Source organism: Gadus morhua, chromosome 3 (genome assembly GCF_902167405.1).
Source record: "Gadus morhua chromosome 3, gadMor3.0, whole genome shotgun sequence".
Classification (NCBI taxonomy): Eukaryota; Metazoa; Chordata; class Actinopteri; order Gadiformes; family Gadidae; genus Gadus; species Gadus morhua.
This window is the reverse complement of record NC_044050.1, coordinates 4254-148432: the sequence shown is the minus strand read 5'-3', so window position 1 is coordinate 148432 and position 144179 is coordinate 4254. Positions and strand designations below refer to the sequence as shown.

At 44.2% G+C, this 144179-nt stretch overlaps 1 protein-coding gene and 1 long non-coding RNA gene across 7 annotated transcripts; one reads left to right on the top strand and one right to left on the bottom strand.

Annotated features, from left to right (window-relative positions):
• Positions 1-63254: 63254 nt before the first annotated feature.
• Positions 63255-125432, bottom strand: LOC115540227 (centrosomal protein of 95 kDa). Of its 6 annotated transcripts, none has more exons than XM_030351340.1 (21): positions 125177-125432; positions 83903-84031; positions 83553-83660; positions 82334-82444; positions 82088-82205; positions 77667-77752; positions 77378-77544; positions 76902-76965; positions 75632-75699; positions 75282-75406; positions 73083-73281; positions 72898-73006; positions 72640-72827; positions 72331-72411; positions 71899-72052; positions 71565-71773; positions 70766-70840; positions 70190-70342; positions 64506-64652; positions 64164-64235; positions 63255-63806 (listed from the first exon to the last, which is right to left on the bottom strand). In XM_030351340.1, exons 1-21 carry the CDS (start codon positions 125199-125201, stop codon positions 63633-63635), a joined length of 2562 nt encoding a protein of 853 aa, XP_030207200.1. In that variant the 5' UTR covers positions 125202-125432; the 3' UTR covers positions 63255-63632. The 6 variants fall into 6 exon arrangements, 5 of the variants coding, with proteins under 5 accessions (XP_030207200.1, XP_030207202.1, XP_030207201.1 ...); XM_030351342.1 differs by having other exon boundaries at positions 71601-71773; XM_030351341.1 differs by having other exon boundaries at positions 72925-73006.
• Positions 116205-117835, top strand: LOC115540228 (uncharacterized). Its single transcript, XR_003976142.1, has 3 exons — positions 116205-116314; positions 116459-116515; positions 117764-117835. It is a non-coding gene; the product is annotated as an uncharacterized LOC115540228 (long non-coding RNA).
• Positions 125433-144179: the final 18747 nt, after the last annotated feature.

Below are 144179 nucleotides of genomic sequence, written 5' to 3'. Positions count from 1 at the left end.
CACTAAACCGAAAAACGTACATGCGTTAGTGGGCTTCTATACCACAAAGGTAAAAAAAAAAATTAAATTAAATGCAACATGCCCTGTTCCAAGACCACCTCTGCTGCCAGAGCTGACATATCTGACGCCTGTTCCTCCTCCACCTTACATCCCACCCGGCACTTCCTATGATTGTTGCAGCTTGTGACTTCATGATCAAGTAAGCCAGTGCCCACAGCGACTCTGCCAAGTAATCGTGACTGTGCCTGCCTTAGGTCGTCCCGGGTGTCAAGGTGGGATCTTACCCGTCGTTGGCTAACCAGCCTTCCATACTGGCTCGCTGCAGGATGCCATCCCTGGGATACAATCAATCCCCACCTATATGGTGGTATAGATCGCAAAGTGGAGGGATGGAGACAGAGTCTTCAGCCCCATCTGCCCTATGCAGCCAAGCGTGTGCGTATTGGATACACCTCAGGGAAACTATAAAACAAAAGGTAATTTATCAGAGTTAAAATTATTGAAGTGTTGCAGCAGCAGTAGTGGCATTTGAAAGGTAAACCAACTACTTCCGAATCCAAATTGACAACATAGCATGTAGGATCCCTTCCCAGCAGATGTAGCGCTAATCCCCGTCATCCTTGACCAAAGAGATTTACCCTATATTTTAATTGGTGTAATCCTATTGTACAGTTTATCAAGATTACGTTTTTACTTTATGTATATATTTTTTAATTATTATCCTCATCTTTATCATATCCATATTTATCCAATCATTCGTTCCTGTGTGAAAATAATAATAATCACTTAGTTAATAGCAACACCTTCTTTAGTCCAATTGCATTAGATTATCATTACTGTTGTCCTAGGAAGACAAAAAACAAAATAAAAACTAAACTTAAAGAAAAACAAATTAGCCATAATGTGAATATCCACTGCGTGTCTCCTTGTGACTCTCTCCCTCCTTCAGGAGAACACGCTCTCTCTCCCTCCTCAGTACGGGGTGCTGTTTGGTGCAAGACAACAGATAAGGGTGGAATGTGGCTTCTCTCTCTCTCTGCGTGTCTCCCTCCCACGTTGGGTGTGGCCATAACGCCTTGAAAGCGAGCGTGCTCCGGGGGCTGGGTGTGGGAGAAACCAGTGGTAGTTCCTTTTCTCGGCCAGCAGAGGGGTTGTTCAGGTGAAACCTATGGACAGAGACTACAAAGAACTTCAAACATGGCAGACGGGGAACTACAAATTTATCAAAGCCTGAAAACTCAACAGAGCTCTACCTGTATTCCTTGGATATGTGGTATTTTATGGCGTATGGCCACCACACGCTTTCAGTTGAACACACTCTCTATTTCCTTTCTCTGTACTGTGTGTTAGTGTGTCTCTCTGTACTGCCTTAATGGTGTAGGTCGACAAATGGGGGTGAAATGTGTTCTCTCTCTTATTCTTCCTCACTCCCCTTAGGGTCAAGCAGCACCTAGGATTGTTAAAAGATAAGCCTGGAATGCAACATCCTGAACTCCCCATCATGGAATAAGGCCTAATAACTATCTCTCACACACAAAAAGATCCTTCTGTCCCTTCATTCACAAATAACTTTTCACTTTATTATAAATAACTTAATACTGCTCCCCCTTTCCAAATTTCTATATACACAAAACTACGAAGCTGACCACCGAAATTGGTACAGGCCTCATCAGGCCGAACCAAAACACCCTCACAGGTTCTAACTTCCATACAATTCTAGGGAGGGGAACTGCAACATGAGGTGGAGAAGAGGACTTCAAATATGGTGGACGGGGACCACAAATGGGAGGACTACACATATGGGAAAGGGGATTACACTCTGGGCCTGAAAACCATACAGAGTCCCTTCTCGTGGTCCTGAAACAACCGTTCATTGTTAGAAAAACACGCACTCTATCGCTACCTCCAACTGACTCGATCGTCCTCCGACTTTAGCTCTCCTTGCTATCTCTCCTTGCTATCTCTCTCGCTCCCTCTCACACAAACGCACATTGACATGTACATGCTGTCACGCACATTCACACTGACGTACACACACAGAATCGCTCACAGCCTTTCTCTCTCTCTTTCTGACACACATGCACAGGGAGTCTGGACAGAGATATATGCCCAGCCGCTCACACCTTACTAGTGAGGGGCAACAGGTGTCTACTATACCCTCTTTAACACGCCGGTGGGGATACTAAACCCTCTTCAAAACGCCGGTGGGGATACTAAACCCTCTTTAACACGCCGGTGGGGATACTAAACCCTCTTCAAAACGCCGGTGGGGATACTAAACCCTCTTTAACACGCCGGTGGGGATCACAACTCTCTTAAAACGCCGGTGGGGATACTAAACCCTCTTTAACACGCCGGTGGGGATACTAAACCCTCTTCAAAACGCCGGTGGGGATACTAAACCCTCTTTAAAAACGCCGGTGGGGATCACAACTCTCTTAAAACGCCGGTGGGGATGCTAAACCCTCTTTAACACGCCGGTGGGGATACTAAACCCTCTTCAAAACGCCGGTGGGGATACTAAACCCTCTTTAACATGCCGGTGGGGATCACAACTCTCTTAAAACGCCGGTGGGGATACTAAACCCTCTTTAACACGCCGGTGGGGATACTAAACCCTCTTCAAAACGCCGGTGAGGATACTAAACCCTCTTTAACACGCCGGTGGGGATCACAACTCTCTTAAAACGCCGGTGGGGATACTAAACCCTCTTTAACACACCGGTGGGGATACTATACCCTCTTCAAAACGCCGGTGGGGATACTAAACCCTCTTTAACACGCCGGTGGGGATCACAACTCTATTAAATCGCAAGAGTATTTATTACACATCCATTACTTGGCCATCGGTAGTCTTGTATCACTATGCCCGATTCTTATAGGCCCTATGGTCTCGTGGGTATTCCTTCACCATGCAACGAGCCGATATTCGATGTGTCACGCGTTCAGGGTCAATCGGGTTTATGGGGAAATGCTGGGATACAGTCCTATTCGTCCCCACGAGATATCCCGTAGCGAACCGCTCTCACAGTCTCACCTCCTAATGTGGTTCCTATATAACTATGCAGAGTTTGGATTTTATCAACAGGTTCTGCCTACCTTTTGTTGGGCCCGAGGTGAGACTGCAGGAATCGGTCCGGTGCTCCGGGGTCCCGAGGTCGTGCCGCTCTCCGTCTCTCGTTTCCCAGTTGCGGTTCAATTTCAGAAAAAATATCACGTCGGGGTCACCAAATTGAGGGGAAAAACGGTCTGTCTAGTTACTGGACCAGATAAAAGGAGACGGAGAGGTAATAAAGTCTGTCGGCACGAGGACCTTGGATTTATTAAGTAAAGTGGCAACGGTTATACAGAGTCATAAAGCGTGAGAAATCGAATATGTCTAAGTCCCTAATCAGCGCTGATGGTTCGTCCAGAGCTTCGCCTCCGTGGAAGGTCTGCTTCAGAAGAAGGTGAAGAGTCTCTGTGTGATACAGTCTTATGCTGTATCCTCCTCTTGATGAGGTGTGTGCGTTTGAGATGTGTGTGGTTCTGTGTGTTTTTGCTTGACCTTGGCTCCCAGGCCCTAGTATATGCCTGTGTATCTTATTGTGTTCTTCCTAACGGGGGAGAGCTTTACAGTGTCGCCTGTGTGATAAATTAATGTGGCTCTCCCGTTCTTGAGGATGACTGGTGCATTGTCTGAGTGTCTACCATTTGCCTGCTTGGGAAATGGGGCCTTGGCTCTGGCCTTGACCTGACTATATTATCATGTTTGTGTTATGTGTTAAAAGTTGACTATATTGTAATGTGACTGCCATGTGATGTGCTCATCAGGCTAGGGTAGGAGTTAGCTATATTTGTAATGTACATGTGATGTACTCAGCAGGTTATTTTTCCCAACATCTCAGAGGAAGGCAGGAGAGGGAACGCCTGGGCTCATGCTGAGTTGGGGGAGGAGGGTGTGGTGATCTGGGGCTGGTGAATGGGGGTACGGGGGATGGTAACAGGATATGTATAAATATATATGTATATATATATATATTGTGGTAACCCGCTTCTCAATGTCTCGGGGTTCAAGGTACGTATCACACTACGAGGTCAGGGTTAAGCCGAACTCTGCATTTATTACAATGATCTCTTACACAGGGACAACACGCACTATACATAGGGTCTCCGTGAGCCTCTAATAGGATTTGGTCTCGAGTGCTTCCCTCGTGCCCCTCGCTCCTGTTCTTCCCTGTCGTCAGCTCTCGTGCTCCTTTTAAGATGGCCTCCTGGCCTTCTCCTCCCTCCGGCCAGGTGTCCCCTATCTCGCTGATTGGGGGGTGTTACGTGTGTGTTCTTCCTCTGCTGTTTTGTGTGCTGCTCCAGGTACCACCCTCCCCATCAGACTGATCAGACACACCTGCAGCCCCTCAGCAATCACGTGGATTGCTATAAAGCTGCAGGGATGAAAGCAGACGTGGCCAGTGGGCCAGATAGGCGAACAGAGTGTGGTCGCTGTCGGTCGCGAGTCGGAGCTACGTGGGCTCTTCGTCGTGGCATTGCTCCCTCAGTGGAGGGATGGTGTTGTTGGTTGCTCCCTCAGTGGAGGGATAGTTTTATTGGTTCTTTTCTGTGTTAACGTAAGACTCATTTATGCAATAAATGGTATATTGGTCGAAACCCTGCTACACTCTTCTGTTCTTTAAACGCCCGGTATTATATTCATTGTTGCTCCCCCCCTTCCCCCTGGACACCAACGGGGTGGGTCGTAACAATTGGGGGCTCATTCGGGATAGTTTAAAGAAATTAGTAGAGATGTTTGTAGTTGTTTTGACTAGTTGGTTTTCAAAGTGAAAAGTCACTTCCGGTGGTTCACGGTGGGTATTGGTGTCCGGGTGTGCACACTCCCGCCTTCACAGGTTACTAACAACTCCCTCAGTTAGACAGGAGTGTCCAGCTGCGTCGCACAGCGGCTCCTCCTTCGGACACTTGTTTTTTGTTTTTCCTTTATTATTTTCGGAGTAAATCCTGGGCGGGGATAGAGTTCCCCGACGGAGGTAGGCGTTTCAGGACTCCGGTCGCTGAAGTTTTGCCTTTCAAGTCGCCTCGAGCCCGGCAAGCTCCAGAAGATAGACAGGTTAGTTCTCGTTAGGTAGGGTCTGGGGGATGTTTGTTTATTGTAAGGTTGGGTTTTGTTTGTGTGCGCGGCATCCGGCGTTAATAGTTATTACGTCTGCCCCGGAGTGTGTTGGTGACACGCTAAATTGTTGGTAGCTTAGCCTAGCGGCTAAGCGCTATTGTCGGCGTGATGGTTGGTGTGGCAGCGTTTAGTGTGGACGAGTTTGTGGAGGAGCCTGCGCTGTGTAAGCTAGACAACGGTAGAAAGGCTGACTTATTTGCGATTGCCGACCACTACGGTATTCCAGTTTCGGTCTCTCTACTGAAGGAGCTGAAAGCTGCCGTGGTGGAGGGGTTAGTGGAAAGGGGTGTGTGTAGTTTACCAGCGCCCGTGGCCGTGGCCATGGCTGTGTCCGCGAGGGAGGTCCACTCCGAGTTTCAGGGAGGAGAAGCGATTGAGCCACGAGCCATCTTTATCGTGACCCCAGGTGCAAAACGTGGTGACATGGACGAGAAGCAGTTTACGTTGCCGCGTTTTGACCCATTGTCTGTCGAAACAACTCCTAGCTCCAGAATGGACCCCCGGGTAAAGCTGTGTGTGGCTCGTCTCCAGCTGGAGAAGGAGGAACGGGAGCGTGAATTTCAGCTCCGGAGGGAGCTGGAGTTGAAACGGTTGGAGGCAGAGACCGCTGTCAGGATGCGCGAGCTGGAACTACGGTCTAGCTCAGTTTCGTCTGGGGCACGGTCGTCTGTTTCTTCCGGTACTTTTGATGTGGGTGGGAACATTTCTTTGCTTCCCGTCTTTCGAGAGTCGGAAGTTGAGAGCTATTTTGGTGCGTTTGAGCGCATTGCCGCTGCTCTGCACTGGCCGAAGGATGTGTGGGCAACACTGCTACAATGTAGGCTAACAGGTAGGACTCAGGAGGCTTGCGTTTCTTTTTCTGTGGAGGACGGTCTCTCTTACGAGAAGGTAAAGAGCGCGATATTGCGGGTATATGAGCTGGTGCCTGAGGCGTATAGACAGCGTTTTCGTGGCCTTAGGAAAACGGCAGGCCAGACATACGCTGACTTGGCCAGGGAGAAGGGGATACTGTTTGACCGGTGGTGTTCCGCTTGTGAGGCGGATGACTTTGTTTCGATGCGTGAGCTGATGTTATTGGAGGAATTTAAAAACTGTGTGCCAGAGAGGATCGTTGTATACCTAAATGAGCAGAAAGTATCTACTCTACGGCAAACGGCTATCCTTGCTGATGAATTCGCTCTCATCCACAAAAGCGCAACTCCTAGGTGAGTGGAGGACTCCCTCACCGTGAGACTGCTCTTAGGTCTATTGACACGCGTGTTCCATGTGCTGGTACATCTTTCTCTAGCCCTAAGACAGATAGAAAATGTTTTTTCTGTGAGAAGACTGGCCATTTAGTTGCCGACTGCAATGCGTGGAATCGTAGGCAGCAGACGGCATTAAACAGTGCCCAATTGTTCACCACCCCCCAGTCAAGCAGGACCTGATGAGTGTTTCAGACCTTTCATTTTCCCTGCATTTGTCTCACTCACGGGTGAAGCGGATGATCAGCGTCCCGTCACAGTGTTGCGAGACACCGGTGGCTACCAGTCATTCATCCTTTCCGCCGTGCTGCCCTTAAGCGCAGAGTCGGCCTGTGACTCAAGCACAATCGTAAGAGGTATTGGGATGGGTTTTGTACCGGCACCTCTTCACCGCATTCACGTCCAGTCGGACCTTAAAACTGGTTTCTTCCCGGTAGCTCGTTCCCCATCGATGGTGTTGACTTTATCATGGGGAACAACATAGCAGGGGGTAAAGTATATCCATCACCCGAGTTTGTCGACATCCCTATTGCGGAATCTAAACGTGATCATCTGGTACAGTGTCACCCCGATCTGTTCTCAGTTAGCGTGTTAACTAGGGCTCAAGCCAGGAAACAAACTCAGGACGTGGATCTGTCTGACTCTGTTTTTGCTTCGGCCTTATCTGAGGACAGTTTTCCGCCTGCGGGGGAAACGGAAAGTGGTACTGCAAACCTAGGAAAGTATGGAGGTGGGGCAGGCCCCGTTGCTGATCATGTGCTTCCCCTGACACGTGAAGCCCTCATCAGCTCCCAATCAGGTGACCCATCCCTAAGGAAGTGCTTTGCGGCTGTGGAGGTTGTCAGTAAGCGTACTGAGAGGCAGTCGTTTTCCGTAGATAACGGGGTGTTGATGCGGAGGTGGATTTCGCCACTAGGTAAAACCGATTCAGTTGGTAGAGGGGAACCAGTGTGTCAGGTAGTGGTTCCTGTTGCATACCGGTGGCATGTACTAGAGGTAGCTCATGAACATCCCTGGGCTGGTCACCTTGGTGTCACTAAGACCTACGATCGTATCCTAAAACATTTCTTCTGGCCAGGAATGAAGACAGAAGTGGTGCGCTTCTGCAAAACATGTAGTACCTGCCAGGTGGTTGGGAAGCCAAATCAGGTTGTTCCGCCAGCCCTTTTGCACCCTATTCCTGCTGTTGGTGAACCTTTTGAACGTGTGTTGGTCGATTGTGTTGGCCTATTGCCGAGGACAAAGTCTGGTCACCAGTTTTTGTTAACAGTAATGTGCGTTGCCACCCGTTTCCCTGAGGCCATCCCAGTGCGAAAGATCACTGCACCTGCCATCACGGCGGCATTGATCAAGTTCTTTACCACGTTTGGGTTACCGAAAGTTGTGCAGACTGATCAAGGAACTAATTTCATGTCGCGGTCCTTTAGGCAAACATTGCAGTCTCTAGGCATCACTCATTCAGCCTCTAGTGCGTATCATCCACAGTTGCAGGGGGCGCTTGAGCGTTGGCATCAGACTCTTACGTCTGTGCTGCGCAAGTACTGTCATGATACAGGGAGGGCCTGGGATGAGGGTGTCCGGTTTGCACTGTTCGCCATACCTGGGGTCAAACAGGAGTCCCTGGGGTTCAGCCCGGCTGAACTTGTGTTCGGGCATGATGTGCGGGGCCCACTGAAGGTATTAAAGGAACAGTTCTTGTGTAACTTTTCTCAGCAGACTACTGTTCAAGATCTTGTGTCACGGTGTAGGGAGCGTTTACGTCATGCTTCTGCGCTGGCTAAAGTGGCACTCTCCTCCTCTCAGGAGAGTATGAAGGAGCGGTTTGACCGGAAGGCGGTTGAGCGTGAGTTTGAACCGGGTGAGAGAGTTTTGGTGCTGTTACCGACGCCGGGCTCTGCTCTTACTGCCCGTTTTTCAGGCCCGTATGTCATAAAGAGCAAAGTGTCTGACACAAACTGCGTCATCCACACACCTGAGCGCAGGCGTAAGGTGCGATTGTGCCACATTAACATGCTCAAATCCTATCATTCCAGAGAAGCTGTCCGGGGGGAGCAGGAAAAAACTCCGGAGACTACTGCCCCCGGCGAGACATCTACTTCCCTGGTTTGTGTGGAATCCTGGTCTGACGATGGTTTGGCGGTACTGGGCAGTGATCAGCAGACTGGTAGGCTGTCTAACACAGGGTTCTTGTCTGAAATAGACACCCATCTGAACCATCTTCCTGTAGATCAGCGACAGGAGATAGTTTCTTTGTTGCGCTCCCATCTGTCCCTGTTTGGTGACGTACCATCTAGCACCAACGTATTAAAACATGACATCGATGTGGGTACTGCATCTCCCATTAAACAGCATGCATACCGTTGTCCACTAGCCAAAAGGGAGCTGATGAAAAAGGAGGCTGATTATCTGTTGGAAAATGGTTTAGCTGTACCTAGCTGTAGTCCTTGGAGTTCCCCTTGCTTGCTGGCTCCTAAATCTGATGGCACCTCACGGTTTTGTACCGACTATCGTAAGGTTAATGCAGTTACGGTGTCAGACTAATTTCCTTTGCCTCGCATGGAGGACTGTATCGATAGTATTGGGCCGGCCACATTTATTACAAAGCTCGATCTGCTGAAAGGGTACTGGCAGGTTCCATTAACACCCAGAGCCTCTGAGATCTCAGCATTTGTTACCCCAGACCATTTCCTGCAGTATACCGTTATGCCATTTGGGGTGAGGAATGCACCTGCCACATTTCAGCGGCTGATGAACCTGGTGCTAGGGAATGTCAGGAACTGTAGTGTTTACCTTGATGATGTTGTCGTGTACTCAATCGATTGGGCCAGTCATGCTGCTAGCTTGACGGCAGTGTTTGAGCGGCTTGTGGAAGCATCCTTGACCCTTAACCTAGCCAAATGCGAGTTTGGTAAAGCCGTGGTTCCATACTTGGGGAAGCAGGTCGGCCACGGGCAGGTCCGCCCCGTAGACCCTAAAATCTCGGCCGTGCTGTCCTATCCGGTCCCTACGTCAAGGCGTGAACTAAGACGGTTTTTGGGTATGGCTGGTTATTACCGGTGTTTTTGCAAAAACTTCTCGGTGGTAGTTAATCCTCTAACCAGCCTGTGTAGCACTAGGATTCCTTTTGTATGGAGTACCGAGTGTCAATATGCCTTTGAGGCAGCCAAGTCCCTTCTCTGCAGTGCGCCTGTGCTGGCGGCCCCTAATTTCTTCCGTCCCTTTCAGCTGGAGGTTGATGCGAGTGCTTCAGGAGCTGGTGCTGTGCTAATACAGGGTGGGGAGGGTGACGTGTGTCATCCAGTGTGCTACTTCTCGGTCAAGTTCAAACATCATCAGCTAAACTACTCCATGATTGAAAAGGAGACCCTGGCTATGCTGCTCGCGCAGACCATAATCCTCTTGTCTTCCTGACGCAGATGTACAACCACAACCAGCGACTGATGCATTGGGCTCTATTGGCGCAAGGTTACAACCTTGAGATTAGGCACAAGAAGGGGACCGACAATGTGGTGGCTGATGCCCTGTCCCGTGGGTAAGGAAGAAGAAAAACGTTAAAAGGGAGGAGATAATTCTGGTGGTCCTGATTCTGTGTAGTGTGCTTTAGCGGGGATCGTGCTTAATGTAGCAAACTTGGTTTGCACTTATGGGAGGGGGTGTTACGTGTGTGTGTTTTTCCTCTGCTGTTTTGTGTGCTGCTCCAGGTACCACCCTCCCCATCGGACTGATCAGACACACCTGCAGCCCCTTAGCAATCACGTGGATTTCTATAAAGCTGCAGGGATGAAAGCAGACGTGGTAACGTAAGACTCATTTATGCAATAAATGGTATATTGGTCGAAACCCTGCTACACTCTTCTGTTCTTTAAACGCCCGGTATTATATTCATTGTTGCTCCCCCACTTCCCCCTGGACACCAACGGGGTGGGTCGTAACAGGGGGAGAGAAGTGATGCTCTCCGTCGCCGGTTAGTGGGTGGCGGCGGTATACGCCGTCCATGACTATACCTCGGACCCACCCGGGCCGAGGTTTGAGGAGTGTGATGCCACACTCCTTCACCGCTTGCTTAGGCCTCTGGTAGATGGGGAACCCGCCCAGGCAGGTATCCCGTCGGGATAGAGCGTTGACGTTGGCATGCTCCCTGCCCGGTCGGTTGTCCACCTTAAAGTGAAAGTCCTGGAGGGCCAGGAACCATCGCGTCACCTGGGCGTTGGTGTCTTTGGCGCCGGCCATCCACTTCAGGGGGGCGTGGTCGATGACCAGGGTAAACTCCCTGCCTAAGAGATAATACCTTAGTTTGTCAAGGGTCATGGGCTGCGAACCTTTTATGTAGACCCACGCTGGGCCACACCTGGCCATGCGGTCCCTCACCTGTTCCACATGGTCAAGGGTGGTGCGGATGGGGGATGGCTGGCTCTCCCATGCCTCCTTGGCTAGGTCCAGGATGCCGCGGGGCCTTCGTCCGTACAACAGCTCGAACGGTGAAAACCTGTGGAAGCCTGAGGCACTTCCTGTACGGCAAACAGGATATGAGGCAATAGCTGGTCCCCATTTTTACCGTCAGTGTCCATGGTCTTTTTAAGCATTTGGGAGGGATTGTCCGAAATTTCATCGACTACGGGACCCGGCTCCAATGAGGTTGTCATCGACTATGGGACCCGGCTCCTATTAGGTTGTTGAACGGGTGGGGGAGGTAAATTACCGGGTTAGACAACCAGGGAGGCCTACCCAATTGTACCACATTAACATTTTGAAGCAGTGGAGAGGGGGACCCTGGGTTAACCCCCTAACCCTGCTCCCCTGGCGCTGGCGGCCCGACGCGAGATCCCAGAGGTTCCAGTGGGGGAGGACCTCAGCCCGGCCAAGAAACAAGATTTCGACGAGATTGTCATGCAGCACCAGGACGTATTTTCCGAGATACCACGATCGCAAACTACCGTCTGCGGACTACCGTCCAGCCCGGTAGTCCTCGTTCCGAAGCCAGATGGAACCAATCGGTTCGGCAATGACTTCAGGAGGTTGAACGAGGCTTCCGAGTTTGATGCCTACCCCATCTCTCTTTCGTGTATCGTCTTCATATGTCCAACTTCGTGTCGTGTAGCCACTCCCTCGTCTCAGGTCCCACTTGGAAGAGGCCCTCCTCTGAGGGTGGTCTATGCCGGGGACAGGTGGTGATGATGTGGTCGGCAGTCTGCTCAGGCTCCCCGCACTCACACGCTGCACTGTCTGTTAGGCCCCACTTCTTCATGGACGCTTTGAAGCAGCCAACCCCTGTGCGAAGGCGGTTCAGGAGGGTCCATTGCCGGCGAGGTAGATCTTCTCCCTCAGCGCCACCTCCAGGATCCTGGATGTAATGGTGTAGGCGTGTCTGTCCTGCTGACTCCCACTCCTGCTTCCATGCCGCTGCCAGCCAGGCTTTGGTTGTCAAATCCTCCGGGATGGAAATAAGCATCTCTTGTGCGGCCTGATTGTATGGGTGGCGGGACTTGAGTCTGCTTGGAGGTGTTGCCATGGTGGTGGTTTCATGGAGGAGGTGCCAGCTGTGTTCCTGGGCTTTCCTTGCCAGGGCGAGGGTAGCGGCCTCTCGCCGTAGGCCGGCTGGCGCTATTCCTGCTAGGACTGGCAGGTAGAACACGGGGGTGGGTTTCAGGCAGCCACTACGAGGGCTTGTGTGGAGATACGTAGAACCTTGGCCGAGGCCCCCCAGGTTGTACCAGCTAGGCGCCGGATGAGTGAGACCCTTGCTGTTACTTTAGCCCTCACTTCATCCAAATGCTGTTTGTAGGACAGTGTCCTGTCCAAGCGTACGCCCAGGTACTTTGGGGCCTGCTGGAACTCCAGGGGTTTGTTGTCCACTGAGATCTCCAGCTCCCTTCTTGCTTCCCTGTTGCAGAGGTGGAATGCTGCTGATACAGTCTTTCCCTTACTGAGCTGCAGTCGCCAGCTTCGAAGTCTGGCAGCCAGGACGTCCATGTCCTGATTGAGACCCTCTTCAACCGCCTTCCATGTGGGCCGGTGTAGCATGATGGCTAGATCATCCGCGTATCCATACCTTCTAGATGTCGTCACCGGTAGGTCAAAGATGTAGATGTTGAAGAGCATCGGTGAGAGGACAGACCCTTGTGGGACCCCGTTTCTCAGCCTCCTGAGCCTGCTACGCTGGCCGTCACTGGTCTGGAGAATGAAGCTGCGGTTTGACAGCATCTCCATGATGAAGTTGACCATATGACGGTCCGGGATTGTTCTCAGCAGCTTCAGGTGGAGTCCGGGGTGCCAGACGGTGTCGTAAGCAGCAGTCAGGTCCAGTAGTACCACCCCAGCTTTGGTTTTGGCCTGGAAGCTGTCCTCGAGATCTTGTGTGAGAAGGGTTACCTGGTCCACTGTAGACCTGCCCCGGCGGAAGCCAGCCTGTTCCCTCGGTAGCTGTGAGTCAACTACTGGCTCAATTCGGCTGTGTATCATCCTCTCCAGGATTTTAAAAGGGACGCACAGCAACGAGATTGGTCTGTAGGACTTGGGGTCATCCGCAGGTTTGTTGGGTTTCAAGAGGGCTATGACAGCGGCCCGTCGCCATGCCCTTGGGAGCTTGGACCTCCGGAGGCACGCAGAGAAGAAAGCACACAGCCAGGCGGATGTTATTTCGCTCTGGTGGATCACAAACTCTGGGTGGATGTTGTCGGAGCCTGGTGCCTTGCCTTGTTTGAGTTTGGCCATAGCGTCCTTGAGCTCAGCTGGTGTGAAATCTCCTGACAGGTTGGCATTGACACTGGCCGCCCTAGAGAGACTGGATACCTCGTGGGATGTTGAGCGGGCAAACTCTTTGTCTGCGTCTGGGAAGCCGCCATTTTTCAGGAGTTGGGCTGCGATGGCGTTTGCTGTCACAGGGCACTTGGGAGGCGGTGTACTTCTTCCTGAGAGCTGGTTTATGGTCTGCCACGCTATACGGCTGGAGTGGGTAAAGTCAATCGACTCGACGACCTCTGGCCATCTAGCCCTGCGAGTGGCGTCCAGCTTCTCAAGCAGTGCCGTTGCTGTCGCATCCACTTCAGCTCTTGAGCTAGCCTGCTGGTGGGCTCGCAGGAGGTGGTTGCACTCCTCGTTCCAACCCGGGATGTAGTTTGCATTGTAGCCTCGTGGTATGGTTTTCTTCGCTGCCCCTGTCAGCACTTCACAGTAGGCTGCATATGCAGCATCCACATTAGGAGTGTCTGGGTCCGGGAGGGTGACAGATCTTCTCTCTGTGTCAACAGAAAAAGCATGCCAGTTGGCCTTCCGGAAATTCCATCTTTTGACAGGCTTCCCTGCGACCGGCTGCACCAGTGATGGTATTCTGATGACAGACGGTCGGTGATGTGATCGGGGGAACCTGTCAATGACCCTTCTCTCTGGCATCGGGTCCTTACTGTGGAACACAGCAAAGGCGAGGTCTGGGTTGGTGAAGGTGTTCCATCTGGAGGAGTAGAAGCTTGGTGGCTCTTTGGGGTCAAACAGGAGATGGGCGTTGGCATTGGAGGCCCACTCGCTCAGCGTCTCCCCATCCGGTGTTGTGTGGGAGTATCCCCAGTCGGTGTGCTGGCAGTTGAAATCCCCGGCGTAGATGGCGGGTGCCGGGGTAATTGGGAGGGCCGATGTGGACAGTACAGATGGTGGGGGCTTGTACACGTTCACAACCGTTGTTGTCTGTATCCTCGTGGACATCCACTCGAGACTAGCGCCTGGAGGGGATTGGCCTGTGGCTGTCCAGCTGAGGTCAGACCTGACAAAGGTGGCCATCCCGTGCTGCCTGCTGAAGATGGAGCCGGCGAGGTGGAACCCGGGCAACCTGAGAAAGTCTGCTTTTCCACAGTGCGTCTCCTGAAGGAGGACGGCCGCGACTTCATGGGAGTCGGCGAGGTGGCGTATGATGTCCAGTTTGGCGGTGGTGAGGCCCTCGACATTTAGCTGGAGCACTGCCAGGCCCTGGCGCTCGATGGTCGGGATGGCTGCCCGCCCTGACGTGAGCTTGCGTCCCCCCGGCCTCTTGCGCCCTGATCTGACAGCGTGACGATTGGGTGGCGACATTAGTTTCATGAGCTGGTCTTGCACCATATCTCATTACTTGCAGGGGAGGCCGCGTGGAGGCTGTCGTCTTCTCCCCATGCCCCGGGTGGACGAGCTGATTGAACGCCTTGGACCAGCCCGATACCTTGAATCGTTCCACCAGGCCATCTGTCTGTGGGTGGTAGACTGAGGTCCGCAGATGCTTCCCCTACAGGAGTCTAAGTAGTTCCTTCATTACTCTAGACATGAAGCATGAGCCCTGATCCGTCAAAACCTCTTTAGCTATCCCCACCCGGCTAAAAAGTAACATTAGCTCCCGGGCAACCGCCTTAGCGGTGGCTGCGCGAAGTGGTAGAGCCTCGGGGTACCGAGGTGGCGTAGTCCACCAGTACTAGGATGTCCCCGGCTGGTCTTGGGTAGGGGCCCCACAATGTCCAGAGCTATCCTGTCAAATGGGGTTTCTATGATTGGCATGGGGATAAGGGGGTTCCTGACTGAGGTTCTAGGCGCTACACTCGGGACACCCCTGACAATGACGCTCGACATCCCTCTTTACCCCCGGCCAATAAAACCTAGCAAGGACCCGTTCCCGGGTCTTGTCCATGCCCAGATGGGCTCCCAGGAGGTGGGTGTGGGCCATAAAGAGCACCTTGCTAAAGTAAGCTCTTGGAACTACTAATTGTTCCCTTACTCCCTCCTCTTCTTCCAGTACCCTGTATAACAGCCCCCCCTTAGTGCTGAAGTGTGGGTGCGGCAGGTGACTCACCGAGTTCCGGGTCTGTCCGTCGTGGGCCAAAACGTGGCTCCAGGCATGTTTTAGGGCCTCGTCTTGGAGCTGGGCGCTGGCGAACTGGCCTGGTCGGGCCGAGCCCCCCCCTCCCCCTGGTAAGAAGTCCGAGAACTCGGTGAGGGGGGAACTCTCAGGCTCCTCCGGTGGGTCATGTTGCTCGGACGCCATTAGGGTGTTCGGGGTGTCGGGGTGGGGTCCCGGCGACCCGTTCCCCTCGGACCCCTGGTCCTCTGCCATCGAATCCCCGGGGGACGTCGGGATCCGTGTGGCCCCATAGGCCTGCCGAGCTCCCCTCCCCGCCCGACGGGGAGGCTCTCTCCTGCCCCGGGATTCTCGTGCCGGGTCCCATAGTCGAGGAAATTTCGGACAATCCCTCCCGATCAGGAGCGGCACCGGGAGGTATGGTACAATCCCCGCCCGAGCCGTGAACACCCCATGTGGTGTCCGGACGACCACGTGGCAGGTCTCGTAGGTCCGGGTGTCCCCGTGCACGCAGGCCACCTCCATGGGTCCCCTTCCCCTTCTCCCGCCAAATCGGGGCGGAGGTGGGTGACCACGCTGCCGGTATCCAGTAGGGCCTGCGTGTCCCGATTCATGACCCGCGCTGGTATGGTAGGGCTCCCGGACGTCCCCTGCGCCCAACAGGTCGCCAGCATGCAGGGCCGGCCCGTCCCCTCGTCCGTGTAGGCCGACGGCATTGATACGTCCCGGTCTCTAGGGCAGTAGCGGGCTATGTGGCCGGGCTGGCCGCACCGCCTCCCCTCGCGACTCTCCTGGGTCACGATCGGTGGGTCGGCTGAAGTTGCTGGGGCCTCGGTCGTGGGTCCCCGTCGGTCTCGACGGGTCGTGGGGTAATCCCGGTACTGGCGCTCAGTTGCTGGGCCACCTGCCAGTTCTCCAACTGCCTTACCAGGTCATCCACCATATCGGGATGGTGGTGGGCCAGTACCCTCCGGGCGTCCGGCGGGAGCTGTCGGATGGTATTGTCTATGAGGACCCTGTCTATAGGGCTGGGTCCCTCTCCGATCGCTAGCCACCTCTTCACCAAACTACCATGTTGTGCGATCTGCGTCCGTACCGCACCCCGGACGTCGAACAAGGTACGTATGGTGGTTTGAGGAGTGGGATGCCACAATATATATATACATAAACATACATATTTATACATAGGCCTATATATTTATTCATTTTGGTGCTTCAAGGAGGTTTGGTGGTCATATATAATAAATAAATAAATATAGATAAATATATATATATACCTATTTACATACATACATAGTTACATATATATTTATTTATTATATACGGAGACAACCAGACCTCCTCAAAGCAACGAAAGTGGTCCATTAAATTCAAGAAGGGCCGGCGAGAATAGGGATATACATAGTGCCATACCGTCAATATGAATTTCATCAGAATTTCCGAGAGGATGGTCAATGGTCAGATACAGATCTCGTTAATATCGATGTAACAATAAAGGATGTAATGATAACGCCAAGAAATTAAAGGCTAGGCCTATATGGTTATAATAATCTACATATAATTATTTTATAAAGCGTATAACAAGACAACGAGACGATCTAGTTATGGGCCAGCAGAGGCTGCATTTTTACCGAATTCGGCCTATAACCTTATACATATAATAGTCTAACTCTATACGTCAAATGTATGATATGCTGTAGGCAGGGGCGGCCTTCCCTACAGGCGGGTTAGGCGGCCGCCTAGAGTGCCATCTAGAGGGGGAGCGCAAAATAATGCGCCCGAAAAAAAAACAAAACAAACAAAACACAATTATATATATTATTATTTTTTTTCCCTCCTGGCGCATATTTTTGCGCCCCTTCTATATCTCCAACCAATATTTTGACATTAAAAAAAATAAATCTAACATTAGGGTAAAATGAGCCAAAAATCGAAAACGGAAGGGGAACCTACCTCCTTGGTTTCGTCAGAACATGCTAGTTCTATAAGGCGTGAAGTTGGTGGTCAGATTCAGTACAATGATGTTATTGATGACTTTGCAGCGAGGAAGGCCAGAAGGACTGCACTGTAACCTTTGAAGTGTGGAGTAAAATGTATATAGTTCTTTAGACAACGTTCATTTGCACTTTTTCTATTTGTCAATTTATTTGTTTATTTTTAATATTCTGATTATTTAACACTCTTAGATTTACATATATTATTGTATTGTTTGTTGTTGTTGTTATTATTATTATTATTGTTTGTTAACTAAGTTGTTCATTTGTTTTGTGTGCACTTTGCACTTTTGTTCTTGCAATAAATAAAGGTGCAGTACTTTACTGTAGAACTGTTAAGAAAAGGGTCAATGATTTTCTGTTTCAAAAAAAAAAAAATCTGTTTCCGTTTGGTGAATTTCGTTTTATTCCATTTCGGCTAATTTTGTTCATGTAGATTGATGGCTTAAAATAAGTGAATAATATGTGCCACAAGTGACTAACCTTCTAAGATTGTTGTTTGCCAGCCATCAGCAGGCGATTGGGAAGATGACATGCAGGTATGTGCAGTGTTGTACAGTCTGCAACTGTCAATGCCTGGTAAGTGTGAGAGCGCCGAAATTGCTTAGATGCCATGCCGAGAGCGGTATTGCAGACATATAGAGATGTAGAACATTATAGCTCGCAACATATTGAGAGCTGTGAACTTAGTTCAAACTTTTGAATAATGAACTATGAACTGAACTCGTTCATTTTAAAATGTGTGAACTATGAACTGAACTAGTCAAGTGAACTTTCCCAAAACGGGGCATGTGTCCGTAAACCGTCTCACAGGGGGGCGTGGTCGGAGCGTAGTTCAGCAGGGCACAGGCTTGCCATTTCCTCCGTGGATTTTATACTTGAATTAATGTTTGTTCATCGTTGCGATCGTTGTTGTGTTTATGTGAAAGAAATGCAGTTACAGGGCAAAACAGTTTTTCAAGGTTGCAATTCAGTTTTCGTGGGGAATTAACAAACTATTTTATTTTTATTTATTTATTTATTTTTTGCGGAGGGGGGGGGGAGCGCCAGGAGTGAAGCTCGCCTAGAGCCCCAAATGTGCTGGGGCCGCCCCTGGCTGTAGGCCGACGTATAGGCTAGTCTTTTATATTAAAAATCTTTAAATATTGTCATACCTGAACCACATTCCCCATAGAAAAAGTACACTGTGTTACTTGGTGTTACAACCCTCTTCGTTGATTGGATTGGTGTAAGTGGATTTTCAATGGTCAGATACAGATGTTATAACGATAATTAGTCAGCTGCAAATATGACTTGACCTCAAAAAATTTCGAACAAAAGGTTTCTCAGTGGTTTATAGTATCAGATGTACTTAAAAACATACTAAAAGTTTACCAAAGTTTGACCCCAAGAACGGCCCCATTTTCAAAATGGCCGCCGTCAGGTCCTTTAAAATGACCATTACTCCTTTGTTAACCTCCTAGACCAGGAATACTGGTGCCTGATACATGTTTTGGCCATTTAATATTCTAATTAGCATATTTGCATGATAGATGAGTGAAAACAAGTACAGTTATATATTAAAGTAATTGGTTACAAGCATATATATGCGAAAAATAAGTCAAATTCCACTTAAGTAATTGCATATTTCTCTTTTTTCATATTGTTGGTTGTGGTGGTTTCTGTGGTACATAACCATTTTTTTTATTCCAATAAACACTAAACTAATAAGAACTGTGTGGTACTGTAAAATTAGTCAAAACAGGGCTGCCACGTGAAGGCTCAGTATCGCTAACCCCTTTTCATTTTGTGTGTTTTATTTTTTTATATATTTTTTTTACCTTTTTTATAATGCATTTTTTTTTGTCTTTTGTTTTTTATATATTTTTTAAATACTTTTCTTATTTATACACCTTACAGTGTGACCTTAATTCACCATTAGTCGTCACACTCTTCCTCCCATTGAGGTTGATTATAGTGATTCTCACAATTCCGAATTTGACATGGTCCACAAGCAGGCATGCATGGTAGTCCATATGCCCTGCAACTGCACCGTTGTGTTTTGCAGGCAGTTGTGCAATTACAGTGTATCATCTGAAGGAGGCTTTCTGGGGCAGCAGTCTTACTAGTCATAACTGGCAGGAATCGGTTGTCCACCAGTTTCCATCCCCAATCCACTGGGTTCAGGTCACCTTCCTTTCCAATCCACACCATGATCTGGAAGTAAACCCTTTGGCAGTGGTATTTGGTTGCGGACTCAGTTGGAGGCAGACGTTCTGGGCCAACAAATGATTTGGCAGTGGCGATTTTCTTGCTAAAAAGATTGTAACGCAAAGAGGCAAGTGAATCGCTACTCTTTCCGCCAAACAACACTGCCATTGCCTTGGTCCCATGGTCCTCTATGACATTCCTTGCTTGATGTTTGAGCAGAAACACATTTGCACAGGACTGGATGGTTGACTCGCCATTCACGAGTTTCTGGAATGCTGTCTGTTTGCCAACACTAAACATGCGTGAAGTTGTATCACATCCTGTGAAGGCGTGAACAAACAGCAACTGGGTACACAAGTCACTATCCAGGACTTGTTTCATCTCACTGATGTTGTACACCTTATTAGCTTTGGACTTGTCTGAACGAAAATAGAGGCCTCTATTTTTCGTCCCGGCATAGAAGAGGAGAAGAATTAGTAAATCTGTATCCTCCCCTATCAAGTTTGTGGGCTGATGTTCTGAGGCCTTGACTGCAGCTTTGACAATGTCCACGTCTGCGTCACCTGGAGCATTGATAACAGAGCAGCCCTTCTTCTCCAGCTCCTCGGTCATAAGATGGATAAGTCCTTGTTTGTTGCAAGATCTGGAAAGGAAATCATCCTTTCTTCCCACAAACTCAGTCTCTGCATTGAAGTTAACAATGGGGTTTAGTGTTTTCACCACGTCTCTGATGCGTATTGTCTTTGATGGATGGACCTTCTCTATAACCATCAAAAACAACTGTTGCTTTACCGTAAAGGCGTATGGTAAAGTCTGCATATGACTGTGCAATGGCACCGTAACTGTCCCCCTTTTTCCATGCCAAGCGGTGAACCAGGGAACCACCATCAAGGACATAATGCTCAGTTGCTGGGATGGAATCCAGGACCGTTTTGTTTGATTTCTTGCTTGAGAACTCAATGATAGCCTGCGCTAGTTGGGGCTTGTTGGCTTTACGGAAGATTTCCCTGCCTTCAAACAGGGCTGCAGGAAATGAGAAGAGCTCATAGCTCATTACATCTTCCAGTGAAAACTGCCCAGTTTTCGACATGATCAGGAACCGTTGGAACAGCAAAGCAGGATCAATGGTTCGGTCTTGGGCAACTTTGACACTGGAGTCATCTGCAAGGGTTTTTGCCCGGTCTTTCCGTTTGAAGGATATTCCAAAAACAGGTTTTCCAATCATCTTTTCAATGATCTCATTGCCAACAGTCTCCAACTCATGCACATTCACCTCCTCTTTGGCAACAACACCAGTTACTATGTTTCTCAGGGATGGGTCTGGAGAGAATGGTGTGCAAGAGCTAAGCTTTTCCTTGATCTTTTCTAGATCAGAATGATCTCTTTTTATCCTTGCTTCAGAGGATTCTCGGTGCTGCTCGCTGGTCGTGTATGTGAGGTCATTAAATTCCTGCATGGCATGGTTGTATTCCGATGTGATGGGTGTAGACATGGTCCACAATGCTCGCATTTCGTCAGTCATTCCACTTCCATGGGTCAAGCCTCCACTGCTTTTCAAGGATCTCATCAGTGTCTGCTCGATGACAAGGTCAGAGCTAAGGCCTGCCCAGAACTGGTTGCTGCGGCGGATCACATGGAAACCCCTGGAAAACTTGTCAAGTACATCAGGGTGTCTGGTGTCGAGTTGGCACATTTCTTGGAGGTAGAAATATGCTGATTTCAGGTAGTTGTAGTGCCCAGCGGCGGCAAATATTGGCAGACAGTCCAACATTGTGCGCAAGTGCATCTTCCAAGATCCTGTACGATCTGCTTTAATCAGAGCTCGGGCTGTCTGCAGCATCTTCTGATAGTTCACCCACAGCCGGCTGGTTTTTGACCTTGTGCTAAGGTCTGACCTCTTCGTGTCCACCTTTTCCTTGATTTTGTTCAGCATATCTGATGCTGCAGCACTCTCCAAAGTTGTTTCTTTCGCTACCATGGATGAATACATCTCTTCAGCTTGGTTCACCAAGGACTCAAACTGTGAGTCATCCTCCTGCAGCTCTGACACAACCATGTGATTGAGACATCTGTCCACCAGCAAATGTCCACGAAAAGCTCTTTGCACTGACTTTCCAGTCATCATGTGCTGGACGGCATTTGATCCATAGACAACTTCCATAATATTCCTGAGTCCTGTTCCTTCCATCAGTGTGCCTATTGCACCAAGTAGGTTCATAAAAGTATGAAAACCTCCAAGCATTAAGACTATGCTTTTCAGGGGACTACTCTGTGGTGCATCCATGATGATCTCTGCTGCTTTCCAGTACAATGGCTGATCAAACGTAATAATGGTTGGAGCTTTGTGTTTGATAGCCAGGTCACAAACAAAATCCAAGGTGGACAAAATACACGTTTTTTCTGCAGAGTACAGGTCAATCATTGGCAGGAACACAACTGAGGATTGGCCTGGATGTTCTAGTCCTTGATGAATGATATGCATCATTCCCTGCTACCCAGGGGTTTCTTGTTTGAAGTTCAGTGAGAGCTCCCACAGGACATCAACTGTTCTGTCACAGTTGATCAGTGTTGGGAGGTTGTTGAACGCGATGGTTTGGCGCACATGTTTCGCAAAGCGATATTCGATGATTGGGATTTTACTTTGCCCTGCAAAATCTATGTTGGTAATGTGTCTCCTTGGAATGATATGGTCCTTTTTTCACCCTGGAGTGATTGCTGCTATGATTCCCATTCCGTGGAAGGTCCCCTTACCATCAATAGCAAGGATGTTGTGGTCAACATTGTCACCAGCAAAAAGAAGTGTCATGTCCAACACATCTATGTCATCCGCTAACATATCTGGGGCAACTGAATCTGCTGCATTCTTTTCAAAAGGCAAAACTTCGTTGTATGATGAAGCAAATCCCATTCCATGAAGGGTATCAACCAGGAATTGTGATCGATACATATGATGTGCCTGCACTGCAAGGCCAAGTTGTAATGGAGCTACCACAGCACGTGGTCGTGCTGCCTGGACAATTGCTTGTCCTATTCCTGCAATCTTTCGGCTTGTCTCCTCTCCCACAAAAAAGACCATTCAAAAGTGTACGGAGAGTCTCAGGAACAAACGAAAGGGCAGAGTCAAGCTCAAGTGACTTTGGGCTCGGATAGTGATGCGTAATGGACTGAACATTGGACTTGATATCACTTTTGATCAATCGTGCAGCTGTTTGAATGATTTCTTGTTTCTGGGATTCCTCATCCTTTACTTGGTTGCTGAAATAAGATCGTAGTATTTGTGATGTCTTCTCTCTCATTGTCACAATGTCATGCAGGCCGCTCCCTCCAGTGAAATGTACATTGTCCTGGTACTGTTCTCTCAATTTTCTCTTGAGGTATTGATTTCCATATGGTTCAGAATCTGGGTTTGTCAAGGATTCCTTCATTATGTCTCGAAGATGTGTAATTGCCAACTGTTCCTCATCATTACTCTCAAGGTAAGAGCAAACTTTCATGAATGCCTGCTCCATATCTTCATTTATGGGCCGGCCAGACTTTCTGCACTTTGCCTCTGGGTCTTTATGGAACTGTATCGGTATGTTATATCCGTTACGGAAACTACTACTGCATAAGTGGTGGTAAACACAGTCTGCAGCATGTAGATCACGGCCATAATACTCAATCCTGCCTTTCACCGTGAAAGCCCATTGATCTGCACGATTGTCACAACACTCAAGAATCGACTCTGCGAGCGTATCAGTCTTTACACTACTTGTGTCTTTACTTCCATGTGTTATTGTAGTCCCACAGAAAAGACAATCGGTTTGGCTGTTGAAAGGACCAGTTGCTACTCTGGAACTTCTTTTTGGTGGCTCAGCCTTAATCTCCTGTTGGATTTTAATGTCTTTCTTATTTATGTACTTTTGTCAACATTTTGAGTGTACTTTTTCACCAGCGGAAATGTGTACATTGTCGCCTCTTTGTACACTTGCATTGTTGATCCCATCAGCTCCCTTCTGGAGAACCTCAACCACATCAGAGCCATCGCTTAAGTTTTTACTGCAAATCGGGCAAGTTTCTTGATTTATGTGACTCATGGTCAAAATTGCATTTGGAGTGTACTCTTTGAAACTAATTCAACAATGCCATCTTCTCTTAACACACTGGCCCTTTTCATGTGTTGGAAATCTTTCCAATGTTCTTTTGACACGCCCATAAAATGACACTAAGCATTTGTCTGAGAATAAGACATGTGTGCTGTAATACAGTATAATTAGTATTTTGTTATTTTATTGCCTGTTTTTTTCTGAATGCTTGTTTGATGGACTGAGTGTTTTTTACATTGAATGTCAAGTCTGTGTTTTAGCAAAGAAAGGTAAATGTCTAAAAATACGTACTGAGTAGGAGTTACATGACATAGGCTAAATCGTTTACACCTCTGGTTCACCCCAAACAAACATGTTTTCCAAGACTGGGCCTGTCCCAAGGAGAAATAGTATTACCTTGTGACCTAAACAGCATGCACATTTAAACATTAACAATCGTGAAAGCAAGGACATATAGAAGACGGCTAGCCAATTGCTATTAAATCCGGTTAGCATCATTAGCATTGGTTAAAAACTCTTCCATTCAAGTTGACTGATCACCTCAATACCAATGCTTTCCAAGAAAGAAAAACTATTACCATGAAACTTAAACAGCATGCACATTTAAACATTCACAATCGTGAAAGCAAGGACATAGCTATTGAAGACGGCTAGCTAAATTGCTATTAAATCCGGTTAGCATCATTAGCATTTGTTTAAAACTCTTGCGTTCAAGTTGACTGATCATCTCAATATCAATGTTTTCCCAGACTTGGAAAAGTCTTGCACATGCCCCCCCCCCCAAAAAAAAACAAACCATTAAGGTAGGCCTATGTATCGAACTGTGGGTCAAACATTGTGATACAAACCAAATTGTGAGATTGGTGTACCGTTACAGCCCTAGTAATCTCATAAAATCATGTTAATCATAGGTATATAATTATGCCAGGGTAATTTAAACAAGTCCAATGAATTCCTAGACCCAAAAAACATGGGATTAGACACCAAGATTACTTTGCTAGGTAAAAAAATGAAGCAGTTAGGATATTTCAAGGACTTCCTGCCCATCTTGGACGCCATCTTGAAATTTACAACTTTCTAGTGGTCAAACTTTGGTAAACTTTTAGTATGTTACTAAGGACACCTAATACTACAAGAAATAGCTGAGAAACCTTTTGTTAGAATTTTTTTGAGGTTAGGTGGTGTTTTTTTTTCATATATGCAGCCGCCTAAATAGCTACATGGTCTACTACTAATTCATTCAATATTAAACCAATGCATTTCAATTGGGAGAATATTTTTGACTTCAGAAGGGGAGGCGGCCTGTGCAGGATTTGTCAAAACAACAAGGAAGGGTTGCCATCGACCGCCCCCTTCCACCCCCCCCCTCCCTTTTCCCACAGTTATCGTATGCATCCATGTGCACTTCTTTACAACCTATGGCCATTATTTCATTTTCTGTAACATCCACGCATATATCCTGCATTTAATACATGTTCATGATATTTTCAGAATATTCTGAACAAAGCTCCGAACACATTGATTCTAGATTCCTGTGATTGGAGCGGGATGCTTTGATGAGGAACATTAATGTACACAATGTATGCACCGTTCACTTTGCAAACGACTTCACGAGTGCAAACATCTCTGCTCCAAACCATGTTAACGACGTTAAGGGCGGCAACTGAGTTGCCGTCTGTTACGTGTGTGGTTGTTTCCTGTGTTGTTTTCTCTGTCCGCCTCACAGAAGCGGATGAAGCGTCACTTTGATGAGAAGGCTGTCCCACGTTCACTGCAGACGGGTGACCAGGTTCTAGTTCTGCTTCCCATTCCCGGATCCTCCCTCTCTGCCCGTTTCTCCGGTCCTTATTGTGTGGGACGGAAGTTGAGTGACACAGATTATGTTATACAGACCCCAGATCGGAGGCGCAAGACAAGAGTTTGCCATGTTAACATGCTTAAGTTGTATCATGCAAAAGTTACTCCTCATGAGGACTCCGTAGAAGGGTCTACGGGTCCCACAGTCAAGTCTGCCGTTCCAGCTGTATTGGTTCCAGGCTCCTACCAGGTTCCTGAGGGTGACGAGGATGGATTGGAGTTGCGGAGTGCTCCTCAACAGACCCCTCGGTTGTTGAACTCTCGGATGCTGTCATCTCTTGACTCGCATCTGGCCTATCTGGATGAGGAACGTAGGGCTGACATGGTAGTCCTAATACGTGGGTTCCCTTGTCTGTTCGGTGATGTTCCTTCCCTGACCAACGTTTTGAAGCATGATATAGATGTGGGAGGTGCAGCACCTATCAAGCAGCATCCATACCGCGTTAACGCTACGAAAAGGTTGATCATGTCGCAGGAGGTGTCTTATTTAGTAGAGAATAGTCTGGCGTCTTCGAGCTCTAGTCCTTGGAGTTCACCATGCCTCTTGGTACCCAAGCCTGATGGCACGTTCCGTTTCTGTACGGATTATAGGAAGGTGAACGCAGTCACGGTTCCTGACTCGTACCCGTTGCCGCGTATTGATGATTGTGTGGACTTCATTGGGTCTGCCCGGTATGTGACAAAGCTGGATCTGTTAAAGGGATATTGGCAAGTCCCACTTACTGCTCGTGCTTCGGAGATCTCCGCATTTGTCACTCCAGACAAGTTTCAGCAGTACTCAGTGATGGCGTTTGGGATGCGGAATGCACCCGCCACTTTCCAGCGCTTAGTGAATATTGTTTTAGCTGACGTCCCACACTGTGCTGCTTACCTCGATGATGTGGTTGTGTATTCGTCTGATTGGGCTGCTCATGTAGATACCTTGACAACAGTGTTCCAGCGTTTGGCGAGGGCTTCCTTGACGCTGAATTTGGCAAAATGTGAGTTTGGTAGGGCTACCGTTACTTACCTTGGTAAACAGGTTGGGGGTGGTGAGGTGCGCCCCGTGGAGGCTAAGGTGACTGCTATCACTGCCTTCCCAGTGCCAACCACCCGGCGTGAGCTGCGCCGCTTCTTGGGTATGGCTGGGTATTATCGTGGGTTCTGTAGGAATTTTTCCTCTGTTGTCGCCCCTCTGACTAGTCTGCTGAGCCCCTTGGTCCCGTTTGCGTGGTCTCCAGATTGCCAACACGCTTTTGTTTCTGTTAAGACTCTGCTATGTAGTACCCCTGTTCTGGTGGCTCCTGACTTTGAGAAGCCATTCAAGATGGAGGTAGACGCATGCAATGTAGGTGCCGGTGCCGTTCTTATCCAGGAGGATTCCAACGGGCTGGACCATCCGGTCTGCTACTTCTCACGGAAGTTCAATGAGTGCCAGACACGGTACTCTACTATTGAGCAGGAAGCTCTGGCTTTGCTGATGGCACTCCAGTTTTTTTGAAGTTTATTTGGGATCGAGTTCTAGGCCAATTGTGGTCTACACGGATCACAATCCGCTGGTTTTTCTCCACCGGATGTATAATCAGAACCAGCGCCTCATGCGGTGGGCGCTGATTGTGCAGGGGTACAACCTGGTGATTCGTCACAAGAAGGGCTCCGAGAATATGTGTGCGGATGCCCTTTCTCGTGTGTGATGTTTGCTCTTATGGGTGGGGGTGTTACGTGTGTGGTTGTTTTCCTGTGTCTCCCCTCTCATTCTCTGTAGGTCTCACACCATTGGCTGTTCCTCCACCATCGTCCAACCCCCTGTCCAATCTGGGAGCTGTCTGTTGGCCAATCAGTGTCGTCAGGCCTTGATAACTTGCACCTGTTTGTCTCCATTGAAAAAGGCCATTGTCTGCCTGTGTGTGGGCTGTGTGGGGCTGTTGCCTTTTGTTTGTGAGATGCCATAGGGGTTTAGGTGAATAGGTAAGACACCCTTGGGTTTACACTGCCATCACGTAGACCATACTCTGTTATCACATCAGGTTAGGAGCGGGGCCACCCTCTGTATGTATTAGCTAGGTTGTATGTGTGCACTAGTTAGTTGTCACTTTATCTTGTTTTCTTTGATTTGGCTCCGCTTATAGTTCCCTATTCCCCTTGGCGGATCGCTAGCTAAATAAAACACACTTACGTATCCAGTTTGCTGCTGTGCCCTGTTTTGTTGTTCTCCGAGTCAGCCTAACAGTAACATGTGTTATGGTTCCCCTACTCCCCCCCTAGACGTAGCAAGCTAACATCCTGGAGCCGTAACACCGTCAATGTGTTGTTTTTGTCGTAAACAAGGGTCCGCTGGCTAGGAAATAGAAGGACACCTTGGGGAATATCTTTCCATTTCACGCAGTTTAGACTAGTACATTTAAATTGCATAAAATAAGTTATTTTTGCATTGAACTTGACTGGTTTTTTTTAATCGCTGTCTGGTGTCTAGTTACGTCACTCTAAGAGATGCGCATGGGCAGATTTTTTAGTGACACAGCCTAGGCCTATAACTTATTAGTGAAACCAATACACCAAGCTCATTGATTTAACGAGGCAGGGTTATTTGAAACAATTAATTAAGTTATTTGTGAGAGCTCGATCCTGAATGTGCTTCCTATTTATGTCTAGTATACCCCTACTGTCCACAAAACCCCCCCCCCTCCTCCCCATATGGATATGGAGAATTGTTGCCACGTCCCAATGGTGGTGGAGTCATATACTGTATATGAAAGAGGGCATTCAAATATACTACAATGATCAATTAGGAGGCCAAAGCCCTAAAGGAAGTGATGCAATAGGTGACTGAGGCGAGGACATTAACAAGTAAGCTATAGACCTGGAATCTCATTAGAGGGTCTCAAAGAACACACACGATTATCAAATGGGGGCTCCAGCTCTACACGAAAGGCTCACACAGCATCATCAAATGCTCCATTGAAACGCATTGGCAACAAGCAGTTGCTAGAAATTAATCGAAATTAGTTGACACGAGATAGAATCGTGTCCATTAGACCTTCAACCAGGGTGTATCTTGGGATTACTCTGGGAAAATTGTGGGTCTCTGGAAAAAAGCCAGCCCTCGGGGTCAGAGAGGGCCAAGTTTCGTTGTGGGGGTCCCAGTTACGCCCTAGAATAAGGTAGTCAAGTTTCAGGGCGGTAGGACCTTCCTATCTCAAAAACTGTTTTTGAGCTACATTCTGATCCACTAGGTCTTGCAGGCAACACTTCTGAGAGTCTTTGTCCAAAAAACATTCAATTTTGGATAACTTTTTTTCTCTAAAGCCCAGTTCAGACCAAAGATTCGCCTTGCAACAACTTGCAACTCGCAACTCCTTGCGACGAGACGGGCTGCAACATTCTAAAACTGGGCAGTTCAGACTGGCTGCAATGCGCTGCAACGGGCGGTGACGGTAGGTGGTTTCCCTAGCAACTGTGAACGCTCTGGCACAGCTGAGAGCCGCAACAGCATCAGCAAATTTGCGTAGGTTAGATTTGAGATTAGTTAGGTTTGCGATTAGTTTTATTTTTATTTTGCTTGAGAGTAGGCTAAAGTGACTGTTTTTTGTCATTCTCCACTACATCTGCATTGGAGTAAATAGCTGGAGCTCACAGTTAGTTTAGATGACCCGTTGTTGGATACATTGCATTTTCCGTTAGTTGAATTTCAGTTTGATCTGTCTTTGTTTACCATCGGCTCAACTACTACTTGGAGATGGATAACTTAATTATAAACAGGCCTAATTATGTTAGTGAGAGTGAAATGGTGGCAGTTTTAAAATAATAAAAAATAATAAGGTCGGATTCCAGTCCGTTGTACCGTAGACCCACAGAGAAATTCTCCGCCGTAGTAGAAAAATCATAAATTCTTCCCGAAAACAAGAAAGGCAGCCAGATGAACTTGTGACCCTACTATCCATGTAGAGTTAAGACCATGAATTGGTCGCGTTTCCAAAAATAAGACGCTTTTACATCCGGTTAAAGTGGTCAATGTGACTTGCGTCACATTGATTTCCGAAGTCGCTGCTTTGCTTACAGAGACGATCCAGTAAAAGGGGACAACACCACATCAGGCGACCGAAATGATAGAATGTGCGCAACACAGTTTTTTGGGCTATTTTCAAGCAGTGGAGGGAAACACAACATTAGGTTTTGAATAACTGGATGTAAAGACGTCTTATTTTTTGGAAACGCAACCAATTTATGGTCTTAACTCTACATGGATAGTAGGGTCACAAGTTGATCTGGCTGCCTTTCGTGTTTTCAGGAAGAATTTATGATTTTGGCAGAGAATTTCTCTGTGAGTCTACGGATTCAACGGAACGAAATCCGACCTTATTATTATTTTGCCTCACAATGGTATGAGTTCGATTCTCGCAATGTATCATATTTTAAGCATTCGTTTTTCATTTATTTCGGCTTGAAACGGTGCTACGTGACAAGTTTCTTCCAATTACACTCCAAATACGAATGAGATGGGAATGTTTTGACATTTTATTAAAAAACAAATCAAAGAGGCATTCGCAAGGACAGCTACGTGTCTGGTCCCGATTTCCAACAGCTGGCGTAGCCACGACAACAAGTGACGCATTCGGCTGATGGTCACGAGTTGAACTGAAACACTGGATACACCAAATGCCACCGCAATGTTGCAACATGCTTTCTTCTTGCTGTCCCTGTTGCTATACCCCTTACTGCCAACGTCGTAAAGGACAGGTTGCTCCTCCAGCAAGCGAATTAAATTCTCCTCCCTCTCCTCGGACCAGAAGTCTGCCATCTTCATATATTTGTATGCTGGAGTGGACAGTACGGTACCGGGATTGAGTAAGGCTGTGACGTACAAGTTGTTCTGTGCTGTGATGGGCTAAAGAGAAATAGCTAAATCGCTGCGTTCTAAAACTGGACCTTGCGATTTGAAATCACGGATTTGTTGTTCTCGGGACCCCGGGAAATGTGCGTATCAGGGATGGAAATTAACACCCGCCACACGCCATTTGCAGGTGGATTTGTATGGTGCCGGGTGAATTGTGTCACTTCACCCGCCACTTTGTCGGGTAATACTTTCCAGTCAGGTCCGATCAAATTTTCATATTTAATACATTTGTCATACGGCGCTGCACAGTTCCACAACCATTACTGTCAACATCCGGCCCCCTTCTTCTTCTACACCTCTTTTGCTGAACTGCGACTGTAAACATCCGGGATAATATACCGGTAACAGGGCTCTCAAGTCTCACGTATTCGGCGTGAGACACACGCAATTCAGAAGAAGACGATGGGTGTGTCGCATAGACGTCGTCATCGTCTTGCCGTCCCTGCCCGTTCTGTGATTGGTTCCCCATCTCAGGCAAAAATCGGATCCATGGAATCCAGGCTGCCTCGCAGCGCGAAATAAAATCGTGCGCAAGGCAGCATGGCTATAGCCAGGCTATTTCGGAGACAGGACACGTTCAGAATTTCATTCATAAATTAACAGACGTGACTGTGGCGTGAATTGTCTGGCTGGCTGAAATTTGAGAGCGGTTCTGGAAGTGTCCATGGTAAGATTTGTGTAACCAACGAGAAACAGGTATGATCAGTTAAAGGCCCACTATGCAACTTCTTTAGCCCAAATTACATTATTTATGCTGGTTGAGAGTTATTCTGATGGTTCTGCAACCATTTCTGGGTCGTTTGGTGGGTGTGTCATTGCCCCATGTCACCTCTCCAAGGAAAAAGCGCATATGCAACTTGCTCTGTTCGGACCGACACAATCCGGATGTGACGCAGCGGAAGTATCCAATCGCGCCTCGAAAATGAGGATTGTAGTTTCGAAAATGCTTTACGGCACAGACACACACCCAAACATGGCACCGGCTAGATATAAACAGCCAGTTGCGAGGCAATTGTTGCATTCATCATGGATCAATCGACTGATAAGGGACCCAAGAGGCGACTGTCGGTGGAACAAAAGAAGAATGGACCAAAAAAGAAATCAGACACGAGTGAAAGGGGAGCTTGATTTACCTTAATATAACAGGCTAAGAGTCATTGCGATGGTTCTATTATACTTTTTTCTTCGATTGTTGGTTGTTTCGACTCCCCCTTGCGCATCTTGGCGGAGAAAAGGAATATGTTTCTGCCGGCGACCCGCCGCCCACTCTCGCGGGAGTCTCGGATCTTGCGAAATAACGAATTGCTTTACGGCACAAACCCCCAAACACGGAACCGGCTCGATATAAACACAAGTAACTAAGGGATTGTTACATTCATCATAGATCAGCCGACTAAAAAGAGACAGAGAAACCCAATGTCGGAGGAACAGAAGAAGAGAAAAGGGAGACTGACCGACAGATAGGGCCAGACACGAGTAAACGTTGGGCAAGCTTTTCAGGAATAGCGTGAACTGAAAGAAAAAGAAGACTGCAAATCAGACGTCGACTTGGCCGTGTTGCTTTTGAAATTGAAAGTACCCTTGGGTGAACTTTGTCTTCGTGGTATTCTTGATATTGATAGTCTCTGTACAAATGTGTTTGCTCAACCATTTTGTTGGGAGCCCTGTAAAAATTGTTTTCTCGACCGTTATGTTGTGAGCCCTGTATGTTTCTAGCTTGCTTGGTTGCAACCATATAAACACCTTTGTTTCCATGGGTGTTTTGCTGTTCATCTGTCTCGTCTCGCAGATACAGACTGAATCCCCGAATCCAGGTTCTTGTTTATTTAGATTATTATGTTGGCCAACACTCTTACACTGATTGTTCTGTTCAACCTAAGATAAAACAATTATAATCTAGGATATAAATTCTCCCCGTCAACTATAAAAAAGGATGGATATATGTTTATTGCAATACAAATACACCATTTTAAAAATGTATAACCTTGCCTACACTTTATGAACATCTACTTCGGACATGGCTCCACGCATTCGCCGGCTTCTTTAAAAAACAAATGCACATGGCTCGCGTAGAAGTGCATGGGGAAGGGTCGTCAACGAGTTGTTACGACAGTGTTGTAAAATATCTACTACGAAGCTTTAGGGGGCGCTGTGTAGAGAAATGTGCGTGCCAAAACCAAGAAAACAGCGAAGAAATGCCCGAAGTTGCAAGTGTATGGAAATAAATCTGTGCCATCGGATTTTGAAAATAAAAAGCCATTGAATTCTAAGCACTGAATATTTATGCATTGAAATAACGTATCGGGATTTGAATTTCAAAGTAATCATCAGTTGAATTTTTTAACATTGAATATTTGATTTTGAATTTTTAACATTGAAAAATAAAGCTAAATACGAGTTCAATTCAAATCCAGATACCTTATTTCAATGCATAAATATTCAGTGCTTAGATTTCAATGGCTTTTTATTTTCAAAATCCGATGGCACAGATTTACTTCCATAGAAGTGACTCAAACATTTTGTGGTTGAGAGGGCGTATCGGTTTCCACCATAGGTTTCTACAGGACAAAATCTGTGTGGGGGTGGGGGAATCTAGAGCGGTTCTCCACATGAAGAAATGTTCAGTTTCTATTGTCATACCAAATGGATATGTTCAACAAAAGAACAAGGAATTGAAAGCTACTTACAATAGGCCTAGGCTACATTAATTAATTTCCCCTGATGGCAGCAATGTTCCACTTTCAGCTGGAATTCACCGGTACATCAAAACCACGTGTCTTCTTTAGATTTCAGTTCCCTTTATTTATTCACACAGTTCAGCAGCGGCATTCATTCAGAATCAGAGCCCTAATTAAAGCTGCATTTAGGGCGACTATCACTACCCAGCCGAAAAATAGATGCGCTATAAATGGTTTTGTATATAGCAGTCAGGAACATTGGCATAGTTGTGGAAGTGCTGGTGTTGGAAAAAAAAGTTGACGGGAATTAAAATGCTGCACATCGACTGTACAAATGTAGATTATTCATCACAAAAATTTGAATTAAGAAATCGATTAGGCTAATAAAGTCTGAATTGTGAGATAAAATTAAGCATTCTGATAATGAAGTCAGAATACTTGGATAAAATCAGAATTCTGATAATTAATTCCAGCATTAAAGGTTCATTTAAGAAGGTTCTCACCAGTCATTTGTCGCTCTTTACGAAGTAGTTCACTAGTCGTAGCACGCAATAATTTGGAATTCTGTCTGAATTCTGAGAATTTCGTCAGCATTCAGATTTCTCAGAATTCTCTGACACTGCAAATTAAAGCGCTACTACTAGCGAACTACTTTCAGCGTGACTGGAGAGAACTTCCTTAAATTAACCTTTAATGCTAGATTTGCATGAACGCTATTGTGTGAATTAGTTTGGTTCTCATGGAAGCCGGAAGTGGGAGATTACTGGGGCTTGCCCCATGAATTCAACCCGTGCACACTTTCACACGCCACACTTCGTATTTCTCACGCAGAGAAATTACCAGGATGGCGCCCACCAATTTGGGCCGCTATTTACAGTAACAGTGTTACAGGTAGGAATCAAATGTGTTTCCCGTACGTAGGGTAGCCCTAACCAGACGTCCTCTTTTGCCCGGACATGCCCTCTTTTTGAGACACTTTTAAAAAATGTTTTGCGGAATTTCAAAATTGTCCGGGATTATATTAAAGCCTCATACATGTACACATTGAATTTGCATTGTGCTTCTCTGGGTCGTTCACAAACTAGCTAGGCTACGCCCTCCCCTACTCAGTTCTGTTCAATTGGTGGAAGTGAGTAGGGGGAGTGGTTAAGTAGAACCTTCAGATTGGACGGTTTGACTTACTCAGTTACCGTCGTGATTTGTATTTATTTTTTTACCATTATTGTTTTATATGGACAAACATTAACAAATTTCTCCTACAGGGGATTGATAAAGTTCTATCTAGACTATTGAACAGAAGGAAACACTTGGTCATACTTTACACACTTTACCACAGCATTGGCCTACTGAATGCCACCGATATATTTTCAGCATTGGACTGAATGCCACATAAATATATAATTATGTTTTTGCACATTTGCAACGTTTAAAAGTTCAGGGTATAAAGTTCAAGTATATGCCTCTACTTGTATTGCTTAAGCCAATAGCCTTCTGAGGCAGTGTTTTTTCTGAAAATTAGTGTTAAGGGCCAATAATGCTTACTATCATACGTTAGTTACCATGTCAGTGGACACATTTGTATGAAGTCACATGTAAATATAAAAAAACAAGTTGACTTATGATGGTGTAGCCATGCATGTTGTTTTATTGTTAATTTCAATTTGTTTTTTATTGAAAATACTTTGTATAGATGATTTATCCCCAAACTTGTCATCTTAACACCTTTGAAATAAACTTAAAATGGCAGATACCTATGTATTGTTTATCATATGCGGTAAGAGTGTAACGTTTTCAACTCAGTTCCTTGGTAGAACCTACTTACAGTAAAAATCTTTTTTGATGGAAAAGATCTGTATCTTATCTATTGTTACTATTATATTGTTTATATTGTTTATATTGTGCCTTAATGTGTGTAGATATACAGCTGGCCTGTGGACGAGATTTTGAAGTCTTGGGTAAAAGGTCAAAAGGAGCCGGCACCACGCCCCTTATGAGATGATAAAAGTTAGAGTGAATTTCTCTCATAACTTTTTGTCATTATTAAAGAGAGGCCTGATTCTCAGATATGAATATTGGATGGCTAGGTCTGTAAATCTTGAAAGCGAGCCGCTGGGTGAGGTGCAACGAGATGAAGCACTTGCTGAGTAATTTCTTGTAGGGCTGGAATCCCTAAGTTGATGATCGTATGCGTCCTTTGAGACCCCCGTTGATATAAAACAGACCCCAGGTCTATAGCTTACTTGTTACTGTCCTAAACTCAGAATTACCTAATGCATCACTTCCTTTAGGGCTTCGGCCTCCTAATTGATCATTGTAATATATTTGAATACCCTCTTTCATAGATATGACACCACCACCACTGGGGCATGGCAACAATTCTCCATAACTACATGGGTAGGGGAGGGGGAGTGCTTGTGGACAGTAAGGGTAATAAATTATTTTATGTTACTCCACTTTGTCAATCAGTCTCTCGTTGTCCATGTTGCCGAACCTCTGAGACCCTTTGATTGATTGACTGCTGACCTGGTGCCACCGGTCATGACGTTATGTTGATGTGAACTTCTGATATGCTACATGAGCTGAGTATTGTGTTTTATTTTGAAAATTGACCGGATGCTCGGTGGATATGGTTTCATTGATTAGAGTGGCAGCGATCAGCAGCGGTGACCGCGGCGCAGCCGTTCCACTGCGCTTACGTCCCCGGTTAGCATGTAATTCACAACTCTATTGTCCACTCGAGGCCCGAAAATAAACAGCGACATAACGACAGCGACGATTATGGCACATTGCCGCATCGATGCTGAATGGTGCATGCCCCGCATTGCGATGCATCGCTGAATCGATTATTGTTGACACCCCTAGACGTAGCTAGCCACCAGAGAGTGATTAAAAAAATGAGTCGAGTTGATTTCAAAAGTAACTTATTAATTAGAAGTCTAGACTGTGGAAAATTGAAAGATATGGGGGGGGGGTCGATGGCCACCACCATAACAACCATGACAGTCACGTGACTTGGACGCAGGCCCATTGAAAAGAATAGGCCAAAAAAACATAGGCATGTCACATGTTTAGAGCCGTTATTGAAATGTGTTTTCCGCTGTGGGCAGTTTCAGTTTTTGAGGGGCTCTGCTCAAAAATCTGATAAATCGGATTGTTGTTTTGACGAATCCTGCGCAGCCCGCCACCCCTTCTGAAGTTGAAAATAATCTCCAGATTGAAGTACATTGGTTTAATATTGAATAAATTAAATATTAAAATATATATTATCTGTAAATAAATATACAATTATTTAGTTATAATATTATAAGTAGACCATGTAGCTATTATTGTTATAACAAGATCTGTATCTGACCATTGACAATCCACTTCCACCAATCCAATCAACGAAGAGGGTTGTAACACCAAGTAACTCGGTCATAGGCGTCGATTACGCCGGGAACGCGTCCCCACCAGATTACGTCAAGAATCATTTTGTACCCACCACTTTAAATGAAATTTTTAATTATTATCGATTATTACACAGGTCTTCTAAATGCCGTGGAACGCTCCGTTGACTTGCATGGGCTCTTCACAACTTCCGGCGGTGAATGCTAGATATAAATTGACCGCTGTCAGGGAAAACAAAGGACTTTTTGCCTATAATGAGGTCTTTGGTATCACTCCTCAAGTAGTCCCGGTAACTTTTAAACCCCAGCGTCTTCTGTTGCAAAGCGATGTCACGACTTTGGCGGACTATTTCTCTGCTGATCAACACTACGAATGCTGGTAACAAATAAATTGTAACAAGCCACACCATGTGAAGTCATTTTTTTGTTTTGGCACGTAGCCGTGTAATAAGCGGGATAATGTATAGAACGTCGCCGGTCGAAATGAAGCCCCTTCAGTGGGAAGCAATACCCCTTGCTGCGCGTCGGTGTCCTGTTCGCCCTGTCGGGGCTTATTTTCTCGATAATGACCGGCATTCTATACATTATCCCTTACTTATTACACGGCTCTTCTCAATGCTGTAGACTACATTCGTATTCGGTTGCTAAGCGACGTCAACGACTTTGGCAAATTATTTCTCTGCTGCTCAACGCTACAAATGATAACAAATACATTGGAAAAAGACTTGGATTTGTATCTGTGTCTGGTGGTAGGGATAAAGTGCCAGTAACAATTCTACGAGATACAGGAGCAAAGGACTCGTTCATATTATCTTCTGTTGTGAAGTTTTCTCAGGACACTGACACAGGTGACTGTCTGCTAGTGCAGGGAATGGGCTTAGAAACTCTCAGTGTTCCTTTGCACAAAGTTACTTTGGCTTGTGGCTTTGTGACTGGTGATGTCCACCTCGGGGTTCATCCTGCTTTGCCACTCAGTGGAGTCCATGTTGTTCTTGGTAATGATTTAGCTGGCAATCATGGCTGGGTTGATGGTGCCCCACCTGATACATATACTCCGTTGATGAATAACCCAGCTGATTGTAAGATTGAATTCCCTGAGGTATTTACCACTTGTGCTGTGACACGGGCAATGGCAGCAAAAGATTCGGAACCTCAAGATTTTGCTATTGACCATGAAGAATTGGACTGTGGGAGGGATTTGCATGTACCTGATTCTCTGTCTATCTCCCAGCAGGAACTTATCACTGAACAACAGGCGGATGCTTCGTTGAGTGAACTGTTTGATCAGGTGCGGCCTAGCGTTGAAGCTCGGAGTGCAGCTAGTTGGTACTTTCTGCAGAATGAGGTATTGGTCCGTAAGTGGGTCCCACAGGGCATGGATGGTGTTGGTGATCCAGTTTACCAAGAAGTAACACCAACTAAGTATCGAAATAAAGTGATGCAGTGTTCTCATGACCAGACTGGGCATCTGGGAGTTAAGAAAACGTACTGTCACATTCTGCGGTATTTCTTTTGGCCTCGTCTTAAGCGTGATGTGGCAGGGTATATCAAGAGCTGTCATACTTGTCAACTTACAGGTAAACCAAATCAGACAATTAAGCCTGCCCCACTCTCTCCAATCCCTGCAGTGGATAACCCATTTGAACACATAATAATTGACTGTGTTGGACCTTTGCCGAAGTCAAAATTAGGTTCAGAGTATTTGTTAACTGTCATGTGTCAGGTTACACGCTATCCTGCCGCCTATCCGTTGCGTACAATTACAGCCAAATCTGTAGTTAAGGCTTTAACTCAGTTCATCACAATATTCGGCATACCAAAGATTATTCAGAGCGATCAAGGGTCAAATTTTTCTTCAAATTTGTTTTCCCAAGTTCTAAAGCAACTTAACATCAAACATAGTCAAGCATTTGCATATCATGCACAAAGCCAAGGAGCCTTAGAACGCTTTCATCAAACTCTGAAGTCTTTATTGCGAGCTTATTGTGCAGAGATGCAGAGGGACTGGGAGGAAGGTCTGCCATGGTTGCTTTTAGCAGCAAGGGAGGTGTGTCAGAGAAAGTACTGATTCAGTCCAAACCGATTTGGTCTTTGGTCACCGAGTACGTGGTCCTTTGGCAGTTGCTTCGAGATGAGTGGTACACAGAGGAACCTCCGTCCAATTTGAGAGAGTATGTAAACGGGTTCAGAATGCCGGCTTTACATGGCTGCCAATTGGCAAAACGGAACTTGGAAAAAAACACAGGGAAAAATGAAGCGTTTGTATGATCGATGTTCTAAGAGACGACAGTTTAGTAAGGGTGACCAAGTTGGCTTTGCTACCAATTGTGGGGTCACCATTTCAAGCTAAATTTAAGGGTCCATATACTATAGAACGTCAACTCAGTAAACTAAACTACTTAATATCCACTCCAGATCGCAGGAAAATAACCAACTTTGCCACATAAATCTGCTGAAACCATATTATGGTCGTGAATGTCACCCAGAATGAATCTGAGGGTTCACACACTCCATCTGAAGTGAGCCCAGTGTTGTCTGCTGGTACAGTGATGCAATCAGGTTTTGGTTGGGGAGAGGAGGTGGCAGTGCCAGATGATTCTGCACTGCATGGTCGTCTGAAGAACTCTGAATGTCTAAAGAATATGGATGGCTGGTTGTCTCATTTGTCTGTTGAGAAGCGAACTGAGTTAGCTGTACTGATTGCAAGCTATCCAGGGTTATTTGGAGACACGCCGTCTAGGACAAATCTGATGGAGCACGATATTGACGTTGGCGACGCTAAGCCCATCCGGCAGAGATTTTACAGAGTCTCTGAAGAGAAGAGGAAAATATTGGACCGTGAAGTAAACTACATGTTGGACAATCAAATTGCAGTAACCCTCCTCTTCCAGTTGGGCATCTCCATGCGTGTTAGTTGAGAAATCCGATAAAATCACCTCGAGTGTTGCACCGATTTTCGTAGAGTTGAAGTACAGTGACCAAGTCTGATTCCTTCCACTGCCTCGGATGGAGGATTGTATTGACCAGGTTTGGTGCAGCAAAGTTTGTAGCAAATTTGATTTGTTAAAGGGTACTGGCAGGTTCCATTAACTCCAAGAGCTCGGGAAATATCTGCCTTTAAAACACCGTCCGGCCTGTTCTCGTATACTGTTATGGGTTTTTGTTTGCGCAACCAGACACAGCTACATTTCAACGGTTAATGAATATGGTTGTTAACAGACTTGAAGGTTGTGCGGTATATTTGGACGATGTCGTGATTTACAGTAACACCTGGGAGGATCATCTAAGTCGCATCCGGGCTTTGTTTGAACGATTTGCAAATGCGAATTTGACAGTAAACTTGGCTAAATGTGAGTTTGCAAAAGCTACGGTGACATATCTTGGCAAAGTAGTGGGCCAAGGTCATGTGCGTCCAGTTCATGCAAAGGTGACTGCTGTTGAGGGGTTCCCTGTTCCCACTACGAAAAAAGAATTAATGAGGTTCCTAGGATTGGTTGGCTATTACCGCTGTTTTTGCTGTAATTTCTCGACAGTGGTGGCCTCTCTGACCGACTTGTTGAAGATCAAGTCTAAATACATCTGGTCCACCTCATGTCAGAAAGCCTTCACTGTTGTTAAAACCCTGTTATGCTCTGCGCCAGTCCTCCTAGCTCCCAGACTGGATCAGCCATTTACACTACATGTTGATGCCAGCCATGTTGGAGCAGGTGCGGTACTCCTCCAGGCTGATGGAAAAGGTATCGAACATCCCGTTAGCTTCTATTCCAAGAAGTTCAACTCTTACCAACTGAACTACTCAGTTATCGAAAAAGAAACATTGGCATTAGTTCTGGCTCTGCAACATTTCAATACCTTGATTCTGGAATGCCAATTGTTGTATTTACTGACCATAACCCTCTCACCTTCTTGAATTCTTTGCAGAACCCTAATCAGAGGCTTATGCGATGGGCTCTGTTTTTGCAGCCGTACAACCTAGACATCCGTCATATTAAGAGCACCCACAACGTCATGGCGGATGCTTTGTCCCGTGCGCCTTTGTAACTCAAAGTGAAATTGAAAGTGTGTATCCTGTTGCAGTGTACAGGAGTTTATGCCCTTTATGAATGTACGGGGTAGAACTCCTGTCTTATGGGGGGAAGTGTGACGGTCACAGGGTTGCCTTGTCTGGTGGTTGTGCTGCTGCTGGTGTGTTTTGTGCTGGTTGGTGGATTGTCACCTAACGAGATGCAGCTCCCCTGAGCAGGCTGGGCTCAGGAGCCTATAAAGCAGCCCTGATCAAGTGACTCCTCTCTCTTCCTGGCCTGCAGCCCGATCCTTAGTTTCTGTTATGTTTGTTTGTTCATGGTATTCTTTAATAAATTCATTAAGTTCATACAAGACCATGTGTGGCCTCCCCTTCAATGGTACAACCGTTGAGCCAGGTTGTAACATATGGGTTGTAACATATCCAGTTATTTTTTCGATTTGGCAAGTAGCCATTACTAATAATACCAATGCTCTGGCTGGGATGATGAGGCATCAGACAATCAAGTCATTTTAGCCTGAATACATAGGCACCAGAGGTTGCTAGTACCATGGACAGTATCAGAACGATAACCTGTTTAACTAAATGGATGTGGTAGGCTACACCACGGGATGCATCTGCAGAGCTTAGCTGCGTTTACGTGGCACATCTGATCCGCATGGATTTCTATGCAGGAATAGATTTGTTCCTAAAAATGTAATCCGAATGTACTTTATACATGGCAGTAAACAAAAGTGTCCGTTATGTCTCTCGCATACCTACACACATCTCTGGACCGCCGGCGATATAATGGACGTGTTTATCACAATTTGCCATTGTGAATTTGATTTTAATGAAAGCACAGCAGGTGAGAGCTTTTCTCTGCCTGCTCCTTCAATTAAGAAAGAGGACGCACAGCTACGTAAATTTCTCATCCGATCTTATATTTACCCCCCCACCTCCGCCGCAAACAAGAGGAATTTGAATGCGATGTCCGCAGCCAAGACTGGTGGGAGAGAGTGTTCTCTAAGTTAAGAAGTATTTTAACGTTCAGCCTGCAAAGGTACTAGTAGTAGCCTACTCATTTACAGTTATCTCGGACGCTGCGCGGACACTACCATACGCGAGCAGTCAATAATAAACACCCATGTCCGTCGCTTAGCGACCGGACACGCTTACCGGACTACTTTTACGGAATGATAACAAAGTCGTGAATCAGGCAATAAATCCACTTTCCTTGACAGCGGTCAAGTTCGGTGTGCTTAAAAGTAGAGACGGAGCTCAGTGGACCAATTGCGAACTACTGCAGCTACTCTAAATTAAACCCCAATCTATTCGGAATGAGTGTACACATGTCGATTTAAAACGGACTGCACCACCTCTTCTATTCGGCATAGAATTCTATGCCGAACAGATATTGTATTCCGAATGAGGCGTACATATGATCATTTTCTATTGTGTCAGATGTGTCCATGTAAACGTGGCTACTGCCCACATAAATAAAGGTAAGACGCGATATTTATTGCTTAAGATTTGCTGGTGCTGTGGCGAGGTCTTTCGTGTTTTTTGCACTCAATTGGTCGGCTGCTTTAACGTGCAATTGATAGTCGGTGTAGTCAGTCTCTTGTTGACACAAAGTGACTTTTGGTCATTCTTAGCTTTGCTTGAATTCTGGAATAATTCATGAGAGTTCATGAGTTTTGGTCAGAATGCTGATGTAGGCTAGTTTTGATGGAATGCGTGTTGTGAATTGAGAACAGCAGCTCCTGATGTGATACAGCGTTCAGCTGTGCAACAAAATATATATTTTTTCAATCTTGACGACTTTTGTAGTGCTGTGTGTAGCCACGCCTTTGGCCTTCTGAACTTAAACACGCCGATAAATTCCTTTCCTAGCTCCTCTTGTTTATGTTGTTAGCTAGCCATAGTAGGTCATATGTCCTATGCTTTTTGAAAACGTTTTCTTCATAAAACGTGCCAGACAGATTTTGTATACATTTTATTCCTTAGTAATTAGCATGGTAGATCTTACGTGGTTATGCCGTCTTTCAGAACCTTTCATTACCGGCACTAAAGAGAGAAAAAATAGTGCATCCTCATTGTACCCAGCACTTCTAAAAATGCACTTCCGAATGCGTCTCTGTCCCCAGCACATTTCAAACCAAACTGACGCCGATGAACACGGTGTGCTTTTTCTATGGGGAATGTGGTTCAGGTATGACAATATTTAAATATTTATAATATAAAAAACTAGCCTATACGTAGGCCTACAGCATATCATACATTTGACATAGAGAGTTAGACCATTATATGTATAAGGTTATAGGCCGAATTCGGTTAAAATGCAGCCTCTGCTGGCCCACAACTAGATAGTCTCGTTGTCTGTTATACATACACTTTATAAGTTAATTGTATTTAAATTATTATAACCATGTAGGCCTAGCCTTTATTTTCTTGGCGTTATCATTACATCCTTTCTCGTTACATTGATATGAATTATTGTATAACGAGATCTGTATCTGACCATTGACCATCCACAACGGAAATTCTATGAATGAAATTCATATTGAAGGTATGGCACTATATCCCTATTCTCACCGGCCCTTCTTGAAATTTAATAGACCACTTTCATTGCTTCGAGGAGGTCTGGTGGTCTCCGTATATAGTAAATAAATATATATAAATATGTATGTAAATAGGTATATACATACCCTTATTATTTTTTTTAATTTATTATATACGGAGACCACCAAGACCCACTCGAAGCAACAAAATAAATAAATATATAGACCTATGTATGTGTATATATATAAATACACAAACATATTTATAGATGTTTATTTATTTCGTCATATATAGAGGTTTATTATTTATTTATTATATACGGAGACCACCAGACCTCATTGAGCAACGAAAATGGTCTAATAAAATTCAAGATGGGTGCATGGGCGAGATCAGGGGATATAGTGCCATACCGTCAATATGAATTTCATTCATATATATATATAGGCTATGGTCATTTTACGGATCCCTGTGAGACCAGGTTGACTCGGTCATTGAGACGGTGATCTGTGTGTGTGAGCCACGGAATATGAGTGTCATTAACTTGCATTGGAGCAAATTCCGTTGGCATATCACGGAAAATGTAAGTGATTCCGTGAGGCCACCACGGATTTTGAGTTAAGCGCCCGTGGTCGACTTGTTCATTGAAACGGGGATCTGTGTGTGTGCCACGGAATATGAGTGTCATCAACTTGCATTGGAGCAAAATCCGTAAATTGGCGTGTTTCCTTGAGGATTCCACGGATTTTGAGTTAAGCTTCCGTGATCATTTCACGGATTCCTTTGAGACCAGTTGCTTCGCAGTCATGGACCTATTAGTTTCCCAGTATGCCTTGCGAAACCCAGTATACCTTTCGAGACACTTTGTGATTGGTCGATGAAACACTACCAGGACGGAAACTTCCAAAGCCTGCAGCTGGACCCTTCTCCAAGGTTTGTTACCGCTGATCTACATTGTGAAGCCCTGTAGTTTTAACACCACCCTCCTGTCCCTCTAGATCAGGGGTCCCCAACCATTTCAGCATCAAGGACCGGTGTGATTCCTCCGAAAAGTTTCACGGACCAGGGGGGGGGGGGGGGGGGGGGGGGGGGGTGGGTATATGTTGCGCAGAGGTTGCCAAAAATGCAAACATGTATATATGCAATCTAACAAACCTGCATATAGACTTATGGCATGAAAAAGAGTGACAGTATTGCGAAGTGAATAAAAAATAAAAAAATTAAAAAATTAAAAAAATTAAAATAAATAAATAATCTTCTCTGCGGACCGGTACCAAATGACCCACGGACCGTACCGTCCGCGGACCGGGGGGTTGGGGGACCGCTGCTCTAGATGATGAAGCCCTTTATTTTAGCACCACCCTCCTGTACTGTAGTTTTGGGTTCTGCTCTGAGGAATATTTCAAAGACAAATCAGTTCATGTTAATTAAATTCGTTCTCTAATGGTGCAGATGACATGAATTTCCTGCAAAGATCTGTCCTCTGCAGTGTTTCTGTTCATTGTAGAGCTCTGCAGTGTTACTGCGGTGAAATACTCCAAATACTGCAGAGCTCTGCATTGTTTCTGAGGGTCAGGTGACCGTGGACGGCCAGTCACGAGACATGTGAGGATCACGTGCACCGCTGACGCCAGTCACAAGACATGATTGTGGGTCATATGACTGCAGGTGCGGCTGGACTTAGACTCTTCACCATCCATCAGATCGACGCGAATGCCAACAACTTACCTAAAGCCACACCTGGTCAGCACACACCACACACTCACTCACACACACAACAAACTCACTCACAACGAACAAACTCGCACACATTCACCAGTCACACTCGACACAAACAATCACAAACACACATACACAATGAGTCCAGGCTGCTTCCTGGATTTATGTTGCTTCTTCTCTCTGATTCAGTTTCAACCGGATCGACATCCCTCCATATGAGAGCTATGAGAAGCTGATGATATCTGCTGATGGCCATCGAGGAGACCTGTGGCTTCGCTGTAGAGTGACTCTCTCTCTCGGTCTCTCACTTCTGTCTCTCTCCCTATCTGTCTCTCTCTTCTCTCTGTGTTAAAGAGTTGAAGGTGTGAGCCCCTGCTCTGGATGTCTTTCTCTCTGTCCCACTGTGTGTGTTGTGTGTGTGTGTGTGTGTGTGTGTGTGTGTGTGTGTGGTGTGTGTGTGTGTGTGTGTGTGTGTGTGTGTGACCCAGGCGCTGAGGAAGTTGACATCACTCTATCCTCATTGTTGAGGAGCAGGCTGGAGGAACACAAGGAAGTGGAGATGTTATGCAGCATCTAGTGAAACTGTCCCCCCCCCCCCCCCCCCCCCCACACAACACACACACAGAGAAGGACTTGTCCTCAAGCTGTCTGCTAGCCATTGCCCTGAATAGCCAATTGTCCGACCTCAGCACACCCACCAGAGCCAATCAGGAGATTGGATCAAATCTTTACTCACAGGTCCGTCAAGCTCTGATAACTGTCCCATTACCCTCGATGCTGAGCTGGCCCGTAAACGTGATGATCAAAGGCTTTTGGTCATGTGATGGTGTTTGTGAAGGCATAAATGCATGGTCCACCATCGCCGTGTTTCAGTCATCCACGCTCACCCACAGTATGAAAGCCATCAGCTGCTGTCTCTGGGGCGTCCTGCTCCCTCTGTCCCCCTGTGTCTACCTCCGTCTCCCTCTGTGTCTCTTTCTCCCCTCCCTCACCACCGTTTGTTTTGATTTGGTTTATTCCACCTGCATCAGTTTGTTGTGTTTGTTTGTAGATCTCTGAAGAACACAACACACACAACGCTGGTGTCATGACCTCGTTTTTCTTATGCCTCACAGACAGCAGATGACTGTCGCTCTTCAGTTAACCTTAAGGGACTCAAAGATACGGAGGAAGATGGTCAAGGCCCCAAGACATTTAGTTTGAAATGCTCCCCTGTCTGGGGGACCAGTCTCTCCTGGGGTCCTGGGCTCTGGAGGACAGGTTCTCTCCTTGGGTTCTGGGCCTTGGAGGGACGTTCTCTCCGGGGGACCTGGGCTCTGGAGGGTCGGTCACACCTTGGGTCCCGGGCTCTGGAGGGCCGGTCTCTCTAGGGTCATAGGCTCTGGGGGGCCGGTCTCTCCTGAGGTCCTGGGCTTTCACTTACAGCGCTTTCAGATACAGTATTTCTCAGAATCAGCTTGAGCTGTAATTCATTGTCTGGGGTCGGAGTTTTATTCTATCAAAGCCATCTTGTAACCCCTGAGCCGGAGAACTGGTACTGAACCATGGCAGTTGATGTGCTGCTTGACTTCCTTTGTCATGCTGTGAATTTTTCAAGTTAAAGAGAGCTGGTGTGAAGACCCGGGAAGCCCTCGTCCTTGTCTGCAGACTGCATGCTGGATGACGGGTCTAGGGCCCTAGACGAGTCTTATTTATTTCTGCCTGCCGGCCCCCTTCACAAAGACGGCCTTGGTGTCCACGAACTCTACTCCTGTTGTCCAGCCATATGTTCCCAGTACTTTATTGTTTTTTCTTTACTGCATTTAACCTCTGTCATGGCCCTCTGGATCCTCTATAGACGGCTTGTGGTGTACAGTTCTATACAAATTATTTGATTCAACCCTCACTCAGACACTCAGTTAAAATGCATTATTCATATTTTGCCTTGGTACATGTTATGCATACCAACCTGGGCTCCAAGGCGTACTCAGAACATCTTAACCACAATTATAGTGAGTGGACTTACCGGTCATATCTACGCACACCAAGACCATGATATGCACACAAATGTCATATTTGAAATCTGTCTAATGGGCACGGACACACACAGAAACACACTGGTCTGCCTGTGTTGGTTTTCTTCTCTGTTTGAAACAGGTATCCAGTTTTCAACGAATTGCTACAAAACAAAAACTCTACCTTGATTGTTGACCTGTGCTTCAATAAGCGCTCCACAAAACCCATTCAAGTTTCATCAAGATGTTGAGTTGCTTATAGCATCTTGTTTCATTTGAGGTGTTGGTTTGGTTTCTGTTTCTCTCTTCACTTGTAACGTACACGCCGCTGTGACTGTAAATTACTTCCTTTTTTTTCAACAATATTTTTTTGTATTTATTGTTAGTGTGGTTCGCTCTCCAGCTCAAGCAGCTCTGTGAGTTTGTAACTGACACCTGTATATATCTATTCAACTTCTTGTACTCTTACAGAAAGCTGAGCAATAAAAACAACTCTGTTTGGAAACTCGCGGCATCTCTCCTTAAACCTTGCTCCGAGGCCAGCTGCTGTCTCTGAGCCTGTTTCACCCAGAACACAGCCTGCACCTGGTGGTGTTTTCACACCACAACACCACCCGGCACCAGGTGGTGTTTTCACCCCACAACACCAGGTGGTGTCACTCGACACCAGCTGATGTTTTCACCCCACAACACCACCCGGCAACAGGGTGGTGTACTCACCCAACAACACCAGGTGATGTTTTCACCCAACAATACCACCCCAGGCGTTTTCACCCCATAACATGAGTGTTGTTTTCACCCCATTTCCATTTAGGGCATTAAGCAGACGCTTTTAACCAAAGTGACTTACAATAAGTACACTTATCATAAGAAATTGAAACAATTTCACTGTCGGTACAATAAGGATGTTCATAGAACCTCGTGCAAAGCACCAACAATCACTAGGTTAACCCAAAGATAATTAGGATAAGATGCTACATAACTAAATACCACAGGGAGGAAATCTGGGATCCAACACAATAAGTGTGTACATTACGTGCAAGGGACGTGTGTACATTACGTGCAAAGGACGTGCAACATACAAGTAGGAGGGGAGGAACGGGGTGGCTATGCACTGCAGAGTCTAGGTGAATTTTTTACGGAAGCTGGTGAGGGAATCTGCGGTCCAACACTGCGGTGACAAAAGCGAAGAGTTGTGACTTTGATGATCGGCTTTTACTTGCTCTTAGCGGTGGCGGTACCAGACGTCCAGCTGAAGTAGTTGAGCGGAGCGCTTGAGCTTGGGTGTGTGATTTGACCAACACTTTGAGGTAGGCAGGGGCAGTTCCATTGGCAGCCTTGTCTCTACAACAGAGACAACGCAGCGATATCAACATGAGTAGTTCTAACTGGAGAGATGGGGAAATCCGCGAGCTGCTGACCATTATGGGAGAGAAGGGGATGAAGTTGCGCTTGATGAAGACCGGGAAAGAGAAAGTACCAGAGAAACTTTCTTACAAGACTTTCGTCTGGATAAAAAGCTGGTTAGCAAAATAAAGAATATGTTGTCGTTTTTGCACTTGTAAATAGTTAAGGCGTTTGTAGCCCACACTCAGATCTCCTCCTTCTTGCATGCAAGTGTCTTCAATCATGCAAATATAAAAACATTCGGAGCATGCAAAATTGTTCTAAAGAGGGCTACTCTCTGTGCGTAGCCCCGACTTCTCCAGTAAACCATGAAAGCGTGACGAAGGGGGATTTTACCCCCTCGGTTTTACACAGGCAAGACAGTGAAAGTGTAGGGCATGCCAATGCCCGACCATACCGGCTTGGCAGAGGTGGTCGGACACAGGGAGCGGGATAACGGAGAGCTCATTCTAAGTTCCTATACTCACCAGCAGCAGATAAATCTAACAGCTTCTAAAGACAAATGTAGATATAACCAATTTATCTCTCTTAACTACCTGCGTCCACAAATATATGCAGCCTTAGGTCTGACCAAATTGTGACGTATGGAAATGACAAAACTTGCGCAAGCCACTACTTACTAATGGTGTTTTTGCCAGAGATGGTATCTAGCTAGGAGAAGTAGCCACTGACCCCAGAACAACTGCTACGTGAGTTGTTGTCTATATCGAAAGACCAAAATACACAGGGCTTTCGGACACACTTGAAGAGATCGAAAATACTTAAAGATATTAACCAGTGAATGTCCGAGGTAAGTGCCACACTGTAGGCTCAAGGTCAGGCCATTGCAGAGCGGAGAAGCGCATTTTGGACTTGGAAGAGAGTGGCGCACTGGCGCCGTCACTAAACGGCTCTGACTCCTTCTAAAAGAGCAACGCAGGCTTAGGGAAAAGGTGACTGGTCTGGAAAGCAGATCAAGAGGGAACAACATTCGGATATATGGGGTACCCGAGGACCGTCTCTGCGATTAAGTATGTGGAAAACCTGCTGACGACGGAGCTCCCATTACCCGAAGGTATGCTGCTGCAAATTCAACGCACTCACACAGGCTCTGGCACGGAAGCCAGGACCCGATGCTACTCCAAGGTCCATTGTTATAAACTATCTACAGTTCGATGTCAAATAAAACGTCCTAAAGTTAGCTTGGAAGAGGAAAATTTGGTCAAGAACAAGCAAATCTTCTTTGACTACGGCTACGCCTTTGAGGTGATGGAGAAGCGGCAAGCCTATGTAGGGATTTAAAAAGCACTAAAAGAAAAGGGCATCCGATTCCAAACTCCCTTCACAAGGATTCGAATCCTTGTGAGGAACAAGGAACAAGATTGTCCCAATCCAAAAAAAACTAATAAAATCAACTCAATGATATCGGAAATAGGATTGATTAATGGCTGGAGAGACCTAAACCCAACAATCAGAAACTATACATTATTTTCATCCCCTTATTCAACATATTCAAGAACTTACTATTTCCTACTATTTATTATCATTTCTGATCACTGCCTATTGTACCTGTCACTTAAGATGACATCTAGAAGGAAGGTTACATATTGGAGATTTAATTCTAGTTTATTAAATAAACAAAAGATTGAACGATTTGTCAGATATAAAGGATTATCTAGAGCAGGGATGCCAGGGTGAAATTGGTCATGGGGCCAGATTTCTTTCAAGAGAGACCTCAGGGTGCCGGATTACACTTTCGGACTGAAAAGGCCTGAAAAAGCCGAACACTGCCTCAACACATGGATAGGTAGGCTATTTTAAATTATGCTTGAAGGCCTAGACATCAAAAATAAATTGCATTGGCCCCAAAATAGCCTCACAATGAGACCTACAATTACATAGCCTAAAGCAGGAGACAGCTCCCCTCTAAGAACTTAACATTTTTCTATCCATGCAAGTAGCCTACATTTATAAATGAGAAATGCAACAAAATAGACTAGGTGCCTACAAAACACATTTCCTATAAATAACAAGTGTAAACTGTTAATTACTTTTATTTATTTATTGAAGGCTTGCACAAGTGAACTAGGCGATCGCCTAGGGCGGCAAATGCGTTGGGGGCGGCAAAAGTGTTGGGGGCGCCCCCTGGTGGCCGCCTTAATTGATGAATACATTTTAATGAAACAAGCGTGTTTTCTAAACACGTTTCGAAATGGAATGGAGAATGGGGGATGAACAGTTATTGAATCGTAACAGACCAGCAGCAGTAACAGACCAACTGACGGATTCCAAAAAAAGAAATTTGATTAAAATTAAATAAATACATTTATACAACGGGGGACCTAAATCCAGCGATCTGATTGGTTCCCAACTGTTGTATAATGAGCGTATACATAACTGCTATGACGCCCGATCATTTTGTGAAAGTTTGCATATCACTCCGCGCCTGGAAGTAGAAACAGTTACAAAGTAAAACATATGTTGGATCATGGAGACCGTGTAAATGTTGTTACTCCGGGAGTGAGCAAGGCGATGGAGAGACTAACGAAAGCTTAGGCACACGGCGAGTGAACTGCTCCATAGGATAAATTGCCGGCGAACCGCTCTATCGGAGCCTTCTCTCGGAGGGACGCTAAAGTGTGTTGCATAGCGACCGTCGATGCATAGCGGCAGCCAGGAGGGACTACTTTTTTTGTATTCTTTAATAAAACGGCTATTTTGACTTTCTTGGTTTATTTTTAAATGTAGTGTGTCTATGACTTTCGTTTCAGCATAATAGTAACCGTTGTATAAAAGCAATAGATCACTTCAGTCAGTGGCATGTGCTCATTATACCTCTGTGAAGGGGGTCGCCGGCCCTCCGCTGCGCGTCGGGGCCGGACAACACCCCTTAACAGTGGTATAATGAGCACATACCACAGCCTGGCGTGATCTATTGCTTAAATATTCTCCCCTTATCACCCGCGGGCCGGATGTGACATACAGTCGGACCATGTCCAGCCCACGGGCCGTAACCCTGGCATCCCTGATCTAGAGTGTAATGATAATGGAGAGGTGTCTCCTCCTGTCCTTTGGGATGCCTAAGCAGTAATGAGAGGGAAGGTTATTGCAGTAACAACCTATCTTAAGAAGCAAAGAGAAGAAAAACTCAATAACCTTCAGGCTGAACTGAAAAACTTAAAGAACAGAACATAAGAATTCAATAAATCCTCTGATTAAAGAGGAAATATCAATGAAAGAAACCAGATTGATGAAATATATACACAAGAAATACAAAACAAAAGTACTATGAAGGTGGCAGTAAAATATACAAATATATTGGCTTGCAAATTACGGGAAAACAACAGGCAGACAACACTATATTTAAAATAGAGGACCCTAGAAAAATGTTTATCCACCACCGCAGAAAGGAAATTCACAAGTGTGTTAAGGACTATTATGAAAATTGATATTCACAACCCCAAGTCAGCAATGATCAGGTAATGGAGAGACTTCTCAAATCACTAAATTGACAAACTATTACAGGGGATCAAAATATATCACTAATCTCACAGATAACCTCACTCACCACTGGTGGTGGCCTGCCGGCGCTGATGTCAGTGCTTAAAGAATATGGGTCATACTCAGGCTATAAACTAAATGAACAAAAAACTTGTATCATTAATATTCATTACAACAGTATCAGTATCTTCGCTCCAGTTATCAAATGGGTTGGGATAAGAGATCCATAAAATAACTAGGAATCTTATTACCTAAAGACCTATCCAAATTTGAAGAAATTAAATATGGCCCTCCTAAAAAAGAAATTACAGCAGACATTAACAGGTGGAGTACTTTCTCGAGTGGGATAAAATTATCTCTAGATTTATTTGGGTTGGGAAAAAACCACGGGTAAGATGCAAAACCCTTACAATTATCGAAGGAGAGAGGTTGATTGGCCCTTCCCTGGTCTGATAGATTATTCAGTCCTTCCAGAAAAATGCAGGCGTTTTTTTGTGATTGTTGTGCGGGCCAAAAAAACGGGGGAACTTACAAAAATTGCGGGAACTTGGGAAAGTGCAGGAACTTGCAAAAAAATGCAGCTTGTCGATCACTGTCCCGCCGTGTAATTATGTCACTTCATGACATTCCCATGGGGGAAATGGCTGCTCTTGTGTGAAGTAAACGCAACATTTTTCAACTTTCTGCTAAAATGTATGTGACTTTTTGCAACGAAAAATGCGGGGATTATGAAATTCATAATCCCTGCATTTTCGTTGCAGGGAAAATCGTTTTGCGCAGAAATCTGCAATTTATGCGGTGAAAGTGCGGCATATTTTAAAAAAAACGGCCCCTCGCATGAATATGCAGACTTTGGTTGATTATGCGTTGAGTTATGCGATCACGTTTCTGGAGGGACTGATTATTATAGAGCAGCTCAAATTCGCCCACTTGTTATTGATCGAGATAGAAAAAGATAGAGAGCTCGATGGGAAAGGGACTACCAGTTAACTCATTAGTTGGGGATCCATCTTTCAAGATCCCGATAACAGAACTAGCTTAAGATATGGAATGAAAATAATCAAAAGATACCATATAAAAGGCAGGGTCGGAAATTTTTAAATGGTTCGCCTACGATCAGGCGCTTTTTTTTTTGTCATTTATTTTTTATTGGTTTGTAGTGTCAAACATTTCCACATCATTCATCATATATTCTGTATGCTTCCCCATTATGACATGAATAGTACAAATTTTTCAAAGAGTACACACATACCAACACAATACAGTAAAAAATTTAATTAAAGTAGAAAGAAACAGTAAAACAGTTAGGAGTAGTCTGTTTGTTTGTAAAATAACTTTACAAAGTGAATCCACGTTTAAAGTATGAGGTTCTTTGATTGACCAATTGCTGTCATCTCTTCCATTATGTAAATGTCCATTCTGATGTCCATCCATCTATTTAGAGTTGGATGGACATCCATCTATCCATCTATCAAGCCTTTTAAGCTGCCACCAACAGAATGTTCAAAAAACATTTGTCCTTTTCATCCAGGTCATAGGTCAATTCCCAGTACAGTCTTAATTTCTAAAGGCAGAACATCTTTGAAAATGTCTTGAAGGGCATTGTGTATCCCCTTCCAGTAGGCTTTGATAACAGGGCAGTCCCAAAAAAAACGTGGAAGTGGGTTGTATTCTGGTTAACACATTTCCCTCCAACATATAGGGGGTATTCCAGTATCTAATCAAGTTCTTCCAGTTATATCCCCTCCATTTCTGTGAAACTGGTACATTTCCAATGAACCTCCACATTATCGTCCATTCCTCTTCAGTTACAGGTAGCGCTCTTTGAGTGATCAAAACTAAGCATTGTTCCTCCTTTCATTACCTGACATAAAGCTGTTAATCCCTTAAGTGTACAGTCCGTAAATCTACTGTCCAGTTGGTTATGAATCAAGTCTGAGTCATATGCAAACCATTTAAGAAACACAATATCGCCTTCTAATTTATATTCTTTTATGATAGTTTTCCACATTTCACCCATGGATTCTCAATACTGTTGATGTATTTTGTAAATTATTGTCTACTATAACTGCCTGTATGGGGGTGGAACACATTTTCTCTTCAATAGATTTCCATTGAGCATTATATTTCGGGTTGCACCAATATACAATGGTTCTTATCTGTTGTTGCCAGGAAAGTCTCTGAGAGAGGGTAGACCCCATCCCCCTTTTTCTTTTGTCAACTGTAAGAGTTTTGAGGTGGACCCTTGGTCTTTTGCTTTGCCATATATATCTTGACAGCATTTTTTTCCCATTCATTGAATTAGTTTTGATTGATCAATTGGTAGGGTCTGAAAAAGGTACAATAATCGAGGTAATATGCTCATTTCTTAACCTTGTATCCCGACAATTTACCATACTGGTGGTGGTGAGTGAGGTCCCCCCCTTCAATGTAAGCGTCTTTGAGTGTCTAGGAAAAAGCCGCTATACATAAATTCAATGCATTATTATTATTATATTGTTCTCAAATGATTCCATCAATTTAGGTAAAGTTTCGGCTGCCCCAAAAAAACACAAAAATTCATCCGCATAACAGGCAAAATTTTTATTCTTTCTCTTTATAGAAATTTTCCCGTATATCTTTGTTTTGTCTAATATTTTGAGCCAAATGGTTCTAAAATATAGCACGAAAAAGTAAGGGTGACATGCACAGCCCTGTCTGTGCCTCTTTCTAGGGTAAAACTATTAGTTAAATATCGTTGACTTTAATTCTGGCCGTAGGATTGTTGGACAGTGCCTGTATAGTTTTTATAATTGTAATCATGAGGCCGAACCCCTAACACTCTAAAGAAAAACCAATTAAACTGAAATCAAAAATGCTTTTGATTCAGTTAACACTTATCCTATTGTTGCCGTCAGTCTTATTTTTTGTATATATAATCTATGATATGTGATGTCTTTCTTATATTGTCTTGCGTTTGGTGTTGCTGTATAAAACCTGTTTGGTCATTATGTATTAATGTGGGTAGGAACTCTTCTAATCGTCTAGCCATAATCAAGGTAAATATTCTGTTATCCACGTTAAGAACAGATATTGGTTGATATGAACCACAATCCATCTCATCCTTGCCTTCTTTTGGTATAGCCGATATATCGCCTCCTTCAAGCTGGGTGGCGTTTGCGCCTTTTTTAAAGCCCAGTTCAGTGTTGGAAGTGTAATAGCTGTTAATTCTTCTTTAAATTCCTTATACCACTCGGCTGTATATCCGTCTGATCCTGGCGATTTATTTGATTTAGGTCTACTTATCGTATTTTGTGTTATATCAGCAGTCATTATTTCATTTTGTTCTTCATTTAATGTGGGCCAATTTGGGCTATATTCCCTCCTGGGACATTAGAGTATTAGGTTTTGTAAAACACCTCGAAAGCTTTCTGAATTTCACTTAATTTATTTTGTATTACTTTTGTTCTCGGATTTTTAATTCTATGAATTGAATTTTCTGCAATTTTTTTTCTGCAATTGTTCCAGCCAATATCTTCATAGATTTAGAACCCACTTTCATACTAGCTGTTTTCAAGAACATTCGATTTTTATCAAATGCTTGTTTAGCTAAATCATTGATTTCTTTCCTAATTCTTTTTATATCCTCCATATCTTTTGCTTCAGAATGTAATTTGTTTATTTTCTAGTTCCTTTAATTTTGTTTTGCAATTCTTCATTATTTTTACTCCTCATTTTTTTCTTGTATGATGAAAAAGCTAAAATGATCCCTCTTTATACAGCCTTTAAAGGCATCCCATAGAATGGGAGGTGTGAACTCATCATTGTCATTTGATTCTAAATAGAGGCTTATTCTCTCGCAATGTGTTCCTTAAATTTAGAATCACTGAGCAGACTTGAATTAAATGTCCATGTGGGTATTCTTTTGATTGCAGGTTTAAGTTACCATATAAGTAGATAGGTGCATGGTCACTTAGATCTATCGTCCAAATTCCACAGTCATTCAATACGTCCTTATCTTTTCCAAATGTTATAAAATAATCTATTTTTCAATACGAGGAGTGTACACCACAGAGTAGCGTGTACACTCCTGTTGGTTTCTCCATATGTCGATTAGACCCAACCCCTCCAAAAATGTATCTACTTTTCTATGTAGGGACTTTTTTCCATGGTTTTTTTACTTGAGCTATCCTACCCGGGTTGTAGGTGTACGTTTAAATTTCCCCCGCAAGACCAGAAGTCCTACGGTTTCTGATGCCATAATATTAGTGACATCACTTTCCAGGGGGCGCATATATATTTATTAAAGTTATTGGCCGACCATCTATATTCTCTTACTAAAATAAATCTACCCTCTTTATCTCCCATTTCAAATACCTTTTCAAAATTCAGCCTGTTAGAAATAAGGATAGCAACTTCTCTTCTATGCCCTGATTTATATGACGAGAAAAAACAAATTGGTGAAGCCCATTCTCTTGCGTTTTCCATGTTCATTATCGCTTATATGAGTTTCCTGAAGGCATACTATGTGGGCCTGTTCTTTCTTCATTGTATATAAAATGTGATCACGCTTAATTGGATTCAAAAGCCCATTAATATTATGAGATGAATTTCACTTTGCAACTAGACAGACAAACTAGACAAATATACATATTTATCCGTCTATGTAATATTAATATCCACAAAACAAAACTTAGCAGATCTACTCCCTGAACAACCAGAACATAGAACACATAAAAACAAGTATGGTACCAGGTTGGGGTCTCTTGTAAGTGACCCTGAGCTAAGCTGAAAACAAAGCCTAGCTGTGGAAGGAACCTCTTCTATCTGTAGGCTGAGGGCCCCCATTGCAGCATCTGTCCATTTAGCCAAAAAGAAAAAGTATCTGTCTCACTCCTTGTATATATTCTCATTCAAATAGGGATGGATGAAGAAAAAAAAAAAAAAAAAGGGAAAGTCACATCTTGATCCCTGCATTTTTTATAAATTGAACCTGGCACTGTTTAACTCAAGAGATTGTTTCAACTCACCACCTTACTCATAACTTGTAGCTCTTTCCTGTGGGGGACGAGCCTTGTCTCTTGAAGGAACGCAGGTTTCTCCCTGATGTCCCGCCCCACTCCTCTCCCGTCCCCCTCTGCCTCACTCCCAGGTGGAAAAATGCTCCCAGCGGAGAGGGGACAGCTGTACAGCCAGGCTCTCCCTAGGTGTGATGGGCGGTGACGGGCAGTCCTGTCTTACATATCCTTGGTTGCCTCCATCACTGTCCGGTATAGCCTCGTCTCTTCTTCGTAGAACTCGTAATTTAGCTTGGAACGGGTCTGGAAGCGGATGTTGCTCTGCTTTAACACGCGCTATGCCTCTGAGAAATCTTTACGCTTTTGTAGAATAGCTGGGGAGTAATCTTGATCAAAATAAATCGGTCTCCTGTTCAAAAACACCTTATTTTTCCCCCAATGCCTTGCGCAAACTTCCTATTTGGTTGTGTAGCGGAGAAACCTGATTATTATTGACAGCGGCTGGTCCTGTCTCGGGGCGAGCGCCCGGTGCGCTCTTTCAATGCCAAGATCCGTGGTGGGGGGGGACCTCCAAAGTTTCCCGTAGTAACTTCTGCCCGAACTCCACCATAGAAGGCCCCTCTGCTCCCTTGGGAACATTATATATCCTTAGATTTTCCCGTCGGGATCTTCCCTTTTGGTCAAGCAGTTTATTCTCCTGCTGACTCATCACCTTTATCATCTTGCTTAGCCCCTTTTCAACATTTTTGAACACGGTCCTCCACATTTTCAATTCGCATCTCTGCCTCCAAGCTTAGCAATGACATTGGTGAGCTCAGCTTTGATATCGTTTAGCTGTTGTTCGTGTCTTTACGAAAGTCCCGTGTCTCCTCTAAGACCTTTGCTAAACTAGCCACGTGTGGCTCGGCGTGTGTGTGTGGGAGAGCTGTTCGGGGTTTCTCCTTCGAAAATTAACGTTTTTGTCGGGGAGAAGTTCGTTTAGGCTGCCATTCGGTGTGGTGACGTCACCGGAACCCTACGATCAGGCTTTTAAGCCCTGTAAACATGACTCAAGGTTAGAAACTGGAATTTAAGTGGCCTTATGGCATATTGCACACTTTTAGACCAAGGTCCAGTCTTGAGCTTACAGTATGGAAGCATATATGTAGCAAAATTCAAATGGCAGTGCAATATGCAATTCAATAAGTCTTTACATTATGCAATTGACCACTCATTATGCAATTGAATAATGTAATTTGTAAAAAACGTTATTCAAAGTGTATTTTAACATGCAATTTGACAATGAAATGCTCAATAAAAACCTGCAAAAGTTATAACAATAAGAATAGAATGACACATTTTTTGAGTTCCTTTATTCAAATTGAAAAGCAATAGCGTCCCCGTGATTGCAATGCACTTCGCCACGCTCTGTGTGTTGCGAAATTCACATTAGATTTCAATCTGCAAAACGCTGTGCAAAAAGATTTTGAAAAACGTTTTGCAAAAGATTTTGCAAAACAAACAGATTATTCAAATTTTCAGGAGGGAATGTAAGGATGGCCCCTATGAAAAAGTGATCTTGAAATTTTATTTTGCTCGAGATCTGAAAAAATTACATAATTTGCATATTAAAACAAGGTGGCTGGATCACATGCTGGAGGTCCAGTGGACACGCATTGGCCAATCTCTTCCACATTTTCGGAATTGTCCATCTTTGTCTCCATTTTGGAGAAGTGTCCAGGGCGTATTGGAGACAGTCTTTAAGAGGGAAATCAATTTAAATTTCAAAATAATGTATTTGGGAGATATGGAAGAGCTTTGTCTAGCAAAGTGTGATAAATACCTACTGAGGGTTTTGTTGGTGGCATGCAAAAAGACTAACCAGGAAATGGCTTAAGAAAGACACACCAACCATTAAAGAGTGGATTGACTTGGTCTATACTATATTTACAATGGAAAGGATCACATTTAAATTGAGAACTTAAGTATCAAATATTTGAGGAAAATTGGTCAAAATGGCTTTCTTACGTGTCAACTTTACGGTCTAACTTTATACAGCACAATGAGTCCCTCAGTTCAATTAGGGCTGCACAATATATCACATTTTTAGCGCGATGATGATATTGGCGTCCCACGATGACACGTAGTGTTCTCGCGATATTTTCGCGATAGTTTTTTGAAATGATGCATCCGCCAAAAAATGAAAACCAAAAAAGAAACGAGCCCCGCCCATGCAGTATACGCTCTACCTCTGCAACCAAGCGCTCCCTGTACACCTGTCTGCGACTGCATGAGTCCATCCTGCACACAGCGGCGCAAAGCCTGGAAAAGGGGGGGGGGGGGGGGGGGGGGGCGTGGCCTGGCGGCAATTTGCCGCTGAGCACAGTGTGTGGCTCCTACCACTAGGGGGTGGTAGAAATTCGAAAGATAATTTTTTCAATGAATAATCGTGGTAAATAATCGTGATATCAATATTGATCAAAATAATCGTGATAATCATTTTGGCAATAATCGTGCAGCCCTAAGTTCAATATAATTTTTCTGTCAGAGAGCAGGGTTGTTTTATTGTTACATGCAAGATACAAATCTGTGGATGATATGTATGGTTTAGGTGAAACCACTGGTGGTCCGTGAGCGACCCCTAGTGGTTTTTTTTTTTTCATTTAATTTCAGTGTTTTAATTTCAGTGTTTTTCAAACTGTCTGTGACGTATATGTATTTTTTTGTGGTATTGTCTGACTTGAGTAGTGCAGTGGACAGGTTTGCGTCACCGCAACCGGTTTACGTCAAATGAAAACTGACCCTGCTGCTGTAACTGTGGGAATGTGACTTTGCATCCAGTGCAAAGCCTGGATGTATGGTGCGAACAAGTTACAAATGGATCAGTGGATTAGGACCGGGTCATGTAAAAGAAAAGCAGATGAAAGTTATGACTCGACAGGAAAAGTTGTTGAGTCCCAGGATATTGGACGAACGCCCGCAACGTCGTCAAAGCAGATCCCGCCGCCAGGTCGTCATGAACGTGAAAAATTCACCGCTAAAGGTGAAACTGAGGTACCACAGCGACTACATCGGTTGTTTTTTTTTGGACCGGCGACGAGGAGGATCCTAAATCCACCGGCATAAATGAGATACATTTATGCTGGTGAAGTGCATGATGACTTTCTCTTCTGCCGACCCACACCGCAGGTGAAGCAGTTTCTCACTCACTCAGTGATTTTATTATAACGAATAATCTGGACTGTGTGATGTGCTATGAAACGTTAGCTTACGAGGGAATGAAACCTGCAAAGTTGAAGCGACACATGGAAACTAAACACAAGGAGTACATGGGGAAACCTACTGGATTTTTTGAACGGAAACGCGACGAACTCACGCAGCATATGATGAAAGAGGCTGCACAGGAGAAAATGCTAAGGCTACTTAGCTCCTCCCATGAACCACAGGTAGATAAAAATAAACACCAAGGGCCATGTTGTTGATCTGTGAAAGAGTCTGCTTCATACAAGGTGTTGAAGCTCTTGATCGCTAAAGCTGGAAAACCTCATTCAATAGGTGAAAATTGAGTTAAACCAGCTGCAAAGGTGATGACTAACATGTTGTTTGGGGGAAATGCCAGCGACGAAATTAACAGGATTCCTCTTTCAAATGACGCCGTCCAGCGGCGCATCAAATCTATGGCTGAAAGCGTGGAAGATCAGCTGGAGACACGGTGGTGCCAAAGCCAGTTCTTCAAACTACAGCTGGATGAATCCACCGACATTGGGAACGAGGTAAATCTGCTGTGTTTTGTGAGATACATTTATGCCGGTGAAGTGCATGATGACTTTCTCTTCTGCCGTTCCCTGCCGACCCAAACCACAGGTGAAGCAGTTTTTCACTCACTCAATGATTTCATTATGACAAATAATCTGGACTGGTCAAGATGTGTCGGCATTTGCACCGACGGTGCAACTGCAATGACAGGTAAGCGTTAAGGACTTGTGGCGCACGTTCGCGCAGTTGCGCCGTCTGCAGCAGCAACACACTGTTGCATCCACAGAGAACAACTGGCTGTGAAAAAATTGCCACAGTGCCTAAAATCAGTACTGGACGAATCGGTCAGAATAGTATCCAAGATCAAAGGTAAAGCACTGAACACACGTCTTTTTAAAGCTCTGTATGAAATGGGGAGCGAACACACAAAACTCCTGTTCCACACTGAAGTTCGCTGGCTGTCGCGTGGCAAAGTTCTCACCCGTCTATTTGAACTGCGAGACGAGGTAATGTTATTAATGCACCACAGCGATGAACTGTATTACAGAATGCATGATTTCCAGTGGCTCGCAAAGTTGGCATACTTGGCTGATGTTTTCAGCGCTCTCAATACTTAGAATGTGGCGCTGCAAGGGAAGACCGTCACCATCTTCAATGTCCAAGACAAAATTAAAGCCACACGCATGAAAATGGAATTATGGCATGGCCGTCTCGATCGCGGAGAATTCAACAGTTTTCCCACACTTGCTGATTTTCTCCTCAATGCTGGAGAGGACATGGATAGGAGCACAGTTGCATCCTTCAAGCAACATCTGCAAGACCTCCACTCGCAGCTGGGATCATATTTCCCAGACACAAGCTTTGAGTTTATCAGAAATCCATTTGGGGACAAAACGCCCATTGAGCAAGTCAGTTCCAAACTTTCACAAAAAGAGGTTGATAGCCTTGTGGACATTGCATCAGATGGGACACTGAAAACAACTTTCAGGGAGAAAGGATTGACCGACATTTGGCTCCACATCCAGCCTGAGCACCCTGAGCTGGCTGACTCCACTCTGAAATTGTTGATTCCGTTTCCAACCACCTACAACTGTGAAGTTGGATTTTCTGTTTGTCTGAAAACAAAGCAGCGCAACCAATTAATGTGGATTATGATATGAGACTGAAACTGTCCAGTTTGGAGCCAGACATTAAACTTTCTCGGCCATTTTTTCTCATGGCCGAGAAAAAAAAACCATTCTTCTCATTAAGTAAGATATTGCTTCCTTGAGGGATGGGTTAAATACAAAGAATGTCACTGTACAAGCTGTGTGACAAAAATAAAGTACCTGTATCGGTAAAGTACCTGTACCTGTAATGGTAAAACTGTCATTTTATGTTGTAATTTGTGAACTGAAGTTGGCATATTGTTTTGGGGCTATTTTGAGTTAGGTGGTCCTAGAGGTTTTTTTTTATGGGTTAAGTGGTCCTTGGTCTGAAAAGTTTGAGAAACACTGGTTTAGGTAAATAGTATACATCAATAAGCATGTACAAGAGTGGCCTAATACTTCTATATGTGTAAAAATTTACTTTCTGGCTTGAGCTTTGGAATAGAATTGGATCCTCTACCTAATGTTTATTTTGTAATTATATTTTGGTTTTGCTGTCCTGCGGACATATGTTCCACCTTTGTTTATGTTCTCTAAAAGAAAACTCAATAAAAAGCAAACAAAAAAAAAGTGTTTTGTTTTTCAAGCTGGTTTGCTAAAGAGGCTAATGTACTAACAATAACAATGAGTAGGCAATGACCTAAAGACAAATGTGAATGTACACCAGCCTTACGAGTTGTACATGTGACGTCATTCCCGTTCATCTTTGTGATTGTGTCATGTCATTATTATCGTTAGCTAGATTAGCCTCTTTAGAAAACCAGCTTGAAAACAAAGAACACAACTTTACATTGTATTGCACGCACTGCAAGACCGTGCAATGCATAAATTGGTGACCGTAATAAAGTTGCAATGTAACAATCGACATTAAACTGACCAACGTAATACAAATACAAAGAAAATAAATCTATTTTCTAAGGGTTAGGGTTTTCTGTCCTGAGAGATAAGTACGGCTAATCAAGTCTAAGTCTGGACCCCGCCCACTTTTGCCGTTGGAACCGCACCCGCCGGTGGAAACGCACCATTAGAAGGCCACTAGTGAAACCTTTCCAGCAAGTGGTGCGGTGCTGTACGGTTAGGTGCGATTAGGTATGATTAGGTGCGGTACGGTTCGCGTTTCCACCGCCAAAATTGGCCGGGGTCGGTACTTGCGATGATTAGCTGTACCTATCGCTCAATGCTCCTCCGTTGGGGTACCAAGTGGTCTGAAAGGGTGCCAACAAGAAGGAGATACACACGCCGTTCGTTGATTGGTCGACAGAATACTCACTTCCGTGCGACAGGCGGATAATAACAAAAAAACATATTACCCGCAAGGTATTTCAGGACTACGGCGAAAGCTTCGTTAAATGAAGAAAATGTCGCGCAAAAATTCGCTGTCTTTCTTGGACGTCCTCCATGGTTGCTCTTTGTTTAATGTGTTGTTTAATTTGTTTAATGATGCGCTTACGTAGCTGCCGCGGCAATCACCATCCGGCTTAAACCTGCCCTACCCTAAGGGTACTGTCAGCAGTGGAAATGTGAGCTGTAACTTACCACATCTAACCGCATCGCTCGGTGGAAACGTGCCATATCTCGACCCAGCCATTAGGGGAAGAGCCCAGCTGATAATCAGTTCTAGGACTCATTCTGTCAGGCTTCCTTTCCGAGGCTCAGGACACTTTGCTCCTCCCATGAACCACGGGTAGATAAATTAAAACACCAATGACCATGTTGTTGATCTGTGAAAGAGTCGGTGGTCAAGGTGTTATACCTTCTCTGCTTTACCCTAGTTCCTGTGCCCTGGTACATGAGCTTCATTCGTGTTATGAGGGACATCTGTGTTCCCATGGCAACGCCATAAACCACAAATCACAAAGGGTGCTAAAGATGTTGACAGATAAAATCAACCTCTTTCTAAAAGGAATACTGGAGACAGAGAATCCACACTTAAAATCAGAATATTATTTATGTGTTGATCACAGACATTTTCTAGAAATAACGTTAGGATTATAGAATTGGTCCCTCATCCACCGAAAGTTACAAGGGGATGTCAGCGGCCTCCGGGGGTCAGAGAAACCAGGGAGTCAAAGAAAAGACCGCTGTCACACATCAATCACCTCACAGGTGATTGATGTGTGACAGTGAACAGTAACTCACAGTGAGTCGATAACATTTCTAGAGTGGTATTCATTATTACTTGTCCTCTACTTCCTGTTAGAAGCAGAGGTGAAAAAGGTTCTCTAAAAATGTCTCGGCAACAAAACAGTCGAACCAGTAAAAAGTTTTGAAAGATAGATATTGAGTGTGTGGCCGTCCAAGTTCCTATCACAGGCCGCTACGCTCGTACTGGAAAGAGGCTGTCTGAACCCGCCTCCTCAGCCTCTGGACCTCCAGGTCCTGGAAGAAGTGGTCCTGGTCGTTGTGGACGATGACGCTCTGCAGCTCCCCCACCTCCCACTCCATTCGGGAGCGCAGCTTTCTCTTCATCTTCATCAAGGCCTGGAAACATTAGCTTCAACATTAGCTACTGGCTCCACCCTTAGAGGGCCACTGGCTCCACGCTAAGGGGGGACCCTTAGAGGGCCACTAGCTCAACCCTTAGAGGGCCACTAGCTCAAGCCTGAGAGGAACCCTTAGAGGGGCCACCGGCTCCACCCTGAGAGGAACCCTTAGAGGGGCCACTGGCTCCACCCTGAGAGGAACCCTTAGAGGGGACACTGGCTCCACCCTGAGAGGAACCCTTAGAGGGGACACTGGCTCCACCCTGAGAGAAACCCTTAGAGGGGCCACTGGCTCCACACTGAGAGGAAAACTAAGAGGGCCACTAGCTCAACCCTTCGAGCGCCATTCGCTTACCTTCTCCTGGGCTTTCTTGCAAACTTGGATCTCCTGCCTCTCTTCGGAAAGCGTCTCAGCCAGCAAAGAAAACTGAAAAAGAGCCGGGAGGCCAACCTTTAATACCTGAACTGCTTGATACCCTTTGAAAAACAATATATTGCTACAGAACTGATGCGATGCTTAACCCATTATATCCAATATAAATGTAGCTATGATATAACCAGTTCTTTGGATAAAAACAAAACTGGGAAAGGGAGGAACCAAACAGAAGGTGGCCCAGATAATAGACAGGTTCAGAGTCCCCTTATTGGTGCCTGGGTAAGGACAAGGCAGCACTGTGTGACAGTGAGGGGGGCGTACCTGGTCTCTGTAGTAGTTCTCCATGGAGGAGATGTGTTCCAGGTGGCGTCTGCTCTGCTCCAGTCTGTGTTCTCTGGCGTAGGATCTCTCCTCCTTCAAACTGGCCTTTTGTAACGCAAGCCCCTCTGAGAAAACCTCCCGCAGCATCTACACACACACACACACACACACACACACACACACACACACACACACACACACACACACACACACACACACACACACACACACACACACACACACACACACACACACACACACACACACACACACCTTACTTTGACCATGGGATGTCACTCTTCTTTCAGACTTGCAATCATTTTATTGACATGGGCAGTTGTGCATTGAACAATTTTATTATTATTATGTGAATGCTGGATGCAGCGCTCGCCTAATGTTCTTCATAAGTTTTATTCTTTCCTTCTTTATTATTCTCTACAATCTTTAGAAATTCAACTTCCTCAATTTTTGACCTAGATATTTTAATATCTTCAGAATAACTTGGAATCACGCGCTTCTTTTCAATTGTTTATATTTTATACTTTAAGACATTCTACTTTTTTTTTAACATGAGTCAATGGGAGGTCCTCTGGTAATTCAGCTATTTAAGACGTAACTAAATACATTTTCAGCCATTTATCTTCGTTCAAACTATTTGACAAATCTACACACTTGTATCGTCAAGAATATCTAAACGGAATTTCGATATCATTTAAACTTTCTTCAGAATCACAGTTTTAGTGCCAAACCGGCATATTCTACAGTTGGTCCCATAGAAGCCGTCTGCCCATTCTGACACTTAAATGACTTAAGAAATCGTAACTTGCTCAAATTTCAACTGTTTACCATCATTCAAACCATTAAACAAATCGACACACTTCAATCTTCAATCATATCCAAACGGAATTTCAGTTTTGGCCAAGTCCACACGAAGCCGATTTCATGGCGAAACCGCAAAGGTCTTGTATGGTTCGGCCTTCCGTCCACACGAAGCCGGTGAATCCGCTGACCGAAACCGTAAACTTCTGAAACCACCCTCGGAGGTGGTTTCAAATCTACCCGGTTTCGTTTTGGATTCGTGTGGACGCCTGAAACCTACTGAAACCGTAAACCATGACGTCATCGCCCCACCCCTCGACCCTCTAGCCAATGACTGTTAAGCCCGCGGAGTCTCAGAACTCACAACAACAAAGATTTCTGTAGCAGCAGCGCCCCTTATGGGCCTGGAATGTGTACTACAGCGTTTCTACAGATCTACCCGGTTTCGCTTGACTCCGTCTTTACGGAGATACTCTGAAACCGGATAGATCGAAACCGTAACGGTTTCGCCTGTTTCGGCTTCATGTGGACGGGGCCTTAGTTTCATACCGGCCTCGTTTTCAGTTGGTCTCATTGATTTACGTTGTCGCTGGAGCGTGAGGATGTTCTATGTCGTACAGGCTTCGCCTTTTAAGGCTATCGCTATGGGGTTATCCCTAGGCGTGAGCCGTAGCACTGAAAAATTTGTAATCCCCGCCCACCAACAGCGTGGGCCTTAATTACGTCCGCGTGCGGCGTGCCTCAACGACGTCCGCATTTCGCAGATATAGTCGGGCGCCGGCAGACGTTCTACTCCCATTTTCTTCAGGACGATCCTGTAGCATACTGAAGTAAATAAATAGATATTATGGACTTAACAGCGAACGGCATCTGCAAGACATGTAACGCGGGTTACATCTTTCCGTATGGCGGCCATGAGGTGTGCGAGGGCTGCCTTGGGCATGAACATGCCGTCTTGGCGCTCTCGCCGCCCTGCCTGTGTCGGCATTATGCTGCGCTGCCCAGACAGCGCAGAGCCGACACTGCCACCGCCATTGCTGAACGGGCTGAAGCCTTTACTGTCCCGCTCGACGATGCCCTCTCTCTCCTTGTGAGCTCGGAGTCAGACGACTCCGACCGCGACGAGGAGGGGGCGTCTCCCCCGGCTTCCCCTCTCCGAACGGAGAGGCCCGGGGCAGCAGCATTGCCCGTCTCTGCCGCCACCTCACTTCCAGTGGTTGGAGCTTTGGTGGCAGAGCTACCGGGCATTATCGCCAGGGCAGCCGCAAACCTTGGCCTTGCGGTGCCCATGCCTCAGGGCCCCCAATGCCCGGACCAGCTCCGTGGCATCTTGGGGCTCGAGGCCGCGACACGCCCCGCCCGTCTCGACCCGATCTGGCCGATGTTTCCCTGTACTTCAGCGGGGCTGCGGCGGAGCCCAAGAGGCTCGGTGCCCCGGTGAAAACATTTATCCAGGTCACGAAGACGGAGGGTGTGACAGACCGGGGTTACAGGGCGGGTACCGCCGCTGGATCCCGCTCTGTGTGCTGTCTTTGGAGTGAAGCCGGGGCACAGCGACCGCTACCCCCACTCCCAAAGACCAGCTGACGGCCAAGCTTACAGACAGAGCGCATCGGTGTATGATGCAGCAAGAGGCTGTTATGAATAACATCGCCCTGCTGGCGCATAAAATCTCCACCATGGCGGTTGACCCTCATCGTCTGGCCGAACAGGCAGTCGACGCGTTGAAAACCGCCAGTGTCATCCTCTGCCTCTGCTCCACTGGCGCGGTGGCAGCGGTCCGGACGGCGGCATGGCAGCACTTCATACAGAGGAACCTGTGGCTGCAGCAGACCCCGGGCATCCCTGAGCCGATGAGGCGGCAGTTACTGGAGTGCCCCATCAGCCGCTCTCTGATGGGGCACCTCCCAGAGTCCAAAAACTTGTACCCACTTATTCACTGGAGTCTGCTGCATCTTTTGGCATAGGCCACGCCCATTTGCGTCCATAATTTTCGAGCGCCATTTACACCAGAGATGTTGCACATACGTCCCCGATGCGTCTACGAATGTGTCTAATTATGTTCATGACATCTATGATAATGTGGCCAGGCTGAAGTCGGAAACTGCGGGTGGGTCTTTGGGAGGATGGCTAAGTGGGTTGGGTGGGTCCATGTTTTCTCAGAGAAGTCCAAATCGCACAGCCGTTTGTCCTTCCCGTTATTATGCTCTATGTGGTCGTCGAGTTAGCTCTCTGTGTGTTTCACCGAATGACCGCCCCCCGACTGACCCCCCCGGGGACTGCCCCGATCTTGTTGCCCCCCCCTTAGGGTGGCTGTGCTAGAGAGCCCACCCCTTCGTAAGGTCTGGTGCCCCAAACTTCGCAACGTTTCTAAGGCGAGGCCTTCCTCTGGGGCCTTTAATTTTGTTTAGAGAAACGGAACCACTTTTCTGCTGGGAACAGTGAAAGCTATTAAAAAAGGGTGGAGCTTCACTGCCACGCAGAGGGAGGTGTCTGGACAGTTGACTTTCTTCCTCATCCTCATCCTCATCGTCATCCGCTTATCCGGGGTCGGGTCGCGGGGGGAGCAGCTCAAGCAGGGTGCCCCAGACTTCCCTTTCCCGGGCCACATTGACCAGCTCTGACGGGGGGATCCCGAGGCGTTCCCAGGCCAGTGTTGAGATATAATCTCTCCACCTAGTCCTGGGTCTTCCCCGAGGTCTCCTCCCCACTGGACGTGCCTGAAACACCTCCCAAGGAAGGCGCCCAGTGGGCATCCTTACCAGATGCCCGAACCACCTCAGCTGACTCCTTTTTAAGTAAAGGAGCAGCGGCTCTAATCCGAGTTCCTCACGGATGGCTGAGCTTCTCACCCTATCCCTAAGGGAGACGCCAGCCACCCTTCTGAGAAAACTCATCTCGGCCGCTTGTACCCGCGATCTCGTCCTTTCGGTCATCACCCAGCCCTCATGACCATAGGTGAGGATAGGAACGAAGATCAGTTGACTTTCTTGATTCTTTAAATTTTCTATCTGTTTTAGTTTAATCATGAGTAACCTAATGAGTTTGTTATTTTCTTTATTATAGTAGCCTACAACCGATTTACTTGTGTATGATTTGAATTTACTTGTCTATTGCCTTTTATGCTTTCTTTTATTGATTTAGTTAATTGTTAATGGTTTACCAGTAGATACACTGTATTCTCATTTTAAGGGTGATCTTTAAACTGCGTTTAATATGATCAAGAGGGAGGAATGTAGAATGTTGGTGTATTTTAGTGTCTCTCTGTTCACATTTCTAGTCTAGGAACAGGCCAGTGCCTCTCACACTGATACAAGGTGTTATTTCCAACATCTGCCATTTGTTATGTCTCAACAAGGATGAACCGACCTGGTCCTCTGGGACATAGCCAGGGCCATATACCTTATCAAGGCTGAGAGTGCTTCTGTTTACGTGTTATTCATGTTTCTCTTATTGTATAATACTCGCCCCAACCCTTTGGTTCGGAGAGAAGAGGGTTCGACAGCCAAGGAACACGTCTCAAAACTGCTCCTCAACCGCGTCCACTATAGATTATTCAACCTAAGTCTGTATCTCGCTGTATTAAATCCTGGAATAAACCATCTATTCAACCCTCTGATCCAACCTGTCAAGTTGCTTTGATTTCGACTTCGAGAATTACTACTACGACGGAAAATACACAACGCAGAGTCTATACGAACAGTTTAGAAATAAGCTGAAATCTAACAGAGCCGTACATGAAAGAAGATTCAAAGTGACATCCACTTTGAATCTGGAGGCCACCTGTTCTTGCTGGGAACAAGGGGACCTCTTAAACACCTGCTGGGAACAGGGGAGCTTTAGCCAACCTGCTGGGAACAGGGGACCTCTAAGGGTGCACTCACACTAGGCTATCTGGCCGTGACACATAACCGTGTGTGTCATCCGGCCGTGACACATAACCGTGCTCATCTGGCCCCATTGTTCTCTGGCCTGCATTCACACTAGGCCAGCTGGCCGTGGCCGTTGGCCGTCGCAACTGTGGCCTGGCCACGGTAGGCTCTTGTACATACGTCATCACGTTGTAACACGTCATCACCAAGCGTCCGCTGCATGGACCATAATATAGTCTGCCGCCAGTCAGAGTTTTAACAACAATGGACAACAACACGGAGAACACAGTTCGCACTTTGTTGAGTCTGTTGCTTATTTCCTCGTCGCCTTTATTATGACCATGGTCGTCGCATGGACTATACATCATCCAGCTCAGGTTGCGTAGCCGTGCGTGTGCGCATGTCGGCTCATTAGCATCTGTACCGTGGGTACCAAGTTGGCCTGGCCAGACCGGCCACACTCACACTGGCAGATTTGAGCACGGCTAGGTGTGAAAACGGCCACGGCAACGGCCAGATGGCCTAGTGTGAGTGCACCCTAAAACACCTGGTGAGTACAGGGGAACTTTAGCCAAACTGCTGGGAACAAGGGACCTCTAAAACATTGGAGCTTTAGACCACCTGCCGGGAACATGGGAGCTTTAGAACACCTGCTGGGAACATGGGAGCTCTAGACCACCTGCTGGGAACATGGGACCTCTAGACCACCTGCTGTGAACAGGGGGTCCTTTAGACCACCTGCTGGGAACAGGGAACTGGGAACTTTGACCTCTCGACCACAGGTGACCTCTAGACCACCTGATGGGAACAAGGGGACCTTTAGACCACCTGCTGGGAACAGCGGATCTTTAGACGACCTGCTTGGAACAAGGGGACCTCAAGATCACCTGCTGGGAACAAGGGGACCTCTAGACCACCTGCTGGGAACAAGGGGACCTTTAGACCTCAGGGGACCTCTATGGGCACCTGCTGGAAAAAGGGCCTTCAGCTCACCTTCTCCTCCTTGGAGCGTGCGCGGGTCAGATGTGCGCGGAGCTGCACGTGGAAGCTGCTGTGGTAATTCCTGGCGCGGGCCACCTGCTGCCTCTGCTCCCTGAGCCGGTTCTGGGCGGCCTTCTGCTGCTGGATCCTCTCCTTGAAGTCCCGCTGGAGGGCAAACACTTTACATCACACAACTGATGACCCCTTGAACTGGATTAGATACTAAATATAAGCAATAACCTGCCAAATCAAACCAGTTAAAGCATTCAACTTGTGTCCAATTTGTCTGTATTGTAAATCAACAAATTATATCTTTCACTATAACCTGAGTTCCATTCTGATTAATTGATTTGACCAAAAATATTTTGTTATTTTCAGCCCAGGGTTGCTGTGTTTGTGGCAAGAAAGTATCGCTGTGTTCAAGAAGCATCAACGCTTTTACTGAATGTTACGTTCAGCAGGGCACCAGGGCTGTGGTAGGGCTCAGGACCCGGCAGGGATCAGGACTTCTACTTCCAACACCTGCTATTGCCGCCACTGGTGCACGCAGATAGTGCATGTGTGCGTGAGTGAGTGAGTGCGCCTCACCAGTCTCTTGTTGTGCTCTCTCTCTTTGCGGATGATCTCCACCAGGAGGTCCCGTCTGCGCTTGGCCTCCTCCACCTGCAGACTCAACAGTTAGTGACATTGAACATGAACTGGTCTTTGAAACATCGCACCAGGGTTACAATTTGAGCTTTATGGGGCTCTCTAAAAACCACGTTAGGGGCAGAGATAATAGACGTCTGTGATCAAATATAAGTTTAAAACGCCAACCGCTATCGAGAGGAGGGATCAATATTTATATAATATATAAAATCGACCATTCAGCCCAAGGATGTATAATGATTTTATTGACGTGAAAAAAAAAAGAATCTGTTAATCGATTTCAATGCCTCTGCGTTCATAGCCTCTATGGTCTAGCCTGACCAACAGATCTAAGTTCAGGACACCCCAACAGTCAAGTGTTGGTATCCCCTCATGGCCCCCCTAGCTTAAAGGTCCCCCTAGCTTCACGGCCCCCCTAGCTTTACGGTTCAGGGTCAGTGAGGAGGTAGTCTCGCCAAGCCAGACCAAACTACAACAAGTAGAATGTTCTGGAACCGCGCTATTTAGAGCCGTCTATCCGGGGGGAAACTGGGCTGGCCTGTTTTTATTTCTTTAAACCAATCACAATCGTCTAGGGCGGGGCTAACCCTCGGAAGCAGCAGCGGTGTCCATGAGGGGGGAGCACAATACGGGAAAGCCAGCAACAGGAAGGGGAGGAGTAGCGGTGGAATCCGACGCTGGCGCTATAGACGCTGTCCATTTCCGCTCAGCCGACTATTGAGGAGGTGAATGAGCTCACTGGCCAGCAGCACTGGAGGTGGTGGTGGGGTCCCACCTGGCTGCCCTGTTTGCGTGACTGGCTGTGGGCGATGCGGGCAGGCAGGTGGTGGAGCTGCTCTACCTGGCCCATCTGCTGCTCCCACATGCGAGCCAAACCGTGAGGAGAGTGCTGGAGGAGAGGGAGTTCTTTCAGGAGCACACGGAGCAGGTCGTTCTGCTTCACCTTCACTGGAAGGGGAGAGTGAAAGACAGACAGAGAGGAAGACAGACACAGACAGACCGACAAACAGACAATATATTGAGGTTGAATCCTGTTCCCAGGTCCAGGAATAACCAAGACGACCTGCTCTTACTTTGGGGGGCTCTCCTGGGATGGTCCTGCTGCTGCCGGGCGGCGCCAGGTCTGGAGGGGAGGGGGCGCAGCTGGGCCTCCCTCTTACATTGTCCTGGAGATGAGCACGCTCTCTGTGGGAGGTCCCTTAAAATGGCCTCCCTGTACGCCCGCTCCTACAACCACACAACAATTGGTTAAGTGGCGAGAGATTATGATTTTAGTTTATTTTTAATGCCTGACATATCAAGGTCAATTCCTGTGACGGTGACCAGTATATTGTGCTAGAGTGTCTTCACACCCCCTCTGTTGAAAGGACAGAACTGTAGAAGCCCAATGCTAAACCACTCAGAAGAAGAGATCACACATAGAGGTTGGAATATCGGATCACAACATTAGCAGAATGAAATCCTCAGTAGTGAGGGGGGTCTCCTGCACCGGGGGGGCAACTTACGGCCTCCTGAGCACGGAACCGCTCCTGGGCCAGCCTTTCTTCCTCTCTGGCCTCACAGCGCCTCAGCTGCTCCTCATAGACCTACACACACACACACACACACACACACACACACACACACACACACACACACACACACACACACACACACACACACACACACACACACACACACACACACACACACACACACACACACACACACACCTCTGTGACCATGGGGTCAACCCCTCCTGGTGTGAGGATGGGTTGTGTTGGTTCATCTTGGGGTCTGCTGCCAACAGGGACCCCTGAGGATGATGAGGGTACCTGAGAGGCTCCTCTTCCTCCCTCCCGGCCCGGGATCCTCCTGGAGGGAGGGGCAGACTTCAGGTTGGTCTGCAGCCGTCGCCCAGGTCCCCTGGCTCCCCTGGTGGGGCCCTCCGGCCGCGGCGGTGCCTGGGTAGGGGGCGGGGAGCGGGGGGGAAGGGCTTGTGTGGCCTGAGGGCAGGGCGTTACTGGAATACAACAACAAGTTGTGGTTAGCGAGAGTTTTAGTCTTAATGGAGAGCGACTCCCTTAACGTACCTTGTGTGTGTGTTTGCGCGGACACACCGGTTTGTCTGCAGCCCCCTTGGTGATGCTTTCCCTCTTCAGTCATTAAGTCTCCGCTCTCCCCCAGCACACGCTGCAGCATCTGCAGGATCCAATTCTCGTTTACTCAGACTGTGACCCACACCCACACCCACACCCACCCACACACCCAAACCCACCTGGTCAAGGTCCTGAAGGCGTCTGGAAAGTTTTTCCGACATACAGTGGAGCTCCTTCTCCGCTGCCTTATTCTTCCTCCTGTGTGTCGACAGCTCGTCGTTGTCGTTGTCCTCCTCCAGAAACACGGGGCTGCTCAGACACGAGACCAGATTGACTGGAGACGTTGACCTCCTTAAGCCGTGTTCCTCATACAGCCATCTGACCATAAGGACTCAGAGCCAGAGATGGAAGAGAGGCGGAAAGGTGGGGTTGATCCACATAATCCTAATTGCCATCCTGTTTCCATTTGCTGTTGTTTTGAAAGTGAGTAAACACCTTTACCCGATCTACTTCGGACCGAAATCGGTACATGAACGGACAAGCGAAATCGGATATGAACACCTAGATAACTCGATCATAGTCCGGTTTCTACCTGCATTTAAACCCGTGTCGGATATCGCGTTCCGCACATGCTCGAGATCTTGCGGCCGGGGGACGTGAGCCAGAAGTAGAAGGAGACGGTAGTCGTGTTGTTGTCGCCATAGACATATAAACAATTCTTATTTCTTCATAAATATGTTTATTGAATGTTTTTTATTTAATTTAATGTTTATGGTTGTCACCGTCGGACAACGAAAAACTGAGCTTTATTTAAAATGGCGACGCAAAATGGCGACGAAGATGGAGGAAGCCGTTGTCATGCCATTACGGCCTAAAAAGTGAAAACCCATATCATCGTCAACATGCATTCAGTACACACTACGCTTTGATTTCACCCAAGGCTGAATTAAAAATACATGTTTTCCTAAACGTTGGTCATCAACGAGGTTGTAAAGTAGTAACTTCGGGCACATCTCTCAAAATATAAGTTTTTTTCTTCTGACGTGTACACAACCTTTATTCATTCATTGCGCCACGACCGAACTGACGGGGATATTCTCTGATATTATGAATCTTTAAGACTGCGTCGGGTTGTCCGATGCTCTGGTACTTCCACAACAATGCCTCGTAGTGGGGGTTATCTCGGCCATGGTGGAGAAGGAATTGGGGCAAAGGAATTTTGGCTTTGACTCTGAAGTCAAGATTGAAACGCTACATGGAGGAGAAAGGGATTGTTGCCGTATGCGGGACAGCTGTCAGTTCACTTCCGGTCCTTGTAATTTCTCTGACGCTCCATTGTTCCGACCTTTTGGGTTCATGCGGACTCCTCCGGCTGGACTCCTCCCGCTGCTCCGCCGCAGTAGGAGTCCACAAACGACCGAGAGGAAGGAACAATGTAGCGTCGGAGAATTGACATGGACCTGAAGTGAACAGACAGCCGTCTACTGAAAACATCTTTCTCGAATGCTGCCCGTGTTTTTTGTTGCTGGGACGTAGAGGTCAACCGTAAGTGGCTCTATAACCACTTGTTGAAAGAGCTACAGCGCCACCTAGGGTAGCGGATTCAGCCATGCTCCGGCCATTATCCGATCTCTTAAAGGCCATGTACGTACGGATAATTGACAAGGTCCGTTTGAGTATCAAAATCGGTATCAGGCTTGATCCGATCTAGCTGTCCTATGTCAACGCACGGACTGTAATGGACAGCTGGCAGAGAGCCAACACAGACCCACAGACACCAGACACCCCCCACACACTGGGGGTCACTTCGGCTCCATGTCATTTCTCTCACACAGCTCCTTAAAGGGTAATTCCGGTGTAAAATGGATTTGGGATATGTTTTGTATGACAACGAGTTGAAACGTTTGTTTTGGAGCACAAAAAACGCATTGAGATGCTTTCTTCAGTTGGCTGTTTTTAGCCGATTCTATCAAAACGCTATAAACTTGGAACAATGGGGGCAGTGGTTATGGTAAAAACTAAATCGCTATGTTAAACCACTCAAAAGGCTAAAAGTATCCCGACACTTCTTTGGTCGTATAAAAAGGGTCTTGGCATATAAAACAAGGCATTGAGAACTTGTGTCGGGCTACTTCTAGCCTTTTAAGTGGTTTAAAATAGTGATTTCGTTTTTACCATAACCACTGCCCCCTTCGTTCCAAGTTTATAGCGTTTTGATAGAATCAGCTAAAAAGAGCCAACTGAAGAAAGCGTCTATATGCGGTTGTTGTGCTCCAAAATGAACGTTTGAACTTGTTATCATACAAAACATATCCCAAATCCATTTTACACCGGAATTACCCTTTAAGCCCGCTCCAACGCCCTAACGTTGTTCTTACCCTGCTGCCATCCTCCCGGGTCCCAGGGATGAGCTCCTACCCTCCCCTGCCTCCTCCTCTGAGTCCAGGTGGCTGTTGGCTGGGGGGTCTATCTCCTTTGGCAGGGGGAGGAAGACGACATCCGGCTGTGGGAAGAGAGTGTTTAAAAGATAGGAGGGAGAGTGAGTCCTGTTTGAAATGGTTCAAATGATAGAAGGGGGAGATAGTCTTGTTTAAAGGATAGCAGGGAGAGAGTCCTATTTTAAGGATAAGGGGGGGGGGGTGGGGAAGAGAGTCCTGTTTAAAGAATAGGGAGAGAGTCTGAATGTTTTGCCAGTACACTGATGATGAAGATTGATTTGGTCTCATACCTCTTGTATTTCCAACTGCTTCACCTGGCTGATCTGGTGATGACTGTTCTCGGACATTGCACTCAGAGCTTAAAGGGAAGCATGGTTCTTAATAAAGATTCCCAACCCAGACATAGGGTCGACCCCCAATCATCACATAAACATCTAAACCAGGGATGGGCAACTTTCATGATAAAGGAGGGCCACATTTTTCATCATAACCATCGGAGGGCCACATGACTGCACACTTCAACTAAACATGAGCTGAGAGAAGCTACACAAATTTGAATTTGGTAGATATGATTTCCTGTATTCTGGTGCATTTTGGGGATAGCCACTACCTAAAAAATCATCCAGAATCATAACCTATGTACGGTATGTTAATTGAACCAACATACATTCATTTCATGTTTTCCATGCTCAAACAGCCACATGAATGGTCAGTATTTTTATCAGTGCAAAGGGCTCACATACATCATCATTCAATGAAGTCAAAAAACTGAAAAACAGTGGCCCAACATTAAGTGCAACAACTCAATGAACTCAAACCCAACAAGCAGTTGTAGTAGTTGTAGTGGCGACTTAAGTGGATATCTTTAATGACTGATATTGCTTCTAAGCAAACTAGACACATGGGTTTGCCTTCGAATTCTATGAATTCTTCTCATCTTTCTTGACCGAGTTTTCTGTAACTCGATCAATTATTATTAATATATATATATATATTATTTATTTATTTATTTATGAGGATGCGGGCCGAGTGAGGATGCGGGCCGCACTGAGTGAGAATGCGGGCCGCATGCGGCCCGCGGGCCGCCAGTTGCCCATCCCTGATCTAAACCATTGGTTCTCAAAGTGCGGCCCGCAGAAACATTCCTGGCAGCCCGCAATGACGTACAGATGCAAGTTAAAAAAATAAATAAAAAAGATTTTTATTTTTTTATTATTATATCAATATTAATTCAAACAAAAATAAATAAATATAAAGTGAAGAGTCGACTCTCTCTAGCTTTCAATTAAATCCTGTTACATTGGTTAGTTTTAATCCGACTAAATTACTTTGAAAAGATGAACCTCAGTTTCGTGATTTAAACCTCACTTGACCTCCCTACCAAAGGTCCACAGTGCACTGTTTCTTTTCACCACTGGGATGCTGACGGCGTTTCCCGCCTATTTTTTATTTCTTTTGCGGCCCTCAGTCAAATTTTGGGTTCCTAAATTGGCCCTCAGCTGTCGAAACTTTGAGAACCCCTGATCTAAACCAATTTAAACATTGAGAGGAAGAACTCACCAGGAGAGGAGACTTGGGAAGATGATGGACGCCCGTTGGTTACTACGACTGCTTCAGAAGCTGGCTGACCATTTAGAGAGGAAGAGAATTTTAAATGAGGCATAGAACACATCTCCTCCTGCACCAGACATACTAGAACACATCCATTCAGTAGCCCGATCTTAGACCTGCAAATACCCAGTTTTTCGATATTGGAAAAAACAATTGAGTTATTAAAGGGGTTATGAATAAAATAGTTGATTCAATTCAAAAAACGAAAAAGAAAAGCCTCTCCTCTTTTTTGTTAATCTCTTATACTTGCATAACATGCATATATTTTCTATTAACGTTCTCCCTAAAGTAACTCTGGACATCAGCCTGACTCTTTAGACTGGCCCAGCGTGCTGTTAGCATGGCCAGTTTTCTCCTACCTTTGAATATCAGCCTCTTTAGACGGGCCCAGTGTGCTTTGAGCATGGCCGCCAGTGTTCTCCTACCTCTGGAGGGTCAGAGCCTGCTTGGTGCTCCTGGACCAGCTGGCTGCTGGACTCCTCTGCTGGGGGGGGCCAGGCCGCAGGAGACGTGTGGTGGAGGGGCGTGGTGGTGGCCTGGTAGGGAGGCCGTATGGGGAGGGCCGAGGGGAGGGGCTCCAGGGGGGGCGGAGCTATGGCAAAGCAGAAGAGAAACGGTCAAACAGAAACGATCAACATAAATGAATACAATTGTGATGCGTTGAGGTATGAAGTATCTGAATACTCAATTAAGGAATACAAAAATGTCTGTTACCATCTGGTTTGGCCGTGAAGGTGCATACAGAGTGTCCCAGCTTTATTGGCTCAATGATGGATCCTGTCTCTTCTGCCGTCCAGCAGCTGAATGAATCAATGAATGTTTTTACCCTTCATCTCCTACACTGAATAACTGTGATAGAACGCTGCATGCATGTTTGGGGAAACAATTGTGTTGCATAAAAAATAAGACAAAGTTAAGAAAAACCCACCACTAGGTCTTCTGTTCTGTTCAACACACACACACTTATGCTTTTTAAAGATATTGTTGTGTTTTACAGAAGTTTCCTCCCTCATATATTCCTATTTTGGTTTCAATAACTTAGTTATTCTCAGTTATAATAGTTATTCTCTCAGTGTTTCCCCGATATGCACCTAGCAGCGGCGGTACGCCGCTGCTAGGTGCATGTATCCAGGTCAATTCACACACATGTGAGTAAAGCATATAAACGGAGAGGAGAGAAGAGCTCCTTCTTAATAAAAAACAAATTTATTTTATTTTGCGCTACGGCGATTAATATCCAGGTCAATTCCCTCACCTGTGAGTAAAGCATATTAACGGTGAGGAACTTCAGTAAAGTTGGAAATAAATTGATAGATTCAGAGTTTGCGATTCAATAGATCAGTGAAGCATTGTTGCGACACAATTGAGTGTAGTAACCTAGAGAACCAGCTACAACATTGTTTTCATCCAAACGAGCCGTCTTTAGCGAACAGTGAATTGCATTGGCTTCTATGAGCCGTCGGCTTTCAGCCGTGAGCTTAGGGACCGTCTGCAAAGTGCAAAACTGAAAACGACCACAATTGTAAAATGTCAATAGCATCGCCATTATTGACTCTAGAGCAGCGGTCCCCAACCACCGGGCCGTGGACCGGTACCGGGCCGTGGGACATTCCTAACCGGGCCGTAGGTTAGTAGGCTACGACATGAATAGAAAAAAAAAAAATATATATATCTATATATTATTTTTTTTTAATTCAAGTAAACTCAATTTACTTCGCAATACTGTCACTCTTTTACATGCCATAAGTATATATGCAGTTGTTAGATTGCATATAACATGTTAGCATTTTTGGCAAGGTCTTAACTTCTTTTTCTAAGGCATAACTGTGTCTGTCCATTCCTCAACACGTATTGGCTTCAGCGGCTGCGCACGCAGCCTAAGCTCACTTCACTAGTTCAGTTCAACAGTAGTGTCACACTATGAGCACAGCTCAACCTGACACTCCAGGGGAGAATGACGACTGTCTTTAAACTGGCAGATAAAGTTGCTGCATCTAAAGCCAAGCTTGATTTGTGGGGACGACGAGTGGACAGGGGAGTATTCGATATGTTCCAAACATTAGTGGGGATTTTGGGAGAGACTGAGGCAGGGCCCATTCTCTCGCAGCTGGTGCGCGATCACCTTGTTGCGCTTTCAAATGAAATCGAAAGTTACTTCCCATCCTCCAAAGATCCACGCGAACAAATGAGTGGATCCGCAACCCATTTGTCAATGTCCCGAATCACTTATCAGTGCAGGAGGAAGATCAAATGATCGAAATAGCTAATGATGTTGGTGGTCTTAAAAGTGTGTTTGAGCAAACCTCTTTGGCGGGTTTTTGGATCAAAACCAAAGCAGAGTATCCCGAGATATCCGTAAAAGCGCTGAAAACGTTGCTTCCATTTCCCACCACGTACCTATGCGAGGCCGGGTTTTCGGCAATGACTGCAACTAAAACAAAATTGCGCAATCGATTGGACATTTCAAACATGCTATGGGGGTGTCACTGTCTTCAATCACCCCCAGATGGAACCTTCTTGTTGCAGGGAAACAAGCACAGGGCTCCCACTGATTAAAATTAATTGTAGCCTATTCTGTGGCCTCACAAACGCGTGTTAAGTTCCCTTTTGTGTTGTGCATGTTTACACTTGATAGATGTTACTTCAAGTTTAGTTCAATATATTTATGTTCATAGTTTTTCACTTGTTCAAGTTCACATTCTTTTTTAAGAGTTTGTTACGTTCACTGTTCATAAATAACTGGTACTAGTTATTTTAAATGAATGCATGCACAACACTATATGAAAATATCAACAAATTGGCAACCTCTGGCGGGCCTGCCCCGCCAGTCCGTGAAATTTTTTGGAGAATTAAACCGGTCCTTGGTGCTGAAAAAGTTGGGGACCCCTGCTCTAGAGCCCCAAAACTTGTTCCATAGAGGTATGGCCACTTTATGCCCCGTTTACACCATCCCGCTAATGGCCGCTAATGGCCGATGGACCACCGATGTGGAAGTCGGGGTGATTCGGGTGACATCGGGCTAAAAATGTATGATCGGGTCAATTTATCGGGGTAGCATTTACACATACCCGATGTTATAACGATAACATAACGATGTATGCCAGGGAAGACACCCGAAGTGCGTTTGGCGTCATTTGACGTCATTTCGAATGACGCCAAACACGTCAAATGACGCGTTTGGCGTCATTTCGGGAGAAGGCAAAGGGGAGACTGGTTTAGACTGATATTTATTTATATATTTATTTATATTACAATAGCGATTTTATAATAATAGAACGCCGGTTCTAAATGGGCGAAGTACCCTGTAATTATAAAAGTAGGACATCCATCCATCACCCCCTATTTATACACAAGTGGCAGATTGAGGGTCTTCCTTAACACAATCTGATCACTCACAATCGTTATTTGTCTAGGGTTCTCGAGGGTCTTTCGTGTGTTGAGGTTGCCGATATAAAGACGATAAAACACGATAAAGCGCGGAAGATTAACGAATATAGCCGATGTGCCCAGGAAAATCCCCGAACGATTTGCGATGTCTTACGTTATACTCCCGTTCTATTCCCGATTATAGCCGATTAGCCCATAGCAACACCTGGTAACCGATTCTACCCCGATTGACCCAAAATTAACAAACATGTTCGTTCTTTGCCGATGTTGCCCGTTGTTGCCCGATCATTGAGCATTTCTTCCCGTTTCTTCCCGTTGTCTAACGATGTTCCCGGGAAGAGTAACGGTGTTTCCCGATGCAACCACGCTATTTGCCGATGTAATAACGATAGCTGCTGATTTAGCCATCGGGCACCATCGGGGCCCACTATCGGGTAGGTGTAAACAGGGCATTATGGTCCTACTACAACCTTTAGTTTTTAAAAATATATCTCTTCTTATTTTTGCGGATTTTTTTTTTTAGCTACATTTTCAATAGCGTCGCCATTATTGACTCTAGAGCTCCAAAACGTTTTCTATATAGGCATGGGCTCTTTATCGTCTTAATGCAACCTTTAGTTTTGAAAAATATATCTACTTATTTCTAAGGAATTTCTTTTTAGCAAAAATGTCAATATACAATATACTCTAGTGCCCTAAAACTTGTTCAATAGAGGCATGGCCTCTTTTTGGTCCTACTACAACCTTTGTGATGTGGAGAGGGGAGGGAGTGGGAAGATGCATTGGTCGGAGGCACAGACCTTTTCGATTGTTGTAGTATTTGTGTTATGTGATTTTACTGTATAGGTTGTTGATATAATATATTTTCTGTTAAATAAAAGTAAATAATTGTTTCAAATTATAAATAAATATAGAAAGATTATACCTGTAATATGTTCAATCTCTCTAAACTTCCCCTGCTCCTTACTGTACACAAATGTACTGTACACCTTCTGGTGCCGGCAGACATATAGAAACCTCCCGGCAGGGTGCGCTTTGCGAGAACCAAAATAAATTTGCGAGCGGAAAAAAAAACTCCATCCTAGGGGAAACACTGTCCCTACTTCCATCTCTCAAGATATTCTGTTAAGGAACAGAGACGTCAATACATTAACAATAAGCTCCTTCTTACATTAAATGATTGTTCATTGAGATTTTTTTCCTACGTAAATAAATTAATTACAGATCACAGAGGTGAGTGGGACTCGAAACATGCAAAGTGATTTCTGTTTTGCGAAAAAAGCATCATCACTTTCACTTTTCTTTTTTACATTGTCATTGTCCCTATGGTCACTGCATTCGCTCCTCATTTTACACTTACGGTGACGCCATCATAAATTAATCCTCATCATAATGGATATCTTGCTGAAGGGATGAAGCCACATCCTCACTGGCCTACAAGGCATTAGAATTTAATCCATCCGTCTTTTTCACCCACGTGATTATGGTTGGAAAATGCTGAATATTTGAATCGCAGCTAATACAACAATTTCGGTTTTTACTACTTTTTCGCATTCTTTATTCGGCACGTGTCTGTACAATTTACTTTACTCATTACAAGGTTTAGGGTTGAAGAAGCAAAACCCCTAGAACAAATAGAATCCTCCCTGTCAGGCTCTTTCCCTGAGCAATGCACCGATGTAAACCTGAGGGTGGTCTCACTATTTGTGAATAAACTAATGACGGGACAAGCAAGAAGGAACCCTTACCACTCACTGGACGACAGGGATGTCCTCTCCAACATGTCAGCTACCACCTGCTCAGTGCTTCTTAGTCCGTCCCTGCCCACAGCCGGCAAGAAGACCTCTGTTAGGCCCTCATTAAGCCCTGATCAGGAGACAAGCCAAGGTGGGACTGTTAATGCACACAGAACTGGCTGGTGCCACTGAGAAGCTCCTAGCTATGGTTCACTGACAAGAGGCAGAAGAACGCATCAGGTCAAGACCTTTCCCTACCTCCATTGTGTAGCTCTTCACTGATCTCTTCATTGAGATATTCCAGCAGGCCATCAAAGATTTCCAACAGGTTCTTGATGGACTCCTTGTCCCCTCTGACAAGGTTTTCCCCTGAAGCATTCACATGTAAATAAAATCCTATTAACAATAACAATGACTCCCTTCTTTGAACCATTTAGTGTAAAAGGCTTTCTGATAGCCAACATAGAAGCAGGTCAATAAAAGGCTCAATCAATTTGATTTGTAAAGAAATACAATTTGTCAAAGTGTGTTGTATAATTAAACCAAAATACGCGAGTCTTGATGCAGATTTTATTACCCCAACACTAATAATAGATCATATCAATAGTGGTGGTAAAACAGCAGCCATATGATAGATGTGTTTTGCATATTAATTTCCCCTGTCTTGATTGTTCTTCTGCTGCAAGTTCATCCTAAACCAGTCGACTGTTGTTCTCTACTAAAGACATTTTACTTTAACATGAAACATACATACAATATGGTCCTGCCATTGATCACAATGTTGTACCATGATTTATTAATTTGTGAGGCCTGTATTGTGAAACATAGTGCATTGCATAACTTTATTGCTGGTTCACATCCTTGCAAGACATTAAATCCAAGGACTGCAACTTGGAGGTCTAACGTTGGAGTTCTAGTGTTCACTAGTATGGAACCCTACAGTTAAGGTCCAACGTTGGAGTTCTAGGCCCCGTCCACACGAAGCCGAAAAAGGCGAAACCGTAGCGGATTCGCCGGCTTCATGTGGACGGAAGGCCGAACCGTACAAGACCTTTGCGGTTTCGCCATGAAATCGGCTTTGTGTGGACGGGGCCCTAGTGTTCACTAGTATGGAACCCTACAGGGACAGAGAGGGCACTGACAAGGAGAAATAATACAAACCATAACAGGGTCACATTCTTCTTAAATCAGAGGCATTTCTGTTGTTTACAGATCACAGACCAGTATTCAATCATGTTCACATCCTCTCTTATATACCCGGTGCCCTCTTTCTCAGCTTTAAACTGTGGAACATTGTTAACCTCTGATGTTTAACCTGTGACGGACTTGGGCACGATACAGATGGCCTAGTGTTAGTGCGCCCTGAGAGGCTGATCTGAAGCCAGTGAGGTGATCACAGACTGAACATTGTCTACCTGTGATGTGCGAGAGGCTGATGTAAAGCCCATGAGTCGATCATGCACTGAACAATGTTTACCTGTGATGTGTGAGAGGCTGATCTGTAGGTAGTCCAGAGCCAGCGAGTCGATCACAGACTGAACATTGTGGATGTCATCCTCTGGAGTTTTTGGGTCAGCAATAACGCCTTAACAAAAATGCATACACATATTACAAGTTGTCATCTGAAACCACTTTTGCACCATGGATAAAGCACACAGATTACAGGGATGTAAACAGGCAGGATGACTGGTCTTTGGTCACATTGTTCATTCAGTACGTTCATAACATGCAAGACATCGACAACATGTGCATCTTTTCTTTCTAAGATGTGCTTCTTCCGGTGGATATGTTGAGGCTCTTATAAGAGGTGAAACAACTTAAACCTACCTGGAACTTTCACCCCCAAGATGTTCTCATAGAAGGCAAGGAATACATTGCCAACACAGTCTGCTAACTTTGTCAGCCTGAAGTTTACACCACACTTCCTGAGCAGATCGTTGGCCACATCTACCCAATCTAAAAAAGAAAGAGACGTGCATCTTGTCCTTATCCAGTTGATCTCAAATATGCCATAGATGTTTACTATATTTAATGTGCAATAGTATTTGGTACACAAAGATGGAAGATGGAAAAGGGCTGCTGAATCAGAGGGGGGGGACGGGACATTTATTTGAATATTTAAGATATTATTTATAACATTGAGCATTAGCGTGTAAAATAGATATTGCCGTCCAACTTCAAAGTTGTGTCTGCCCGCCCCTCCTCCCAAGACTCGAAAGCCCTTGCGGGTTGGCAGGTTCGTTTTTTCGTTTTGTCAAAAAAAACGAAAATCAAAATTTCAGTTTGTTTGTTTGTTTTTTGGTTCTTACTTAACCTGTTAAGTGCTAGGCCTATTTCACAGGCCTCCTGCCCGAAATGACATGCCCATAATGAATAGAGTATGCCTCCACAACTACAAGGGCTATATGAATAAAGTTGGTTTCAAAAAGAAGGTAACACCTGTGAGGTGGCTGCAGAAGTGTCAGAATCAATATAGATGTTACTGTGTCAGAGTAAATTCAGCTAAAACATAGTAAGAAATGTCAATTTTCGCCCAGAGAAAACACATTATTTAGTGAATACCACCTTGAAACTATGGGATAGTAGCCCAGAACCTTTAGGGAAACATATAACAACATCTGATGAGTACCCTGTTACAGGATAAATGCTAATAAAGTGAATAAAGTGATTTTAGAGAGGTTTTAGTACAGGTAGGTTCAGACGGACTAAATGGTGCCATTTGGGCACTTTTGGGCACCATCAGTGCCATTTGACCTTTCTAAGGTACCAGACTGTAAAACAAATTTTATTTCACTGACATATCACTATAGGTATTCATTCCATCCAAGTTCAACAATTTTGACTTGTTTTGAAATTTCACCCAGACCTCTATACATTTTCCCAGTCAAAGAAAACCATACAATCGAAATTAAGTTTGACTCCAACTGGAGCAGATATATTTGAGAACAACATATAATAAAAATGAGGAAAAGCATGGCTGAGGAAGGGGAGCAGAAGCGCGTCTAGTGGATTTTGCTTTCTTTGGCTCAGAGGTGGGGGTAGTTGTTGATGGCCGTGGGGGAGGGGGGGCTGACGCTGGAGCAGGAGCAGTCGATGAAGGTGGCTCATAATCAGCATCATCATCACTGTGGAAGCCAAGAAGAAGAAAGAAAATAATGTAACTTCAAACAGACAAGTAACAATATGTTGGGGTAAACAAGACCTGTACTGGGGAAGTCAACCAACAATCCAGTTTGCACCAGTTTGAGTGTGTGCATTTACTAAATTCATTGCAGGATAATAAATCAAATCCAAGTTTATTTATCACTTGGACAGCAATGCTTGGTTTGCCAGGTCCTCTCAACAATGCAAAAAGGAATAAAGAGAAGAAAGGATAGAGATAGTATCAAATAAACTATGTACAAATATTGATAATGATAATGCAAATAATATCATAAATATAAGGCAAAGAGTACCCGTTTTGTTACGAGTAGAAGTTCAATGTTACAGGTAAAATATACATGCATTTCCTATGCGTTTCTGTTCAGGATGAGTTCCCTTTAAGACGCACGGTTCCAATCGGCCAATCACGTGACTCCAGGAAGTAAACTCGCAGTTTACTAGCTGGTTCAGTGTTCCGTTCAAATCTCTAAAATTCAGAATAATTTAATCACATCTGCCAAATCTTGTGCTTTACATAGCATCGTTGGTATGTATTTTGATTTAATTTTAAGGTACTAATCACTATTTTGACAAGTTTGTATAGTTTTCATTGCAAGACAGTTCAAATGTGCTACGGCTATACGAATACCATGTTAGTTCACACGTGGGTCATTTGACGACGTTCATAGTGTTCAAATGACCATACAGAATGTTTTTCTAGTAAATATTCTTGTTCATTAGTTTGAGATGAGATTTCTGATTTCTCTGCCTTTTTATTTGTGTGTTGCAGTTTCACCTTTTCCCATGTGCGTCCATTAAACCTGTGTACCTGAAGTGAGAAATACGTCTGCAGAGTCTTGGTGTTTAGGGAAAGAGTCTAGCTGGCCGTCAGGGTATTAGCAGACATACCGAGGACGTCACAGTACCGGTAGTGAGTGTTTGGAATGAGTAGAGTGAGTAGGGTGATCGATAGATAGATAATATCTAATAAGGTAGATAGATCGTCAATTTGACACCAAATCAATAAGTAATCGATAAAAGAGATTACATACCTTTCCGGTGATGGAATTCGATATTCTGAATCACTGTTGTCCGTGTCCAGTTCTGGCAGCAAGTCACTGTCGTCAGACGACGACGACTCGAGAGGGACTACAGAAGCCCCACTGTCGCTAGTAATGATAGCGAATGCCTCCGTAAAAGTATAGATCTTTCTCCAGCCTGCCATTATTTATTTTAAAATAATAACAAATAGAAGAAAAAGGCAAGAAAATACAAAATAACTAGCTAACTAGAAATGTAAACGTTGTTATAAGCGTGTAGTAGGAGCGTATGTCTCTATCTAGCCGGAGTGTCTGAAGAGTGTTCAGAAAGTTCTCGGCGCTTCTGGCGCGAATTATGCTGTCCTTCCAGTCAAACCCGGGAAGATATCTTGGGTATCCATTGGTCAATTTGGATGATTGACCCCTCTATTGAACCGTTAGAGCCAATAGAGTTGAGGGACAGTCAAATCGAGGGACCCAAATCCATGTAAAAAAACACAATTCGCCAATCAAAAGTATCACATTGTATAACGTTTTTTATTTGTTTATTTATTTTGCTCCTAGTTCAGTGAGTTTTCGTCATAGAATGATGACAGAGATCATTGGAATCTGTGAAGCATCAGCTTTCATATGACATGTAGTTTGTGTGGGTGGCATGAAGTATCGAAATCGGCGGCGGCCAGTATGAGAGCATGCACGCTTTCCGTGTTTTGCTATGGGCTCATATAGTTGCTTGGTGTTAGAATTGTGTTTTGTTTAGGTAAAAATGGTTATCATGGGCTTTTAGCCGAGCTTCTTCCCGTTACGTGGGTATGCACCATGGACATGTTGGAGCATGGTGGTGCTGTTTACAGCACACGTTGGAGCAGCTGCCCCCGCCCCCGGGGGCGCTCGGGTTTAAGAGGTTAAAGGGGACCTATTATGCTTTTTCGACTTTTATGACCTATAAACGTTGTTATAATAATTGATAGTCATGTTTAACCATACTAAAGTGTCAAATAATGACGCACATGCATTTCGACGTATTCCCTGCTGACAGTCTGGGGTGGCTGTGCAGAGCGTGTGGTAGAAATTAGTGAGTATATTCTATGGTAAACCATGATTATTAATAGGTTTAATATTTTTAATGGTGGAAACCACAAGATGCCTGCAGAGTCTGGGTTCAGAGCAGATGGTAGGAGCACAGGAATGTCCTGAGAACTGCGGGGTCAAGTCATGTTGACCTCAGCCTTTCAGCCTTGGGTCATCTTGGCTAACGAGGTAAATCCATGCAGACCACAGAACTGGGCAGTTGATAACATGCTGGGACGAAGATTGACGGGCGGAAACCCCGTTGTGACTCCATTGTAAACAAAGAAATTCTTGTATGTATGCATTAGGGCTGTAACGATACACAAACTCACGATTCGGTTTGTATCACGATTTTTGACCCACGGTTCGATACATCCCACGATTTTTTGAAATTTAAAAAGCATTTTATTTAAACAACACTTATATACCAATTAACTTAATGTAACATTTAATAACAAATAATTTGGAACACTGAACAGATTTGAACAGAAAGAATACTATTAAAGTATAGCTAAATGAATAAAGAAATAACGTGTGGGAGGAGGCTTTTTTCAACTGTTTGGTTGGTTTAGTCAAATATCCTTATTAGCACTACTTATTAGGCTATGTAGCTTAAATAATGACATAATCAGGCCGTATAGAATGCAACATGTTTAATAGCCTAACTTTCAATAGATGGAGAAAAACCTGAAGGTCATGAACGTCGCAATAACGAGGCGTTACGAGTAGCATGTGTGTGCGCCAGAATGGCAATGTGCGTATGCGTGTGTGAGTGACGTCAGCGAGTGAGTGGACGAGCGAGGAGAGCGAGCGGTAGCGCGTGTGTCTAGTGAAGAAACGAACGAGTCCGGTAGAATAAAGTACCCATCCTGTCAATTATCGGTGGCCGCTTCATTCCGACCTATAAGCAGACAAACTGCCAGTCAAATCACACAAAACACTAGAGACAGGATCACACAGGCCCCCTCTGGATAAATGTCGTTCATATCGCATATGAGTACTTCGACGGCTGTGGAGAAATGCGATCCTCCGTAGCCACGGAGGATTGCAGTCTCATACTTACGGCATCGATAGGAGGGGGCGCTGTCAGCAGACTATTATCTAGGCAAATTATTAGCAAATTTCAATCGGACAATTTGACCGCAGAGTTAGAAAGGGCGTATCGCGCTTCTGCCTTCTCACACCGCGAGACAGGATCGTGGCTTTGAGTATCGCGATTTTCGGTTTGATACGCGTATCGTTACAGCCCTAGTATGCATGTATAAGAGAGAGGCAGCAGCCAAGGTTCGGGCAGTGACTCTGCAGACCCACTCAGGCGGTTGTCGTTCTTGTTTTTCTTCACGATAAAGTCTTTTTCAATTCTTGCTCCGGACCCCTCGATTTCTTTTACTCTCTCTCTTAAATTAGTCTAAGTGTTTTAAATCTCGATTAATCTCCGACATAATTTGGCGTCACGACCAGGAGGAAATAGGGACTCTCCAGCTGCCGGGCCAGAGGACGGGACTCGAACGGATCATACGACCAGAGCTCAAGGGTAAGTTGTCTTGCCATATATAGGATAGAGTCGTTTGATCTGTTCTTGCCCCGTCTGAAACGCTCAGCAGCAGGTAAAGTGTCTCTTTGATCAAACGAAGTAAAATTATAGATAAATGAGCGAGTGAGAGATACGAGGGCTCCGCGGGAGAGATTGACGTGCGCGCGCACATATGCCATAACGCGTTCTGTGGTTCTAAATGACCAAGACGCTTTGTGGCTCCCTATGTTGACACGAGTTATTGTTATTGGTGTTTTGGTGTTTTGTTTAAATAGGCCTTCTGTAAAGTCCTGTGGCTGTCTTCTGAAGGAAGGAAGGACAGTGCAGGTTTTTGTTTAAATAGGCCTTCTGTAAAGTCCTGTGGCTGTCTTCTGAAGGAAGGAAGGACAGTGCAGTGTTTTGTTTAAATAGGCCTTCTGTAAAGTCCTGTGGCTGTCTTCTGTAAGAAGGAAGGACAGTGTAGGTCCGCAGGTCGGTTGAAGTAGGCCTACCTGTTGGATGACTGAGAGTATCCCAGAAAGCTGGGTTGGAATTCATTGCCGTCGATGAATTCATTTTTATTTTCGAAAAGTTTCCTTGAAGTACCGACTAGTGAATTGTCTCTTGGTTTGGGCCAATCGAACAGTTTTCTGATCTCGGATCGATTGAGTTTCTTTTATTTTGGGCCAATTGAACAGTCTTCTGATCTTGGATCGATTTAGTGAACTCTCTCTCTTTATTTTGGGCCGATTGAACAGTTTCCTGATCTTGGATCAACTGAGTGAATTTTCTCTTATTTTGGGCCGATTGAACAGCTTTCTGATCTCGGATCGATTGAGTGAATTTTAATTCTGATGTTGGCATTATGAGAGAAAAGGGTTTTTATTTTAAGTTCAGGTTGAGTAGCTCAGATTTGGAGTACTCGACTGTTCATGTTTTAATCAAAAGGCCAGTTTCTACGCTCGGTCAACCTTGTATTTGTAATTGATTACAAACAATTCTGACATTTTTCAATATAATATAAAAATTGTATGAATCGGTTTATTGTCTGTATTTAAGTCGTGTTAGGATTAAGTTACCTCGGAGGTTTTTACGACCCGGTTCATTTTTTTGTTGTTGATTCTCTCATAAATAAATTAGGCGGACAGAGAATAGTTAATTTGTTTAAAGTAGTTGATAATCATAAATAAATTAGACGGATAGAGAATAGTTAATTTTTTGAAGTACTGAATAAATGTGTAACCGCGCTGACTCTAACTGCACGTGCACGAGCAAACACACAGGGGACGAGCAGGAGCCTGCAGGCCAGTGTTGGGGCCACATTCCAATCTTCGGGAGGGAGACGAGCGCTTGGGAGGAGTTCACATCTGTAGCTTAGAGATAATAAAGTATTTAAACTAACTAGTAGAATAAACTCAAATAAATTGTATTAATAAATAGTGTATTTCAGAAAAAATAAATAAAGTAATAAAGTTATAATTAAAAATGGCACCAACAGCGGTAGAAGTTTTGAGTAGGGACAATCCACTCCTCAGAAATGAGATCAAACGAATTTCTGAGAAGTGGGAGAAGCGGACAGTTAAATCAGGCACAATATGGCCCGCGGGAGGGACTTTTGATCAGACAATGTGTAGGGACATGGAGGTAGTAATAAGGAACTACAAACCTAACAGAAGTGGTAAAAAGCCCTTGGAGAAGAGAGACAGGGAAAAGTTAGTGCTAGCTTTGTTCGAAGAGGAGGGAGAGAGGTGGCGCGCATTACAACGAGTGGCCAGAAGAATAATCACAAAGAAAGAAGAGGCTCAACCCTTGCCTCTGAAGCTTGAGCCACCGCCGTACAAACCAAATAAGATGTATCCACTGTTAACTGGCAACGTAGAAATTAAAGGGGAAGTCACACTAGATGAAGGAGATAATAAGTGTAACACACAGGGGAATAGGGGCGCACCCATACACATGGACTGTTATGAGGGGATTAGGAAAGCAAGAGAAGAGTGTAGCAATGCTGACACTAGTTATAGTAAGAGTGAGGATGAGGACGAAGATGAGACAAGTGGTGATGAGCACAGTAATAAAGATGTGAAAGATGGTAATGAGCGAATTTGCGAAGGGCCTTCTCCTAGAAAGAAAAGGAGAGGAAAAAACACAAAGACGAGGACGAAGTCTCAGAAAAGGCAAACAAAAAAGAGTACTAAACTCAAGGGGGAGGGGTATAGTGAGAGCCCAGCGAGAGGAGCCTGGCTGCAGTATATCAGTACTAAGCCCCACACCACTCGAGTTAAATGAGAAACTAAGGAAATCGCAAAGGGGAAAAAAGGCACCCGACACCCTCCCCGGGAACTATCCTATTCTAGTCAAAGGACAACATGTCCACTATCAACCGTGGGGTTCACAGGACTTGGAGGGAGTTATTTCTAAACTCCCTAACATTCATAACGGGCGGCTAAATGGATTCGAACATTTGAGGAACTCACAGTGGGAAACCTAATGGCAGTGGGGGACCTGAAAGCTCTGTTGGCAAGAGTATTGGGGTTATCTAAAATGGAGTCTGTACTGAGGAATGGAGGGTTGGATATAATGGACGGAATCCATGATGGGACTACACTTAATTACTACAGAGTGGCGATGTGGAACACACTCAGAAGGGAGTTCCCGACCCATATCGATCATAAAAACATGAGAGGCCTCCCCATCAATGACACAGAGAATCCTGCATCCTACCTCCAGGCCCAAGTGGACAGATGGCGCTTGGAGACTAATGAGGATCCTGAGATCCATCCTGTGTTTTCGGTCATGTTAAGAAACTCTGTGATAGAGATTCTACCTAGCCCAATCAAAGTTAAGCTGGATGATGTGGTTGGACTGGTTACAAATAAATCTCAGAGACTTTTGGGATCATGTGGTTCATGCAGTGGACAAATATCGGCAGAATGAACACAAAATACAGGAACAAAGCAAAGAGGTGCAAAGGAAGCTATCTCAGCTTCAGTTGGAAGAACTCACAAGAAGAGAGAAAGAGAAGAAGAAACAGGCAGTTGTTTCAGAACCTGTTGATACAATATTGCCAGCCGTCCAGCAGGGCGCACCACAAACCCAACCTCCTCAACAGGCATTCTTCCCCCCAGTACAACAGCCTCAGAGCCAATGGTCACCCACTCCACCTGCCATAAATATACACACACATAACAATGGGAACCCAATGGGTGGGAACAAGCAGAATCACAACAAGGGGCCCCAGGGACAGTATAAGAATAATCAGCAACAGGGGTCCCAAGGGCAGTATAAAAATAATCAACAGCAAGGATTCCATGGACAACGCAGAGGTCCTTTAATATGTTATGGGTGCAACCAGGAAGGACATATGAAGAGAAATTGTTTGACTAACCCTCTTCCATCCCAGCAAGGACAGGGTAACGGTTATCAGGGGAGGCAAGATCAAGGGAACTACAACCAGGGACAGCAGGGTCCCTTTATGGGACAGGGATACTAGGGGTGCCCAGAGAATCCACAGGGGGAGGGTCAGCTTGTAGCAATCACAAAACAAGCTGATGAGGAACCAATACTGTAGGTTCTGATAAATGATAGAGGCATGCCAATGATGGCTGACACTGGAGCCACTTAAACTTGCGTAGGTTCAAAATATGCCTCTCACCTCCCCCTGACCGGAAAATTCACCGAAACTTTAGGATTCTCGGAACGCACGCAGTTAATACCTATGACAGCTCCAAGTCATAGGTATAGCTCCATTCTTATTTTAAGTTGTATATGTGAGTGAGTGAGTGAGTGAGTGAGTGAGTGAGTGAGTGAGTGAGTGAGTGAGTGAGTGAGTGAGAAAGAGATACATTGAGTTGAGTTAGAGCGGTCAGATGAAGTGATTTGTGAAGAGTGAGACAGAGAAGAGGAAGAGTGTGTAGATTGGCAACGAGAAGTGGCGATGAGATTGGAGAAGGCTTTCCGGTTAGAATTTTCTTTGGGAGAATGATATCTTTCGATGGTCTTTTAAGATTAATAATCTAGTTTTGGAGTGTGTCCAAAAACGATTAAACCAGAAAGGAAAGGAAAGGATTACTGAAAGTGAAAAGGGTTATGGAGATTTGTGAAAGCAAAGGAAGTAGGTAAAGAGAGGTAAAGAAAGTTAGAGAGAAGGAACGTAAGTAAGGAAAACCCGCAGGTGGGAGGTGGACAGAGAGACAACAGAGAGAAAGAGACTGAATTTGCATTGTACTGAATAGATTATTTGTGCGTTTGGATGTACTCTGTAATTGGTTCCTGAATGTAACCCTTGTCCACTGTTTTAGAAAAAACGTAGAACCACCACTGGGATTGGTGATTCTGTGGTTCTTGGAGACTCTCCAACGCGTCGGAACACCATATGGTATATATCATTACATCTTGGTACACAGAGCACTGGTGAGACAACGGGTTGGATCAGAGGGAGAAGGTGTTTGGAGAAGGGAGAGGAATGTAAAGAAAGCAAAAAGGGCGGATGAGGACCGAGCCAGAGGTAATAAATCAGCGGAGAGGAGGCTGGGGGTCGGTTTAGCTCAGGAAGTAGAGGGTGTCTTGTAACCGAATGGTTGCTGGTTCGATCCCCATCTCCTCCTAGCTGAGTGTTGATGTGTCCTTGAGCAAGTTAAATGGTGATTCCAGGATTTAGGGATAATTATCTAGACTCCAAAACATGCGCAATTAGCGTTAAAAAATTGTCTGCACACCACACTCCACAGGAGTCAATGGGTTCAATGGCGCCAGGGTAAAGTGACTCATCAAAGGAGGAGCAGACCCAACCCATGGACTCTGCGTGGATAGGTGGATGTTATTTTGGTGCTTGGGCCTGACGAGGTCTAGGTGCCAAGATAACAACACAAATAAAATATTTCCTTCGAGATTATGATAAGTAATAGACAATTTATTAAAAGTGATCTTATAATTTAGAAAAAACAATCGGCAATACTTAAAAATTAGACCAAATAAGTATGATAAAACGTTATCCAAATTTCTAATTTAGGTTATCCACAATGACAAATGTAATTTAAAATAAATAAGTAAAATAAAATAAGAAAGGGTGTGTGTGAACCTGTTCTCGTGTGTGTGTCAGGGCTGCCGAGGTAGGGGAGAATCCTCTCCTACTCTGAGTGATAGAGTACACAAGGGGATACCCAAGCACACTTCAGATAAAACAATATGGTTAATTACTAAATAGAAACAATGTATCAATTCAGTGTTGAATAAACTAGTTAAGATCAACATAGAGGATTTGGGTTTGGTATAGTAGTGAATCAAAATATGGAAAACACTTAAATGCAAGCAATAGGTAGAATAAAAGGTTTAATTAGGTCGTCCAATTTAAATAGATAGTGAAGGGCAATCGGGTAGGATTATGAAAAGAATTGTGATTTTGAGTAACGGTTAAGACAAAAGTGAGTCGCCCAATATTGAAAATGCAAGTTTTAATATTGTGATTTTTGTTTTCTTTCACATCTCCCTAGTTAAGGACAATAGGTGGATTGACGCTACATCTGCTGGGAAGGAGTCATACATGCTATGTTGTCAAATTGGATTCGGAAGTAGTGGGTTTACCTTCAAATGCCACTAATACTGCTGCAACACTTTAATAATTTTAACTCTGATAAATTATCTTTTGTTTTATAGTCGCCCTGATGTGTTTTCATTACGCACACATATGGCTGCATAAGGCAGATGCGGCTGAAGACTCTGTCTCCATCCCTCCACTTTGCGATCTATACCACCACATAGGTGGGGATTGATCGTATCCCAGGTACGGCATCCTGCAGTAAGCCAGTATGGAAGGCTGGTTAACCAACGACGGGTAAGATCCCACCTTGAAGCCCGGGACAACCTAAATCAGGCACCGTCACGATTACTTGGCAGAGTCACTGTGAGCACTGGCTCACTTGAACATGTAGTGACGAACTGCAAGGGAAAGCCGGCTGATGAAAGGTGGAGGGGGAACAACTGGAGCCAGATATGTCAGCTCTGGCAGCAGAGGTCGTCTTGAAACGGGGCATGTCGCGTTTTATTTCATTTTATTTTACCTTTGTGGTATAGAAGGCCACTAACGCATGTACGTTTTTTTCGGTTTAGTGCATGACTTCGGAACAGCGTGGTTTCGGGCGGCTGATGGTAAACCCACCCATATTGGGTTTTGGATTTGGACATACTGGTTTCGATTTCCCTTCCCAAAAGATTGGTCTCAGTTTGCTGATGCTTAAGGTTAGACTTTCGACGTTGGGTGCACCAACGGCGTTATTACATTTGCTTATCATTTAATGCGCATGTTTTTGACCATTGCGCAAGGGGGGAGGTATTGAGGAGAATTAGGAATTTTTTTGAAAACAAGGTTTTTCTTCACCATTCTTGCAAACAATGATTGACATCCAACTAAATGAGTGTGAAATATTTGGGAAAAAACAGTGTTCAACAGATAGGAAGAAGCAGTCCCATCAGAAGACCAAAGTGCGGCTACGGTAATCAAGTTCCTGACTAGAGAAGTCATGCCAAGGTTTGGAATTCCGTCACAAATTAGCTCAGGCGACAGAGCAGCGTTTATTCAGAAAACACTCGAACAAGTGATTTAACATCTGCATGTCAAACAAAGATTAGGCTGTGTCTACATTCCTCAAACCACAAGGTATGGTGGAGAGAGGAATCGGACGCTTAAGACAAAGACTAACAAAATTAAATTAGAGTACTAAATTAAAGGACTAATGCATTACGACTGACACTAATGAGTTATCGCATGAAAACTAACAGAACGATGCATCTAACCCCGCATGAAATGTTTACGGGTCGACCCATGCCTTCACCTGTCATTCGAGGGCCTCATAAAGGACCTCCATTAGAACAATTGGAAACTGAATTAAGACGTTATATGGGACAACTAACTGGCATACACAGGCTTATTTTTCAACAAGAGAAAGGCAGAGTTCCAGAGTTGGAGAAGGAGCCACCAAGGGGGGTGGAGCCGGGTGACCACGAGCCTAGGCGAGAAGGACCATACAAAGTCACCAGCGCAACACCAACAGCCATCCAAGTGGAAGGAAGTGCCACGTGGTATCATCTCAACCACTGCACAAAAGCTGCTCAACCCAAAGCCAGAGACGATCGTGAGGAGGAGGAGCCAGACGCAGACACACGTGGGGCTGACCAGCTGCCCCAGGACCAGATCCAGTCGAGCCAAGAGATACAGCAGCATGATGATGCTGAAAACGGGGAGCCTGTTTCTGATCCTTTACGGGTTGTGCCAGATTTCGCTGGCACAAGCACAGACCCCGAGGAAGGATGAAACCACGGGGACAACACAAACCTGGAAGGGCCAGGAATTAGGGGGTGGTAGGCCTACTGAAGAAAGCCAGAGAGGAACACAGGATAATCCGGCCCAAAATCATTCAGGACTGGTTGACAACAAAGGGAAAACAGTCTTGTATGCTCACATACCACCGCAAGACCAAGTCAATGACTTTGTGTTTACTGTTATGTCGGATGACCAACACCTATGTGCATTAACCCTCCGCCAGAATTATGAACATGCACATATGAAAGATCGGTGTAAATTACATATCCAATTTGATTCAATGAAATGGTGTTTCACAGTAACGTCAGGAATGCATGTGGCTATAACAGAAAGTATAAATTAAATATGAGAGAATATATACTTCTTAAAGCTGTGGCTTGGCAGAACAGACAGGCTTTAGATTGGCTTTTAGCAGAAAGGGGGGGAGTTTGTGATATTATAGGTGAAATGTGTTGTACCTTCATTCCAAATAATACTGCCCCAGATGAATCATTTACACTTGCGATGAACAATTTAAAACGTTTAAGAAAAGAATTAAAGGAAAACGCAGGCCATGATCAGGGAATGTTTGGATGGCTTGAAACAAAGTTTGGTATGTGGGGAATGATGTTCGCAAAGATAGGTGTAGTGCTCTTAATAGTACTAACAGTGATGGGTCTGATCTTCTGCTGCTGCATTCCCATAGTCAGATCCGTAATAGCATCCAGGCTTTCTAAAGAGAAAACCCTCATGGTGACTGGCATAGAGGAGTCGGGGGAGTGGGAGAGGATGCTCTATGGAGAGATAGATTGGAGTGACACTAGAAAGGAGACCGGAATGTGAGAATCGGACATCAGAAGGAGGTCCTATTCTCTTAGCTGGTGACCTCTCCATGGGAACCACAACCATTTCAGACAGTGTGAACAAATGGACATTGGACTAATGGACTGCGAACAGGAGCAACTACGGTGCCCTAACCCCCCCACGTTATATAGTATACCAGTACATGACGATAAATCAGAGCTATCCAAATCCATGCAAGCTTGTTGACAATTTTAGTTTTTAATTTCTATTATTTACTTATTTTTTGAAATATCATTTTTTGAGTTTCATATTTTTATGTCATATATTCTGAAATGCTAATTTTCAATGCATGCTGAAAATACTGTGTTATGTGTGAATTCTAGTTAGACATGTTAGACATTTGATAGATCTTTTTTACCTTAAACCAGGTTGAGACTCCTGAACATGTTTAAAGGTTTTTTAACGATGATCAAATGTAGTGCAAAATATGACCCAAACGACTTATGTTTTTGTTGTGATCTTAGTAGTCACAACAGGGGGGATGTGTGGTAGAAATTAGTGAGTATATTCTATGGTAAACCATGATTATTAATAGGTTTAATATTTTTAATGGTGGAAACCACAAGATGCTTGCAGAGTCTGGGTTCAGAGCAGATGGTAGGAGCACAGGAATGTCCTGAGAACTGCGGGGTCAAGTCATGTTGACCTCAGCCTTTCAGCCTTGGGTCATCTTGGCTAACGAGGTAAATCCATGCAGACCACAGAACTGGGCAGTTGATAACATGCTGGGACGAAGATTGACGGGCGGAAACCCCGTTGTGACTCCATTGTAAACAAAGAAATTCTTGTATGTATGCATGTATAAGAGAGAGGCAGCAGCCAAGGTTCGGGCAGTGACTCTGCAGACCCACTCAGGCTGTTGTCGTTGTTGTTTTTCTTCACGATAAAGTCTTTTTCAATTCTTGCTCCGGACCCCTCGATTTCTTTTACTCTCTCTCTTAAATTAGTCTAAGTGTTTTAAATCTCGATTAATCTCCGACAAGCGCTAAACACTCGGAACAACGTTTGCGATTCACTTGTTCACATTTCCGGGAAATCATCTACGTAGAGGCACTCCTGCCATGCCCCCATATGCCTGGTCAAATCTGCCCACGCGGTGGAGCTCGACTGCCCTTCGCAGGTCTTCCGGAAGGTAACATAGGGCTTTACCTTTGATAGGGGAGTGCCTCTGATTTTAGGCCAATTAACCTTATATCCTGATATTCCTGAAAAACTGTAAACTATTCTGAGAAAGGAGGGCAAAGAATGTTCTGGCTCGGAGATTAACAGGAGAATGTCATCTGCATATAAAATTTGCTTTTGGGCGGTTTGGCCTATCTCGGTGCCTTTGAAGTCTGGGTCCTTTCGGATGGCCTCAGCTTATGGCTCGAGAGCCAGCGCAAAAAGCGGAGACAGTGGGCAGCCCTGTCTTGTGCCCCTTCCAAGGTTGAATGAGGGAGAAAAAAAGCCATTTGTGGAAACTGAAGCTTTGTGTTGGGCATAGAAGTTTGATCCAGTTAATAAATGCAAAGATCTCTAGGGTAGAGAAGAGATAACGCCACTCCACCCTGTCAAAAACCTTCGCAGCATCTAACGAGATAGCGGCGGTAGGGGAGTTAGCATTCTTTTGAGGTCACATAATGTCAATAAGGCACCCAACGTTATCAGAACGGCTGAAAGAGCCAGAATCTATGGCTGAAAGAGCGTGAGCGTATAAACCCGACTTGGTCGGCTTGAATCAAAGACGTTATGACCCGATCCAGTCCGTTAGCGAGGATTTTGGATAATATTTTGCTATCGCATGAAATCAGGGTAATAGGCCTATAGTCTTTACAGTCTAGTGTATCTTTGCTGCTTTTCAGGAGAGAAATAAGCGCCTCTGATAATGACGGGGCCAACCTACCCTTAGCCAAGCCTTCATTATACATAACCAAAAGAAACTGGGCTAGTTCTTCGGGATAGGCCTTATAGAACTCGGCTGTAAACCCATCTAAGCCAGGGAGCTTGCCTGTTAGTAGATGTTGAATGACCCATAGTATTTCCTCTTTAGTAATTAAAAGATCGAAGATCTTCCATTTGGTTCTCAGATAGCGAGGTGAGTTTGAGGAGAGCAAGAAATGACGTATTTTCTGTATCTTCTTGTGATTCAGAAGTGTAGAGTTCAACGTAAAAGGTTTAAAGGCTTCATTTATCTCCCTAGTGTTGGAAAGTAAGTTGCCATTCTCATCTCTGATGGCTGTTTTAGTACACATCATTTCACTTGCGAGAAGTTTGCCAGCCCTATCGCCTTCCTCAAAATATGCCCTAAAAAGCAAAAATTCAGCTTTCTGAGAAAGTATAGCATTGAGCTCGTGCTTCAACCTAGTCAGCTTTGTCAAGTTACATGTTTTGTTTGAATTGAGTTTCGGCTATCCTGATTTGTTTTTCTAGGTCCAACTGTTTGGCCATGCATTACTTTTTCTTAAAGGAGGCGGGTTGGATTACATGTCCTTTAATAAAAGCATCCCAAGGAGCTCCTAGTGATGGAGCAGAATGCAAATTTAACTCTTTAAAAAGTTTAATTTGAGTTCTCAAAGATTCCCTGAAGTTAGGATACATCAAGAGGGTAAAATTGAACCTCCATCTGGGTGAACTTTTTTCTTTTTTTGTTTTAGACGCAAAATCTGATATAGAAATTGCCCCTACAGTTGGGGTGTTGTGTATTTTAAGCACATAAGCTGCCCCCACATAGCCACTAGGAAGCAGGATCGAAAACATAAGCTGCAATAACTACTCCAGCCACAGATAGCAGCACCTTTAGACAGGTGAGGATGGGGGAGCCATTACGTCACACCGACCACGCCCACTTCACATAGCCTATGTGTAGTGCTATAAATAAGTTATAACTTATTTAATATAAGTGGATAGATTCAGATAATCTGAATCTATCCACGCCCACTGGATAGATTCCAGCGTGGAGGTCAGATTTAGGGGAGGGACCATAGGTAGACCCGCGGAGAGACACGGGCCTAAGCCCGTGGCTCGAAGTAGCTCACGGGATTTCTCTCACAAGCGTTAGATACAATTCCCTCCCTCTTGCTTCATAGTTACCACACGGAAATAAGCCTACTTTAACAAATAAAGTGAGTTAAAAGCGACGAAGGATTGGACTACTTTCTTCAAGAAAAAACGCAACAGGGGCTCGTCCGGGATAACTAACCTGAAGATTCTACAAAACATCGCCAGGTGTCAGCCAAGACAGGTCCGAGGTTTCAGTCTCAGTCCAAAAGCTCTACCTCTCCTCAGGGGGGCTGTAACTAGACTAATGGGGTCGAGGAATGGGTGCCAGTTGGGGATATGAGTTGTGCAGTGGACCGGTTTGCGACACCACAACCGGTTTACGTCAAATTAAGTGTGACCCTGCTTCCGTAACTGTGGGAATGGGACTGTGCAAAGCGGTGTAAAGCCTGGATGTATGGTGCGAACAAGTTACAAATGGATCAGTGGATTAGGACCGGGTCATGTAAAAGAAAAGCAGATGAAAATTATGACTCAACAGGAAAAGTTGTTGAGTCCCAGGATATTGGTCCAATACCCGCGACGTCGTCAAAGCAGATCCCGCCGCCAGCTTGTCATGAAGGTGAAAAATCCACCGCTAAGGTGAAACGGAGGTACGACAGCGACTAAATACAGTTTTTTTTTTTTTGGACTGGCAACGAGGAGGATCCTAAACCACACTGTGTGTTGTGCTATGAGACGTTTGTTAACGAGGGAATGAAACCTGCAAAGTTGAAGCGACACATGGAAACTAAACACAAGGAGTACATGGGGAGACATACTGGATTTTTTGAACGGAAACGTGACAAACTCACGCAGCCGTTACGTATTTTAAGCACATAAGCTGCCCCCACATAGCCACTAGGAAGCAGGATCGAACATATAAGCTTCAATAACTACTCCAGCCACAGATGGCAGCACCTTTAGACAGGTGAGGAGGGCGGAGCCAATACGTCACACTGGCCACGCCTACGTCACACAGGCCACGCCTACTTGATACTAACCAGAGTGGGAGTCAGATTGAGGTCAGAGAAACAGGCAGATGCGCAGAGAGCCTCGGGCCTAAGCCACGGGGCTCGAAAGAGCGCTTCGGTATATTTCTCCACGCGTGTTAGATACAATTCCCTCCCTTTTGCTTCATAGTAACCATACCAAAATACTTTAACAAATAAAGTGAGTTAAAAGCGATCCGGATTGGACTACTTTCTTAAAGAACGCGACACAGCACATGATGAAAGAGGCTGCACAGTTTTTTGCACCTGGAAAAATGCTAAGGCTACTGAGGCTTCATACAAGGTATCCCTCTTGATCGCTAAAGATGGAAAACCTCATTCAAAAAGGTGAAAATTTAGTTAAACCAGCTGCAAAGGTGATGACTAACATGTTGTTAGGGGGAAATGCCAGCGACGAAATTAACAGGATTCCTCTTTCCAATGACACCGTCCAGCGGCGCATAAAATCTATGGCTGAAAGCATGGAAGATCAGCTGGTGACACGTTGGCGCTAAAGTCAGTATTTCTCACTACAGTTGGATGAATCCACCGACATTGTGATCGAGGCAAATCTGCTGTGTTTTGTGAGATACATTTATTCCGGTGAGGTGCCTGATGACTTTCTCTTCTGCCGTCCCCTGCCGACCCACACCACAGGTGAAGCAGTTTTACATTCACTCAATGATTTCATTATGACGAATAATCTGGACTGGACAAGATGTGTCGGCATTTGCACCGACGGTGCAACTGCAATGACAGGAAAGCATAAAGGACTTGTGGCGCACGTTCGAGCAGCAACACACTGTTGCATCCAAAGAGAACAACTGGCTGTGAAAATAATGCCACTGTGCCTAAAATCAGTACTGGACGAATCTGTGAAAATAGTCAACAAGATCAAAGGTAAAGCACTAGGGGTGTGACGATACACTCAGCTCACGAGACGAGACGAGGCACGATATTTGGTTCACGAGAACGAGGCGAGACGAGATTTTAAGAAAACTACGATGACAAAATATATGACTGGACCAACAGACTTTTATTTAACCGAGTTGCAGATGCATTTGGAAATGCTTTACTATAACTCTTTACATGCATGAAATTGAAACTAAAACTAAAATTTATAAAAGTTAAAGTAAAATAAATTAAATTAAATAATTCTCTTTTTTTCAAGTGCAAACAATAGTATGTGCAAAACCAAATCAAAGTACCACAAATGCTGCCAAAAAAATTATTTAAAAGTGGCGGGGGTATTTTCCGACGTCATTCTGGATGTCTTTAGCTGCGTTCGACATCGTTCCCTATACACTCACTCACTATTCCCTATATAGTAGGGATGGGCGTGAGGAATCGATTACTCGAGTACTCCTCGTTACAAATGAACTCGGTTGGTGGACAGGCAAACTCAAGTTTGCATATACACACACAAACAAAGTTTTCTGAGGCAAATGTATCAATTTTCTGTGCGGCGCCACTAACGCATGCCGTGGGCACAAAGCAAATTAAATGTATCAAATTTCTGTGTGGCGCGTGCCGTTCCGTGTGCACAGGCACGTCAGAATTCAAAAAGTTAAGAGATGGCGGTTAAAGCAAAGCACAGCGAAGAATTGAAATACTTTAAAGAAATAGGAGATCATAAGGTGAAATGTAAAATATGCCAAGCGAAATCGAGCTACCAGGATACTACAAGTACTATGCGGCAACATATGCTCCTGAAACACAACGGTGAGTTCGGAAAAGCAGACCCGCAGGCAGCAACCAAGTGTGTCGGCTATTTTCACCACCGCAAGACGCAGCTTTAATCCCGGCCGTGTAGAGAAGATCACAACGCTGAGTATTTCCATAGTCCATTTGCTGCCGTTTTATTTGCAGCTTTAAAATATTTGCAATGGTTAGGCTACTTGTTTCGTTTTTATTTTTTAAACCTTTACAGGCCTTGGTTCGACGTGATTTAAATTGTGAGACGCATATTTATTTTTGTAAGGAAAATGTGTTTTGAACGTTTGCAAAAATAAATAATGAATACTCTGATAACTCTGAATGTTTTGATGGAGAATAAGCATTACATGTTTGGTTGGTAATATTGCCGTTCATCATTTGGCCTATTCCTGCTGCGGTGCGTTGCATTCTAAAAATAGATTTGATTGATCCTCGAGGTATTCCTTCGATCACTCGAGTTTGGAATTTACTACTCATCCCTACTATATAGTGTTCATGATAGAGTGCACTATTTAGGGAACGAACAAACGAGAATTCCGACACTATGCTGAACATTTCTAAACGTCATTTGCGTCAGTAAATGCGCCGGGTATTTGTGTGACGTAGACAGATGCGCCCACATCATGTAAACAAAGCAGGCACTCACGAGGAAAGCTGGAGGTTGTATTGTTGTTGAATATTACATTCCCTTGTTCAAGTTTTTTTTAAATTAATTTTTAATGTTAAATATTCTAGGTTAAATCCCAAATAAATTGTTGACATTTCTAAACGAAAGCCGGAGACTCCATCATTAAATGTATTCGTTTTCGCGCTTATTCAGCTTCTTCTTCTCCTCCGGAAAAACATGACCGCATTGCATTATGGTATACCGGAGTAACATGTAGGGAACATCGTATGTACACTAACATTTTGGGTATTTTAAGTGCACTAAATAGTGCATGAAATTAACCACTGAGAATTCGAACACCACTACAAAATGGCGAGCACCCTATATAATGCACTATATCCGTGATAGGGAACGATTTCGAACACAGCTTATGGCTGCTTCCCCTGCTTCCCCTCCTTCTCCTCCTCTTCTAATTTTCCTTCTCCTTCTTTAGGTTCTGGCAGTCTAGACGTAGAAAAGGTGCATTACTGCCCCCACAGGGCAGAAATAGAAGTTTGGATAGCTCACAAATCTCGCGAGACAGATTTTTAACGCGACGGGTAATATCGTCGAGTTTAATCTTGCGAAATCTCTTGGCACGAGATCTCGTCACACCCCTATAAAGCACTGAACACGCGTCTTTTTAAAGCTCTGTGTGAAGAAATGGGGAGCGAACACACAAAACTCCTGTAACACAAACACAAAACTCCGGCAAAGTTCTCACCCATCTATTTGAACTGCGAGACGAGGTAATATTATTAATGCACCACAGCGATGAACTGTATGACAGAATTGCATGATTTCCAGTGTCTCGCAAAGTTGGCATACTTGGCTGATGTTTTCAGCACTCTCAATAGTTTGAATGTCGCGCTGCAAGGGGAGACCCTCACCATCTTCAATGTCCAAGACAAAATTAAACCCACACGCATGAAAATGGAATTATGGCGTGGCCGTCTCGATCGCGGAGAATTCGACAGTTTTCCCACACTTGCTGATTTTCTCTTCAATGCTGGAGAGGGCATGGATAGGAGCACAGTTGCATCCTTCAAGCAACATCTGCAAGACCTCCACTCGCAGCTGGGAACATATTTCCCAGACACAAGCTTAGAGTTGATCAGTACTCCATTTGGGGACGAAACGCGCATTGGGCAAATCAGTTCCAAACTTTCACCAAAAGAGGTTGCAGCCTTGTGGACATTACATCAGATGGGACACTAAAAACAACTTTCAGGGAGAAAGGATTGACCGACTTTTGGCGACACATTGTTGATGCCGGTTCCAACCACCTACAACTATGAAGTTGGATTTTCCTCCCTTGTTGGTCTGAAAACAAAGCAGCGCAACCGGATTAATGTGGACTATGATATGAGACTTAAACTGTCTAGTTTGGAGCAAGACATTGCTTCACTCATGGCCAAGAAAAAAAAGCAGCACCATTCTTCTCATTAAGTAAGATATTGCTTCCTTGAGGGATGGGTTAAATAGAAAGAATGTCACTGCACAAGCTGTGTGACTGATGCGTTATTTCTTGAAGAAAGTAGTCCAATCCTTGGTCACTTTTAACTCACTTTATTTGTTTAAGTAGGCATGCTTCGTTATGGTAACTATGAAGCATAAGGGAGGGAATTGTATCTAACGCGTGTAAAAGAAATACCGTGAGCTACTTCAAGCCCCCCGGGCTTATGCTGCGTTCGAGTATTCTCTGCGAACCGACTCGGATCTCGGATCTGACGCCCACACTTCAAGCGTTTTATTATTTCGCTCGGTCGTTGGAGAAAAACATGGACGCCACCCGGAAAGCTGTTGTCGCGCTAACATTGGCAGAGGACCAGGCGCTCCAAAGTAAGTAGGCTATAGGCCATAGGCAGAGATACGGACGCAGTAAGGTATTGCAGCAATACGAGTGATTGCAATTGCCATTTAAACCACCAAAGTGGTCCAAGCACAATGAAAACAGTTCATACTTCAAGTCACAATGGGCGCAGCCATCTTGAATTCTGTCTCGGAAATTTGCTCGGTCACCACTGAGTTCAACCGAGATGGCGAGTTCGCCGTCCGAGGAAAAGGGGCGTGTTTGTGCGTGTCGCTAGGCAACGTCCTTGGACCTCCGAGACGGATGGATATTAAAACGCAGCATAAGGCCCGGTGGCTCTCCGCTGGTCTACCTCGGTTAATGGAATGGAAACGCTAGATGAAAGTAGCCAGGCTAAGCGAAATAAGCCCGGCTTTGCCTTTAGCTTGGTTGATGGATACCCCTCTGAGCAAGGCGAGGCTGAACTGGGTTGATGGAATGGCTTTAGCCTCATGTGGAAGACGTCTTATTAGTGCTACTCAGCAGAACAGATATACATTGGTCTGGGGTGTATTGGTCCCATATCTCAGAAGCTATTGAGCAAAAAGCCATTTTTACACAGGAAATTAATGGGATGTTTAAAAAAAACAAATAAAATAGGAGGTGCAAAATATCAATTTTTAATGAGGTGTGTCTTGTTAGTACAACGAAGCCGGACAGGTGTGCATTGGTCTAGGGCAGGGGTGCCCAATACGTCGATCGCGATCGACCGGACGATCGCGAAGGTAGCGTGGGTAGATCGCATTGCATTGAAGAAAAAAAAACATTAAAACATTAAAAAAATAGACGTCAGCCTATCATCCATCCCCCCTATGAGATTTGCGCATACGCAAACCACGGCGCTAAGTGCGGGAAAGTAAAAAATAAGCTTGCGAGTTACCTTCCAATTTTTAGCCCTCGGTTTTTTCTCTTAATATTAACTAGGGGTGTGACGAGATCTCGTGCCACGAGATCTCGCGAGATTAAACTCGACGATATTACCCGTCGCGTTAAAAATCGGTCTCGCAAGATTTGTGATTTATCCAAACTTCTATTTGTCGCCTGTGGGGGCAGTAATGCACCTTTGCTACATCTTACCTGCCAGAACCTAAAGAAGGAGAAGGAAAAGAAGAGGAGAAGCAGGGGAAGCATCGAAAGCAGCCATAAGCTGTGTTCAAAATCGTTCCCTATCACGGATATAGTGTACTATATAGGGTGCTCGCCATTTTGTAGTGGTGTTCGAATGCAAGAATATATGCAAGAACACGGTTTTGGGTTTCATAACTGTGCACATGCACAGCAATAGCGATCTTTTTCACGAAATTGGACCCCCACAAACTATATATTACATGAAAGCTGAGCCTCCACTTATTCCAACAGTCCAAACCATATCATTCTGTGACTAAAACTCGCAAATAACAACTTATGAAGAAACGTCCCCTTTTCTTTTAACAACCAAAAAGTTGATTCTGGTCGAATAAAACCACCATAAACAGATAACCCTGTGTAAATTGCCTTCAATCAGAAAACATTCTTCAGCGCAATCTAGTGGCCATATGTTTATTTGTGAGTGTTTGGCTTGGTGCATTCAAATATATTTGCCCTGAACTTTAAATAGAGGTGTCAGTGTCAAAATTGTAAGATATCTACCTTTATTTGTGTCTCATAGTAAGACATCGCTCCCAACTGATAACGACCAACTGATAATTATTTCAGGTGGAAATGTTATCTTCCACTTATGCCATGGCTTTATTCACTTTAACCAAGTAACCTCTCCATTGAATATTTCACTTTCACAACAATCTTTCTCTTGGCACAAAGATGACATTATCGCCCTTGCAGTTGTGGAGATATACTCTATTTACTTTGGGTATGTTCTTTCCTGAAAAAAACTTTTCCCCTGATATCAAAAATGGTATAGAATATCGATATTTTTCCAGGTATAGTGTCAAAGTTAGAAAATTCAGTATCGTGACTGACAACACTACTAGAAACGTGATTGTGATTATTCAGTTAGAGCTACAAGAAACGTAAAAGTTACAAAAGACATATCTTTGCTACTACCTCTGACATTTAGTAAAGTACATTTGCATGAAATCATGCAGGTCTACATATAACTTGGCGATAGCTTTAATATGTTGTGGTTGACTGAAATCACTTCATGGCACGATGTGACCGCTCGATAAATAAGTAAACAAAGAGAAGTTTTTTTTTTTTTTAAATACAACATGTGTGGAAGCCAACATTCAGCTTCAGTCTGAGCTAGGATGATTTTTCTGAGCCCCCCCAAAACCAGGCCGCGTGCCTGGCAAAAAGAGGCCTGTTCACGATTCTGATTATAATTTGGGCAAGTGAACATCACATTCGGGCAAGTTGAACCTGACCTGTACTTGCCCGATGGGCAAGTGCATTTGAAACCTTAGTGTCAACCCCTGTACCTGATGATCCTTTGGATCGAGCCCAGGAGTGGGAATTTTGGGTCGAAGGAGAGGAGGACGACGACGAAGACTTTGCGGGATTTCAGGTGGACTGGAAGACGGATGGATACATGCCCGGAAATCCCAAGCAGTTCACTCGAAAACCGGGACCAAAGCAGCCGATTGCCGGAGAAGAAACCCCCCTTGGGGTGTTTTCACGGATAGTCGATGATGAACTTTGGGACATGTTGGTGACCCAAACTAATTTATATGCGGATCAGACGCGCGGCCAAACCCCATCAAATTCGAAGTGGAACCCAATCTCCAAAACCGAGATGAAAACGTTGTCGGGCTCTGCTTCAGTTTTGGGGTCCTGAAACTGCCAGCATGCCGGGATTATTGGAGGCAGACCAAGTGGCTGTACTAAACACACTTCCCCAAGGCAATGGCACGGGATCGTTTTGACATGATCTGGAGGTAATGATTTGTGTTCTTGCGCTCTCTTCCGAGTTCCTATGTCATACGGTAGCGTTAGCGCACTGACGTCTCCGTCATGGCCAGTAATGATAGTGGTGCTACAGCCTTCTGCTACTATTAATATAATAATGCCATAATAATTCAATAGCATAATAAATAGCAGTGTTGGGCAGTAGGTTCACTACTTGTAGAGAAGATAGTAAGGCTTTGATTCGACACTTTGTTTTTTGAATATAATACGAATATCAAAAGATAAAATCAAAACAAACTAATATTAAGCAGCCCTAAATATTCAAACCCTAGCAACGCCGGTAAACAAACCCGCGAAGCCCAATCCAGGTCTTACTGAAGGTATTTAAGGGTCAAAATATTATTCATAAATATTCGAATATTAATAAACAAACAAACTTCGAATATGATTTTTGGGCATAAGTCAAAGCCCTAGAAGATGGTAACTTAGTACAATCCTCAGTAGCTTGGTGGTAGCTTCACTTTATCATGAATCAAGTAACCTGTAATGTAAATTTATTTTTAACATTATTATTAAATTATATTTGTAATGGCAAAACTAGCTTGGCCACACAAGATACGATTTCCTGGGGTATTTCTCTGGGTAAACACAGCACAACCGTATTGCCAATATCCCTGCAACATACAACAAATATGATGGCAATGTTAGGCATAAACTCATTAATCTTATGTGCATTTTTAGATATCTCCATCTCCAAGATAACATGGACCCTGCTGTGGACAAGTCCGACAAGCTCTGGAAACTCCGGGGATTCATGGACCTCCTCCTTGTCAAATTCCAGGATCTCTATGAGGTCAATGGCTTTGTGACCGTGGATGAGTCCATGGTGAAGTTCAAGGGACGCCTGGCCTTCCGGCAGTACCTCCCCATGAAGCCACTGAAGTGGGGAGTAAAGGTTTGGGTGATGGCGGAAAGCAAGACAGGCTATGTCAACAATTTCCAGGTTTACACGGGGGCCATTCAGGGTAAGGCTGAGAAAGACCTGGCTTACAGAATTGTGATGGACCTGGCCAAACCTTATTTTGGATCCAACCTAACCATATATACGGAAAACTTTTACACCGGTGTACCATTGATGGTGGACCTCAAGAACAGGGGGGTACAAGCTTGTGGGACGGTGCGTGCCAATAGAAAGGGCCTCCCCAAGAGCAAGGACCTCACGAAGCAGGCCGGCATGAACAGGCACCAATACAAGGTGGATGGTGCCTGGATGACATGCAGCAGGATGACCTGACCTTCTGCATATGGCAGGACACCAAGGCAGTGATGGTCCTGTCAAATTTCCATGACCCGACAGCTTTTGGGTCAGTGAGGAGGAAGGCGAAGGTCAACGCCAAGTGGAGGTTTGTGTGCCGGCCTGCCTTGCTGACTATCAGCAGCACATGAAGGGGGTAGACCTGCTGGACCAGATGGTGGGATCCTACCAGATCCAGCATAGATCTACAAAGTGGTGGAGGAGGCTGTTTTTTTATTTCCTCACGGTGGCATGCTACAATGCCTTTGTGGCTGCCAGGTATGCAGGAGGAGCCGACTGGAAATATAGGAGGGGGGGCTACAAAGACTGGCTAGAGGATCTGGCCATGGAGCTGATCGTCCCCGTCACCAAAAGAATTGCTCCCCATGTGCTCCCCACCAGCCCAACTGGAGCTTCTGCTGAGCATGACCTGGTCCAGCTAAACACCAAGAGGAAGACCTGCAGGGAGTGTTCTCTGAAGTGCAGCGGCACCGACGTGCGTCCTGGTCCACGCTAAGGGGGTGCACGCGATGTGACCTTCCTCTGCACCGCGAGTGCTTCATGCATCACGTCCTTCGCCACGAGAGATGGTGGGTGTGTGTGTGTGTGTGTGTGTGTGTGTGTTCGTTTATCTATCCTTGTGGGGACATTGACTTGAATGCACACCAACACCGTGGGGACCATTTACACCATGGGGACCAAAACCATGGTCCCCACGGTGTGACCCACTCCAATTAATAGGAAATGACGGTCCAAAATGGCTGCCGAAGTTTCGTGAGAAGTCCCCTGCAGGCTGCTATTTATGACTTTGTGTGTGCTCTATAGCAACCCCAGAGACCAAACCTGGTATTGCAGTGTGTACGCAAAGTCCCCAGCAGGCTGGTTTTCAGAAATTGTGTGTGTGGTACACTCCCGGAGGCCAAACCTGGTATTACAGTATGAGTTTACGAGGCAAATGGAACGCAGTCCCCACCCAACACAGTCCCAAAAACAACAAAAATGACGGACACTGCTTACATTTTCCGTGGAAAAGCTACCATCCACATTTACATGCATTAAGATGACATTTCTGGCGAAAAATATGCGTTATATTTTCATAATCTTCTATCAGAGAATGTAGACGACCTTCTGTTTATTAGTTTCTATGACGATTTTAGTGTCTCTTTAGATCGTTGGAATGCAACGCTTTGTACCGTTGTTATGGTGGTTGCTATGGACGCTACTATTGCGCGACCACGGCTCTAATGGATGATGTGGGCATCCGTCCTATTGGTTAGTTATATTACTCCTGTATCAGAGCTATAGAGTAAACAACTCTATAAACAACTCTGTTTACTCTATAGCTCTGATTCCTGCACCAAGTTTCAATGACGTCAGGTTGCTAGGGGCTAGGGCTGAAAGACGCCGTGACCACCTGTCCCATTGGGAGGACCTATCAGGACCTACTGTCCTTTCTGTACTATTGTTTATGTTGTAATGTCATTATATTGTTGACAATAAAGTTTGTTAAAAAAACAACAACCACTATTATTGTCCCACACCACAATGTATGTCCCACAATGTGAACTCAAACAATTCATGTTTGTCCAATTCATGGACAAACAAAGCAGCTGGCAACACGTCTAAAAACACTTGAAATAGAATGTAGCTTGCAGGGTTGCCAACTTTGGGACTTTGGCTGGAGTGAGACTCTAAAATATTAGTGTGAGCTGCGAATTTTTTGGACAACCCAAACCCTAATTTCTTTTTTTTTTTTACAAAATAGTCCTCGTTTACTTAGTATAAACCCTCATTTATGAAAAAAAAAGTTAAAGAATGGAAATGCTTTTTCAAAATGTACAATTAATTTATTGATTGTACTATTACAAAATAAAGACAGGCATCTTAAATAAAGACAGAGAAATTAAAAAAAATCTTCTCTCGCCCGGGATTTGAACTCAGGCCGCCCGCATGGCATGCAGTGACACTACCGCTGCACCACCGTTATCATGTGCCTATTTGCCGCAAACAAGCAAACTTGTTAAGTGCACATTGCATCAATAGAATGAGATCGGTAATAATTAGAGCTGTCAAGCGATTAAAATATTTAATCGTGATTAATCGCATTAATGTCATAGTTAACTCTAATTAATCGCGATTAATCGCAAATTATTTTTCTATGCTAAATATCCCTTGATTTTTTTGTCCCATAATTCTTCTCATTTTAATTCTCTTATCAACATGGTGAAGTGCATCGTCTTGCCTTGTGCAAATGTTTTTTTATTGATAACAACATTGGCATATACACTGATCAAAACAGGACGATACAAAAAAAGAGCCTATGGTGCAATTAAACGACTGCTTTGAACAAATGTCATTTGAACATAGCAGTCAGGCTACTGCTTCTTTGTTTTGAGCCAAAGAAAAAAAAAATATATATTTTTTTTTTTATAAAATAATTGCGTTAATCGCGCGATAAAAAATTTAACGCCGTTAAATTTGATTTGCGTTAACGCCGTTAATAACGCGTTTAACTGACAGCTCTAGTAATAATACAATCCACCACCCCCGTGCCTTTTATTTCAACCCGGTCTCACGAAAATTCGTGACACTGTCACGTTATTTTAATCTATTTATCGTGATCAGGGTCACGTATTTTCTAAATTTACGTGTTGAGGAGCACAATTATCCAACTCATGTATTTAAATTGGAAGTATTTGTCGTGTCACTAAGCACGACTTCCAAACTAAGGTTCTGTCCGGCAGCGTTCTCCCAAATCTCCGTACAGAACATTGATTGTTATATTGTTATATTGAAATTGTGGACGAGCGGACAACGTCCGAGCGGACGTTGCCATGACATCTAGAAATCATACCGTATTTAATGGGTTTAATGGGTTATCAATAAAATGGCTGTGTAGGGGTTGATTATAACTCGTGAATAATAGGCTATTGTTTATACCACGGCCAGGGGGAATACTCGTATTCCACGACGCGGGGGTCCGTCAGATAGATGACCTTGTTATCTGAATGGGAAATGCAATATTTTAGGACAGATACACCATTAATCGTGTTTCTAATGACATTTCTAGCGAGAAATATAGCCTACCTTTTCCTTAGATAATCTTCAGCCAGTGATTGTGTCTGATCTTTAGTTTATGGTTATTAGGACGATTTTATCTACTCGCTCGCATGTTTCAACAACACAGTCTCACTCCGAGAACGTCAAATACCGACTGTTGGCAAAGGCACTTTAGCGTCGGTAACTGACGGGAAAGGTAGGCCTATCCTTTGCCGTCGGTTGGTGACGGGAAAGGTACCCTTCGGCGTCTCCTGCAGACGGAATGGGGAGTCACCTTTTGATTCTGAGAAATTGTGACAATTCACGGATATATTAAATGCAGGTGCGCTGCTATGTAGGCAAACCGCGATGGAAAAAGGGTAGATGCTTCATCTGTTCTTTTTAGAATTGTATGACTTTTATCTAGCCATCTATTGTCTTGTTTTTGAATATGTGAATGAAAGTCCGCGTCGATGCCTCGCAAGTCCAGTGTCGCGAGCGGACGTTGCCATGACATCTAGAAATCGTACCGTATTTAATGGGTTATTATCATTAATATGGATGTGTAGGGGTTGATTATAACTCGTGAATAATGTTGTTTATACCACGGTCTGGGGGAATAATCGTATTCTGATTGGCAGCAGGGCGTGCATTAACTCCTGATATAGCAACACATTCTCACTCCGAGCGTGTCGATTTTTGACGAACGGTCAGTGACTTTGGCTTCAGCGTCTGACGCAAAAGGGTACCCTTTTGCTTCTTTTAATATATGAAGCTATGAGCATTCATCCCATTGGCTAACGGAAGACCCGATGGCTGCACATTAACGGCGATTTTACAGTGAAATCTGTGACATTACTCAACACAACTACACCAACGTGTCCTTGTTAATTACACAACATGTATGGTTAAGGCTATGGACATCAGTTGTCCTGTTTTGTGCTTTGATTGAGAGAAACAATAATCCATTTGGGAAAACTTTTTTTCTCTAAGGACTAGAACTCCAAATCTCGGATATGTCGTTCTCGGGACCCCGGGAAATGTGTGTAAACATTTTTGCATCCCTAGTTATCTCGTAAAGGCCGGAAAAGGGACGTGACCTCCAACAGTACAGTAAATGTACATAAGACAGAGGATAGTTTCTAGTCCCCATTTTTTGTAGGATGGAGGTGTACACTTGTGGCTTAAGGTGTGTAGACACAGCTGGCCTGTGGCTACGTTTTTGAAGTCTGGGGTCAAAAGGAGCCGGCACGACGCCGCTTATGAGATAACAAAAAGTTCATGTGTATTTCTCTCATAACTTTTTGTCATTATTAAAGAGAGGCCTGATTCTCAGATATGCATGTTGGATGGCTAAGGTGTAGGTCTCGGAAGAACTTCAGGCCAAAATCTGGCAAGCGAGCCGCTGGGTGAGGTGCAACGAGATGGAGCACTTGCTGAGTCATTTCCTGTAGGGCTGAAGCCACAGGTTGATGCGTATGCGTCCTTTGAGACCCCCTTTGACATATAAGAGACCCCAAGGTACAGCTTACTTGTAACTGTTTTCGACTCAGTCACCTATTGCATCACTTCCTTTAGGGCTTTGGCCTCCTAATTGATCATTGAAGTATAATTTAATGCCTTCTTTCATATATGATACCACCACCACTGGGACGTGGCAACAATTCTCCAAATCCATATGGGGTGGGGGGGTGCTTGTGGAAAGTAGCCAGGGGTGTACACTAGACATAAATAGGAAGCAAACACAGGAGAAGGAATGACCTATCACAAATATTTAAAATTGTTACAAATAAATAAATAAATTGTTTCAAATAACCCTGCCTCGTTAAATCAATGAACTTGGTGTTTTGCTTTCAAAAATAGGCTATAGAATAAGTCTAAACTGCAGAAAATAAAAACATCCAAACTGCCTTTTAGGATACCTTGGTATATCTATCTATTTTTTAACCCTCGGACCCTAGTTTACGACAAAAACAACACAATTGACGGCAGCTCCTTTGCCGCGTGGTTTTTAGAGCCATGTAATGATTAGAGGGGGCGGTCGATAGCCACCAACATAGCAACCATGACAGACAAGTGACGTCGGGGAAATAGCGTCCAGGAAAAATCGGAGAAACACTCCCATTCAGGATGCATTGGTTTACATTTCGTTCTTTGGAGCACGGTTATTTATATTTATTTATTTTCAGTTTTTGAGAAGGTGCTTCAAAAATGCAAAATTTTCTGCAACAATCCAAAATCCAATGGAAAAACCCGTTGGCTTGTTGTCAAGGAAACCCAGGGCGACGCTCACTTCCGGGTTGGCCAACATACGTCATCCCTCCGCCACGCTGTACTGTAAAAACACATGTTCAAGTTGAATGATAATGCATGAATTTATTCTTTATTCTGCCATAGTAACACGGTAAATAAATGGCAAAAATAGCCTGAGAACGAATTCGTATTTGCGATATGTTCAATAAAACGTAATCACGGACAAAATACGTTTTTCAGACAAACGTAATTGAGAATGCCGAATAGTTCTCTGGGAACGTAATTTCGACGAGATAGGGTTGCTCTGTCAGTTGTCAAACATAGCGGCCGGACGTGGTCTCCATAGCAACAACGTCAGCTACCCAACACTGATCAAAAAAATTATTGTTTCTCTCAATCAAAGCACAAAACAGGACAACTGATGTCCATAGCCTTAACCATACATGTTGTGTAATTAACAAGGACACGTTGGTGTAGTTGTGTTGAGTAATGTCACAGATTTCACTGTAAAATCGCCGTTAATGTGCAGCCATCGGGTCTTCCGTTAGCCAATGGGATGAATGCTCATAGCTTCATATATTAAAAGAAGCAAAAGGGTACCCTTTTGCGTCAGACGCTGAAGCCAAAGTCACTGACCGTTCGTCAAAAATCGACACGCTCGGAGTGAGAATGTGTTGCTATATCAGGAGTTAATGCACGCCCTGCTGCCAATCAGAATACGAGTATTCCCCCAGACCGTGGTATAAACAACATGATTCACGAGTTATAATCAACCCCTACACATCCATATTAATGATAATAACCCATTAAATACAGTATGATTTCTAGATGTCATGGCAACGTCCGCTCGCGACACTGGACTTGCGAGGCATCGACGCGGACTTTCATTCACATATTCAAAAACAAGACAATAGATGGCTAGATAAAAGGCATACAATTCTAAAAAGAACAGATGAAGCATCTACCCTTTTTCCATCGCGGTTTGCCTACATAGCAGCGCACCTGCATTTAATATATCCGTGAATTGTCACAATTTCTCAGAAGCAAAAGGTGACTCCCCATTCCGTCTGCAGGAGACGCCGAAGGTTACCTTTCCTGTCACCGAACGACGGCAAAGGATAGGCCTACCTTTCCCGTCAGTTACCGACGCTAAAGTGCCTTTGCCAACAGTCGGTATTTGACGTTCTCGGAGTGAGACTGTGTTGTTGAAACATGCGAGCGAGTAGATAAAATCGTCCTAATAACCATAAACTAAAGATCAGACACAATCACCGGCTGAAGATTATCTAAGGAAAAGGTAGGCTATATTTCTCGCTAGAAATGTCATTAGAAACACGATTAATGGTGCATTAATTGCATTTCCCATTCAGATAACAAGGTATAACATCTATCTGACGGACCCCCGCGTCGTGGAATACGAGTCTTCCCCCTGGCCGTGGTATAAACAATAGCCTATTATTCACGAGTTATAATCAACCCCTACACAGCCATTTTATTGATTGATTGACCCATTAAACCCATTAAATACGGTATGATTTCTAGATGTCATGGCAACGTCCGAACAGGCTACAGTTAATATTTAGGCTACAAAAATGTACTGAATTATGTTTTAAGTCAACTGTGCATGTCATGGCTTTGAGACACTTGGATTGCAGTGGACAAGCAGTATGAAGGAATTTTACAAAGTTTTGGGGTAGTTTTATGGGCCTTTTTTGTGACTGATACCATCACCACCCATCGATAAATGCTGTGGGATGTTCTCCCCGCGGCACTCTTTTCAAAACATATTTTCCATCCGTTTGCCTACAGGTAGATCAAGGACCTGGACAAAGGACCATGAGTCTGCCTCATCACATCCGAGAAAAGGTATTTTACCAATAACCTGTCTCAGTGGGTGTAACAATCCACTTAATACACAATTCATATTTTTTAATTATAAACTTCTTTTAATAGAGTACTTTTACTATGTAATTTATTGTTTTTTAAGCTGTGCTCTAACTTGTCTATTTAACTTTTACCTCAACTTTCTTTCTTCAATGTCTGCACCAGGGACAGTTTCTGTAATTTTGTTGTGTTCATATATAATTTGATGCAAGATACACAAATCAATATCATACCTATATACCTATCATACATCATACCTGGAGAAAAAACTTGAATATTGAACATGTATTTGAAAATGTGGTTTTCGTAAAGTCTTGCAGTGCTTTAAAGGTAGGGTGGAGGATGTTGGAAAAACGGTTTGAGCACACAGCATTAAGAAAAAAAAAAAAACCCTTTCCTCGGCCTCCCCCCCGAAGCCACGCCTCCAGAGTAGGGATCGACCGATATATCGGCGGGCCGATATATCGGGCCGATATTTGCGGTTTTTAAGTGTATCGGCATCGGCCGATAAGCGGCTGCTGAGTTCGCCGATAGTTTTTTTCCCGGCATTTTACTATTTGTCAATATTGTTGTTCAATAAATGTTCCCTTTTAAATTGGGACTTGTAACATTTGTTATCATCATTGTGTCATTTTTATGATGTAAATTGAGGGAGCAAAAGCAGTATCGGCTCCAAATATCGGCTTAAGAAAATCGGCAGCCCATATCGGTCCTCGGCTAAGGCTGATGAAAAAAAATCGGTATCGGCACTAAAAAATCCATATCGGTCGATCCCTACTCCAGAGTACAGGAACGCGCAGCGCTTGTTCCCGAGGGTTCATGAGTGCTACACTTGCTTATTTTACTTATAACTATATCATTAGTTTTCTTTCAACAGCCCGTGCTATCTGATATGCAGCTAACTTGCCAGTAGCCAAGCCTCTGAGGGCGCGCGATTCGTTCGTGCCCGAAGAGGAGTACGCGCAGAGGGGGGAGGGACAAATGGCAGTTGAGTTTGATAGACAAGTCACCATCCAAACATCTTGAATGCGACGCTCATGATTGGATGGAGTTTTTTCAGTCCTGCCCATCCCACAGATTTTTTCGGTGTTTGCGTCATATCATTTAATTCATTGGTTTCAATCTGTGTGTGAAGGAGATTTTAAGCAATATGGTAAAAAATGCTGCTGGAAAACATCATCCACCCTACCTTTAAGTTAACTTTTCTACCATTGTATGTCTGTTTTCAAGGAGGGTCAAGACCTGTGAAAAAGAGGACACCTACAGAGGACCAGGAGTCTGATACATCACAGCCAGAAGAAAAAAAGAAAAACGGTATTTTACCAATAACCTGTTTCAGTGAGTTATTTTCTAGTCTCATACAGACTATGATGGTTTCAGGATGTCCACTATTCCTACAATTACTGGTACTTGGGGGTGTGATGAAACTCAACTCGCACACAACTCAGTCATGAACTAAAATAAGGCATTATTTTCTTACAGTGCTTACAGACAGTAAAGACTGACAATATGCATATTTATTTTTCTTATAGCATTAACAATAATAGGCTTATAAGGAGTGAACAAGTCATGTTGCCTTTTCCTTATGTTCGCTTACTAATTTCATCAAATTTAGGGATGGGAATTGAGAACCAGTTCCAGTTGAGAACTGGCTCAATCCATCAACATCATATTTCTCCGAGCTTATCGATTCCTCTTATCGATTCCCAGGGATGTGATGTTGACAGAACGAAAAAGGCAGAACACAGCTCCGAGGGCAGTGCAGCCTCCGGACTGTCTATAGCGCGCACACACACACATCTATAGTAATCACTCCCACCAACCTTTCTTTTATCTTATTTTATTTTTCATAGATTCATCAAGAAAGAAGAGGAAGATGTGGAGCAAAGAAGAAGTCCAAGCTGTGGAACAGGAGCTGATGCACAGCATTAAGACTGGCAAGGTTCCTGGTAAAGCACAGTGAATGTATCCGTGCATTTCCAGAGGCACTTAAAGGTAGGACCTGGGATGCTGTCAAGTACTACGTGAAAAGCAGAATAGACGCTTGGAAGCGGCAGTCAATGTCACACTAACTGCAAGTTGTTCTTGCTCTTTTGTGTTCGAAAGAGGCAGTTCTAACAGTGACAGGGCTTGACACTAAGGTTTCAAAAGCACTTGCCCATCGGGCAAGTACAGGTCAGGTTCAACTTGCCCGAATGTAATGTTCACTTGCCCAAATTATAATCTGAATCGTGAACGGGCCTCTTTTTGCCAGGCACCCAGCCTGGTTTTGGGGGGGCTCAGAAAAATCATGTTAGCTTCCACACATGTTGTGTTTAAAAAATAACAAACTACTCTTTGTTTACTTATTTATCGAGCGGTCACATCGTGCCATGAAGTGATTTCAGTCCACCGTTCCAACCTATTAAAGCTATCGCCAAGTTATATGTAGACCTGCATGATTTTATGCAAATGTACATAACTAAATGTCAGAGGTAGTAGCAAAGATATGTCTTTTTAACTTTCAAGTTTCTTGTAGCTCTAACTGAATAATCACAATTGCGTTTCTAGTAGGGTTGTCACTCACGATACTGGATTTTCTAACTTCAACACTATTCCTGGAAAAATATCGATATTCTATACCATTTTTGATATCAGGGGAAAAGTTTTTTTCAGGAAAGAACATACCCAAAGTAGATTATATAGTAGAATATATTATATCTCCATAACTGCAAGGGCGATAATGTCATCTTTGGGCCAAAAGAAAGATTGTTGTGCAAGTGAAATATTCAATGGGGATAATACTTGGTTAAAGTGAATAAAGCCATGGAACACGGCATAAGTGGAAGATAACATTTCCACCTGAAATAATTATCAGTATCAGTTGGTCGTTATCAGTTGGGAGCGCTGTCTTACTATGAGACACAAATAAAGGTAGATATCTTACAATTTAGACACTTGACACCTCTATTTAAAGTTCAGGGCAATCGAATGCACCAAGCCAAACACTCGCAAATAAATATATGGCCACTAGATTGCGCTGAAGAATATGTTTTCTGATTGAAGGCAATTTACCTATTTCCTAAGAAACCTTCTCTTATTCATTGATTGAAAACACCATGTTAAGTTGCAAAATTTGGCCCATACTGGATAATCTGTTTATGGTGGTTTTATTCGATCAGAATCAACTTTGTGGACAAAAATCACAAAGGTAATACTTCATTTTTGGTTATTACAAGAAAAGGGGACGTTTCTTCTTAAGTTGTTATTTGCGAGTTTTAGTCACAGAATGATATGGTTTGGACTGTTGGAATAAGTGGAGGCTCAGCTTTCATGTATACAGTAGTTTGTGAGGGTCCAATTTCGTGAAAAAGATCGCTATTGCTCTGTGCATGTGCACAGTTATGAAACTCAAATCCGTGTTCTTGACTTCCTTGATAATTTGCCTCAATCCAAAGTACTTCCAAAGTAACCGCACTCCTCCATCACTACTCCATTTAACTTCTACCTAAACCGTTCGCGGAGGTGCTGCACTTGAGATGCTAGCTGTGTTGGCTAACCTGTAGCACTGCCAGAGACCGCACTGCGAGTGAGTGACAGAAGGCGGGGCTATATTCGCACTGAAGCGATGCGTGTCTGTTAACTCGCTTTCCGAGAGAAGAGAAGACAGCGCGCTGATCAATTGCAAATACTTCTATTTTGTGTGGTTTTGAGGAACAGAAGGTTGTTCTGCAGTTTCTAAAAACATTTGAATAAATAGCTTTTATATTAACATCCACCCAAAATCCACTTGTCCGTTCGGGCAACCAGAATAAATCTCAACTTGCCCAAACATTTTTTTTACTTGCCCCGGGCAAGCGGGCAACCGTTAGTGTCAACCCCTGAGTGACCATCGTTTGATCTGAGTCATAATTTTTTATTTATTTTAAGAGGTACAATTTGTATCGGTTGTGCTAAATTTAAAAATGTTATTACTATGTTTGTGTACTATAACCATTTACTTGACTGTTTATCTTGCATGGGAAAGAGTTCTATTCTATTGTGATGTTTGATCCTTGTACTACAAAAGAGATAAACCTTGGTTAAACACACAACAACCTGTGTCTAGACATCTTATTTGGCATCTCCCGTATTGGCGTCTCATAATTGGTAAAAGAGTTAGGGTTGCTTACTAGCATGCCACCAACATGTGATCATTTTATGAATAGTTTCACTATGATCTCTGACCCTCAGAACATGGGTCTAGACACCTTATTTGTTAAGCTATCTGCAATATTGGTTGAGATATAGTGAAATTAGATTTGTTTCGATAATGGCGGCACTTATTTGCATAGAAATATGTGGAACATCCCGACAACTATTTAACATAGCTCATCATTTTCTACACTTTTTCCAATCTAGAAACACTGATTTAGAAGTATATTTCCGAGGGATGCATGATACCCCTCTTCCTACTAGACTATCAGTGTAAGGGTTAATTAATTATTTTTATATTAAAGTTCCATGCAGGCAAATATGCACTGCAACAGACAGAGTAGCAAGTAAAAAGAGTAAGCACTTGTTATGCAGCTGTTGCCTGCTGTTTAAAATAAAATGTGACAGACATTTCATTACACATTTGTCCCCCCCTATTGGCGGCACCCGGTACCAACCCTCTTCTTAAGTCCCCATCGTGTTGGTAAATGTCCTATGCAATAAGTGAAAATTTGAAATGTGAAATCTTAACATTTTAAGTGATGCATGAAAATCTAAAATCTAAAAAAAAAAATTGGGACTTGGAACCATGTCTGTATCTCATTTAGAAAGGGTGGTCCCCAGCAGACACCTTTTTGTCCACTGTGCCCACCGGGCCAGATAAACGAGTGTGTGTGTGTGTGTGTGTGTGTGTGTGTGTGTGTGTGTTCAAAAAGGAGAGATGTGAGCCATGGAGCTCAGAGACTGATAATGTTCCCAGTCTCAAGACTTTGCCCACTTCTTTCCCACCTCAATCATACCAAGGTGCCTTGTTCTGTGTGTTGGCATGTTTTAAAATGTTATTTGTGATATGTTATTTGATCATATAAAATATTTTTCCTTACCAATCTGATTTTGAGATTCTTTATAAAAATGTGTTGGTATGTTAGTGCTAAAGGAGCATGTTTTAATACAACCTGCGAGTCTTACCTTTTAAATGCAATTTATTTCATGTTTCTATGTGCTACAGAGGCTTAGATATTAAGGTTTTCATAGACGTTGACAATTCTTAGTATTTTTCAGAAAACCCTCAGGAGATAAGGACACTTATATCTATTATAAATAGGTTTTTATAGGCGTCTTTGGCAGGCGTTTTCAGAGTAAATGGGTTAAGAAAGGGTATAAAAATTAGTGGGGGAGCTGGACCGAGTAAGAAGCCAAAAACGTTGGCTTCTTACTCTGAGTTTTTTTTCACTCTGTCATTTTCAAAGTGTGTTTGCCTCATCTACCAGTCTACCATCGCAATATCGAAGAAAGGAAATGTGGAGCAGCATTTTTGGACTGTTCATAAAAACTACGACACCAACTTCCCGCCGAAAAGTGAGCTGAGAAAGAGAAAGGTGAAGGAACTAAAATGCCAGTTGTCCGGACAGCAGTCATTATTCTCACAGCATACTTCAAAAGCAAAAGCCTACACCGAAGCATCGTTCCGGGTGAGCCACTTGGGCCGATGTCTCAACCCTAACCTTTACCCTCATAGCTCATGCTCATTGCTACCCCTAACCGATCCCCTACCAAATGGGAAAACTCTACCCTGTCATCATTTCTTCACAATGTGTGCCTTGAAAATGGCGACATGCTAGAGCCTGATGCGGATGCTGAACTAGAAATGCTTGACCCCCAACCTCCCCGTGGCCCCCTAGCAGATAACCAGACCCCGGGTAATGTTACAAGAGACAGACTGGCTGCCATTGTCTCGGGCAACAAGCAAGACCCATTGTAAAGATGTTTAACCTGAAATGGTATTTTTATTTTGTAATTGGCATGTTTAAATAAAGGATTTTTTTAATACTATTTGTCCCTTGTAATATACCTTTATTTTGAATGTCACTTAGCTACATGTTAAAGGTGGTATTAGATAATAATCGGTTAAGAACAAGAACACTTCAGAAGAAACGCTATTTAAATAAGAAACACTGAACCACACATCTAAAAATACACACACACGCACACCTAAAAATACACACACACACACACACACACACTCTCAGCTTTTGAGAGAATGATGGAGAAACATCTTCTCCACCATTCCGCCAACTTTGCCTCGCTCTCCTCATGCCTCGCCTGCTCCCTGGCACTCTCCTCTTGGAAGGGGTGTCTGGGGTGGTGGAAGAGGTGCCTGGGTTGGAGGAGCATGAGGGAGTGGTGGGAGGGCTGGTGGCAGTGGACTCAACGATGTCCTGAAAGAAAATGAATAAGACGGAATTAGGAATTATATGCCAGAAGTGGGTGATATGGCCATATGTTATGTACAATATATAATAGCTATGTACACAATATAGTACTGCCAAAAAATACATTGATTAACCATGTAATATTACTAATATAATATATATAATATTACTTATACAATATTACTAATATAATATATTAGTATAAAGCTTATTTTTAACCTGGAGTCACTAGAACATGGAACATCTGGATATCATACGACATGAGCCCGGCAGCTCCCCGACCCCGGGCCGCCCGACCCCGGGTCGACGGCCGGGCTGCAGCCCAGCCGTGGACCGGGGTCGGGCGGCCCGCGGTCGGGGAGCTGCCGGGCTCATGTCGTATGATATCCAGATCTTCCGAGAGTCCGCGGCCGGTCTTCGAAGCCCGCGGCCGGGCTGCAGAGTATAATTAATAAAATAATGAATAGTTAATTACAGAGAAAACACTTACATTTCTGTTTTTCCAATCCTGTCGCATCTTTTCGCCCTTGATTTTCCGTTTTCTCGCAAGGTATTGTGGGAGCAAGTCAGAACTGAAGCGCTTTGAGTGTGCCCATCGAAAATCTCAATTTTGAGGGGATGTTAGCCCTCCCCCTTACCCCTTAAGCTACCTTTAAACTGGTATTGGGACATGGCTCCACGGCGCATGAACGCGCAACGGCGAGGGGTAGGGCTGAGATTTTGAAGCGAGCCAAGTAATGGGATTCAACCTTAATCGTAAAGAACAAGAAGTCCTTCCAAGACGGGACGCAGATTGCGAGGCCTTTTTTCCCTGCAGTTGGACGAATCTACGGATGTGAGTGACACAGCCCAGTTGTGCATTTTTATTCGGATGGTGTTTACTGACATGACTGCAAAAGAGGAGTTGTTAACACTACTGCCCATGAAAGAACACACGCGAGGAGAGGATATATTTCAGTCTTTCAATAACTTTATCGCGAAAACTCAGCTCCCAGTGCACAAATTGGTGTCCATCACCACGGATGGAGCACAGGCAATGGTTGGCCGTGTGAATGGATTTATTGCCAAATGCAGGGAGGACGATGCTTTCGCGGAGGCTTTAGTTTTACAATTTGATACTGGTTTGGAGACACTGGGTCACATGACATGGAAGCTATTGAAAGAAAGATAATTTCTGCATATTAATATTCATATAAAATAGAGGAAGCAAAGAAATACCATAAAAAGTGGTTTGTCTTATTCTTAGGGTTTACTTTTACAATTGGATACTGGTTTGGAGTCACTGGGTCACATGGCATGGAAGCTATTGAAAGAAATATGATAATTCCTGCATATTAATATTCATAATAAATAGAGGAAGCACTAAAATACAATACAAAGTGGTGTCTTATTCTTAGGCTTTAGTTTTACAATTGGATACTGGTTTGGAGTCACTTGGTCACATGAAATGGAAACTATTGAAAAAACTGCAAGTATTTTGTATTGATATATTTACGTGAAGTAATTTATTGACGGTCCCTAAATCAGTTTCCAGCAATTCACCGCGAGGAGCTGCGAGGTGCGCTAACCGTTCTCCTGCTGCTATTGCCGGGCAAATCTCCGTGAAGACGCTGGAACTGGACTGAATATCCATCGAATATCCAACCTAAAACTAACTTCACCGCGGTGGTGAGAGGAATGACATCCCGGACTCCGTGGTCCAGGATGCCATTAACACCGCGGAATACGATCTGCCTTCGCGTTGTTTTACAGCAAGGCTGAATGTAAGAAGAGTACTTCTTTAATGGAGGCTATAAAAGTAAATGCTACCAGTACAGTAGTAAACACTAACAGTACACTAGCTAAACACCTCAATTACGTTAAATAGTGAACAATACCAGTACGTAGTTATAAATACTACCACTACGTACAGTTGTAAACACTACCAGTACAGTTGTAAACAACACCAGTACGTACTACATACCAGTAGACAATAGCTGCACGTACAGTAGTAAACCAGTACGACGGTCCAGTGAGGCTAACCATAGGTACAACATTCAACATGCTACTCTAATACATTGCTTAGGTAACACGGTACTTCGGCAATACGTCAAGTCAGTCATACGTTTCTTTAGTTATACGGTACTTCAGTGGTACGGCACTTCAGTGGTACGGCACTTCAGTGGTACGCCACTTGAACCCCAGCTGGTCGGTGGAATACAGGAGTAACAAAGCAGAGGAGCTAGCAATGAAGCTAAACGTGTATCGTAGTCAGTACCTTCTTCTCCTTCTTGAGTTCCCATCAAAGAGCAGCAAGAGATCACAGCTTAGAGTCCGATTTAGTTCCTACATGCACCCAAGTCAGAGGAGGCTTTGCTAGCTCACGTTAATGGACGGACTCGCAACCGGTCTGTACTGTTTAAACCAAGTCTTCCCTGATTGGATAAGACACTGCTCTGTGTTTCCGGACAGGCCTCGAGGTCCATTCACATTGGTCGACGCCGCATCGTGTGGGTCTGATCAGAGAATGGCCGTTTCTCAATTCCTAGCACGCGTACTACGGACTCGATGACTTGCAAGTACGTACTTGGCAAGTCCGTACTTCAAGCACAGACTTGCGAGCACGCGAGTACGTACCTGCAATTGGAACAGCAGCGGACTCGATGACGTCACCACCTCTGCTCGTCCGTTAACTGTGCTACGGCCTCATTTAGGCATATACTACTGAACAATATAAACAAATGATATAAAACAAAATCCCAGCCTCTTTCATTTTCAAATAGTATGTAAATATTCTGAATGAATACAAATTGAAAAGATATGCGTGTCCTGTCATGTGTATAAGCTAACACACACGACTTTATACATATATATTTATATATTATCTTATATTATTGGGTGTCAAGCAACTATGTTGCGAGACAACCTATTGTTTTTGTATGAATTCTTATTATTGGGTGTCAAGCAACTATGTTGCGAGACAACCTATTGTTTTTGTATGAATTGGGTGTCAAGCAACTATGTTGCGAGACAACCTATTGTTATTGTACGAATTCCTATTATTGGGTGTCAAGCAACTACGTTGCGAGACAACCTATTGTTTTTGTATGAGTTCTTATTAGGGGTCCAAGCCAACAGGTTGGATCCCTATTGTTTTTGTAAGGATTTTTTTAGGGGTCCAAGCCAACAGGTTGGATCCCTATTGTTTTTGTAAGGATTTTTCTTATTATTAGGGGTCCAAGCCAACAGGTTGGATCCCTATTGTTTTTGTAAGGATTTTTATTAGGGGTCCAAGCCAACAGGTTGGATCCCTATTGTTTTTGTAGTGTTTATTATTATTAGGGGTCCAAGCCAACAGGTTGGATCCCTATTGTTTTTGTAAGGATTATTAGGGGTCCAAGCCAACAGGTTGGATCCCTATTGTTTTTGTAAGGATTTTTCCTATTATTAGGGGTCCAAGCCAACAGGTTGGATCCCTATTGTTTTTGTAAGGATTTTTATTGGGTGTCAAGCAACTATGTTGCGAGACAACCTATTGTTATTGTACGAATTCTTATTATTGGGTGTCAAGCAACTATGTTGCGAGACAACCTATTGTTATTGTACGAATTCTTATTATTGGGTGTCAAGCAACTATGTTGCGAGACAACCTATTGTTATTGTACGAATTCTTATTGGGTGTCAAGCAACTATGTTGCGAGACAACCTATTGTTTTCGTACGAATTGGGTGTCAAGCAACTATGTTGCGAGACAACCTATTGTTATTGTACGAATTCTTATTATTATTATTATTATTATGCTGCCATTGGAGTCAATGGTAGCCCATAGAACCGCTTGGCGAAAAGTTGTGAAATTTGGCACACTGGTTCAGGACAGCCCCATTAGCCCATTAAGCCAATCTCAGGTCGCTAGCCCTACAGCTCTAGCGCCACCAACAGGTCAAAGTTGGGCATGCATTCATGTTCATAACTTTCGACCTATTCGACCAATATTCACAAACCAGGTATCATTGGATTCCTTGAACCAAGCCCAGTTCAACAAACCCTATGACGTCATTGTGCCATGACGTATATTTCCGCCATCTTGGTTTATGTCAAAAACCTTCAAAATGCTACTTCTATCACAAATCTTGTCCAATCATCTCGAATCTTGACACACATGATCTTCTAGCCATGCTTGATAAAAAACATCGAATAGATTTGTCAAATTCAAAACCGTTTGTCCGCTAAAGCCAATCAAATTTAACCGCCAAGTTGCCAAACCGGAAGTAAGCCCATATCTCAGAAGCCCTTTGACCTATCATAACCAACCTTGGTAGAGAGACCCATGACCGCATCACGGTGACACTGAATGAATTTGGTGACCCTTGACCTCTAGGTGGCGCTGTTATTAATGTCGATGTGTTTTGACTCCTCTCTCTTCACATGAGTACATTTAAAACTTATTTTCAATGTCTGGTGATACTATCAGACCTCCCCATATAGCTCATATATTACGTCTTGCAGAAATATCCGCGACAGCCAATGATATTCGAGCGCGAAGCCGGAAAACCGGAAACATGCCAATATCTCTGCAGCCCTTTGACATATCATAACCAAACTTGATACATTGACCCATAACATAATCATGGGGACACTCAAAGAATTTGGTGACCATTTACCGCTAGGGGGCGCTATAATTAATGAAGACGTGTTTTAACTCCTCTCTCTTCACATGAGTACATTTCAAACTTATTTTCAATGTCTGATGATACTGTCAGACCTACTCATATAGCATATAAATTATTTCTCATTGCAACATCAGAACTTGGCCGCCATGTTGAAAGTTGTCAAAATCAGTTGTAAATTCCCACAGGCCACAAATTATGTCCAATCTTCATGAAACTCTGCATATATGATCTTCAGACCAAGCTGAACTAATGTGTTAAACAGCTTTCTCAAATTCAAAACCGTTTGGCCGTGACAGGCAATCAAACTTGACGGCGCTCATTAATGGGTAGACACTGCACTCGTGTGGCGATAAGCGGTACTTAATGTATAATGCAACAATGACTATATTTACCATTCCGCCCACTTAAAATATAAACTGCAATTCCCACTGGATCAGATGCTTCACGAACCACCTCCAGAAGGGATGCTTGTTTACATGGTGTCTCTTTTAGGGATATTGTTCCGAATACCCCTATGTATTTGTGACATTTGTTCTGTCAGGCAGACTGCATTGCGCCCTTACCTCTAGGTGGGGTCCTTTTTCCCATTTACTCATCCCACCGGCTGTCGGTATTGCCGATTTCCGAGGCGGTCGTCATGTAGCCCCCAGGCCAATTGCGTCCATCCGGCAGAATTAGCCTACCGAGTCCGATTATGCTTGACACCCACATTGCTGCTCGCAGCTATATTTCTTATTATTGGGTGTCAAGCAACTATGTTGCGAGACAACCTATTGTTTTCGTACGAATTCTTATTATTATTATTATTATTATGCTGCCATTGGAGTCAATGGCAGCCCATAGAACCGCTTGGCGAAAAGTTGTGAAATTTGGCACAATGGTTCAGGACAGCCCCATTAGCCCATTAAGCCAATCTCAGGTCGCTAGCCCAACAGCTCTAGCGCCACCAACAGGTCAAAGTTGGACATGCATTCATGTTCATAACTTTCGACTTATTCGACCAATATTCACAAACCAGGTATCATTGGATTCCTTGAACCAAGCCCAGTTCAACACACCCTATGACGTCATTGCGCCATGACGTATATGTCCGCCATCTTGGTTTATGTCAAAAACCCTCAAAATACTACTTCTATCACAAATCTTGTCCAATCATCTCGAAACTTGGCACACATGATCTTCTGGCCATGCTTGATACAAAACATCGAATTGATCGATTGATTCAAAACCGTTTGCCCGCTACAGCAAATCAAATTTGGCGGCGTAGCCGCCAAACCGGATGTAAGCCCATATCTCAGCAGCCCTTTGACATATCATAACCAACCTTGGTACATAGACCCATGACCCCAGAAAGGTGACACTGAATAAATTTGGTGAGATTTGACCTCTAGGGGGCGCTGTTATTAATGTCGATGTGTTTTGACTCCTCTCTCTTCACATGAGTACATTTAAAACTTATTTTCAATGTCTAGTGATACTATCAGACCTCCCCGTATAGCTAGTATATTATTTCTCGCAGAAATATCCGCGAGAGCCAATGATATTCGACCGCGAAGCCGCCAAACCGGAAACACGGCAATTTCTCAGCATCCCTTTGACAAATCATAACCAAACTTGAAACATAGACCCATAACATCATCATGGGGACGCTTAATGAATTTGGTGACCATTGACCTCTAGGGGGCGCTATAATTAATGAAGACGTGTTTTAACTCCTCTCTCTTCACATGAGTACATTTCAAACTTATTTCTAATGTCTGAGGATACTGCCAGACCTCCTTATATAGCTTATAAATTATTTCTCATTGTAACATCAGAACTTGGCCGCCATGTTGAAAGTTGTCAAAATTAGTTGTAAATTCCCACAGGCCACAAATTATGTCCAATCTTCATGAAACTTTGCATATATGATCTTCCGACCAAGCTGAACAAATGTATTAAACAGCTTTCTCAAATTCAAAACCGTTTGGCCGTGACAGCCAATCAAACTTGACGTTGCTCATTAATGGGTAGACACTGCACTCGTGTGGCGCTCATTAATGGGCAGACACTGCACTCGTGTGGCGTCAAGCGGTACTTAATGTATAATGCAACAATGACTAAATTTACCATTCCGCCCACCTACTATATAAACTGCAATTCCCTCTGGATTAGATGCTTCACGAACCACCTCCAGAACGGATGCTTGTTTACATTGTGTCTCTTTTAGAGATATTGTTCCGAATACCCCTATGTATTTGTGACATTTGTTCTGTCAGGCAGACTGTATTGCGCCCTTACCTCTAGGTGGGGTCCTTTTCCCATTTACTCATCCCACCGGCTGTCGGTATTGCCGATTTCCGAGGCGGTCGTCATGTAGCCCCCTGGCCGATTGCGTCCATCCGGCAGAATTAGCCTACCGAGTCCGATTATGCTTGACACCCACATTGCTGCTCGCAGCTATATTTGGGTGTCAAGCAACTATGTTGCGAGACAACCTATTGTTTTCGTACGAATTCTTATTGGGTGTCAAGCAACTATGTTGCGAGACAACCTATTGTTATTGTACGAATTCTTATTATTATTATTATTATGCTGCCATTGGAGTCAATGGCAGCCCATAGAACCGCTTGGCGAAAAGTTGTGAAATTTGGCACACTTGTTCAGGACTGCCCCATTAGCCCATTAAGCCAATCTAAGGTCGCTAGCCCAACAGCTCTAGCGCCACCAACAGGTCAAAGTTGGGCATGCATTCATGTTCATAACTTTTGACCTATTCGACCAATTTTCACAAACCAGGTATCATTGGATTCCTTGAACCAAGCCCAGTTTAACACATCCTATGACGTCATTGCGCCATGACGTATATGTCCGCCATCTTGGTTTATGTCAAAAACCTTCAAAATGCTACTCCTATCACAAATCTTGTCCAATCATCTCGAAACTTGGCACACATGATCTTCTGGCCATCCTTGATGAAAAACATCGAATAGATTTGTCAAATTCAAAACCGTTTGCCCGCTAAAGCCAATCAAATTTGGCGGCGAAGCCGCCAAACAGGAAGTGAGCCGATTTCTCAGCATCCCTTTGACATATCATAACCAGACTTGGTATATAGACCCATGGCCTCATAAAGGTGACACTGATTTAATTTGGTGACCTTTGACCTGTAGGGGGCGCTGTTATTAATGTCCATGTGTTTTGACCTCTTTCTCTTCACATGAGTACATTTACAACTTATTTTCAATGTCTGGTGATACTATCAGACCTCCCCGTATAGCTAGTATATTATAACTTGCACAAATATCCGCGACAGCCAATGATATTCAACCGCGAAGCCGCCAAATTGGAAAAACGCCAATATCTCAGTATCCCTTGGACAAATCATAACCAAACTTGATATATAGACCCATAACATAATCATGGGGACACTCAATGAATTTGGTGACCATTGACCTCTAGAGGGCGCTATAATTAATGAAGACGTGTTTTAACTTCCCTCTCTTCACATGAGTACATTTCAAGCTTATTTTCAATGTCGGATGATACTGTCGGACCTCCCCATATCGCCTATGAATTATTTCTCATTGCAACATCAGAACTTGGCCGCCATGTTGAAAGTTGTCAAAATCAGTTTTAAATTTCCGAAGGCCACAAATTATGTCCAATCTTCATGAAACTTGGCAAATATGATCTTCAGACCAAGTTGAACAAATGCCTTAAACAGCTTTCTCAAATTCAAAACCGTTTGGCCGTGACAGCCAATCAAACTTGACGTTGCTCATTAATGGGTAGACACTGCACTCGTGTGGCGCTCATTAATGGGTAGACACTGCACTCGTGTGGCGACAAGCGGTACTTAATGTATAATGCAACAATGACTATATTTACCATTCCGCCCACCTACTATATAAACTGCAATTCCCACTGGATTAGATGCTTCACGAACCACCTCCAGAACGGATGCTTGTTTACATTGTGTCTCTTTTGGGGATATTGTTCCGAATACCCCTATGTATTTGTGACATTTGTTCTGTCAGGCAGACTGTATTGCGCCCTTACCTCTAGGTGGGGTCATTTTCCCACATAATGCTCATCCCACCGGCTGTCGGTATTGCCGATTACCGAGACGGTCGTCATGTAGCCCCCTGGCCGATTACGTCCGCCCGGCAGAATTAGCTTACCGAGTCCCATTATGCTTGACACCCACATTGCTGCTCGCAGCTATATTTATTATTATTATTATGCTGCCATTGGAGTCAATGGCAGCCCATAGAACCGCTTGGTGAAAAGTTGTGAAATTTGGCACACTGGTTCAGGACAGCCCCATTAGCCCATTAAGCCAATGTCAGGTCGCTAGCCCAACAGCTCTAGCGCCACCAACAGGTCAAAGTTGGGCATGCATTCATGTTCATAACTTTCGACCTATTCGACCAATATTCACAAACCAGGTATCATTGGATTCCTTGAACCAAGCCCAGTTCAACACACCCTATGACGTCATGGCGCCATGACGTATATGTCCGCCATCTTGGTTTATGTCAAAAACCCTCAAAATGCTACTCCTATCACAAATCTTGTCCAATCATCTCGAAACTTGGCACACATGATCTTCTGGCCATGCTTGATACAAAACATCGAATAGATTTGTCAAATTCAAAACCGTTTGCCCGCTACAGCAAATCAAATTTGGCGGCATAGCCGCCAAACCGGATGTAAGCCCATATCTCAGCAGCCCTTTGACATATCATAACCAACCTTGGTACATAGACCCATGACCCAATAAAGGTGACACTGAATAAATTTGGTGAGATTTGACCCCTAGGGGGCGCTGTTATTAATGTCGATGTGTTTTGACTCCTCTCTCTTCACATGAGTACATTTAAAACTTATTTTCAATGTCTAGTGATACTATCAGACCTCCCCGTATAGCTAGTATATTATTTCTCGCAGAAATATCCGCGACAGCCAATGATATTCGACCGCGAAGCCGCCAAACCGGAAACACGGCAATTTCTCAGCATCCCTTTGACAAATCATAACCAAACTTGAAACATAGACCCATAACATCATCATGGGGACGCTTAATGAATTTGGTGACCATTGACCTCTAGGGGGCGCTATAATTAATGAAGACGTGTTTTAACTCCTCTCTCTTCACATAAGTACATTTCAAACTTATTTCTAATGTCTGAGGATACTGCCAGACCTCCTTATATAGCTTATAAATTATTTGTCATTGTAACATCAGAACTTGGCCGCCATGTTGAAAGTTGTCAAAATTAGTTGTAAATTCCCACAGGCCACAAATTATGTCCAATCTTCATGGAACTTGGCATATATGATCTTCAGACCAAGATGAACAAATGTATTAAACAGCTTTCTCAAATTCTAAACCGTTTGGCCGTGACAGCCAATCAAACTTGACGTTGCTCATTAATGGGTAGACACTGCACTCGTGTGGCGCTCATTAATGGGTAGACACTGCACTCGTGTGGCGACAAGCGGTACTTCATGTATAATGCAACAATGACTATATTTACCTTTCCGCCCACCTACTATATAAACTGCAATTCCCTCTGGATTAGATGCTTCACGAACAGCCTCCAGAACGGATGCTTGTTTACATTGTGTCTCTTTTAGGGATATTGTTCCGAATACCCCTATGTATTAGTGACATTTGTTCTGTCAGGCAGACTGTATTGCGCCCTTACCTCTAGGTGGGGTCATTTTTCCCACATAATGCTCATCCCACCGGCTGTCAGTATTGCCGATTACCGAGACGGTCGTCATGTAGCCACCTAGCCGATTACGTCCGCCCGGCGTAATTAGCTTACCGAGTCCCATTATGCTTGACACCCACATTGCTGCTCGCAGCTATATTTATTATTATTATTATGCTGCCATTGGAGTCAATGGCAGCCCATAGAACCGCTTGGCGAAAAGTTGTGAAATTTGGCACAATGGTTCAGGACAGCCCCATTAGCCCATTAAGCCAATCTCAGGTCGCTAGCCCAACAGCTCTAGCGCCACCAACAGGTCAAAGTTGGACATGCATTCATGTTCATAACTTTCGACTTATTCGACCAATATTCACAAACCAGGTATCATTGGATTCCTTGAACCAAGCCCAGTTCAACACACCCTATGACGTCATTGCGCCATGACGTATATGTCCGCCATCTTGGTTTATGTCAAAAACCCTCAAAATGCTACTTCTATCACAAATCTTGTCCAATCATCTCGAAACTTGGCACACATGATCTTCTGGCCATGCTTGATACAAAACATCGAATTGATCGATTGATTCAAAACCGTTTGCCCGCTACAGCAAATCAAATTTGGCGGCGTAGCCGCCAAACCGGATGTAAGCCCATATCTCAGCAGCCCTTTGACATATCATAACCAACCTTGGTACATAGACCCATGACCCCAGAAAGGTGACACTGAATAAATTTGGTGAGATTTGACCTCTAGGGGGCGCTGTTATTAATGTCGATGTGTTTTGACTCCTCTCTCTTCACATGAGTACATTTAAAACTTATTTTCAATGTCTAGTGATACTATCAGACCTCCCCGTATAGCTAGTATATTATTTCTCGCAGAAATATCCGCGAGAGCCAATGATATTCGACCGCGAAGCCGCCAAACCGGAAACACGGCAATTTCTCAGCATCCCTTTGACAAATCATAACCAAACTTGAAACATAGACCCATAACATCATCATGGGGACGCTTAATGAATTTGGTGACCATTGACCTCTAGGGGGCGCTATAATTAATGAAGACGTGTTTTAACTCCTCTCTCTTCACATGAGTACATTTCAAACTTATTTCTAATGTCTGAGGATACTGCCAGACCTCCTTATATAGCTTATAAATTATTTCTCATTGTAACATCAGAACTTGGCCGCCATGTTGAAAGTTGTCAAAATTAGTTGTAAATTCCCACAGGCCACAAATTATGTCCAATCTTCATGAAACTTTGCATATATGATCTTCCGACCAAGCTGAACAAATGTATTAAACAGCTTTCTCAAATTCAAAACCGTTTGGCCGTGACAGCCAATCAAACTTGACGTTGCTCATTAATGGGTAGACACTGCACTCGTGTGGCGCTCATTAATGGGCAGACACTGCACTCGTGTGGCGTCAAGCGGTACTTAATGTATAATGCAACAATGACTAAATTTACCATTCCGCCCACCTACTATATAAACTGCAATTCCCTCTGGATTAGATGCTTCACGAACCACCTCCAGAACGGATGCTTGTTTACATTGTGTCTCTTTTAGAGATATTGTTCCGAATACCCCTATGTATTTGTGACATTTGTTCTGTCAGGCAGACTGTATTGCGCCCTTACCTCTAGGTGGGGTCCTTTTCCCATTTACTCATCCCACCGGCTGTCGGTATTGCCGATTTCCGAGGCGGTCGTCATGTAGCCCCCTGGCCGATTGCGTCCATCCGGCAGAATTAGCCTACCGAGTCCGATTATGCTTGACACCCACATTGCTGCTCGCAGCTATATTTGGGTGTCAAGCAACTATGTTGCGAGACAACCTATTGTTATTGTACGAATTCTTATTATTATTATTATTATTATGCTGCCATTGGAGTCAATGGCAGCCCATAGAACCGCTTGGCGAAAAGTTGTGAAATTTGGCACACTTGTTCAGGACTGCCCCATTAGCCCATTAAGCCAATCTAAGGTCGCTAGCCCAACAGCTCTAGCGCCACCAACAGGTCAAATTTGGGCATGCATTCATGTTCATAACTTTTGACCTATTCGACCAATTTTCACAAACCAGGTATCATTGGATTCCTTGAACCAAGCCCAGTTCAACACACCCTATGACGTCATTGTGCCATGACGTATATTTCCGCCATCTTGGTTTATGTCAAAAACCTTCAAAATGCTACTTCTATCACAAATCTTGTCCAATCATCTCGAATCTTGACACACATGATCTTCTGGCCATGCTTGATAAAAAACATCGAATAGATTTGTCAAATTCAAAACCGTTTGTCCGCTAAAGCCAATCAAATTTAACCGCCAAGTTGCCAAACCGGAAGTAAGCCCATATCTCAGAAGCCCTTTGACCTATCATAACCAACCTTGGTAGAGAGACCCATGACCGCATCACGGTGACACTGAATGAATTTGGTGACCCTTGACCTCTAGGTGGCGCTGTTATTAATGTCGATGTGTTTTGACTCCTCTCTCTTCACATGAGTACATTTAAAACTTATTTTCAATGTCTGGTGATACTATCAGACCTCCCCATATAGCTCATATATTACGTCTTGCAGAAATATCCGCGACAGCCAATGATATTCGAGCGCGAAGCCGGAAAACCGGAAACATGCCAATATCTCTGCAGCCCTTTGACATATCATAACCAAACTAGATACATTGACCCATACCATAATCATGGGGACACTCAAAGAATTTGGTGACCATTTACCGCTAGGGGGCGCTATAATTAATGAAGACGTGTTTTAACTCCTCTCTCTTCACATGAGTACATTTCAAACTTATTTTCAATGACTGATGATACTGTCAGACCTACTCATATAGCATATAAATTATTTCTCATTGCAACATCAGAACTTGGCCGCCATGTTGAAAGTTGTCAAAATCAGTTGTAAATTCCCACAGGCCACAAATTATGTCCAATCTTCATGAAACTCTGCATATATGATCTTCAGACCAAGCTGAACTAATGTGTTAAACAGCTTTCTCAAATTCAAAACCGTTTGGCCGTGACAGGCAATCAAACTTGACGGCGCTCATTAATGGGTAGACACTGCACTCGTGTGGCGATAAGCGGTACTTAATGTATAATGCAACAATGACTATATTTACCATTCCGCCCACTTAAAATATAAACTGCAATTCCCACTGGATCAGATGCTTCACGAACCACCTCCAGAAGGGATGCTTGTTTACATGGTGTCTCTTTTAGGGATATTGTTCCGAATACCCCTATGTATTTGTGACATTTGTTCTGTCAGGCAGACTGCATTGCCCCCTTACCTCTAGGTGGGGTCCTTTTCCCATTTACTCATCCCACCGGCTGTCGGTATTGCCGATTTCCGAGGCGGTCGTCATGTAGCCCCCTGGCCGATTGCGTCCATCCGGCAGAATAAGCCTACCGAGTCCGATTATGCTTGACACCCACATTGCTGCTCGCAGCTATATTTATTATTATTATTATTATGCTGCCATTGGAGTCAATGGCAGCCCATAGAACCGCTTGGCGAAAAGTTGTGAAATTTGGCACACTTGTTCAGGACTGCCCCATTAGCCCATTAAGCCAATCTAAGGTCGCTAGCCCAACAGCTCTAGCGCCACCAACAGGTCAAAGTTGGGCATGCATTCATGTTCATAACTTTTGACCTATTCGACCAATTTTCACAAACCAGGTATCATTGGATTCCTTGAACCAAGCCCAGTTCAACACATCCTATGACGTCATTGCGCCATGACGTATATGTCCGCCATCTTGGTTTATGTCAAAAACCTTCAAAATGCTACTCCTATCACAAATCTTGTCCAATCATCTCGAAACTTGGCACACATGATCTTCTGGCCATCCTTGATGAAAAACATCGAATAGATTTGTCAAATTCAAAACCGTTTGTCCGCTAAAGCCAATCAAATTTAACCGCCAAGTTGCCAAACCGGAAGTAAGCCCATATCTCAGAAGCCCTTTGACCTATCATAACCAACCTTGGTAGAGAGACCCATGACCGCATCACGGTGACACTGAATGAATTTGGTGACCCTTGACCTCTAGGTGGCGCTGTTATTAATGTCGATGTGTTTTGACTCCTCTCTCTTCACATGAGTACATTTAAAACTTATTTTCAATGTCTGGTGATACTATCAGACCTCCCCATATAGCTCATATATTACGTCTTGCAGAAATATCCGCGACAGCCAATGATATTCGAGCGCGAAGCCGGAAAACCGGAAACATGCCAATATCTCTGCAGCCCTTTGACATATCATAACCAAACTAGATACATTGACCCATACCATAATCATGGGGACACTCAAAGAATTTGGTGACCATTTACCGCTAGGGGGCGCTATAATTAATGAAGACGTGTTTTAACTCCTCTCTCTTCACATGAGTACATTTCAAACTTATTTTCAATGACTGATGATACTGTCAGACCTACTCATATAGCATATAAATTATTTCTCATTGCAACATCAGAACTTGGCCGCCATGTTGAAAGTTGTCAAAATCAGTTGTAAATTCCCACAGGCCACAAATTATGTCCAATCTTCATGAAACTCTGCATATATGATCTTCAGACCAAGCTGAACTAATGTGTTAAACAGCTTTCTCAAATTCAAAACCGTTTGGCCGTGACAGGCAATCAAACTTGACGGCGCTCATTAATGGGTAGACACTGCACTCGTGTGGCGATAAGCGGTACTTAATGTATAATGCAACAATGACTATATTTACCATTCCGCCCACTTAAAATATAAACTGCAATTCCCACTGGATCAGATGCTTCACGAACCACCTCCAGAAGGGATGCTTGTTTACATGGTGTCTCTTTTAGGGATATTGTTCCGAATACCCCTATGTATTTGTGACATTTGTTCTGTCAGGCAGACTGCATTGCCCCCTTACCTCTAGGTGGGGTCCTTTTCCCATTTACTCATCCCACCGGCTGTCGGTATTGCCGATTTCCGAGGCGGTCGTCATGTAGCCCCCTGGCCGATTGCGTCCATCCGGCAGAATAAGCCTACCGAGTCCGATTATGCTTGACACCCACATTGCTGCTCGCAGCTATATTTATTGGGTGTCAAGCAACTATGTTGCGAGACAACCTATTGTTTTCGTACGAATTCTTATTATTATTATTATTATTATGCTGCCATTGGAGTCAATGGCAGCCCATAGAACCGCTTGGTGAAAAGTTGTGAAATTTGGCACACTGGTTCAGGACAGCCCCATTAGCTTATTGAGCCAATCTCAGGTCGCTAGCCCAACAGCTCTAGCGCCACCAACAGGTCAAAGTTGGGCATGCATTCATGTTCATAACTTTCGACCTATTCGACCAATATTCACAAACCAGGTATCATTGGATTCCTTGAACCAAGCCCAGTTCAACACACCCTATGACGTCATTGCGCCATGACGTATATGTCCGCCATCTTGGTTTATGTCAAAAACCCTCAAAATGCTACTTCTATCACAAATCTTGTCCAATCATCTCGAAACTTGGCACACATGATCTTCTGGCCATGCTTGATACAAAACATCGAATAGATTTGTCAAATTCAAAACCGTTTGCCCGCTACAGCAAATCAAATTTGGCGGCATAGCCGCCAAACCGGATGTAAGCCCATATCTCAGCAGCCCTTTGACATATCATAACCAACCTTGGTACATAGAACCATGACCCCATAAAGGTGACACTGAATAAATTTGGTGAGATTTGACCCCTAGGGGGCGCTGTTATTAATGTCGATGTGTTTTGACTCCTCTCTCTTCACATGAGTACATTTAAAACTTATTTTCAATGTCTAGTGATACTATCAGACCTCCCCGTATAGCTAGTATATTATTTCTCGCAGAAATATCCGCGACAGCCAATGATATTCGGCCGCGAAGCCGCCAAACCGGAAACACGGCAATTTCTCAGCATCCCTTTGACAAATCATAACCAAACTTGAAACATAGACCCATAACATCATCATGGGGACGCTTAATGAATTTGGTGACCATTGACCTCTAGGGGGCGCTATAATTAATGAAGACGTGTTTTAACTCCTCTCTCTTCACATAAGTACATTTCAAACTTATTTCTAATGTCTGAGGATACTGCCAGACCTCCTTATATAGCTTATAAATTATTTGTCATTGTAACATCAGAACTTGGCCGCCATGTTGAAAGTTGTCAAAATTAGTTGTAAATTCCCACAGGCCACAAATTATGTCCAATCTTCATGAAACTTTGCATATATGATCTTCCGACCAAGTTGAACAAATGTATTAAACAGCTTTCTCAAATTCAAAACCGTTTGGCCGTGACAGCCAATCAAACTTGACGTTGCTCATTAATGGCTAGACACTGCACTCGTGTGGCGCTCATTAATGGGCAGACACTGCACTCGTGTGGCGTCAAGCGGTACTTAATGTATAATGCAACAATGACTAAATTTACCATTCCGCCCACCTACTATATAAACTGCAATTCCCTCTGGATTAGATGCTTCAGGAACCACCTCCAGAACGGATGCTTGTTTACATTGTGTCTCTTTTAGGGATATTGTTCCGAATACCCCTATGTATTTGTGACATGTTCTGTCAGGCAGAACATGTACTGTACTGCGCCCTTACCTCTAGGTGGGGTCCTTTTCCCATTTACTCATCCCACCGGCTGTCGGTATTGCCGATTTCCGAGCCGGTCGTCATGTAGCCCCCTGGCCGATTACGTCCTGCCGGCAGCATTAGCTTACCGAGTCCCATTATGCTTGACACCCACATTGCTGCTCGCAGCTATATTTGGGTGTCAAGCAACTATGTTGCGAGACAACCTATTGTTTTCGTACGAATTCTTATTATTATTATTATTATGCTGCCATTGGAGTCAATGGCAGCCCATAGAACCGCTTGGTGAAAAGTTGTGAAATTTGGCACACTGGTTCAGGACAGCCCCATTAGCCCATTAAGCCAATGTCAGGTCGCTAGCCCAACAGCTCTAGCGCCACCAACAGGTCAAAGTTGGGCATGCATTCATGTTCATAACTTTCGACCTATTCGACCAATATTCACAAACCAGGTATCATTGGATTCCTTGAACCAAGCCCAGTTCAACACACCCTATGACGTCATGGCGCCATGACGTATATGTCCGCCATCTTGGTTTATGTCAAAAACCCTCAAAATGCTACTCCTATCACAAATCTTGTCCAATCATCTCGAAACTTGGCACACATGATCTTCTGGCCATGCTTGATACAAAACATCGAATAGATTTGTCAAATTCAAAACCGTTTGCCCGCTACAGCAAATCAAATTTGGCGGCATAGCCGCCAAACCGGATGTAAGCCCATATCTCAGCAGCCCTTTGACATATCATAACCAACCTTGGTACATAGACCCATGACCCAATAAAGGTGACACTGAATAAATTTGGTGAGATTTGACCCCTAGGGGGCGCTGTTATTAATGTCGATGTGTTTTGACTCCTCTCTCTTCACATGAGTACATTTAAAACTTATTTTCAATGTCTAGTGATACTATCAGACCTCCCCGTATAGCTAGTATATTATTTCTCGCAGAAATATCCGCGACAGCCAATGATATTCGACCGCGAAGCCGCCAAACCGGAAACACGGCAATTTCTCAGCATCCCTTTGACAAATCATAACCAAACTTGAAACATAGACCCATAACATCATCATGGGGACGCTTAATGAATTTGGTGACCATTGACCTCTAGGGGGCGCTATAATTAATGAAGACGTGTTTTAACTCCTCTCTCTTCACATAAGTACATTTCAAACTTATTTCTAATGTCTGAGGATACTGCCAGACCTCCTTATATAGCTTATAAATTATTTGTCATTGTAACATCAGAACTTGGCCGCCATGTTGAAAGTTGTCAAAATTAGTTGTAAATTCCCACAGGCCACAAATTATGTCCAATCTTCATGGAACTTGGCATATATGATCTTCAGACCAAGATGAACAAATGTATTAAACAGCTTTCTCAAATTCTAAACCGTTTGGCCGTGACAGCCAATCAAACTTGACGTTGCTCATTAATGGGTAGACACTGCACTCGTGTGGCGCTCATTAATGGGTAGACACTGCACTCGTGTGGCGACAAGCGGTACTTCATGTATAATGCAACAATGACTATATTTACCTTTCCGCCCACCTACTATATAAACTGCAATTCCCTCTGGATTAGATGCTTCACGAACAGCCTCCAGAACGGATGCTTGTTTACATTGTGTCTCTTTTAGGGATATTGTTCCGAATACCCCTATGTATTAGTGACATTTGTTCTGTCAGGCAGACTGTATTGCGCCCTTACCTCTAGGTGGGGTCATTTTTCCCACATAATGCTCATCCCACCGGCTGTCAGTATTGCCGATTACCGAGACGGTCGTCATGTAGCCACCTAGCCGATTACGTCCGCCCGGCGTAATTAGCTTACCGAGTCCCATTATGCTTGACACCCACATTGCTGCTCGCAGCTATATTTATTATTATTATTATGCTGCCATTGGAGTCAATGGCAGCCCATAGAACCGCTTGGCGAAAAGTTGTGAAATTTGGCACACTTGTTCAGGACTGCCCCATTAGCCCATTAAGCCAATCTAAGGTCGCTAGCCCAACAGCTCTAGCGCCACCAACAGGTCAAAGTTGGGCATGCATTCATGTTCATAACTTTTGACCTATTCGACCAATTTTCACAAACCAGGTATCATTGGATTCCTTGAACCAAGCCCAGTTCAACACATCCTATGACGTCATTGCGCCATGACGTATATGTCCGCCATCTTGGTTTATGTCAAAAACCTTCAAAATGCTACTCCTATCACAAATCTTGTCCAATCATCTCGAAACTTGGCACACATGATCTTCTGGCCATCCTTGATGAAAAACATCGAATAGATTTGTCAAATTCAAAACCGTTTGCCCGCTAAAGCCAATCAAATTTTGCAGCGCAGCGGCCAAACCGGAAGTAAGCCCATATCTCAGCAGTTCTTTGACATATCATAACCAACCTTGGTACATAGACCCATGACCCCATAAAGGTTACACTGGATGAATTTGGTGACCTTTGACCTCTAGGTGGCGCTGTTATTAATGTCGATGTGTTTTGACTCCTTTCTCTTCACATGAGTCCATTTAAAACTTATTTTCAATGTCTAGTGATACTATTAGACCTCCCCGTATAGCTAGTATATTATTTCTTGCAGAAATATCCGCGACAGCCAATGATATTCGACCGCGAACCCGCCAAACCGGAAACACGCCAATATCTCAGCATCCCTTTGACATATCATAACCAAACTTGATACATAGACCCATAACATCATCAGGGGGACACTCAATGAATTTGGTGACCATTGACCTATAGGGGAAGCTATAATTAATGAAGACGTGTTTTAACTCCTCTCTCTTCACATGAGTACATTTCAAACTTATTTTTAATGTCTGAGGATACTGCCAGACCTCCTTATGTAGCTTATGAATTATTTCTCATTGCATCAGAACTTGGCCGCCATGTTGCAAGTTGTCAAAATCAGTTGAAAATTTCCACAGGCCACAAATTATGTCTGTGTTGTCTCTCCTGGCACTCATTTAATATTCTTACATTGATTTCTTAAATATGTATATGTAAAAACGGATGTGAATAATTACTTTACAGTTAAAATAAGCCAATGTATAAATTCATATTATTTTGCCGTTTTAGGTTTGTTATTATTTCACTTCCGGTTTAGTCACTTCCTGTGACGTAATTTCCTGTTAAAAATCTTACCTCTGTAGAAGGAATGGCAGACATGTGCATCTTCTGATTGTAATCCGCTAGCATCCACATGAAAGCATCTAAGAGGCAATGCCGTAAGTTTGTTTAATCAATGCAAGACATGTTTAAGATAATATATTAGAGTGGATTTATTTAAAAATAATGTTTGATGTGTTGTTAAAAACGTTTTGGTTAGCAATTGTGTACAAACTAAAATCAATGCAATTGGCATCAGAATGTCTTCATGCAGTGTTAGACAGTTCATATTATTATTTACAACTATGTACAACATGCTGTTTAGTCAAATGTACATTCAGTATTTTTGTATTCTTTTATTTGCAGTTTTCACCGTCTGTTCATGAGGAATTGTGACAGTAAATGGTCAACCTTACTACGACTCTGTCTTCATTGGCTACGGTTTAACTCTGTGTTAAGTCAGGGTTACAACACACTGCACGAGAACACTACAATGTCCAATCTTCATAGAACTTGGCAAAAATGATCTTCCGACCAAGCTGAACAAATGTATCAAACCGCTTTCTCAAATTCAAAACCGTTTGGCCGTGACAGCCAATCAAACTTGACGACGCTCATTAATGGGTAGACACTGCACTCGTGTGGCGACAAGCGGTACTTAATGTATACTACAACAATGACTATATTTACCATTACGCCGATTTACAATATAAACTTCAATTCCCGATGGATTAGATGCTTCACGAACCACCTCCAGAACGGGTGCTTGTTTACATTGTGTCTCTTTTAGGAATATTGTTCCGAATACCCCTATGTATTTGTGACATTTGTTCTGTCAGGCAGACTGTATTGCGCCCTTACCTCTAGGTGGGGTCCTTTTCCCATTTCCTCATCCCACCGGCTGTCGGTATTGCCGATTTCCGAGACGGTCGTCATGTAGCCCCCTGGCCGATTACGTCCGCCCGGCAAAATTAGCTTACCGAGTCCCATTATGCTTGACACCCACATTGCTGCTCGCAGCTATATTTAGGGGTCCAAGCCAACAGGTTGGATCCCTATTGTTTTTGTAAGGATTTTTCCTATTATTATACTTCCCCCCGTACTTGTGGGACCACAGCCCAAACCGTAAATGGT

Bases quoted from the DNA above. Each gene is read 5' to 3' on its own strand.
- LOC115540227 (XM_030351340.1), bottom strand. From the start codon at position 125,201: ATGGGAACTCAAGAAGGAGAAGAAG. The intron at 76,966-77,377 runs GTAGGAGAACAC...CTAAATGGTCAG, and splicing joins CAGGCTCTGACCCTCCAGAG to CCAGCTTCTGAAGCAGTCGT. The intron at 64,653-70,189 runs GTGAGCTGAAGG...GTGTGTGTGTAG, and splicing joins CACGCTCCAAGGAGGAGAAG to ATGCTGCGGGAGGTTTTCTC.